This window comes from Glycine max, chromosome 20, assembly GCF_000004515.6.
Source record: "Glycine max cultivar Williams 82 chromosome 20, Glycine_max_v4.0, whole genome shotgun sequence".
Taxonomy (NCBI): Eukaryota; Viridiplantae; Streptophyta; class Magnoliopsida; order Fabales; family Fabaceae; genus Glycine; species Glycine max.
This window is the reverse complement of record NC_038256.2, coordinates 39,028,087-39,157,107: the sequence shown is the minus strand read 5'-3', so window position 1 is coordinate 39,157,107 and position 129,021 is coordinate 39,028,087. Positions and strand designations below refer to the sequence as shown.

Sequence of the window (129,021 nt, the reverse complement as noted above, 5' to 3'; positions counted from 1 at the left end):
TTCATGGTAATGGAAAGTAATAAAGTGGGATTAAAATGAGTTTTTTTTTATACTAAAATCAAGAACTAAAGTGAGGATACTAATAATATTATTAAAGATTATCTGTTGGGATACTCTAACTTCGAAAAATTCATGCATATATCCTCATTTTTTTTATTTAGCTAAATCATCCTTTCTCATTCTCTTAAGTACTATATGTCTACCTATCTAACGATTTATTGGTATATAAATACAAGATTTACTGTTAAACTCAAATAACTTTGTTTCATGATGCATGACATAATTACAATTAATACCAAGTTGATCCGTTAGTAGTTAATTAAGGGGAAATATCAGGGATAAATCTTAAGTTCCGTGACCTGCCAACTAGGTAATTAAGTGAGACTAAAAGCATGAGCATCAGGGTAAAGCAATCGGAAGAAATTAATTAAACATCAAGTGCTAGCAGTTACATTGAAAGACAAACTGAAAATCCTTATCATAGTTGCCCTGCTCACGCATTTAATTACTTTAGTAGCAATAGGAAGAAATTGACATAAATATACGAGCAAATACATCTAAATTAACAAAGGAAAGTTGAGAACACTTATCATAGTCACGATCACAAATTGTTCATGGTCCCCTCAACCGGCATAATATTACCTTGGCAACAAGATTGCATGATCCAGTTTGTGTTGTAGCTTAGCAAGATCAAGGCGTGTCAAGTCCGCCTCCACCTATTCAACAATCTCATATACTGAGAACGTTGCATGCACTTATACATGTAATTGTCCAAACTCTAAATCATTACAAAAAATTCCGTATCCAGTAGCTAGATTTGTTCCGTTGATATAACTTTGTCTAATAAAACTGAAACTAATAATGGCATATGTACATGAACTGTTCAAATATTGTACATCTACATTAAGAAGATACAACAGATCGTAATATCATGTCAAATATTTTGACAATATATATGAAATTGATGTATTATATATTAGTCTATATAATCATATTCATAGCATAAACTTATAATCTCTATACTAATGGTTTGATTTCAATTGGATAAAAGTATATATATATATATATATATATATATATATATTAATGAGAGAAAGCCAAATGAATAGCCTTTACTAATACATTTCTTTTTGTAGTGAACATACCATATATACCCTAGAGTACAGCAGAAACAAGATTAATTAATTAAGTAGCTTAGCTAGCAAGGTACCTCGCACTTAATGGCATGAAATATCCTTCCATTAGCAAGAGTGGAAACACAGCTAACAACATCACATCCTTCTTGAAGCAATATTTCCATGAACTCTGATAAAGGTGAATTACTACCCTCCTCTAAGCCACTACTACATATGGCAATTTCCACTCCCCCTGGAATGAGATTGATGTTGACACACTTCACTACTGCACCTGAATGTTCTGGTTGATCGATACTAGTTTCCAATAAACTTGAATTAACCATTAGTTTGAGCCTATCTCTCTTGACTTGGAGAGCATTAATCTTTTGCTTCAAAATTTGGATATAATTTACAGCCTCGCCTATGTGATCTGATGCCGAACGCTTTCCCTGTAACCCCACATTAATGAAGATGAAATTAAACATCTAAACCAAAACCCACTTCTTGTTATGCAAATTAAACATCCTTAGAAGAGCCACTATTTAACAAAATGCGAAGCATAAATTAAACAAGGATATCATGTGAACCGCAATATATATCACGAGTTGGTATATAGAAGGAAAATATAGAAGTTAAGTAAAGACCTTGATGAGTTCAAAAGGGAGTGAAGAGCGGAGAGATGCACATAGAATAGACATGTTTGTCCTCCTTTGTTTTTCAACTTCCCTACGAATGATCTTCCTCTCATCATTGTCCGATGTAACCAATATTATATGTTGATTCTCTTGAGCCATTTTCTGACCAGGATCACTCCCTTCAAGTGATTCTTGGCCCAAAATCAGATCTTGTTCAATAATATACTTGCTAATAGTATATATATATATGGAAAGGAAAAACATTGAACAATGACTACGATCTGGTAACTGATCAGTCTTCAAGTTCCATACATCTTTCCTTTTCTTTCTTTCTTTTTTTAAATAATACTTTGAGCTTGTTAACTGCATATAAAAATATGGAATTACAAACTCACTTAATTTTCCTTTCACTCCTAGTTTTTTTCCCTCTCCTGTAACATCACCTATTATATTTAATTATTTATCACTTTTCTTTCTATTTTTCTTTTCTTTTCAACCAATTCAACCGGAAAGTATTTTTAGGGTTTAACATTTAGTATTTTCCTACATCTAATTGATATCACTTTTGTCCTTTTATATAGTAAAACAAAATTAAATATATTTCTTTAGTCTGTACGGGTTTTCATAATGTCCTTAGTGTAATCAAGATGATACAGTGTCCCTTTGGAAAGCATACGAAAAAAAGGCGACTTGAGTCAGTAAATAATTAAGAAAGGAATTAATTATAATCTGGGTCCCTTTAGTTTAGATTATTTGTTATTTATGTCTTTCAAAATTTTCAAAGTAATTAAATATCTCTATTATATTTTTATATTTGTCGGCAGGCTATGGTCTTACTGATAGAACCTTAAAAGTGGGAACCAACCTAGACCGGCATCCGTAAAGAGAAATATGTGCATATAATATAGAAAAAAGTTCATTTTATAAGTTGTCGAGATAAGATATTTAATTGTTATGGGTTTACACAGAATGACAATGATATGCCAAAGAAAAAGTTATTTATTCTTTACCGGTGCATTTTGGAAGGAGATCGAGGATGGGAAAACAGTAAGCTCTACTGGAGAAAATATACGGATAGATATCAGTGGGACATTTAAATGTAAGTTCACAACTAAAGTTTCATATTTTCTCGGAGGGAACATTTATTTTTCATATAATTAGAAAATAAATAATTTGTATTTTTTGGTGAACAAATAGTTGGTATGTTATTAAGTTAAAAGATTGTTTGATGCTCACCTATAATTTGCATGTTATTAAGTTCAAATATTCTAACCATAAAAAAGTTCAAATATTATCTGACGGAACATTGTGTAAGGGTGTACTCCATCTCAAGTATAATTAGAGCACCTCACTCTTTGTATCAAGTGTGCCAAAGTAGTAATTCTCTTCCATACAATTTTCCCTTCCTCTCTAACAAAAACATATGATCATGTCAATATTAACTAGTAGATGATTTGCCTGTAGCATAAAAGTTAATGTAAGCTTAAGGAGCTGTATTTAGGCATATATAGTTTAACGCGTGTATCTTAAACTTATATGACTACATATGAAAAACCAAGTCTGGTTTGCTTTGAATGTGCATGTGATTTAATAGAAATTAGAATTAAATGTTTAAATTTGTTACTCTATATTTTTTGTCTGTTATCTTCTTCGCTACTTATTCCCTCCAATCTGTAAATATGCAATGACAAACTTAGATAAGCAAAATAAATCAACAAAAGCGGAAGAAGTACTGAATTGAACTTAGTCAAGTAGTCCATGATATCTTTTTTTAAAAAAAAAAATGAGTAGTCCTTGTTATCTTGTTCATTTAAATGCATGCACAGACACGCACTTGTCGCTTTCAAATATTACGTGCATCAGTGGAAATAATTGAAACACTATTATCCATTCAAATAATACTTGTTAAGGTATGATCATCGCCTGTGCATTGGCCAATTTTTGGGTAGTAATTTGGGGAGATTATATTGCGCCTTTTGTTAGTTATCAGGAAAAAATTAACATTGAGTCTTTTACTGGGTGTTGGCCACTGAATTATGGGATTTTGTTGTATGTTAATGTTCATATAGGGGTTATGTGATGTATATATGCTGATACATTTTGATATGTTGCTGATTCGGGAGCTGCATACATTTTGTGTGTACACATATATACTGTGTACTTTTGATTGGATACTCCTTGCACTCAAAATTTCATTGAAATTTTTACTAAATATATAAAAAAAAAAAACCTAGATGCTAGCCTTGTTCTTATATTAGAATGAAAAGTAAAAATTAGCTTGATATGTACCATTGTACTTAACTTTGCATCGTATAGGAAAAGTTAATAGAGTTTTTTCTTGTCACGTTCCCAGCACTTCTACTTGCCCATTTCTATTACCAACTGTAAGTGTTAATCAGAACACCGAAGTCAATATATAATCCCTCTCAAATTCTTAATTCAAATTATTACACACTGATGAAATTCACGATCAGCAACTGCTGGTATGTATCTGTAGCCATTTTGTTCAAATTGATTTTTCGATAATATTATATGAGGAACTTGAACACGTGCTTTTTACCTAATGCATGGTTTTTTAAAAAAAAGGTTTCTGACAGCAATTTTGGCTACAACGTTTAGGTTTTTTGCTAATCGCGACCAAAATTGCAGTGCATCGGCTGTATCTATCCACCTTTTTTTCATAATATCATAGATCTCCACGAAATTGTAACTATGGTCATGGTTGCAATTTAAAACCTTATCTTGACGTATTCGTTCTGTATAGCAAAGAAAGTATATATTAACTGGATATGGTTATCAGGGTTTGAGCGTAATTCGTAAGGTTCTGAGGTTCCCCAAACTCCCAAATTAATCCTTCAGGCAAAAGGACTTCAGTAATTGTTGTGATATGTTCTTCTGTTTCCTCAACAGACAACTCGATAAGTGGAGACAAATGCCATACCAAATTTCTTTAATTATAGATTAAATTATGTTTTTTCATCTTCTTAATTTTCCGTACGTTATTTCTTTTGGGGGCCACTTGCAGTTGCAGGATGCCAAGATTTGTGGTACTGTTACAATAACAATCCAAATGCATCTTCAACAGCTCGTCCTACACTCGAAACTTAAAAAAAAAAGGTCTAATTATCAATTTGGGAAATTCTCATTTGAGCCAAAGATAATCTATTCTCAACTCCATTATACTCATTTGATTTTATTATCACATCAAATTATTAGTTCTAATATTAATTATTGTGCATTTGAGGAGACAATCACAATCACAGGATTTACACTAATATATTTAATTATTAATTTGGCCTTTAAATTATTTAAATGATTTAATTTAATCTTTAAGTTTTTAAAATTTTAATAACCAAATTGATTTGTTTTAAAAAATTGAGAAACAAACAAATGCTTTTAAAATTTAGGTTAAATTAATTTATTTTTAAAAATTTTGAGACCAAATTCAACCTTTTAAAATTTAAGGATTAAATTTATTAAGTCTTTAAAAAACTCAAGAAGACCAAATTGAACCTGTTAACTACATTGAACAAGCTACCTAACAGGTTTTTTTAATTCGTATGAATTGAATACATATATCATGAAATTAATACTCAATCAATCGAGTTAGATCATATATATCAAATCATGCTTGTAATACAACTTTTTTTCGTATCAATAAAAATGTCAACCTTTCAAAAAACCAAAAATGCTGTTTTTGAGAATCTTGTTTCACATCAAACATAAAGGGAGGAAAACACTTAATGAAAAGAAAAATAATTTTCTTCTTCACTAATAGGGTGTTCAGAACTAGAAACGCCGTAGATCCTTTATTACAATATTAAACTATGTCACCCATGCTTTTTACGGTGAAATTTAATTAAAAATTAAATACCTTAATTTTATTTTCTATATTTATAAAAAACCACATATAAAAATTAAAATATATTATTTATTAAATAATTAAAATAAAATACTATTAAAATATTTTCAATTAGAATCCAGAAGATGATAAAACGTATTAAAATATTGTAATTAAAATTTTTATCAACTATTTAAAGTATATTATGATATTTTTCTTTAACGTGTGTATATATATTTTTATTATTTAGCTTGAGATCTATTTTGAAAATATTATTAAAAAGATGGAAAAAAACTAATAAATCTAACTTATATATATGATAAAAATAAAGATATAAATATTTTTAGTGACCAACATTTATTTTAATGTAAGATAAATATATTATTAAATTCGATCTTAAATTATTTTGGAGACGGATGTTTTAATAATATGTATGGAAAAGGCTATCAGCATAATTGAGAATATATAAAAGTTGGGAAAAGCAAGCACTCAGGTCAGGAACCTATCAGACTTTACTATAATTTTGGATTCAAATGGACCTACAAATTGATTAGCGGATTATTTTATTTGGGTTGAGGCCCATGCCTATAAATGTGTTTGCTTTACATGATTCAATATTTCAATTACTTAGGACAAATTAAAACATGAAGGTGAATTGGTTACAATTTTTTAATGTGATTTTATTTTAAGATTACATACATAAATATTTAAATTAAAATTTAAATATTTATTTAAATTAAAAAAAATTAAATATTTATATTTAAATGTATTAAATGATAGATAGATATTGTTGTTGTACTTTGAAGACACTAAAGATTAAACCTAAGTTTTTTTTTGCATACTATCCAAACTCTCTCTTTGACTAATCTTAGTGGATGATAAAATTATAGTTCTGAAATGCTTCGAAGAGACATAATTTTAATTAAAGAAACCGTTGTAATCTGGCTGTCGCAGTTTGATTAAATTCTTGTAGTGATCGATGCAACACAACCTTATAAAATACCGATAAAAAAAAAAAAAACCTTATAAAATGTACTACCTCTTTTTCATAATTATTTTTTAAGGCTAATATATAGATTAAGATATATTCAATGGATATAAAATATTATATTTTGAATTAAAATGTCTGTATGCAATATGTTATTACTATATAGTTATAGTTACAGTAATTGTTTATAGTAGTTATTAAATAAGGACATAATTGCGGGGGAAAAAAGAACTAATAATATTTTAATTTTCTAAAACATCAAAGATTTTGAAAAAGAAACACTAATAGTTACGCAAAAGAGGTAATAAAAATTATTATACTTTTTTTTAGTACGGTACTAGTGCAGAGTATTTAGGGACCAATAAGGGAACCGATTTTTATTACATAATTAATTAAAGGATCAAATATGATTGACGTCTTGTAAAATTTGAAAAATATTAATTTTATCTTCATAAATTTTTTTATATTAATTTATTACATGTAAAAATAAAATATATTTTTGTTAGTTGTGAATAATAACTTTATTAAACAATTTTTTTGACAGAGTACTTTTTGCAACTTTTTTTTTATCTATGATTATCGATGACTTTATACAAATTTATGATTTTATATTAATTTAAAGTAAAATTATTTCTTGTTCTTTAATAACTAAATATATATTTTATTTATTAATATTTGTATTCAAAATATGATAATAAATAATATAATAAATTTGACTATGATTATTGACGACTTTATACAAATTTATAATTTTATATTAATGTAAAGTAAAATTATTTCTTGTTCTTTAATAACTAAATATATATTTTATTTATTAATATTTTTTTATTCAAAATATGATAATAAATAATATAATAAATTTGACTAAATTAATATACTTGAAAACACTAAATAAGATTATAAGAAATAGTTGATAGATCAGATCATCATGGTGATTCAACTGGCTGAAAACATATTAATTTAAGAATCAAATTGATTATAATTAATTTAATTTAGATTTGAAGTTGAGTTAATTGATTAATTGAATCAACCTTAATCAATCTAATTGATTTAATATGGAATATCAGATTAATTGGTCAATCATAATAATCTCATAAATTTGAAATGAATATAAAAGTATTTTGAAATTGAGTTAAAAATCATTTTAACTCAATTTTTTCAACCAATATTAGAATATATTATTTATTGATTTTGTTGATGATTAGTCTCACTTGGAAAATCTGATTGATCATTTTAGTAGATTTTTCCTCTTTCAATCATTTTTTTATTCATCTATAGTGTTTGTATTCAAAACTTTGTTTATGGGAATCAAATTCAATATCATTCAAACTAACGACTTATTGATATTTTAACTCTACTTTAATCAAACACATTTTGTTTTAAAAAAATTAAATTTAAAAATCAAATATCAAAAACTCACAATTATATCAAACTAATCCTCAAAGTGTTGTTCATCCATGCTATATTTTGATGTGTTATACCAACATATATAATGTGACACAACCACAGATAAATAATTAAGTTTTTTAAACGTATGATCAAGAGTTTCATTCTTAATCTTATGTGTATACAAGAACATCTCTTTAAAAGGTTGACCCTTAAATAAATCTATATAGTTAGCTATATTAGTCCTTAACTTCTAATTAGGAATATCTTGAGTAGTAGTTCACCTTTCTTTTTTATTTTCTTTTAATGTGTTGTGAATGAAATCCACCCATAAAAGTGCTAAAAAAATTAAGAAAATTGAACAGATAGAGGTGGTGAACATAGAGTGATAAGTAAGCTATGAAAATATTCAAATCGAAGCAATATTAAGATTGAGAATTATCATTTTCAGATTCCTACATGTCATGTTCTTTTCTTAAATTTCCGGGTATAACAACTTCACACTTAAAATACTCTCTGATAAGCATTATCAAAAAGCACAAGATAAACTGCTTTCACCAGTGTCTTTCCCCTGCTATGTCTGAAACATTTCCATCCATTAGGATTTTGTTTGTTTGTTGGGTACCAAAAGAACATCCAAAGACAGCTCATTCCTTTGGTGTAAAGGCAATTTATTCGTTGTTTATAGGATGTCAATGTTAGATAAGGAGGCCAGTGGATATGTTTGTTAGGGTTTGTGATCTTTGAGGGGCCATATATGGATACAAGAATTCCGTCTCGTGTCTGACCTTACTCTATTGTCGGAGAGGGACTTCCATCGATATCGCTGTCGCTGGACAATTAGACATTGATAAGGCAATGAAAACCTTTTTTTCACATATAATCCCTAGTACAAAAGTTAGTTATAATGTTATAATTTTTTCAATTAAAATTTTTAGATTTTTATCTTGATATTTCGTACAATAAATTTAATATTAAAATTTAATTTCAGTTACCAAAATAAGACTTTAATTTTAATTAAATATATAATGGCATAAAAATACGAGAAAATAATTCAAGATATATATATATATATATATATATATATATATATATATATATATATAATATTATACTATCATCTAATTATAAATTATCATGTAAGATAAATTTTTATAATAATTATTTTAAAAATCACGTCTATTATAATTTTTTATTAATTAATAATATAAAAAATTATAGAAATTAGACTCAAAATGTGATATTTTATTTTTTCGAAAGATTAATCTCATGATAAATACTTGTGAAAATGGAATTTTTCTTTAATTAATTCTCTATTTTTTCCAAGGAACAAGTCTCATAATTTCTAATTGTTAAAATATCTTGCTGTAAAAAAACTCAAAACAAATTATTGCACCTAAATTATAATTTAATATATATACAGCATGGCGGCATGCAAGAGATCCACTCCAGATTTCGCCAATTTGATATCCCTATAAAAGCGAGGGGAGAATAAATGTTTGGTAAGACCCAACCATGTGGTTGAAATATTACATTGTTTAAAGCTTGGTCAGATTTGAATCATAAAAAAATTTATATTTTTAAGTCGGGTTTTGGCCTTATTTCGTGTTAGTTCAAGTCAAACATGGTGCTAATTAATTATAATTTTATTTTTAAATTAATAATAAATTATAATCTTTTGCATAATATGAAAATAACCTTAATATAATTTATTTTGGATATGCATTATAAAACATCTTCAAATTTTAATTTCTTAATAGAAAATTACTCAAATACACTGTCTATTTTAATTTGGGAGCACTGGCACCTAATTAAGAGGGAGAAGTTGCCCGTCAGACATGCAATAACATTAGGAAGTGACCCTTAAAAAAAACATTAGGAAGTGGATTTTAAAAATGAAGAACATTTCTATAAAAAAAGGATGAAAAACATTTAATCTGATAAATTTTTTAAGATTCATAGTTATAGATTAGTTTAGATTTTCATTATTTTCTATATTGGTTTTATAAAAAAAATTATAATTTGGTTGATGTAGGCAAGCACCTAAGGAACAAAGAGTAATCAAGGTGATGGGTTTGACTATTATAGTAGTAATATGTAATGTTACCAAAAAATATGTACAAATCAGAAATTTATGGTGCTTAAAGTAAAAAGTATTCTTAATGATTATTGTGCTTCTACTACCTTAACATGTATATAATGATTATTTATTATGTAAATAACCATTTATTGTGGCGTAAATTAGGGTGGAGCTAAAAATTTGGTTCGAGGGGTCAAGAAAAAAATATACTGAAAAAATACATTCTCAGGTAAAATATATGACAAAAATATACTATAAAAAAAATTACTCTAGGAGTAAACTGATCTTTCCTCTGCATAAAATATATAATTTAATAAAAAAAATACATTTTCAAAAATTCGATTTGAGGAGACCATTTATTGTAGTATAGTTTAATAAAAACACATTTTCACATACATAAAATATACAAAAAATATTTATAATTATATTGAGTACAAAAATAAAACTATATAAGAAAAGAAATAGATTAGGTAGATAGAATAATTTTAAGTAATTATATTGATCACTTCGACATCATAAACACTCTAATAACACATAATTTTTTATCGCTTTTTTTTTTTTATCGTATCATATATCTATTATATTTTTATCTTCTTTTCTTCTTATGTGTGTCAACAAACATAATAGTTTCCATACATTTTTTACAATTTTATTATAAATTTATGGGAACAATAAATTTATTTTTATAGTAATTCAAGTACACTTAAAAGGTGGAAAATTTATTTATTTTTTTATAGTAATAATGATTGATTAAATTGATCTTTTTGAAATTAATAAAATTGTAAAATGGTTCCTAAATTTATAAATTGATCATCAGTTTAGTCCTTTAACGATGGATATCATTTAACACCGTTATGAAAGTTGAGTTAGCACATTAAGTACTCCTTAGATGGCAACCAACTATAGGCACATGTGGCAACCAACTATAGGAGTAATATAATTACGATTCAATTTTAAAAACATTAATTTTAGCTTCTTGACGTTCCCTTTATAATTTGTAACTTTCCAATCATTGTTTCCGTGTGTCCATTAATTATTCGTTTGTCAATTAAACAACATTACCGTTTTAAGTTGGATGGATCTTCAGTGTCCTTAAGATATTATTTAAGAAATTAAAAAAATATTTAATATAAAAATTATAAAAGAGTAAACAAAATTATAAACAGCATATTTTTCATAAATTCAATAAAATATTTTTTACTTTAATTTCTTAAAAAATTATCTTAGAACACTAATTAACATTCTTCTTTTTAGCGCTGCAAATATAGGACACAGAAGAATTATATAGTATTTATTAATAAAAGAAGAAGAATTATATATTTGCCAAAATACACCACGTGACTTCAATCCCATTCACAACTTTACCAAAGGAGTTGATTGTAGATGGAATAATCTTTTAGTGGTGATGTCTATTTGGATATTTTAATCTGAAGAGCCACAACTTTTGACCTGAAGATGTGATCAACACGCACCACCAGGTTATGGAGTCGTAAACACCATTATAGCCACTGGTTATCATTATTCTAATGCAAAGAAAGATCATAAAGCATCTAAACTCTTTTTTCCAGGCATTATTATATAGTGCTTCAAAATGACGTGGCAGCTTCGAGTGAATATGAAAGCACACAGCAACGTGGAGTTGGGTACAACACAAAAATTAACTTAATTCCTTCTGTAGAAAGAATATTGTTTCTATAGCGGTTAATTTGTTTGTCCCATGTTGATCATTTATAAATTTTATTGAAAATGGAAAAAGATAAATTATGAAATTGAATTCGTTTAATGAAACGTAAGTCCATTATATTCTAATTTATTAATGTTAATATCATAGTATTTTAGTTCATTATAATTATTTTTACCACTGGTATATTATAGAGTTGATTATTAAAGAGAGTCAGTTCAACTTACTAGAATTGGCTCATCACTAATTGACACTAAATTGAATTAAACTAAATTAGATGACTTAATTGTTGAAACAAAATTTGGCCATTTTGGCTCAACTTCCACGAGTGATGGGTTAATAGATTGACTTCCTATATTTAAAATAAATATAATAATTTTATATGAAAGATGCTAAAGCCATTTATGTTTGTAGTTTAAGTTTGAGGTTATAGCAATTAGGATAAGGATGTTTATAATCAATTAAATTGTTTGTATTTTCTTTATTCAAATTCATTCAATTCGAATCAAACCAATCTTTTGTGTAGAAAGATTTATATTGATTTAATTTTTCATTTTTTTAAAATTAATTCAACTTGAATCGAACCAATCACTATAAATATGTGTTTCTTGATTTAATTATCATGTTTTTTTAAAAACAATTCAACTTGAATTAACATAATTAGAAGAATAAAATAAATGCTAAAATATATTTTTTATCTTCATAAATTCATAAATATGAGTATGTTTTAAAAAAATTGAAATTTTTAGTACGTTTTTTATCCTTATAAAATTAAAATATATCATTTTTTGCCCGAAACAAGTTTGAACCTAGGTGCATTATTTTTTTACATCATTACATGCACAACTAATATAAAAAAATGTTATAGTTTTAATGGATATTACACAAGAAAAAGTCTCACATTACATAAAATAGCCTTGACTCACTAATTTATATATCAACTTGTGATAAAAAAAATTCAAATTAACTAACAAGAGATGAAAGTCTTGTGCACATGAAATTTAGGCTATGTGAGTTTGTTATATTGTAAATCCATCGATTTGCCTCCTTGCTCGTGTGATAATGGGTTGTTCAATCTTTTTTACATTTTACTTTATTAAAAAAAAAATTTGAGAGATTATTTTGAATTTCAAAAGCTTACTAAAAAAACCAAGGTTTCAATGTAAATGATTTTGATGAAGATCAAATTACAAAATTTTGGGATCAAATTACAAAATTTTGATGAGACTTGTATAAGTACCATAGATAAGTCCTTTAGAATAATACTCATACATATCTCTAAAATTTATTATTAGTGATCTTCAGTATCATTTCCAATAAAAATGTTACACTTACATCGATTATATGTATAATTAATGTAAAAAAAACATATTTTATATCAATTACATGTATAATCAATGTAAAAAAATCATCATTATTTGTTTGAATTTACTTGAACCTGCATTTGGAACAAAAAAATGTTATTTTTGATTTTATGAGGATAAAAAACATTAAAAATTTTACAGAAACAAATTTCAAACATTTTTATATTTATCAAGAAAAAAGATATACATTAACCTGACTAAAACAAAATATTGATTCAAATGAAACGGATAAAAAGTGATACAAACATAAGAAATTTAACTATCATTGTGAAAATAAGCTAACTGAACATAATAACAAGTAAATCGTAAAGTAAGACTACAACATATAGCATTTCACTAAACAAAAGATGTTTGGATCATATTATTCCTCCCAACCTTCACCTAAACAATAAATAATTCGTTCCTATCTAAGTTCTAAAAGAACATCAAAGATTGAATTCACAATAATAAATGAAATTCAATTTCTTGATGACAACACTCTGTCCTATAATTAGAAACCCTACTTTCCTAATTACAAATCACTAATCAAAACAAGTAATAAGTTCAAGAATTTTCCTTTCAAAAATAAAAAATAAGTTCAAGAATTTACTGCAGGAAAGTAAAATGAATTGCACGTTACGTCTATCACCTTCACCAAGTACTTTTTACCGAAACAACTAAGGGTTCCTTCAGATAATGATGATAGAATTGATTCACATTGTGTTAATAGTGTTGTCTTTACTGATTCAACTGTAACCAAGTTATGCAGAACGTACAAGTAAAAGTTCGAGAGGAAAGTAAAAAGAGTTCTTATAAGTCATAAATGATCTTATTGATGGATACGGAAAAATGATGGGATTTTTTTTAGGTGGATGGTGGGGAATTTTTTGCTGCGTCAGTTTCAAATTTCGCACCTGGAAAAGGCAAAAAATGTAGAAAGACAATTAATGCATGGTAGGTATAGAATACTGTTGTTAAAATCAAACTAAATTTGACAGGTTGAACGATCTAATTATAGATTAAATATTTAATTAGTTGCAACTCAGTTTCAGTATATAATTGAAAAATAAATTGTTTTAAAGTAGTCAAAACTCATTCAGGCCAATCAGTTCATTCAATTAAATTAATTTATCATTATTTTCTAAAAAAATCAATACTTTTATATTTCATTAATAATTTCATACAATTTGACACTATTATATATACAAATTGTTCTTATAATAGTTTCGCTCAACTAATTTATTTAAACACGACGTAAAAGTTTCTTCAATTTATTACCCAGGTTTTTTTTTTTTGGAGTACAGCTGATCGAAACAAAGACTATTCAAATCAATTTAATTAAGAACATTACGGTAGAGTATCAGCTTTGGCCAACAGTTCCATTCTTTCTTTCTTATAGACTTGTTGTAATAATCTGTGAGAGAGACACTATATAAAAATACAATATTAGCTGTATAGATATCCAATCAATTAAATGCCATAAAGAATGAGAGTTGTCACGATAATCATAAGAGAATTGTACGGTTGAGGTTTTTTATTTTTATTTTTTTGTAGTGGAATAGTATAACAGGTTGTGATCATGAAACATTAATCCTCTATAGGTTTTATATTTCAAACATTAAAAATCCTATCAAATATAGTAATGAATATTAAATTTATAACCGAAAACTAAAGTTGTGTATACCCTTAATTAAAAAAGTTACTGGTTGAGTAATTTTTTTATAAAATAGATAGATGTTAAGTTTAAGGTGATATATATAAGATCCGTTTAAAGCAGGTAAAAGTCTATAAGACTTCCACCAAATCATGTCGTTGATGAGATCCAGAGGGTAGCAGTTGATTCGTCTTTCTCCTTGGTCATCTATGTTTATGAATTATGATCGCCCTCAACCTCCTACGGCTCCGTCGCAATTGGGGACAACAAAATTGTGTCTGATCCCTTTTAATCACCATGGCTGTCAATAGCCTCCCCGATGAATCACTGTACTGTCCTCATTGGCGCCTTCGAAAACCCCAATTGCCTCACATTTTCATCCCATGAATGCTTCCCACAGAAAAGTTGTTGTGAATTAGGCCTTTGTTCTTCCACTCAAGTGGAGTTCCATGCCCACAAAAATCAGTGCCAAACACGTGTTAGGCCTTTAGGTGATGTAACGTAATAATCCTCAATAAAAGTTGTAACGATCACTTACTGGTTTGCCTCTACAGATGCTTGAATCTCAATGGCGTGTTGCTATATTGTTCACATTTTAGATAACTATCAATTATTATTGAAATAAAAACATAACTGGATTTCACGGTAAAGGAGAAGAGTTGTCACGTGATTCATTTAAACTTAATTTTTATTTTTAAAGTAGAATATTTTTATCCGTCAGATTTAATTAAATTAATGAACAAGATTCAGTGTAAGTATTAATATTTAGGTCTAGTGTACACGGATTTTATCTTTTATTTATCTATATAAAATGATATTTTAGCATAAATTAATGTCTTTTAAATTTGCAGAATAATTTATTTTGTTGCAATAAGTTTACTTGAAAGTCGGATTGGAGGGGGAGGGAAAAAAATTAGACCAATTAAACTTACTTATTTTTATTGAGCTATTCAAAGTAAGAAATATATGAATTCACCAACCCCATTGATTTTATGTATTAGGAAGTTTACAGTATTTATAGACTATGTTTAATCGAGTGGACTATATCTTTTTGCTTCATTGATTTTATCATTTAAATGAATAAAAAGAATGTAAATTAATAAAAATACAATTTGTCGTGCTTAATTAAGTATTAACGTGATTGATTATGTGAAGGCATAAAAAGGTAGGGTTCTGTTATGAACAGTAGCCTCAAATAATTACGATATACTAATACTTTACACCGATAGTGAGCTGATGAGGTCAGTTTTCGCATACTATCACTTTCCCTGCGTCGATATAAGGCCCCAATCCCATCTCATCAAGACATTTCATTACCCCAAACTAAAATGTTTCTATTACCTTAGCCAAACCAAGATTGAGGAAAATAATTCGGAACACTAGTTGTGCTGACCAACCAACCATGTTTCCTTTACAACGCGGCAATGAGCTGGTAATCCAGTTTTCTAATGGTCACCACCCGCAGCACAAAATCTCCCAAGATCTGATTCTGGATGATCAAGATATCGATCAATCTCCCCTTGTCGGTTATTCCGATAAAAAATTGCGTACTAGCCGTCCAAAAAAACTATTTTATCATGAGGCTGATACCTGCCACGCTAATTCTAACCAAGAATATACAAAAAAGATGGTTCATAGAGAGATTGAAAAGCAAAGGAGGCAAGAAATGGCTACCCTTCATGCCTCTCTTAGATCCCTTCTCCCTCTTGACTTCATCAAGGTAAACCCAATTTATCAATTAATTTCTTCTTTTTCATTTGCTTCTATTGTGTGTTCTAATAATTATTAGGGTTATTGGGGTTTCAGGGAAAGCGTTCGATATCTGATCAAATGAACGAGGCAGTGAATTACATAAATCACCTTCAGAAGAATATTAAAGAATTGAGTGACAAGAGGGATAAGCTTAAGAAGAAACCCTCCATAATTAATTCCAGCCCTGAAGACCATGAGAATTACAAGCATGCATCTAGCGGTTTCACTGTCCACCAGAATAGTGGTGGAGCTGTGGGGATTGAAATCAGTGGATTCAGTGAGGAAGAGGTTCCACTTTCAAAATTGCTTGAACTGGTGTTTGAAGAGGGACTTGAAGTTGTTAATTGTCTTTCAACCAAAGTCAATGGCAGATTACTCCACAGTTTGCAGTGTGAGGTACGTAGTCCTGCAGGGATTCTAGTCTTGCCATTATGTTATATTTTCCCTTCAATTATTGATGAAATGGGTTCTCTACAGGTTGACAATTCCGGCAGTGTAGATCTATCTGAGCTGAGAAGGAAATTTTCCGATGTCATTCCATCACTTCGTTGTTCTGCGTAACTTTGTGGACTGGAAATTAACACATAACACATATATCTGCCCTTTCTAACTGGTTCGTAATTTGGTTGTGTGAGTTTGCTTGCACTGTATATATTTGGAACCCCTTTGACTCTTTGGTTTGGAACCTTCTGCTTCCATTGTTGGGAATAGAAGGACAAAACATGTGTAGATAAAATTTGCTTTTTCCTTCCCTTCACAACTGTCTTTGCTTTTTGAAATTTACACATGATAATGAGCGTTTTGTTTCATTGCTTTGATAACCTCATTTAATCTCTAATTACATGTCAGGGTTAATAGAGAAAATATGTTGTCCACTATTATATAAATTTAAAGTTCTTTTTCCTTTTTAAGTTTAATGACCGTCTTGTTCATAGAGTTTTTTTTACTACGGTCACAAACCATCTCTCAAAACTTTAAGTTTTTAGGTAAAAGCACACGTATATGATGATTTTTTTTATCAAACAAAAACCATATTGGTTAATGAGCTACTAAATGATAACTCACAAAACTTTTAAAATTTTATTAAAAAAAACCCTAAAATTTATAATTTTTTATTCTATTCTGCCTGGTCTACTTTACTTTTCTTGATGTGAATTATAAGAGTATTTTTTTTTAACAGACAGGCAAAAAAACTAATACTATCTTTTACCATATAGAAATCATGTTGAAATGAGTTTTATCTCTTTTAAAAAAGATTTTTCTTCATATATGATAGTGAGTAAAACTCTGATCAATATGTTGATCAAGGGGTCCAAATATTTGTCAACTGTATAAGATTTTGTTTGTGTTCTACCTTATGCATTTTAACCAACATTTATCTATCTCCAGCCAAAAATAAAATAAAATTAATCAAGCCAAAACGGTTCTGATCAAACATAGTGCATGGCTTGCCTATACTACTGCACTTGCATGTATGTGATGATGAGTTGAAGCTTCTAGGGTACATTCTGCTTATCGATAACTAGTTTATATATATATATATATAGAGAGAGAGAGAGAGAGAGAGCAATAATATAGTATCTATAGCGATATTTTGTATTCCCAGTATTGCTTTAGATAATTTTTCTTGGAAACATTTGGCGTAGAGAGAACTTAGTTATTTTTTCATACAATGCTTGCAGTTTATCTCAACTCTCAAGTGATGAACACCAGCACAGAATATTTTGATAATTAAGTAAGGAAGCATAGGATAGATATAACGTTAAGAAGAAGAAAATTATTTCAATAGCGTAACGAATCTGCTTCATGCTTCCCTTAGCTTAATAATAATTCCATCATGGCATCATTATTAATGCTCTGCAAATATGTGAAGGAGATGCCCTCTTATTAGCCACTTCCCCCTTTTATATAGTTTATCATCAGAAGGACCTTGTTGATATTCTTTAAGTGATTATTTCTAAAGTAGAATCTGGATATTAATTTGGTTCTATATACATTACTTTTGTTTCATTTCTTTGTTGATTCTTTTAGCAGCATGTGTTTTATGTGCTTCTTTCATATATGTCAGGATAAAGCATCCGGTTTTTTTGGGGGGTTATGTTGGAGCTACACGATGAAAATGATGACAGCAAATAAATTTTAACTATCAGACAATGTCATGTCTTTAAAAAGTTTGAATATTGTTCTAACTATTTTAAAAATCACAAATTTATGTATTGTGATGGGTTGTCAATGTAAAAAATTCAGTTTTTTAGATTGATAATAATGTATAAATATTTTCAAATTCTTTTTGGTTTGAAATGGTTTTACCTCGTTGATCAATTTTAAGTTAGATTAAACTACTTAATTTGCAACTGATTGAGTGGTTGAATCAGTTAATTTTACATTCTATAACTAATTTTCACTCAAAAGATAATAAAAGAAAGAAATCCAAACTTCAAATTTAATTAATATTACCTCAGGTATTTTTATAAGAAATAAATTATAATAAAATATATTATCACTTGTTTCGTATAAAAAAGATTGGAGGTAGAGGTAGTATCTAATTCATATAAATATATTCAAATTTTAAGCTAAAATGTTTTGTTGATTTGATTGTAATTAAGTTGTATAATTAACTCTCCTAGGCTCAAAATTATTTAATTCAATGACGCTAGACGTCCTATTCATAGCGTGTTTGGGTGGGCATCACTTAGAGTGCTTGACAGTTGACCCAAAATCTTCTACCTGTAACGGGGTTCTGAATGAAAATACATGTGCGTTTGAGTGAGAAATTAAGCCGGAAACAAGAATGAAAGAATTAGTAAGAAAAATACTAATTAGTGTGGTAAGAATATTGATTAAGAAATTTTAAATAATTTTTTTTAAAAGATAAAATATTATGTTGTTCATAATCTTTTTTATATTTTCTTGTTGTTTATACAATAAATATTTTTTTAGTTTTTTAATTAATATTTTAAGAATACGGGTTAGTAATATAAGTTAATAAGACCTTGTAAGAAATTATCCGTTATTTTGTTTAGTTTATAAGCGTTCCAAAAAGTTAAGCGTGTAGATAAATAGAGATGAAGTATGGAATAAAGAGACAATAATTCTATCTTCGGCTTCAACTGAACTAATGGAACATGTGTTAATTACAAACTTGAATTTCGTATGTGTACAGATTGACTCCATAACAATGCAGCCGAAGTTATCTAATTGATATGGTTATATAAGACCTAAAAAGTGAGTTTAAAAGGCCTAAAAACATTTAAACATATTATGTACAGTATGAAATCATATAATCATATTACAATAATAATAGAAGTAAAATATTCCCGAAAATGCTAAAAATAAAAAAAATAAAAGTAAAACACACTTTAACGTTCAAATAGGCAAAAGCATTAGGCATGCGTTTTATATAAAGCATCATTATATTAGTGGCTTAAGTCCTAACTCAACTATGTAATGAGTGCTTATTTTATGTTCCTGCCGATGTACGTTGGGGTAGGGATCAAACCAATTTTGCCTTGATGATACGTCGGTAATTACTTCAACCAATTAGTGACCAACAATGCTACTCTAATTAATTTGTCGAATGAAAACATTGCTGTTTCGCACTGCCGGTAGGATACTAGGATAAGTCTTCAATGCTATTGACAAAATCAAATAAATTTCACTATACTAAAGTTAATTTTTTTTTTTATTAAAAATCATCTTAATTATTTGGTTCAAAATTTAGTCATATTTAAAATTTATTATTCCTTCTCTAGATTATATATATATAATCAAACTTATATTTTTTTATATAAACTCAAGGCATATAACTAACTGAGCTACAGTCATTAGGTAGGCTAAAATTAATATAAATTTAATTGAAATATTTTTATATATGTATGTAAATATAATATGGATTTTCATATAATTAATAAATATTAATTTTTATAATAATTATTTTAAAAATTATATCTACAATTAATAATTAAAATCTAATTAGTTAATCATGTATAAAAAAATTCATATAGACAATATATCAAAATTAAATTATAAAATATTCCTCTTTTATAATTCATGTATAATTAATTGTTGAGTCATTGAATTTTCAGTTATGTTACTGAAATATCTGAGTTGAAATATACATATTTACATGAATACATTTTTTAGGGTAATTTATTTTTGTTTATATAAATATAAATAAATTTATTTTTAATCTTCAAAAAATATTTTAATTGAGTTTTTTCCTCATAAATTTTATTTTTTTTAAAAATGGTTTTCATTACAACTTCTCATAACATAATATGTATGTAGAATAATAGTTGAAGTAAAATTGGTTAAAAATAATAGTTGAAGTAACATATAATTAAACCTTAAAAGCATATAATTAAATAATACATATGGCATGTTATTATTATTAAGTAATTAACGATATGGACTAATTAAAAGGATTTAAAAATATAGAGAGATCAACACAAACAAAATAACTTTTAAAAGATTAAAACAAAAATTAATCATATTATTGAATCTAAAGTTATAGTTAAACTTTTTGTATAATGATTATATATTTATAATTATTTGCTAACGAAATTTAAAAATAACCATTAGAGCCTTCAATTTCAAGTCATCTCATTTGCTTAATATATGAATTGTGAGTGTGCAAATTGGATACCTCATATTGCATTTTTTTTTCTCTTTCCTTTTATAAGATTTTACTATAAACCTCTCATTAAATTCATCACCAAAATATCTCTTTTATTTTTTGTTTTGACAGATCAAAATATCTCTTATTAAATTTTAAAGATAATCACTAATCACTAATACGTAAAAGTGTATATAATAAACTTATGGATTTTATTACTTTATATTACTGCACTTTAGAAAATAAAGTGTGCACATCTTAACCGTTAATAATAATACATCAATAGTAGAGTATGATATCATCTTGATTACAAACACGCATACATAATTAGATGATAATATAAAAAAATATGTTGTACTAATTATGAAAACATTAATTTTTTAAAAGAATATTTTGATCAGTAACATGATAGTACCTTCAAAACTTATTTATCCCATTGACAACATTGAACATCAACATAATTAGCAGCATTGTATTACAAATTAAACATTTTAGGTACATATATTTTACTTCAAAATAGTACATGAATATCTCTCGACCCCTAGTTAAAGAAAGCAAACATTGAGTTCATTATGAATGTGTGGAAACTTGAAAGTGTGTTCATAATGCATGTGATTAATTATATTTTATCAGAATCTAATTGTTTTTTGTTCCTATCTCAAAGGACCTGTATGCATGAGTGGTTTTGGTGGAACTAGGCCTCACTCCTATGTGGCTATGTCTAACACTCTAGATCAGGATGCAAGAAATTAACTCACTCTTTTCCTTTGTTCTATATGGGGCAATCGAGAAATAACAAGGTTGTGACTTGTGAAAGGGAACAGAGGGCATCTTCGTACAACTAGTGCAAGATTGCAAATGGCACAGGCACATTTACAGTTACAAATATTGCTCCCACTCAAAAAATTTGGAGGCGACCTGTGTGTTGCTGGCTGGCAGTTCTATTTTTCTATATCTCCAAATCTCTGGGTTCGTGGGCTTTGCACAATGAATAGTGCTGCGCTTATGGGTTTTCTATGTAAGTGGGCTAAAGAGGACTAATGTTCATCCTGTGTTTAGGGAGTTACAATATTCACTTCCACTTTTACTATTTACATTCCCACGTGCTTTAAAAATACGATTCTCATAATACCCTTCATTACACAACGGAAATTTTCCTTGTGTATATTTTGCACTCCCTCTTATTTAACTAAAATACTTTTTTAAACTAAAAACTAAAATACGTTTTTGTATGTTAAATTTTTAAAAAAAGTTGTTCTTAATTAAAAAAAAGTTATCTTTTTAATCATTTTTGAATTAATTATGATACAAATCTTAATTACCATCCATGTTACCTTTTTTTTAATAGTAATCAAATTAATTATGATAACACAAGTTACCCTTTTTAATTATAAACAAATTAATTATGATATAAATTAATAACAAAATGAATTTAATTATTATTAATAAAGGTAATTCGTATGATAATTAATTTAATTATTTTTATAAATGATAATTTCTATCTAATTAAAAAAATATAATTTTTATGAGTTTAATATTTATGCACTAATAATGTAAAAAAAAAATTATTTTGTATGATTACTATCGGTGCATAACTTTTTTTCTCAATATATATAATCTAACTACTTTTAAAAAAGTTAATTTTTTCTTAATTTAATTTCAATTTTAAAAAAAGATAATTATATCATCATTAATTTGATTACTTTAACAAACATATATCTATAATTAATTGGAAAAAAATGATAGAAGTTTAGCACAACAAAAATGAATTTTTGTTAAGAAAAATACAACAAAATCACATTTCTATTAAGTATTTGATCAACCAAAACATGTTCTCATTGTGTAAGAAATGTGTCAAAAAATTCTGTTCACAAAATAAATAATAGAATCAGGTTTATGTTATGTATTTTTTTATGCCCCTCTTACACTATGAAAACATGATTTTATAAGAAATGTTAGTGGAAAGATTCAAACATGCTACCTCTTCCTTTACCCTTTAGCCTCCCTCTCACTACTATACCGATCTTATATTTCCGAACACTTTGGAAGTTAATCCCATCATGCTAAGCTAAGGATGCTTGCAAATTGAACAAAATTATCATTTGTCCAGAGGATACCCATTGTCTCAGGCGCAGAAAATATATTATATAACTAAAATGCAAGTAATAAGATTGTTTATATATGAACATGTTGCATAATATGAAACTTATTACTTCAATCGGAGAAATGGAAACTAAAGTTACTAACATCCAAATACAACTTCAGGGATAAACATTTTTAAAATGTAAATATGAAACTTGATATTATAATACCTTATGCAACCTCTATCCGTTGTCACTCATGTGCGCCATTCTTTTGAACAATCGGACAGTGGAATTGCATATATGAACCATGATATTGCCCATTACGAATCAGAATCCATATACAATCTTGCCGATAGATAGAATTATTTTTATGCATGAAAATGATCAAGAAAGCAGATTCGATCCCGAACTCATTCGTTCCGCCTATTAGTTATGGAGATTTCTATCAGAAAAACAAGTTGCATAATATCAGATTGCATATGAAGTTTGGTATTCATCCAGCTATTCACTGGTTTTGCTCCATTTTCCATAACGTCCAAAAGTAGTCATAAGTATCAGAGTGTTGCATTTTCATGAAGCACAGCACAATACCAAATTATCTCTAAGCCTACTCTGCTAAAGAGTAAAGACCTAAGAACTATTAAGTCAAACAACAGCTTAAAACGGTAAGGAACCCTGCTACTGTGCTGCAGCATTCATTAATAAGGGAACATGGGTCGGTTGGGGTTGGATTTGACATGAGATAACACATTAACACCCTCTTATGTAATTTAGAATGCTTCCATTAGTGACACAATTGGCGTTTATAAAAAGCACAAACTCGTACCTCATTTAAGATTTACGAGCACATAATCAAATAAAAAATCCAATATCCCTCCAACATATGAATTACTTCTAGTAGTAGGCTATTCAAACTAGCCAAAAAAAAACAAAAACTAGACAAATGAAAAAATGAGCTAAGCAAATAGCGAAGGCAATTAAAAAATTAGCACAAGCATCAAAGAGTAATGGAAGACGAGGCAAAGAATGACTTGGTATACAAAAGGCAGCCCGCTTTTCCATTCCAAAAAGTTATGTGAACTACAACAAAGATGGCGCCCCACTAAACTAAAGGCAATCCTAAAGTCAGTGAGAAAGAAAAATGGGTGAATGTACACAATCAATCCCCAACAGCTAGGCCACAACGCAAACTGATCAAAAGCATGAAAAAGTGAAAATAAATAGAAGCAACATGTGGAATAGTAATAGGGAAAGCGTGTGCAAGAACACAACTTTTGTTACCGTGACTGCTGATGGAAAAAAGTTAGCAGGTGTTTGAGACTTGGAACTTGATCAACTCACCGCGACTTGAACGTGAACTTGGCCTGTTGCGAGTACTCAGGCGGCAACAGCGGCGGCTCCATCTCCCCACTGAGCATTCCCACAACCTCCTTCATGGAAGGACGACGAGCAGGTGACTTTAGCAAGCACATTAGCGCAACCGTTACACACATACTAGCCTGCTCTTTATCCATCCCTTCCACACTCTCATCCACCATTTCCAGAAGCTTCCCTCTCCGCGCGCATTGCCTCGCCCAAGACACCAGATTCGCACGCTGAAACTCCGATACCGGCGAACCCGTCACCTCAAGCGGCCTCCTCCCCGAAACAATCACTAGCAACAATACCCCGAAGCTGTACACGTCACACTTCTCAGACGCATCCCCATTGTAGCCATACTCTGGAGCAACGTAGAAAACCGTTCCCCTCATGCTCGGAGTGCTACTCACACCCCCACTCTTTGCTCCACTCCCTGTCCCGGAATCATAACTATTCCATCGATTCCTCTCAGCTGGTCCAGGCTAGACTCAAAAAAACCCGGCTACCCTCTTTTCTTTCTTTTTCTTCCTTGCAAGCTCTTCGGAATACTCTTCCTTCCACCACTCCCTTGCTGGTCTCCTCTTCTCCTTCTTCAAAACCCCACTATCGTCCATGGATTCCCACCATTCCAATTTCTTCCTACTTTTCTTCTCCACCGTTCCACTACTCGATGCTGCAGTAGCAGCAGCAGAAGAAGAACCATTCTTCTTCACCTCGTTCGGCCTTTCTTTTCTCACCTCCTTCCCAATCCAATCCATCACATAATCCGAGGCAGCGTTCTCTCTGCCAGTATCATCAAATGACTGTTCGGTGTTGACGCTCTGAGTTTCTAATTCGGAACCAGCATCGCTCTCCGACTCTTCCTTTTTCTTTTCCTCGCGTTTTAGTTTGAATTCTTCTATCTCCGATTTTAAGCGCGCGAGGCCAAAGTCTGCTAGTTTTGCTGAGAAGGAATTGTCGAGAAGAATGTTACTAGGTTTTATGTCGCCGTGGATTATGGGGGGTTCGAGGGAGTGGAGGTAGTGGATTCCTTTTGCGACGTCGAGGATTATGGAGAAGCGGTTTTTCCAGAGCGTGAGGTGGGGGGTTTTGCGGCGCAAGAGGGCGTCGTGGAGGTTGCCGTTGTGCATGAGGTGATAGACGAGGAGGAAACGGCGTCGTTTTGGGTCGGAGGAGAATCCGATGGCGGGGACCACTAAAGGGGAGCGGAGTCTGGACGCGAACAAGAGCTCGTTGTGGAACTCGCGCTCGCCCTGGAGGGAGGCGGAGTCCATGAGCTTGACGGCGACGGGGTCGCCGGCGAGGGTGCCGGAGAAGACGGGGCCGAAGCCGCCGTGGCCGAGGCGCGTCGAGAACGAGTTCGTGGCGCGGCGGAGGACGGGGTAGGAGAACGGGTGAGGGGGGTTGGAGGATGGAGTTGTTCGTTTACGCTTCCGGAGGCAGAGGAGGAGTAGAAAGAATAAAGAGCAGACGGAGGCGGTGAAAGCGAAGAGAGGGGTTGAGACGCGGTGGTTGGGAGGTGGTGCAGACGTGGGCAGTTGTCGAGATGGCATGGCGAGAGAAATAGTGAATTGTGGGAAAGGTGTGGAAACTGGGAATGAAGGAAAATATGAGAAAGAAAAAGCAGACTATGAAACAGGGGATGAAGTAGCTTTTGTGAAATGTGAAATGTGAAATGTGTTGGGGTTGTTTTTTGGGTGTGATGTTAGTGTGTACTTGTGACCAGACCGTTTCTTACTTTGATTTGATGGGGTTCTTTTGATTGGGATAGGGACGTGACACGCGACAAACAAACTAACTAGTCTTTTTTTCCCTTTCTTACTTTCCTTTTCCCCCTCTCTTCTAAACAGGACACTGGAATCAAATTATGTGCAGCAATGATCCCCTTCTTGCAAAACCACTTTGGAATATCTATATTCTTGTCAGATTATTTTTTCGGAAGGTAAACATACAGCCTGATTCGTTGTTCTGATTTCTAACGACAACTCAATAAACATTTTAGTATGGATTAAACTTTCTAAATTTCAATTTCAACAATATCGTGTTCATATTAAATTGGTGATGAGAAATAATCAATTATATTTTGATTGGAAAGATAAAATAATAATTAGTTGTTTATACTTTTTTATGGTATCACTATGATTTTATCAAGTAAAATTGGTTTTTTGTGTTATTTAAACATACTATAAGATTTCATTGTGTAAAACTTAGTTTGTAAAAGGATTTTTGTTTTAATTTGAAAAATACTGTATGGATAACTTGTGTTAGTCTAGAGATTAAAATAAAATCTCAAGAAGTTGATAGTGTAGAGTAAAATATAATCTCGTATTTGATAGATTGTAGATTTGAGTTTTCACTAATCACTTCGGGATAAGATAAACGTCCTATGTAAGTGTTTTTTTGAGTTCGTAAGTTTTTTATGCCTTGAATTGGGACATCAATCATTGGCACAAGTAATTTGATATTTAGTTTCAACCTGATTCGTTGTTCAAATAAACAACTCAATAATCTTTTTAGCTTGGATTAAATTTTATAAATTTTGATTTGAATATGTTTCATTCTATAAAATTAAGTTTGTAAAGGAACTTTGTATTATATGAGAAATGCTTTATAGATAATGTGTGCTGTGTGGTAGTATAGAGATTTAAAAAAATCTCAAGAGGCTGGTAGAGCGCAGAAAAACATAATCTTATATCTATCAAAGTCACATATTTGAATTTCCACTTATCTTTTTGAGATAAGGTAAACATTACATGGTATTTTTTAAATTTAAAGGTTTTCTTTATTTTGAATTGGATCATTATTGACACAAGTAATTGGATACTTAATTCTTTAATTAAGAATTGAATTTAATCCATAATCTAATAATAAAGTCGTGACGGGAGTTATTAAATAAAAGTCCTAAATACTTTTTAATTACACAAAAAATGTAATAAAATTATGATAACATGAAAATGAAATTTTGATTTTGCAGAAATGAAGAAGATACATGTTATCCTTTGTTACCTGCATAATAACTACTACATATGCACCCACCTGTTAATCAGTTCCCTCTCTACCTGTAAACGCGGCCCCTTTTGAGTTTTTATGATTCATGCTTACCATATGAACATTATGACGAGTAAATGATGGCCTATATTTCATCATACCTGCTTTGTATAGTCATAAAGTTGTGTTCCATCTTTTCTTTCGTTACAAGGAAAAGGCAACGGAAAAAGACTAATTATTACACCTCCTTGATCTTATTAATTTGTATGACATAGACAATTAATAATTAGAAGGTAAATTTGTCAATAGTAGGTTTGACCAATTGGATTCAGCACCGTTGAAAAGTATTTTCTTGGTGACTATTTATAATGTGTGTCTTTACAATAACATCCTAATATTTATAAAAAAAAAATGAGGTTATAGTTATACTCTCCTCGTTTCTATTCCTCTTCAAACTTGAGACAGTTTCCCTGGATTGGTGATGGGAAAACTCGTGTTCACCTATCATGATCATGAGGTCTCTGGTTTGCTTTTGATTGGTCCACTTTGTAGTTTAGTAATTGTCAATTTGTCATATGAGATATTGAACGTTGGCCTTTATTTTCGTTTTTTAATTTTGGTCAACTTAAGCTCGATATTAAAAATATATATAGCTTTAAGTGTCGCATCCCTTGAGTTTGTCATTTTGATAGTGGATTGCAAAATAAAATGGTAAATAAGTTTGTCCTTATTTTCGTTTTTTTAAGGAATTGTTACGACAATTCTCCTGAATCGACTAGCTAGCTACCTCGTAATATCAAATGAATTGTTTCGTAGAATATGAGTTTTCGTGTATTTTTAAAGGCCATTCGGTTCCATGTATGGGAGCTTAGGCTACATAAAGCAGGCACTAAAAATATATGTCAAACTTTCTAATTTAGAAACATTATTTAATTAACCAAACTGACAAGTCACAATGGAGATTCGTGAGGTTTTAGTCAAAGAAGGGTCATTTGGAAAATTCTAATCTCAAAAGGATAATCTTTTGTTCAGATTTTAGGCATATAGCAACCACACGTGCTCATTCTTAATTTAACAACCAAACATTTTCCCCTATTCGATTTTTTCTAAATTAGCACACTTTTTTCGCCTATCAGCTTAAATTGAAAATTGTTTGTTGCTTACAACTTACTTTGTAAAATCATTTTTAAACTTAAAATAGTATATAACAAAAATGATATAAGAGGTGGGAACTTACTTGCACTGAGACGTGACCCAGTCTTTGTCGCCGAACACCAAAACAATCTGCTTTGTGTTGACTCTCTCTTAACTTATCAAATTTTGCCATTTCCTGCAATCTAAGGCCAAAGCGAAGAGAGCACAAAATCAAATCCAACAAGCATATTACCTTAAGGTTGTGATACACATGATAGATAATTTGATTATTTAAACATATTTTAAGATCGGTGTTTTTTCCCCGCTGTATATAGAAAAAAAAAACTTTGTTGAGAAAATAAAGTTTATATTGATAATTTCTGTTTAGAGAAATTGATCTTTAATTACTAATTACGGAATCCTTTTAGTGTACAAAAGAAAACTTATAAAGACATTTTTATTATAATTAAGCGGTATCGTAAATAACTCTTTACCCGTAGTCAAGAGAGTTTGTGTTATCTTGAATAATTAACATAAAGAGTTCTGGCACTGATTCAGAAAATCAGAAGCTTCATTCCTTTGAATTGGCAACTCAGATTTCAACATTCTCTTAGAGAAGACAATAATTACGCTGATCGGCTTGCTAAAAAAGGACCCCAGGGAGATCACCAGATTTCGATCTTTGATGTTTAATTATCCTCCCGGACTTAAGTCTAAGTTGGTTGCTAATGCCCTAGGTATCTTCTTCACTAGACATGGCTAGTGTTTCTTTTCTTGTAATTTCTTTTTTGCTTTGTATTTTCCTCCAGCATAAAAAAAAAGTTTTTGCTTGAGATAAGGATTTAATGTTTGACTTTAAAAATAATAAGAAGAAAGAAACTCAAATAATAGTTGTTATGTATATAAAAATAAAGAGTAAGAAAGGGAGAGCTGTGTTATCTTGATCGACTTACGCATTCTACCAGATTGACCGAGTTATTTTTAACATAGAGTTCTTAATTGAGATAAGTATTTAATTTTTTACTTCAAAAAAGAAACTCATATAAATTTAAATATATAGATGTCTCTAAAAAACAAAATTAAATGAGCTAGTTTATGACAAAGTTTTTTTTTTATCGGAAGTCTATGACAAAATTAAGGTGTATAGAAGTTGAGTTTAATTAATTTATAAATCGGAAGTCTATGACAGTTTTTTTTTTTTTTTTTGATGTCTCGCCCATGGCCGTGACGCACAAGGTTGCGCGGTGGTTGTCGATGACGGGGGGGAGAACTGAGAACAGACCACAACCCACAAGGGAGTAACCACGACGGCACAAGAAAAACACTCGTGCACAACCATATATATATGAACGAACAAGAACTCGAACAGATCTCAACACACAAGAACACAAGAAGATTTGAACGAACAAGAACAAGAACAGAATTGAACGCATATGAAAGAATTTAACCTCCAGAGACAGATCTGACTATGTCAAACACCACCTACTGTCGTCCCCCTTTCCGTAATCCGATGAGGCCGCCGTCACCGGACTCATCGACGTCGAGTCCTGCCATCGCGTGGTGTGGGACCATGAGGAGAAGGCCGAGTTCTGCAGGGAACCCGACGAGGAAGAAGAGGCTGCGTTCAGAGGAACACACCAGCTTCTTCGTGGGGATGAGGAGATGCAGATGAGGTAACAGCCAAAAAATAATATATTTTAATTTTAGAAGGATTAAAAATATTTTGAAAATTTTATAGAAATCAAAATCTTATTTTTTTAATTTTATTTTAATATATATAATTTATATTTATTTTATTTTATTTTATTCCTTTTGTAAGTATTTTTATTTGAATTTATTCCCATATGTTGATCATAATATTAAGAAATGTAATTTCTTTTTAATGATATATTGAGTTCTAGTATTGGTTAATAATAGTGATAAATTTAATATTAATACTATTTTATTGTCTTTTATATCTCACAAGCTAAACAAATTAAAATGAACTTTTCTCTTGTCTTTTTGAACTGCACTTGTTTAAGAATCATGATTAATCATTAATTTAATATTATAATATAAATAAAGAAACAATGTCTTATATAAATTAATCATTTCTTTATTCTAAAGACGAAAATATTGAATAATTGTAGACCCACGTGTGCTTGCATGAATGTTGCCTATATATAAATAACGCAACTTTAAAAATCTGTACCTTCTATCTTGAATATAATAGCTCTTTTTGTTGACTTATTGTTTTTTAATAACGATGTGGGAAGAGAGAATAGGCCAACCTTTTATTTTCTTAATGTTTTTTGGGTTGGAAATAAGCTTGTTCCTTTTAGTTTAATGCACAGGCCATGTATAACAACGTACAAGTTTCAATTATTCAATCTTGCAAGTAACCATTATTATCTCCTAAATTGCCGACTTTGTACATGACAAAATAAGTAAATATGTTTTAATAAACGGTTTTCTATACTCACTCTTCTCTTAATTTTATGTATTATTCAGCTTTTTTATTTATTATATTTTCTTGTCGCATTTCATTCATTTATATTCCTTTTTTATATGCACATATAAAATGATATCAATGTTAGAGAGCCTAAAATTAATTTCAATGTCTATATACATATATGATATATCCAGACCATTAATATTCTAGGTAGTTGTTTTGTACCGAGGCACAACTTTAAAATGGTTCACGAGGCTGAGGCGTAGTCGGTGCAATGTCTAAAGTATAGGCACACACTTAGATATTCGGCACGTGTTAAATAATGGTCAAACATTTAAATTGAGTACTTATTGATAATAGTGGCAATTCCTCTAAAGAAACAGACCCTGGTGAACAAAGTTATATACAGCATGCTTCGATCAATCATTATAAGGGACGTACGTATTTTTTCTATCATTCATCTTTTTATTCTAAACCCTAGTGACTTGTCATGGAGTCTCGATTGATATTACTAAAATAAGTTTAATATCATTTTAGAATTCAAGTTTGATTTTAATTCTATGTTACAAAATCAAGTAGTAAGATTTTTTATTTATATATTTTATTTTAGTTAAATTATTAGTCGATGTGGAACATTTAACATGCACTCCTCAAATTGAAAATTAAACATTTTAAGTCAAAATTACAAAATTAAACATGTGTGGGTGGTTCAATAACGATTCATTGATGTATTTTATTACCATCTTGACATTTAGGTTTCAGTCTAACTTAATCTTAGAAAATTTACTTGTAAGGTGAAAGTTTTCTCTCACTTATATATTTTAATGTTAAGTTTTGAACATATTACTAGTCGATGTGAGATCTCTAACACTAATTTTTTTTCTTCCTTTGTAACTCTTTAATTATCTAATTTATAATAAATAATATTTTTAAAGGGATTTGCTAAGATACAAATCCTTATTTTTTAGTATGAGTGTGCTAGGAAACTACACCATTGATGTATTTTAAAATATTTTCTAGTTATAACTTGTTAATGCACTTATACTAAAAAACAAGGGTGTTTGCTAACAAGCATTTATGAACATACACATTCTTGTTTTTTTAGTATGAGTATATTAGTGAGTCACAGTTTAAGATACTCGCTAGTTATAGCTTGCTAACACATTTATATTAATAATCAAGGATGTAGGGATGTTCACGAGTACGGGTCATCCGCAAATTTGAATTGACTCAAATCGATCCGAATATTTTAGGTTGGGTCATTTATGTATTTTGGTCAAAATCAAGTCGAACCAATTAAAATCATTCATGTACAGATTGTATCACGGCTTTAGATTTATAGATCCGATCAAAACTGAATCAAACTGATCAAAATTTTTAGAGCTGTTTGGTTTGACTTTAAATACTGCTAATATTGAGACTCTAAGTATCGGAACTGCAAGTATTGAGACTACTAGTGTTCGAACTTATTAAAGTATTACTTTGAGATACATTATTATTTGTTTCACCTTTTTGTCATATTTATAAAATTAATGAATCATATTTTGTTCATTTGTTTCAGCAAATTTGGTTGCAACAAATCTGGTTGTAACACAACTTATCGCAAGAAATTAGTTTGTAGGAAATAGTTGTGATTTAGACTATTATAGTAAATCTTGTTGAAGAATATTTTGTTTTAATTTATATTAGTCTATTTTAGAATATTATGTTAATGATATTAAATGAATCAATTTTACTATCATACATTTGATAATATTGTGTTAATTGTATTGGATATTTGGATAAATCACGATTTAAAATAGTAGTTCTAAAAAAAAGAAATCAAATTTAAATAAATAACCTGTTGGCCAAAATCGAACAAAACTATTCATAAATGAGTTGAATTGAGTTGGGTTTTAAAAAAAAAATTATAAAAATTGAACCAAACATAACCGATCAAATTTAATTAAGGTGGAAGTAGCCCGCAAACATCCCTACAAAGATGTGTGCATTAACAAGACTCTTTTCTAAATAATATATATTTATTAATTTTAAACATAAACTAAAATTAATTTTTTATTTTAAATGATAATAATCTTAATTATTATTATAATAATAAATATAACTAATTTTATCCAAACTATAGCCTTAACTATTACAGTTGAACAACAACTACGACGAATTTTACACTTGTTATAATAGCAATTGACACAACTAATTTCTCCTCTAGTGTTGGGGGATTTAAGTAATATGCGTGAAGTCTTGTGTTTAATTCTGTTGTCATCGTATACTAAAAAATATTGTTTAATTTTATTGAGTTAGGTTGTGCTATTTGCAAATATTGTTTTAGATCTAATACAGGTTAAGGTTAGACTGAAATTGTAATTTAGACACTCCAGTCAGATTTTTCCATGCCTTGTTATTTTTTGGACAAACAGCCATACCATTTTATTGCTTAGGGTACTTGCACAGCCAAGTCACATCGGTTCCTAACCATGGTGAATAATTAATGCAACCGAACCACATTTTCATTTTTCAGCTCTATGTACCCTCCTCCTTACCTCAATTGACAATAACATAATGCCTCACACATTGATATTTTAACCTTGCAATATGAGATAGTTCATAATTGTGAACTTGTGCTATAGCATTTTGGGTCTCCGATAACCTGCCTGTTTTGAGAATAGACCCAGCCATGTTATGTCCATAGGACAAAGGTAGTTGCTATTGGCACTTCTACTTTTCCTATTTGCACTACCCATGTGAGTGTCTTGTATTCCAAAAATGCTCTTTGACAAAAACACAATGAAATCATGATTTTGTTGCCCAAATGGGATGAAAAAAACTAAGCACAACAGAAACATAATTTCATTATACACTTGTATAATAAAATTATATAATAAAATTATATTTTCGTTGTGTATTTTCTTTTACTCTCACATAATATAACGAAATCATACATTCATTAGGTAAAGGAGGTGTGAAAAAAATACACAACAAAATTATATTTCCATTGGATATTTTTTACACCGTGAGTAAGATTAATTTTTGTTCCAGTAAATTTGAGAATACATGTGATTTCTTAACCAAGAAAAAAAAGCAGATTGAAATAGAAAAAATGAATCGGTATCCTCCCCAGCTAAATTATGTAGTAATAATAGTATTATACAGTAGTCAACTTTCAGTAAAATTTCAGCCCTTGGTTGATTTATCGCACAACAATCAAGGCGGAGAGGAAATAAAATAGACATTCTTGATTTCCGTACGTTGCAGGGAAAAACTTGCTTCAGGGGCAAGAAAGGGTTCATATTTGAAAATATGAAGTAAAATAAATGATATAATAGAGAGACGGAGAGAAAAAAATATTGTTATAAACATGTTACATAAACAACCGAACTACTTACCGTGCTAAATGGTCTAAAGATTCCAGAATTCCTTCGTAGTCAATAAGTTATATAAATAATATAATTCAATTGATATTAAATATCTCTTTAGGTAAACAAGTTTCAAATTTTATCATAAAATTAAAGTGAAAGAAACAAGTTAAAAAAAAATCTAAAGAAGTCATAAAACATTTTTATAAAGTTTAAACTTCCTTAATTCTGAACACCCCTTATATATATATATATATTTTTATTTTTTTTATTTTTTATTTTTATTTTTTTTTTATTTTTTTTCCCTTCCCTTCTACATGTCTTACGATCTTTCTTGATGTATCTGAAATGAAATTAACGCAACTATACTTTTTCTATTTCCCAGAATAGTTGTTGAGTTCAGTTTCATGAATAAAATAGGTGTTAAATAGTTCACTTTCTCATGACGGGCAAATACTATTCATAAACAGTGCTCCTACTTTCCTGAAAAAGATCGAAAAAGTTTTTTATAGGACCATTGCATGCATATGAACTCTTGAATTTTTTATTTTTTTTTGCTTCCAATGCATATGAACTCTTTCTTTTTTTTGCTTCCAGTGCATATGAACTCTTTTGAGTCATAATGCATATTATCAAAAACTTTACTGGATACTCTTCATTTGGACCACAAATTCTTGAACTCAAAATGAATTCAACAGCATAAGATGTGAAAATTAAATGTGCAGTTCTATGTAAATTGAATGCTTCTCATTTCTCTCATGTTATTATCAATTAAATAGTGTTTCGTCAAACGAGGCTATCAAGAGTAATCACTGAGTAAATGAGTTATTCTTACTTCTCAAGTAGGACAATTAATTATTGTAACAATTTAATGACTGTATGTGCTGATGAAACCGTAACTCATACGGTGTCCAAGACATGCATGTTCTATGATCTGAAAAATTAATTTTATCAGCATAAACAAAATATCGGACGTTTATACGTATGATCTTCCCAGTTCCCATTGTTAAATTCCTTCAGCAAGTGAGTACTGAGTACTTCTTAATTATGCAGTTATGCTATATTGCTATATATGAATAGCACCAGCTTCGCTTATAATAGATTCTTCTAGCTATCTTTTATTGATGAAAAAAAAACTTTTAAGGTGAATGTTTGCATAATTAATAGATAACATTGATGAAACAGAAAAATACCTCATGTAACTGCAATATTTAAGATAAAATCCATTTTGTTGATCATTTTAAGCAGTCTGCAAGTTGAATCTGCATATGAATTGCATAAATGGGGAAAATTATGCTAATTGAGTTCTAAGATGCAATAAAAGTGGCATGCAAGATCATTATTGAAAGCAGACAATATCCAGGCACTTTTCGTGTAATAAAAATGCGTACACTTCATAGTACAGAAAATTTTGCTCATTGCAAAAGAAAAAGAAATACTGCTAAACTTATAGGTAGTCCAAAGTGAAGTTTCATATTGGTGGCAGATACGTTATAACAATTGGACTTCTTACCTTGTGCACACCATCCTTCCACACCAGACCTCCAAATTCAGGTTCTGTTTGGCGAGATTGTGTTGTTAAGGTAATTTTGTAAGATAGTTTCTGGTATTTTCTTGTAAAACTCAAGGTGTCTGGCTCAACTTTAACAGAAGCACCTTTAAAAGGTGAAACCACAACATGGTACTTGGAAACTGGAAGACCAACATTGGTGGCAGTTCTGTGAACAGTCAAAACTGAAGTGGAATTTTTCAGTGGAAAAACTACAGATATGGCTGGATAGTTCAAGTCCCCTGGACTTGAAAGAGAGTGCTTGCAAGTTCTGTTTGAATACTTGGCAAAAACTCCAAGCTCAGATGTAGTAAGCTTCTGTGTGCACAGGAATTCAAAGTAGTCCTGTGGCTGAATATCATAGACCAAACCTGGGTCAAGAGCTCTTCTAGGGTTGATGTGTCCGGCACCATGATCATAAGGAGTTGAGGCTTCAGCATTTGAGGCATCTCTGAGAGGCTTGATGGTATTGTCATGAACATAAGCTGTGGTCATCAAAGCAGATTTTATGGCAGCGGGACTCCAATCTGGATGCCTAGCCTTGAGCAAAGCAGCAATGCCACTCACATGAGGGCATGACATTGAAGTTCCTGAGAGTATGTTGAACTTCACCCTTCTGTGATCTGTTGGCAAACTTGATGGACCAATGGCCTCACTCCAAGCAGCAAGAATGTTCACCCCAGGAGCCACCACATCAGGCTTCAGAATTTCAAGGGTGAGAAAATTTGGCCCTCTTGATGAAAATGCTGCCACTACAGGAGATGGTCTAACCCCCAACCTTGTAGCCTGAAAACCTAGAGTTGCAGTGGCTTTTTTACTTGTTAACACATAACGTTTGAGCTCTTTTCCTTCCTTTTCTCCAATTGCAACTGCTGGAAGGAGGTGACAATCAGCAACCAGCTCCTCTCCATTGGCTGCAGTGTTTGTGAGAATCATTCCCGCCCCTCCTGCATTTTTCACCACTTGACCCTTCTGCACTCTTGGACTAATGCCTCTGTCACAAATAACAATCTTGCCTGAAACCATTCTACGATCCAAAGTACCTTCCAAGCACAAAGATTTTGGATCAGGGATGCTTGAATTAGTATTTCCCATGTATACTAAAGGGTATTGTTTCTTAACTGAGAGCATGCTTCTTCCTTTGTAGAGTGAGGTTCCGGTTATCTTTCTTCCATTTCCAAGCCTAACATCTGCAGGAAAATCTCTATCCATTGTGCTGGCTCCAACTGTGGTGATCCAAGGTGACACATTTGTGAGGCTCACAGGGTCAGGTCCTGCATTTCCAGCAGAACATGAAACAAAAACACCTTTCTCCATTGCTCCAAATGCAGCTACAGATAAACTATCACGGTAGTAAGAGGAGACTCCACCACCCAAAGAGATGGATAGAACATCAACTCCATCAGCCACAGCTCTATCAACAGCTGACAGAATATCTGAGCTGAAGCATCCACCAGTCCAACATACTTTGTATGCTGCAATTCTTGCTCCTGGTGCCATTCCTCTTGCTGTGCCATAAGCATAGCCTAGAAAATTAGCACCATGCACTGGAGAGCCAGCAACTGTAGCTGCAGTGTGAGTGCCATGACCATCTTGGTCTCTTGGTGATTTGTATTCTGCTTGCTCATCAATTTTACCCGTTGCTGCTTCATATCCATGGTAGAACATTCTTGCCCCCACAATCTTCTTGTTGCAGTGATGTTTTCTGAAGCCTCTACCAGTCTCACAGGCGCCTTTCCAGTGAGAAGGTACTGGTCTCATGCCTGTGTCATTGAAGCTCTCACTCTCAGGCCAAACCCCAGTGTCTAGCACTCCCACTATGACATCATGGTTGGCTAGCTTTAATGACCACATGTTGTTGGTGCTTTGTGTTGGTTCAAGTCCAAGGAAAGTTGGACTTCTTGTGGTGTGTAGTTGGTACTTTGTATCAGGGAATATGGCCACAACACCTTCTTCTGCCTCTAGCTTCTCAGCTTCTTCTTGGCTCAACATGGCAGCCAGTCCATGAAAAGCAGTTTGGTAAGTATAAATGATTCTCTCTTCCTGGTCCATCTCAGCTTCTACTGAATTTGACAAAATTGATTTCACTTTTGATGAATACCAATTAAGGTGATTGGTGAAGGTGTCAGGCTTTGCTGACTTATCCATTTGAATGATGTAAGTCTTCTTGACAAACTCAGCATTTGCAGAAAAGAGTGTACTCAAGACGAGATAGCTCGCTAGAATGAGAGCCATCTTTTCCATTGGAGTGATTGGACTCGTAAACATTGTTACGTGCTAGGAAGAAGAAAAGCTATGATTTTTTAGGCATTTAGTTTTCTAAGGGAGAAAGATGGGTGGAGAGAATTTAATAGGGGTTCATGCTTTATTGTATTGTGATGTGTGTTCTGGTGCCTTAGATATTTAAGAGAGAGGAGAAGAGTGTGATCTTTACTCTGCCACCATTGCAAGGGTAATAAAAGTGCCTGGTTGTTTTGTGGAAGCCAAGTTGAATGAAGAGTTATAAGAGCTACCTTGTGGTTGGTGCTAGAAGTTAATGTGGTTATGGTCCTCACACTCTAAGCAATATTTTTTTAATGGTTTGAGCTATTTCACAATTTTTGCATCACACTTACCAACAAGTAGCATCATGTGATCTCATAATTTCTATCTTCCAAACAACATTTTTATTGTCGAAAATTCAATATATATATATTAACGCCTAATGTGATTTCGTAATGTGTTTTGTTTTTTCATTTACCTTTTAGCTAGTCTGAATATACACATTTCAAAAATAAAATATAAATTTTAACATACATGATGATAAAAGGTCTTTTGAGGACTTACCTGTTCATAAAGTTACTCAACCCACTTTTCTGATTGAGTATAACCAAGCACTGCCATCGCCATAGTGATGGGTCTAAGATCATCAAACGGTTAAATTAGTGGCTCTTGCTATCAAGGGATCAATGGAGGAGAAATTCTTCAATAGATTTAGTCCTTCTTGCACAAAAATCTAATGATGGGTCCCACTTTCACAGAATGCATGTAATTCATCTGAGCACCCTGAGTTCAGATTCCCTAAGTGGCCAATTATTCATCCACTTAATTATTTGTTTTGGAGTTGCAGTATACTCGTCTGTTTTCATGATGCATGGTGCAATCTTCAATTGCAGTTTACACATGTTGATCAATTTCTCAATGTACAATTACTGTGACACCGATATCTGCTAATTAAGTATTGGAAATGTCTGTGGGAGAGAGCATGGCTGCTTAAAGAAAAAATAGGCATATAAAATAACAGAATTCCTTTAATCATTTAGTTTAAAGATGAAACACTTGGTCTTGCCAAATGTAAAGAACATTTCGTGAATAAAAAGTAGTATTCTCTTAATTATGAAAAAGTTATAAGCCAAAGGGCTTTAATGAGTGTTTTTCACAAGCCAAAGGCTCTCTCTCTATATACTAGTAACAAAACGAATAATTGTTAAGACATGAGCATTAATATTTGAAATTGATTACAAAATTTTTCTTATTCCTAAAATCGAGTATGCTTTAAAGTTGAATCAACCCTAACATTCTTCAACATTAATTTCAACCAAATTAAAAGAGTTATTCCGGAATAGTTCTGGTCCCATATACCTTGCAGAACATAAATGTAGTATTCACTATTATCAAGTTACTTACAGACGAAGTAGTTGGCACACAATAAATTTGAGAGAATATAGTGAAAACAAGCCATGTTGTTTGGTTCATCATCTTTAACGTCTTTCCCTCAAAATGAGGATTAGTGATATTATGGATGGATTATCTGTGCTAGACTAGAACCCACTATAACAAAAGCAGAAAACAGTTCATCTTTATTGCTGACCATAGCAGCAGTAAGGGAAAGGACATCTCTTGTTGGACTTTAAAAGAAAACATATCCTATTAATTATCCTCTGATTAATGCTTTATCATTCCTATATCTAGTGATCAAATAAATGGCAATAATTGTTTCGTTTGTTGCATTAACTGGTACGGAGACAGGGTCGGAGTTGAACTTATGAAATTTTAATTTTTTTGGGTGCCATTCTTTTTTCTTTTCAAAATGTGAGTGGATAGCATCATTTTGACAAAGAAAATTGCTGATTGATACCAATTTGTAAAGCACGAAAATAATTGAGTTAACGTGAATTTTACGTAAGTTTTACTAAATAATAAATAAAATCCATTAAATAATAGTAGAATTCACACTGCCTAATGAGAATTAACATGAATTTTATCTCATAATAAAAATATATATAATAATATGTGGTTTCAAATTTAAGTTATAAATATACATTTGTATTAATTAGTAAATATTTAGAGAAAGGGTTTTGTCATTTATAATAATTTTACCCATCTTAAACAAATTGCTTTCAGTGAAACGTGTAACCTCTACCCAAAAAAATCTGAGCTTATAGGTTTAAAAATCTTTAAATGCAGCTGTCAAAAAAAATCTCTAAACACAATATTGTATCTCTTCCCTTCTCTTGAAAAAAAATAAAACAACAGTACCTTGGACAGTCCCTAACCATTTCGGGATAGGCTTTCCTTGTTGAATGAAAAAAAATAGTTTTGATTTTCTAATACTACCTTCTCTTAAATTTTTCTTATATATTTTTTCTTTTTCAATTTCTTCTTCTTTTTTAATATATTATAAATACATTCTCATTTTTTTTTCTTTCTCACACTTCTTATTCTACCAAGGGCATGACAAATATTATTATAAAACAAAAGGAAATATTGGAGGCCTTGCTGGCAGTTGTACAAATTAATATTAACTAAGATCACTTCATAGGAAGACAGTGCTCTAATGGCCCCTACTGCAGTTAGTTAGGTCAATTTTCCATTTGCAATTTCCACATGAAAACCTTTAACTTTTTTCATAAAAAAATAATCTTTAACTTTTAGCCTTTTTCTCTATGAAAGAATGCATATATAATTTACTCATCAATGAAGAACTATGAACGAAGGACGGAATTCATTAGTAATGTTAGTTTGATGATTGTAATGTAATCAGTACGAGATCCTTTTCACAAGACAGTGCTCTAATGGCCACTAATGCAATTAGTACGAGATTCTCACATCTCAACAAAAACTATTTAATAAAGAAAGTAAAGGTGCATTTAAAAAGTAATAAGTCATGTATGATGCAGCTACATAAACACCATTAATAGGAATGACAGGGTGAGGGCGGGTAATAGATCCTTTCTCCACGGTGAAGATTCACAGCCTTTGCATGCATGTCTATTAGCGGTGGTAAAAGTGGGTTGAATTGTTAGGTCAACACACCCAACTAGCCAAAAATAGGAAAGGTGGATTAAGAGTGTGTTCGGATAACATATGAGAATTAATTTTATTTCATAAAATTACGATAATATTATAAAAAAAAGTATAAGTAATTGGTTGTTTTTTATCTTCATGATGAAAAAATAATTAATTATTTATCATCATGAAATTAATCCAAATACAATATAACGCTTTGTTTGGTAGGACTGGTTTACAGCAGATGGGCGAAGACAAAAGCATAGCTAGTGATTTGGTTGAGGTTATTGAACGTGGAGATAAGGTGTTATGGAGTGAATAGGGAAGGGGAGTGTAAGCCTTGTTTCGAGGTCAAGGTCCCTCCTAAGGATCAAGTCTACTCAAAAGGGTAAATTCTGCGCGCCTTTATTCATTCACGGAAGGTTCTCTTTATACACTGTGTTCATGCGTGCATCTGTACGTAACTACTTACAAGTGGTTACAACGAACTTAACGGCCTTGTAACTAACTAACAGCCATGTTCTATTGCTTACACGTAGTCTACTAAGTATCTAGGTTTTGATACTTCTCTTCGTGGTCTTCCTGTAGTAGCTTCCATGGTTACGGTGTCTGCTGCCTCAGCGTCCTCATCATTACCCCGACCTGCAAAGATCACCTTGTCCGCAAGGTGATGAGACCGGCGAATGTCGTCCCATACTTCCCAAGAAGAATCTTCGGGTGTGAGACCCTCCCACTGCACCAAGACGAGACGAGTTGGAGGTTGGGTAGAGGAATCCATGCGTGAGTCAAGAATGGTCAATGGCTTCATGATGGGTTGGTTCTGAACCGCGTCCGGTGGAAGAGTGGAAACTGGAAGGTCTAAGGGACCGTGGTGAGGGCGTAACATGGAACAGTGGAAGACGGGATGGATCTTAGAAGCCTCGGGGAGTTGCAACCGATATGCCACCGTACCAATTCGTTCAAGTATGGGGAACGGGCCGAAATAGCGTTTGGTGAGCTTGCTGGAGGTTTGATCTCGTAAGGAGTGCTGACGATGAGGACGAAGGCGAACATAGACCAGTTGGCCCACTTCATACTGAACATCACGGCGGCTTTTATCCGCGAAAAGCTTCATATTCTCTTGAGCCTTTAATAGCTTCCGACGAAGCGTGGCGTGAATGGCGTCTCGCGTGGCTAGCATGGTATCGACAGCATCATTGCGTGATGACCCCTTGATGTAATTGGAGATGGCCGGAGGAGGCTTACCATAAGTGACCTCGTAAGGAGTGAAGTCGGTGCCGGAGTGCTGAGACGTGTTGTAAGACCATTCAGCTAGGGCTAAGAATTTAAACCAGTTTGCCGGGTTGTGGTGAACGAAGGAACGAAGATATTGCTCAATCGTACGGTTCATCACTTCGGTTTGCCCATCGGACTGGGGATGATACGCCGTACTCATGCGTAACGTCGTCCCACTGAGCCGGAAAAGTTCTCTCCAAAAGGAGCTAATAAAAATGGGGTCTCGGTCGGAAATAATGCTCCGGGGAAACCCGTGTAGTTTGCATACGATGTTAAGGAAGAGGTTGGCGACCTTAAAAGCTGTGTAATGGGCGGGTAAGGCTCCCAAGTGTACCCCCTTGGAGAACCTGTCAACGACGACAAGGATAGTCGTGAATCCATTGGAGCTTGGAAGGTGGGTCACGAAATCCATAGAGAGGTCCTCCCAGATAGTTGAAGGGATTGGGATGGGGTGTAATAGACCAGCACTCTTGCGTGTGACGGGTTTCACTTGTTGACAAGTGTGACAGTTGCGGACGAAGGTTTTGATATCACGGAGCATATTGGTCCACTGAAATTTTGGACGAAGACGATGAAGTGTTTTTTTAACACCGAAATGGCCCGCGAGAGGGGAAGCATGATATTCATGGAGTAACGCCGGAATGAAGGGATTCTGCTCGTTAATCCAAATGGCCCCCTTGAATAGGACGAAGTCACCCGATATAGAGAAGTCGGGGTGATCGGTGGGTGTCGCTTGGATTGCTTCGCGATGGCGCCGGAAATCTGGGTTCGCAAGTAACGACTGTTTGAGTTGTTGTAGAAACTCAGGGTGTGGAACCGAAAGAATGAGACATTGCCCTTGAGCGGAGTTACTTATACGGGAAAGAGAATCAGCTACTACGTTCGAATTTCCAGCTTTGTATTGAATATCATAGTCAAATCCAAGTAGCTTAGTGAGATAAAACTGTTGCTCCGGAGTTTGGATCGTCTGAGATATTAGTTCTCGTATACTACGATGATCGGTGTAAATGATGAACCGATGACCTAGCAAGTACTGTCTCCACTTGCGGACGGCGGCGACGATAGCATGCAACTCTCGGACATATGCGGAGGCGTGTTGAAGTCGTGGCCCCAGAGGTTTGCTGAAGAACGCTATGGGATGTCCTCGTTGATGAAGGACTGCACCCATAGCATAGCTCGATGCATCTGTCTCTAGCGAAAATGGTAGGGAGAAATCCGGAAGGGCAAGCACCGGCGCGGCTGTCAGAGCTAACTTGAGATCGTGAAAGGCCTTTTGAGACTCCTCGTTCCAATAAAAGGCGTCCTTGCAAAGGAGCTGGGTTAACGGTGCCGCAATGGACGCGTAGCTTCGCACAAATTTCCGGTAGAACCCGGTAAGGCCTAGAAATGCACGGAGGTCTCTTGGAGAGGACGGCCGGGGCCAATCAAGGATGACCTGTACTTTTGAGGGATCTGGTTGTACTCCCGTGCCGGAGATCACGTGGCCTAGATAATCAAGCTGACGCTGTCCAAACAAGCACTTGGATCTTTTAAGAAAGTACTTGGCTTGGGAGAGGGAACGAAAGACGCACTCCAAATGCTGAAGGTGGTCCTGGAGGGAGGCACTGTAAATGAGTATGTCGTCAAAAAATACCGCCGTGAACTTTCGTAAAAATGGTCGGAGCAAGGTATTCATGGCAGCCTGAAAGGTTGATGGGGCGTTACACAACCCGAATGGCATGACCCGATATTCATAGTGCCCTTCATGGGTCCGAAAAGCTGTCTTTGGGACGTCGGCTTCTGCCATCAAGATCTGATGAAACCCTTGTCTCAAATCTAGCTTGGAGAACCACGAGGCTTGGCCTAACTCGTCTAAGAGTTCGTCGATGGTAGGTAATGGGAACCTGTCGCGAACCGTGATGGAGTTTAAAGCTCTGTAATCTACACACATGCGCCATGTCCCGTCTTTCTTCTTTACCAGTAACACTGGAGAAGAAAATGGGCTTCTACTGGGTTGGATTAAACCGGAGTCGAGAAGGGCGGAAACTTGTTTTTCTATTTCAGTCTTTTGGGAGTAGGGGTACCGATATGGTCTGACGTTAATGGGGTGAGCTGATGGAAGTAAGTTTATTTGGTGGTCATGTTGTCGTGGTGGGGGAAGGCCTGTGGGTGCTTCGAATAGGGACTGATATTTGTTCAAAAGTTTATCAATGGCGGGGACGGGGTGAGGGGTGGTGTTTAGCATTTCGGATGAAGGAATGGGTTGTAATGATAGGTGAAAGAGGCCCGAAGTGGATTTGGTAGAGATGAGGCGTCTCACCTGATGGGCCGAAACTGGGCTAGTGTTCACTTGTACGTCTGCACGAAGGTGAATGGGCCTGCCAAAAAGGGTGAATTTCATAGTAAAATCGGTGTAATCCGTAATTACCGGGCCCAACGTTCGCAACCACTCGACCCCCAAAACGACATCGGCACCGCTTAATGGCAAAAGACGCAACGTGACCACGAAGCGGTGCTCTTGAATGAGTATTGTGGTGTCCGGAATCATCTGCTGGCAATCCAATACCGAACCATTGCCTACCATAACCCTGAGGGGCTGTGTGTCGTGTAAGGGAAGATTGAGGAACTTCGCAACTCGAGGTTGAACGAAGTTGTGAGTGCTGCCGCTATCTACGAGAATGGTAACACGAGTTTTGTTGATGAGACCGTATAGTCTGAAAGTGTCCGTAGCAGGAACACCGGCCATGGCGTGGAGACTAATGTGCGGTTGTAGAGGAGTAAGATCAAAGGCTTGAGTAGCTTCGAGTAACGTGTGGTCGTGTTCGGACTTTAATGGAGACGAGGGGTCCGAAGGACTGGATTCCGGTGAGGAGGTTTCATCGGAGTTGGCAATGAAGAAAAGAACTCGTCCCTTACACCGGTGTGAGGAGTTCCACTTTTCATCACAATTATAGCAGAGTCCCTTCTCTCGTCTATAAGCCATGTCTTCTTGGGTTCGCTGAACAAACGGGGCTTTTGGCCGTGGCTGTTGTGACGACTGAGGGTTAGAGGGGGTAGTGTTTGTGGGAGAATGGTTGAAGGGGATGCGGGTGTGCTTGCGTCTATCATTGATCTTATCTTCTTGCAAGCGAGCGAGAGCCGTGGCTTTGGGGAGTGAAGAGGGTTGAAATGCTTGTACCTCACGGCGTATCTCCGGGCTAAGGCCGGAGATGAAACAGCTGAGAAGCACTGATGGCGACAAACCGGTGATGCGATTCGCGAGTTTCTCAAATTCTGTGAGGTATTCTGTAACAGTGGAGCGTTGAGTCAACTTGAATAGGGCACCACGGGGGTCGTCGTAGACTGAAGGAGCAAAACGGGATTCGATGGCTTGGAGAAGAGCTGTCCAAGAGGTGATGAACCCATTCCGGAACATCCACTGAAACCAGCTTAATGCTGCGCCATCCAAGTAAAATGAAGCTACCATGATACGATCTTCTTCCGGAGTACCCTGATAATCGAAAAACTGTGAGATTTTGAAGATCCACCCAAGTGGATCGTGACCGTCAAACCTTGGAACGTCAAGTTTGACCGGTGGCCGCGGCATGGAAGGGGGTGTAGGGGCGGAAGAAGACATATGGGAGAGGCGTTCGCAGATGGCTTCGAACTTGTTGGCTAAGTCGGAATGTTTTTCAGTGAGGGTGGCTATGGCCTCCTCGAGGCGATCTGTGGTGGTTCGACGAGTTCCATGCTCTGCCATGGAGGACGGCAGGTCGGACCAGTGTTATGGAGTGAATAGGGAAGGGGAGTGTAAGCCTTGTTTCGAGGTCAAGGTCCCTCCTAAGGATCAAGTCTACTCAAAAGGGTAAATTCTGCGCGCCTTTATTCATTCACGGAAGGTTCTCTTTATACACTGTGTTCATGCGTGCATCTGTACGTAACTACTTACAAGTGGTTACAACGAACTTAACGGCCTTGTAACTAACTAACAGCCATGTTCTATTGCTTACACGTAGTCTACTAAGTATCTAGGTTTTGATACTTCTCTTCGTGGTCTTCCTGTAGTAGCTTCCATGGTTACGGTGTCTGCTGCCTCAGCGTCCTCATCATAAGGCTGAATGGGTCTCACAAAACATCTTTAATTTCTCTCATGGGTTAAAGAACTAAACACGTGAAGTTTTTTTGTTGAACAGGTTTTTGACAGTAATGACCTGCAATGATGGATATGCCCATGGGGGAGTAATTTTTGGTAATTGACAGTGCTTGATTGGAAGATGCAGGGCTGTAGGATTAATTTTCATAGATTTGTTAAATTATCTCTTCAAATTATTTCATTCAAATAAAAAAATTAAATCATTTTATTTTCATAATATTTTTCACCTATTTCTCTTAAAACAAACAATTCTATTTAATTTAATTTTCACTTTCTTCTCTTTTGCAATTATCTTTTTTATTTATTTACATTCACTTTATTTTTTTTATCACAATCAAACAAATCGTAATTGATTTAATCTACTAAATTTCTATTAAATTAAATTTTCTCATAATCAATTTCAAAATCACGATAAAAGTCAAAACAACAAATTATTGCTTTCACTTTTTCAATTTCCATGGTGATTTGAAGGCTAAAATGAATTCTAGTAGCTATTCAAGCATGCTATCAATTCGTCTTAGCTTGTTGTTTTAACTTGCTATCCGATGAATAGAAATTGGGATGAGGCAGGTTCACTCGTCTAATTCATCCTACCTAAACTCACTAATATTTGAGGTATATATATATATATATATATATAAATAAATCTATAATTAAAAAAATATAATATGTATATGCGTATAAAATAAAATAAGTGACGTGATAAAAGAAATGAACTAATATTTAAACAAACATTTATTTTATTTTTATATTTTTTGGGTGGATTTTGACGTACGGGCCAAACCAACAGCCAACCTCTAAAGTCTAAAGGGGTGGATTGAATTTCACCCATTTTCTATTGGCGGGTCAATCCTCATCACCTCGTTTTAGGCAGATTCAAGGTGAGTGGTGTGGAGTTGAGTTGATATGTGTATCTTACTTATGAAGTAGAGATGTTCATGGACTAAGTTGGGTCAGATTTGACTAATCTATGACCCAACGTAATTAAAATTATACTCTTCGTGTTCACTGTTTACTGGTATTTTTCTACTAAAGCTTCATTCTTTGTTTTAGTAGAACCACCATACATAGTACTTAATTCCCTCGTAATTTGTGTCGTTTCTAAAAATGGTAAATATTTCTTATGACGGTCTCGATCGAATTGCCTCTTGCTAAAAGAAAAGAAAATATTTTGCTTCAATAATAGACTACTCAATATTTTCCCAGTTTTCTTGCTTTGCTTCTAGTCAAGTTCTTTGAATATTGTTAATTTTGTAAAATCGAAAGTCTCATAATTAATTTCTCAATGGATACATCATACATTTTTTATTATTACATAAACAACACTCTTTCTAGACTTTATATCAGAACAATTTCCACAAGGGCACGCTACGTACTGTTATAGTTTATTAACATCATTTCATTTACAAATTTCCACTCAAGGAAGATGGATATTAACGCCATAGAAAATATTAATGTATTTAGGGTTCAGGAATCAGGACCAAATGTGAAGAGCTTTTAGTGTATACTACTAGATAAATCAGAAGTGAGATAAGGAGATATATGATTGAACCTGTGATTAAAGAAGGATTAAAAAAAACTAATATTTTTAATAAAAATTAATAAATTATTGATAAAAAATCAAAAAGTGAGATAAGATTTTGCTTTGCTGCGGTTGAATTTCACGATGCCTAGTGTAAAGGTGACAACTGACAAACCCCTTACGTAAATGGAGGTGGTGAGAATCCCAACTCGGTGCCATCACTCCCTGCTGCAGAAAATAATTAATGAAGCAAGCAACCAACTCCCTGCAACCTGCTTTACCATTTACTACAGATAGGAAAACGATATGCACATCATAAATGTGTTTGTTCACCCTACTAATTCATTTGCAGAAAAACATAGCTGGCTCGCTCCTTTGTCTCTTTAAACAAGAAGAATAGAACAACACACGATTATGACATTGTTTAACAACTAGTAAATGCGAGTAGCTTAATAAGAAATGCCTCAGTCATTTAATATTTAAGTCATAATAGAAACACTAATTAAGAATTCTAGCTATAACCAAGTTAGAATTCCTAGTCCAAGGCTAATATTGGGTACTGATTGATACAATCAGCCCATGGTCCCTTCTCGTACTCTCCAACTATAGGCCTAATACACTTCAGAACAACACTGTTGCATTTGGGTCCACTTCCCATTCCAAGCTGCCAAACCTTGTCTCCCTTGTGTACTCTTTCCTTGGCTTCCAAGTAAGCTAGTTCATACCACAGCGAGGAAGAAGACTGGTTCCCAAACCTGTGCAGTGTCATCAAAGCAGGTTCAATGTCTCTCTCTGAGAGCTTCAACCCTTTCCCTATCTCTCTTATCACTGGCCTCCCAGAACATGGCAAGCAGAAGTGCTGTATCACTGTCTTGAAATTTGGCACGTAAATTCCCTCAGACTTGATGAACCTCTTCTTGATCACAGAAACTCCATACGAAAACTTCTCTGAAAGATGCAAGATTTCAGACCCCAAAATGGAGATGTTTGTACGGAGAGTTTCACCAGCCACCTGAAGCAAGTCCCTCTTCAGTGTCACCCCAAGTTTTCCATCAGAATCTTCTTCCCTTATGGCAGAAAAATAAGATTTGTCATCAAAGGCTCTCTGGGTTCTAAGTGTCCTGACCAACCTGTACTTTGCAGTTTTCTTTGCTTCTTTCTTGTTTGAGAGAAGGATTGCTGCACTTCCCATCCGAAAGAGGCAATTAATCAGCAACTTGGACTTTTCATTGCCTGAATACCAACCTGTTGACAAAATCTCTGTGCTGAGGACAATGGCATTAGAGTTCTTGTGAACACTCAGAAGATTCTGAGCCAAATCAATGCAAAGGGCACTTGCACTGCACCCCATGCCAGAGATATTATAGCTCTTAATGTCATTTCTCATAGAGTATTTGTTAATAACAATGGAGGTTAGAGAAGGTGAGGAGCAAAAGCCACTGCAGTTTATGATAAGTATGTCTATATCAAGGGGTGAAAGGTTGGTTTTTGCTAGAAGATCTTCCACGATGGGGAAAAGAACCATTTGCACCTCTTTGATGGATTCTGTGTGGTGAGTGTTTGGAGGAATGTAGTGCAAGGAAGGGGGGAGGCATGCCTCTTCACTTTGTCCCGAGGAATGGAGGACTTTGGCCATGAAAGCTATGCTTTCACTGTCAAAAACCTCCAACATGGAAGCATTTTCAAGAAATGTAGTGAAAGGCACCCTGCAGTGGCTTGGAGGTTTAAGACATGAGAAATCCACAAGGTAAATGGGAGAGGGCTTTGAGAGGAAGTGCTTCACCAGGAAACAAAGAAGGAGGAAACATGGTAGCACAAAATGGAACAGTAGGTCCCAGTTTTGCACAAGTAAGAATGCTTCAATTAAGAAGGTACAAGGCCAAAGAAGAATTGAGAGTTTTGAAAGGACCTTTGACAAGAGAGTGAATTGGTCAGGGGGGATTGCATGGAAGAGAGGAACATGGTTTTGGTTGGAAATGGCTTCCATTATGTGATCATAGCAGTTATGGTGATATGGTCTTCTGCACAAGAAGTAGAGGTATAAATAGATGGAGTAAATAATGCGGCACATAAGAAAATAGCATTTGGCAATGGATATTGTGGCAAATGGTTAGGTGTAGCAGTTGACAGGTGAGGTCCATCAGCAGGGTTATTGACCATGTAGAAAGAACCAATAATTATCTTTTATTTTATTTGATATGGCCAATGGTTATGACTCACGGTGTTATCATGTTAACCATACCGTGTTCTTGAATACCATACTCGTACTAGAAATGTCCTGCAAGAAGTAAAAGACCAACCTAGCCTTTTGAATGTTTTACAATTAATATAGGTAGTACTAATAATATGGTCATGCAGGAAAAAATGTGTTTGGTCCAGAAAAAGAAAAAATCACCATCTTGCTCAACCATACTAGAGTCTAATATAATTTGAAATGGATTCTTTAACAGTTGTTTCTGTTGTTCACAAAGGATACTCGACTTCCTCATTTCTTCAGTCTCTAGTCCATGATATTAAGCGGAACCTCAATTCGTAGGATTGGACTATTGGAGTACTGCATCAGTTTCCCATGCCTATCGCGAAGCTAATAGATGTGTAGAGTGTAGACTATCTGGCTAATATGGGACACCATTGCGCACTATTGCACTGTAAATAAATGTTTTTTTTAAGAGATTTACAGCAGCTTATATGTCACTTAAACAATTCAACTAGATTCTTTGGTATATTATATTCATTTACCATAATTTTGTAAGAATTCTTTAATATTATATAAAGAAAACACTAAATAAAAACTATATATTTAATATTTTAAAAATGAAAATATTTAATATTCCTTTCTTTGAATCTTGTATATAAGAAATAAATGAATATGTTTTATATTTTAATTATAAAAAATAAAGACTTATTTTCAAATAAATTAATTACTAGTTTTCTTTTAATATATTTATATTTATTACTAGATTTAATAAAGTTTATCAATAAAACAGATAGTACTATTTTTTTATATAAGTGAATCCACTCATTAACCTATTAATAATAGTAAATCATATTTATTAGTGAAAAAATTATTATTTTTTAAATTAAGAGTAATATTATTTATATAACCATTATTCAAATTATTGAATTATATAGATATTTTTAAAACAAAATTTAAAATAATAACACTTATTTAAAAGTAATTAATTAAACTATTTTTATGAGTATTATAAATTAATTAATTTTATATTAAAAATAACAGATAGAAGAATTAATAAAATAATCCTATAGATTTAAATTATTGTTTTAGAAGTAAAATATTTTATAATAAAATCTGTGGCACTTGATTCATTAAATAATTGGCGTATATTGATGTAAACCTGAGTAGGAGCGGATCGTTTGATATGAAGGTTTGGGATGACCCCACTTTTGGTGAAGGAATATAAGTCTGGGTAGACGTCACTTCCGGTGAAGTAAAATAAGTTCGGGTGGGTAGACGCCACAAGGATTACCTTCATAAGTCTCATGATTGGTTCAACAAGGAAGCCAGATAGAAACTCTCACCCAATTTTATCCAATGCCAACAATTTTTTTTTATTCAAAACAAAAATTCATACTTATAGTGTAGCTGAACAAAAAGATAAAAAATAAACATGAGTCTTTTAAACAGTTTTGGCCAAAATTACAATAAAAATAAATTATAACTAAAAACTTATTTAACTTGGGTCTTCAAATTAGTTTGGGCCTTCAGCAATAATTAATAATCTTGCTAGTGTCTCTGGCTCTGGACCTTCATCCTTCTCCACTTGGGTCTTCGTCCTTCTCCACTTGAAACTTTAGTCTATATTTAACCAGTTTCATGATTCTCATCATATACAGAATAAATAGACGATGGAATTCCATAGAGAGCGGCGGAAGTTATTGCTACTTCATTAGTTTTGTACCAAATATACACAAGAGACCAGGAATTTGGGATTCACTCAATTAACACCAGTTTTACGTGTTTGGTTGATTTACATTTGGCTATATTTATCAAATTTTTTAAAATTGAGGCGGGTCTCATATTTTTACACTTTATTTTAATTTAAATATTTTATTTTTATTTCTTTAAACCAAGCTCATCCTTAGAAAAATTCTATGATACCTGTTAGAAAAATAAAAATGCAGTAATTAACAAAAAATAATTCATGTTATCTTTAACTTTAAAAATGATAGATAAAAAAATTCTAAAAAATCACTTAAAAAGTATTGAATAAAAATATTTATTTAAATACAAAAATATTTTATATTTATCAAATATTCTTTAATATACGTACATTTATCTGAAACATTAATACATGTAAAAGAGATATTACATTTATAAACGCTGGATGTGGTCACAGCAGGCATTGGCTCCAAATGTTATCTTGGATATGGGAGAATGAGAATGAAAGCCTCTCTTAGTCTCTATTCTATTTGTCTGAACTCTGAACTTTATACTCTGCTAAAGTATTCTCATAACTTGATGGTAGCATAATTGTAAAATTAAATACAAACAGTCCGGACAGACTTAGGTGTATTGAAGTGGGCTAAATGCTCCATAAATTTTCAAGGAAGTACTCTTTAAATGCTACATATATTTTCTTTAGTTATAAAATCTTTTTCAGAAATTTGTTTATTTATTTTTATAAGATATTTTTTTATTTTTAGATGTATTAATTATTTTTTCTTACATATTCTTATTTAATTATTTTTCTCTAAATATTAATGAAAAATAATTAAGTGAGCAGAGAAATAAAAAATAATAATTTTGAAATGATGGTATAGTAATTGACAAATTTAATATGATTAATTAAATTAATTACTTTTTTTTAAAAAAATTAAATTATTTAAAAAATCTTATAATTAGAGATCGAAAAAATACGTGTATACAAGAGAGCTACTGATAAATTTTAAAGTGTTCATATATGTATGAATAACTCAGGATCATAATTCAAGGAATATAATGATTTTGTGGGTTGGAGTCTTACATACTAAAAGCAACCTAATAAGTTTAGTAGGAGGAAAAATTCCACAAAAAATTGCTAATCCTTTTTTCTATTAGAAAGTCGATAGCTACGTGTACACAGTGATTGATATTTGCAGAAGAGAAAAAGAAGAAAAAAAACTAGCGCCGTGTAAAGAGAGAACAAAGATATGAAAATACCGTACATAGAACAATAATTTTGAGTTGATACAGAACAGCAGAAGTTACTACTAATTTTGAGTTGCTTTGCGTTAAACACACTTTTGTTTCTTTACTTAATATTTGAAATCTGGCTTCAAACATCTGTAAAACAATGAAATTGCACCTGTACGTGAGAGTTTAGATACGTTTCATAGTATCAAACGTGGAATTGAACACATTCTTAGATCATTGTTTTTATTAAATCCCAAAATTTGGATTTGCAAAGAACTGATACAACAAATTTTATTAATATTTCATAATCCTCCTTTTTTTAATTGGTAATTTCCAAATATTGATATGTGCAGCAAAACACGTTCTTCACCGGTGCATCGGTTGGGCACTAAAAGACTAGCAGGAATGAGCTGAAAAACAAAACTGGGGCATTTGTTTCATGCCCTCCCACTATTACATCTTGTATGTCCATCATCCTATTTCTCTTATTACATTTTAAAAACTTCATTTCAAAATAAAAATTTGCATTCTAAAATGGAATTTTCATTTTCCACTGGAAATGCAAAATGCAATAGCCCAAAACTGGTCAGCTACTGGGCTTTAAACCCATCTCATCTTCGGCCCAGACAAATAATTAAGATGCTATAACCTTAACATTATACTTAATTTTATAAAGACTAATTAAAACATAACTTAATAACAATAGCCAGAAAGATTATTTAGTTTGATTTAATTTTTATTTTAATTTATGAAATTATTAATAACATATCTAACAGTTTGTAAATTGATTCAAGTCAATATTTGATTTGATATACTAACTGAATATGTAAAATAATTTTTTTAATAAATAAAAAAAATATTTTAAGAAGGAAAATAATGAATTACTGTTTGCACATGATATTGACCTGTTAATAAAATCTTAATTTTTGTATAATAAAGAATAATTCTTTTTAGAAAAAAACTGCTAAATATAATGACAATGATTGGTTTGGGGTTAAAAAATTAAGAATTTTTGTATAATAAAGAATAATTATTTTTAGAAAAAAAATGTTAAACATAATGACAATCATACGTTACGTTGAACAATGTTTTAAGGTATATATAGACATCAAATGTAGACATTTTTCTCATTGAATATTTGAACCTTAGTATAAGATTGCTTTTCTAATACGATAGAATTCTCTCTTTTTTTAATTTCTTTTTTAACCCTTACATAAAATATAAAAAAAGTTAGCTGATAAACTTCAAATATCATACATTAGAGAAAAACATATTAAAAATTAAATAAAAATACAATATTTGGAAAAAAAAAAAGAAGTAAAGAAAGAAATATTTTCAGTAAAGAAAAGAAAAACATACAATTGAAAAATGTAAAAGAAAAATAAAAAATACTCTTATTTTAATAATACAGTATGATTCCTTTTTTTTTTTTTTGTAAAATTTCTCTTTTAAATTTTTTATATTATTTCGATAGTTGATAATGAAAAAACCGAAAAATGTTAACAAACAAACTTTCAATAATACTATATATTAGACAAAAGGTTTAATCACTCTTTTATATTTACTACATCTTTTCATCATAGTTCTTATAGTTAGACATTTCATTTTGGTTTCTTGTAAAAAAAAATTGACATCAGCCTTTTGTTATAAAAGTTTTTAACCCTAGTTTTTAATGTATAAAATCGTTTAACGCGATTACGATCGTTTAAAACTGCTACATTTTTACCGCCAAAAAATTTAGACAATTTCAGTTTTGCTCCGATTAATTAAGATAACAGACAAATGATGATCTAACAATTACTTTTTTTTTTCTTCATTTCACTTACTTCCCTAGATCCTTGAATCAAACAAATATAGCCTATAAATGGGCGCAATAAAGTGAAAGCAGTGAGTAAAAGACGCCTTTTGCTTCGTGAGAAGTAATTGCAAACAGGAAATTGGACCCGCGAATAATTGGAATGCATCCATGGCATGATGATGAGATGACATTCAGTAAAGTAGGGACCCCCAACAAAATGCAAAGTAAAATCAATGGCATCTTTACTTTCCGTGTGTCCCTTCTCCATCTTGGACTCGTGCCACATACAAACACCAAAACCCACTTACTACACATTCATTCTTTTCCATTGCCATAAGCATATATATATATATATATAATCAATATAATTTGTAGATAATTTTATTTTTGAAGTATGTGATTAATGATTTGATTTTTTATCCGTGCATATATAAAAAAAATTATTTGAAAGAGATCAATTTTTTAAATAAATTTTAATAGTTTGAAGGATTACTTCTTAACTCTTAACTGAAGAATATGAGTTGAAAAGAAGATAGTATATATTAGTACCTAGAGAGGGCACAATAACAAGTAACAGAACAATAAGAGCATCATGGTTAGGCTATGGTGCTCTTCTCTCTTAATGACAATCTTATTCCAACAACTCATCAGATTGTGCATTTCTTGGAGTGTGCAAACCCCAACACCCCCATTGCCAATCCTCCCTCTCCCAACATATTCCCAGTTGCAATGGCAACAAAGGGAGATCATAATGTTCTTGCATTTTGGTGTGAACACATTCACTGACAGAGAATGGGGCACTGGCCAGGAAAACCCAGCAATCTTCAATCCAACAGGGCTCAACACCACCCAGTGGGCCACTGTGGCAGCAGATGCAGGAGTTTCATTAATGATATTAACTGCAAAACACCATGATGGCTTTTGCCTATGGCCTTCCAAGTACACTGACCATTCTGTCATTAGCAGCCCCTGGCAAGGTGGCAAGGGTGATGTTGTTCAAGACTTTGTCAATGCAGCCACTGCACAAGGAATTGATGTAGGGATCTACCTTTCACCTTGGGATAGACATGACCCTAGATATGGCAATGATTTGCTCTACAACCAATACTACTTGGCTCAACTACAAGAGTTGCTCAAGAAGTGAGTTGAGTTCCCCTTCTATTTTTGTGTTCTCTAATTCATTTTTCTTTTTTTTTTCTCAACATGTATCGAAAAATAATCAGACACTAAATATGAATATCTTTTTAAACAGATATCAGAATCTTGGTCCTTCACGTTAGGAAAGACTAGTCTCTAGACACAATCCAATTGATTTGTTAATTACTTTGTTTGATGCATTTTAACAATATATTGTGTGTTTTTTTGCCTTATTAGATATTCAAATGTTAGAGAGATTTGGTTCGATGGAGCAAAGGGTGCCAATGCAAAAAATATGACCTATTACTTTTCAGATTGGTTTTCCATGGTGAAGGAGTTGCAGAGTTCCATCAACATCTTCTCTGATGCCGGTCCTGATGTTAGGTGGGTGGGAGATGAAACAGGTTCTGCAGGGTACACATGCTGGTCTACCATTAATCGAACCTCTCTATCCATTGGAAGTCCAGACATCATTCAGTAAGTTCTGCTTCTAACTTCTAAGCGAAGCACTCTAAAAAAAAATTTGCCACTTTTTCACTTTGTTAGTTGCACTGAACTCCATAGTGATCTACAATGATAATGTATGAAAGGTAAAGCTTCATTGGGGGGCTAACTTTTCTTTATTGAGAAAGTGCGCATTCTTTTTCACCCATAAGAAAAAAAAAAGCACAGAAACTGCTTTCTAGTTTGAGCCGTGTTCAATTATCTCAACCGACCAAATGGGTTACCAAACTTGGTTATCATTTATCAATATAGGAACTTACTAGTATTTTTTTTCCTGATGGCATTTGTTTCTGCATCAAACTAATAATTAATAACATATTTATTGGAATCAAAATCAAATCTCTCGAAATGCACAAACCATAATCATGAAGGTGTATTATAGAGATACATGCAGCTAGGTACATACAATTTTTTTTCTTATGCTTAAGAGTTAGTAGTTAGAGAGTTGATTTAACCAGCCTGGACACTTGATTATGCAATGCAGGTATATAAATACTGGTGATCCAAAAGGGACTGATTGGCTACCTGCGGAATGTGATGTCTCCATTCGGCATGGATGGTTTTGGCATAAGTCAGAATCACCAAAAAAGCTAAGTGAACTACTTGACATTTATTACAATTCGGTTGGAAGAAATTGTGTGTTACTTCTAAATGTACCTCCTAATACAAGTGGGCTTATAACTGAAGCTGATGCTAATAGATTGAAAGAGTTTAGAAGTGCAATTAACACAATTTTTCATCAGAATCTTGCTGAGGATTGTTTTGTTAAAGTTAGTAGCCAAAGAAGGGGTTTCGGGCCAGAAAAGATGCTAGACAGCGAACACTTGTGGTCATATTGGGCCCCAAGGGATGATGATGGTGAAAAGGACCATTGGATTGAAATATGGGCCAAGGAAGGGAAATTCAGATTCAATGTGATTAGAATACAAGAGGCAATTGGTCTTGGTCAAAGGATCAAACGGCATGAAATCTATGTGGATGGTAAATTGATCATCAAAGCCACAACAGTGGGTTACAAGAGGCTTCATAGGCTTAATGGGGGTGAGGTGCACGCTCGTGTGGTGAGGATCAGAATCAGAAAGGCAAGAGGAGTGCCTCTTATTTCTTCCATTGGCTTGCATTATGATCCTTTCTGGCACTCAAAGTTTACTCCAACCTGAAGAGTTAAGTAAGTTTTGGTAAAGGAGCATAACTGCAATAAAATAAATAGCCTTAAGAAGAATATTGAAATAGTAGTATTGTTCTATCAGTAAAGAACAAAAAATAAATTTACTTTTAATTTCTACATCCAATGTGTTCATTGTTTTATCGTAACGAGGAACTAAATAAATATTGGATATGCTGTTTTCCATTATCATTCTTAAATAAACTACTATGAATAATTCCCATCCAAGATTTTCTTTTTCTTTTTCTCGGTGACCATTCAACTGATTCAAGAGTTTTTTTTTTTTTTCTTTATGGAGACACGCTCATCGTGATTCGTGAGATTGACTCCAAAATTCTAGATGAACTTCACACCAAAATAATTTATCAACATTAATTTGACAGTGATAAAATACTAGATAAAGACGGGGGCGTTCAAAATCTGTGTCTTAGCTTGCAATACATAAATTATAAATGTGCAGATGTGGAAGAAAAATACTAGCACCATTTATTTTTTTATTACAATTGCACGGTTTTTTTTTTTTACAGAATTGCACCGTTTTTTTTAACAGGATTGCACCTTTTATTTATTTAATATGAAGTTATTTCCGTATGTTTTCACCGTTTATTTATTTAATTATTAGTTAACAAAAAAAAATAACGTTTCCATTATCCCACGAAATACAAGTAAACTATGATTAATTTGTTTAGTTTAGTAATGAATATTAATCTGGTGATGTTTTTTTAGTATTATGCAGATTATCAAAGGTAAAATTCTAATTTTAATTAAAAATAATATTTAAAGCATTGTCGCCCTAAATTTGCATATTAAATGTTTTAAGTTATTTTAAAGGTAACACTCAAAATGTTGTATTCTTCATCCTTATCAAGAAAATAAATGGTTAAAAATGAAAAATAACTCTGGGAGTATTTTTAAAAAAAAAAATTAATGGTTACGACTATTTATTCATTATAACTATTAAATTTCAAAATAATAAATTATAAGAATAAGAAATAACTTTTTTATAATTACTCTGATCTCTTGGAGTAACTTAAAATACTTAAAAATTCTATTAGCCTTTTTATTTTTATAATATTCCAGTTTTTTTTAAGAGGGCAACAGTAAATGATCATCTAACGTCATTTAGTATTTTCTATTGGCACTACATTTAATGTTCATTAATGTTATTTTGTCATTAATGTTATTAACTTTCGATCTTGAGTAAGGAACCTGTGGGCTTCGGCAAAACGAGGTCAGCTTCCAACACTACCTACCTATTCATTTAAGCTATTTCTATATCCATCTCCTGTTTTACTAAGTACACACTTCTTTCTTTTTTAAAATCAAATTACCTAAATAACCTTTTCTTTTTTAAAAAAAAAAATCTCTCTCACATACTGCCTCTTTCATAGCAACAACATTCAAGTTTTTTTGCTGTCTGTCTGTATGCAAACTCCTTCCCCAGGCAGATTCTTGGACCCGCCTGTGTCACAACTATATCACAATAATTAAGTCTCAAGTTCTATAAGAGAAATGTTCTGAAACGACAATTGCTTCTGCTTATTTTAGTTTAATGCATAAACAAAAGTAAAAGGTTTAGTTCAATTCCCTACCTGGAAGGCTGTGAACTTAAAAGGGCTTTCTTTCTTCAAAATTCCATTTTCATCTGGCCAACTCTCTTCATCCTTCCCATGAAATATGGTTGGAATGACACAAGATCACCTTTCCTCACACTATATCGATCTGGCCACGTGTCATCTGAAAAACAAAACTTGCCTTCCTAGAAAACCATCATAACATTGGTTAGTGAACCAAACACAGAAACACTCATCACCAACACTGATGATGCATGTTTCAGTTCATGTTAAAGGATATAGCTTTATTACCACTGGAACTGCTGGGTGGAGCCTGAGTGTTTCATTCAATGCTGCATTCAGGTACTGCATCTTCTCCCTGTTTTCTTCAGTTACTCTAGCTGCAAGTTCATCAATGGTTGATCCAGCTTCTACATTTGTTGTCTGTCTAATCTCTTGTGCAATCTTCTCCTGCACATGAGGGTTCTTGCAAAGTTCGTAAAGAAACCAGGAAAGAGTAACTGATATTGTATCTTTCCCTGCAAGGATAAAACTCAAGGAAATGTCTCCAAGGTACTTTGGATCAGTTTCTTCCAATTATAAACCTTGACAAGATGTCTCCTTTCACCACCTGCAAAACATTCAAGTTGCCAACAAATTATACATAACACAACAAAGAATAGTAAGTTAGTAACCAATAATTTTAGTACTTGTTCTCACAGGAGAATTATCTTGTAGCTTTTGGGCTTGCTCAATCTTGGTTCTGATTAGTTCATAAACGAATTCATCGATCACTCTTAAACTTTTGTTAAGTACCACTTCTGATCCAATGTTCAAGAACCGTATAATCCTCCAGAGAAATTTAAAATACCGATACATGATAGCAGCACTTACTTCATCAAAAGCATTGGAGAACTCTGTGCCTTGTTTATAGGTTCCACACACGGTGTCCAGTTCAACACCAAGGACAACCTTGCATACAGAATCTAGAGTTGCTTTCATGAACAAATCCTGCAAATAAGCAAGAAGCAGAAGAGACCAAGATTTATGGTTATTAAGGAACAGAAGAAGGGCTTTGTTTTGTGAAGCAGTTTTGCACTAATAACATCTTTACCTGCATCTCAATTGTTTGAGATTGCAGCTTCAGACACTATCTCTGCAAGTATTACTGCATTGGACTTGAATGCTGAATTCTCTCAACATTTTGGTTGAGAATTGATAGCTTGCTGCCTTCCTCTGATGGCGCCACTGCTCTCCATCCATCGTGAATATACTATCTCCTAGAAAATCTGACAAGACACTATGGTGAAACCAACCCTGCCACAGATGAAGACATTTTGAGGCTAAAACAAATGCAACCATATGTGGAAGTTTTTAACAGGGAAAATTAAAAACATATTCTTCCCCAATCATAATATTCAAATTGAAAACATCAAAATAATATTATACTACAGACTAGTGGGTATCCGCAAAATGGATATCTTGTTAGCCAGATTAGTGCATGTTTGGATTATAGTTAAGAAAATTTTAAAGTACTTTTACTTTCACAGCAACAATTTCTTCTTTCTTCATTTTTGCAAAAGTACTTTCCAAACTTTAAAACAAACATAATCTATTCACCAAAAAAAATAAACACACAAACATAGTCTTATAAGTTGGCAGAGAAAAAATTCATTTATTTTATCCACTATTATCTAATTAATTTTCCAAATCCTATCTAGTATGAATTTTTTTCATCATCCTTATCCTTAGATACCCTGAATATATAAACATGTTTTGCAACCGAACCATGAATTTCCATATCAGAATGATGCATGGATCATAGTTATAAGTTACCTTGCCGTAGTTTGCGAAATTTGTGGTGAGGATATACTCAAAATTAACAGGGTTTGCAGTGTAGACCTCAGTTCTGATGAAGCTAAGCAACCTGTAAGTTTTCCTCTGGTTTGTACGGTCGATCATGTAATCGAGCAGCCTATGAAAGTTGAACATTTGGTGCATGACCGTGCCAGCAACAGGGTGGTATCTTCTTTTCTTGTCAAAATATCTACTGCCAATGGATTTTGATAATAATAGCAATTAAGATAACAGCTATTACGAGCTTCATTTCTCTCCCGCTCTCTTTTTCTTTCTGAAAATGAGTGAACTTTAATCCTAGTGGAGGCTAAACATGTGCAGTGGATGCAAGAAAAATTCCATGACATGATATATTCAAGTTTGACGAGCAAGTTTTCTACCAAATTAGTCATTTCATGATTACAAAGTTGGGCCAAGGCTACCGCATAAAGTTGTATTGGAATAATAATATACAGACATCACCACTGTATATATAATACACTATTGTAAACATTTATTATTTCCTTTTATCTTTTTCTATAAGACTATATTATGTATCAACCTATAATTATATTTAGAGCAAATGTGTTTTTGGTTTCTATACTTTCAATCAAGATAAAGATACTTATGATTTCTTAAAATTTTAGAACCAAACTCATAAATGTGAAAGTACAGAAACTTTGATCATATTTAACTGAAAATTTATAAACAAAAAATATTTTTTCCTTTATATATTTTCTCTCTTTATCTAGATATCAATTAGGGCTTTGATCACATTTTGTATTAACTTTGATCACATTTTGTATCAACTCCACAGTTTCTTCTATCCTCTGCTTTTGTTCTTCCTTTTTTTTCCAGACCAACTGCTTTAAAATGTTTGAAAATGTAAGTACTCAGTTAAGGAGTCAGTTTTATAAGAATTATTAAAACGATGTTTAAACCATGCTAGAAATATTATGTTCGCTGGTTAATTGGAATTTACCACGCTTATCGTAAAAGTATAGTATAAATATACTAATACATCAAAATTTCTCCTGTGGATGACGGAATATAAAAAGCTAACTTACGCTTCCTCGCAAAAGAATTAAAAAATACTAAAAAAAAGTGTATCAATAACAAAACAAAAACACAAGAGTATGTTAATGGGGGGGGCACATTGAATCCATCTGAACTTGAATCCTCCGAAGGCCTAACCAACATCAACTGTTTTCTTCATTCACAACTGTAGTAGTCATCTCTCCATGTGGTTGTATCACGCAGCAATGCTCCTCCCACATTGAGCAGAGTGAAAACTCAACTCCCTAAGTCCTTTCTCAGCTTCACCATCTCTTTCCACCCCAGTTGCCGCCACGTCCACCTCTTCCGCCACCATTGGAGAACCTACCATTCCTGCCTCCTCCACCTCTTCCACCAAACCGGTAACCACGACCACCACCATCACCAAATCTGCCACCTCTTTGGTGTTGCTCCATCTGTTGCAACTGTGGCAATGTTTTCACTATCTCTAAACTTACATTCGAGGCATTTTCCTGACCTGAAGGATAAATGTGATTGAATGAAAAATAGGACCAACATAAAAGCTATATATCTAGAAATGTAGACCCATAGTGATAGTTCAAGCCTGAAAAGATACTAATTTGAAAGTGCTCAAATCCCACGTCAACAGTTACGTGGAATTTTAAGTGTGACTTTTTCATTTAAAGGGATTTTTCTGTAGTGCTCAAAATTCCAAGTTAATATAGTTAGGTGGAGCTTTACCGTTAAGATATATGTCTAAATCTTTAGCTGCTACATCAAAAACAACGCCATTTCCATCAGCAGTGATTGAAAGACCTTTCACGGCCTCAACCTTCTCTTCAGGCAAAAATCTCCTCAAGACTCCATAGGCAAAACTGATAACACAGCCAATGAATTGGAAAGTCAAACAAGTTGAAAATGTTCACACAAGTAATACTCCAAATGTAGTTTTGTTTTCATTCAAATAATCAGAATATTTCCATCAAAATGATTGTAGCCATCAGCATAATCAACAAACACAAATTATAAACAGATGCAAAATAATCCCAGTCTACATTAATTTGAAATTTTTGAATGCTTGATTTCTTAAGTTTCTATATACTTCTTTTAAAGCAACATCATGTAATGCCATAATTTGTAACAAGGGATTTTCTCACGATTGGGTGTAGATTGGTTTGCCAGTCTCAAGAAGTAATGTAACATAGTTCTCCATGGAAGTTAGAAGTGATCTTTGCTTTACTTCAGTATAACCCTGCATATTACATGATAAGACAATTTACCAGGTCAGAGAAATAACAAATGAGGGTTTAATATATTTAAAAGAAAATTTGCAAGAAAAACACAAATGGAGAAAATTGACTCACAACAGCCTTTGCAAGAGCCTTTGCCAGTAATTCAATGACTGGTAAACCAGAATTGTTCAAAAGATCTTCAGCAGCAGACTTGAATGCAGGAACCACACTACATTTTATGAAGTATGTTAACAGCAAAAGACAGCATCAAACAGATGACACAGTTAGCAAGTAACAAGCATACCTATCAGACACTTGGATAATCATTTCAGCAGCTTCCCCACTAACGGCTTTGGCAATATCATCAGGCTGAGGAGCAGATACGTGTTCAAATTTTACACCAGACTCTCTCTCTATTCTAGATATGTTCGATCTTTTTGGGTCATAAAGCATAACAGCAACCCCAGTATTACCTGAATAAAAACCAAACCACAGTATAACCTTAAAATCAATAACTCCAATATCACAATAGTAAACCAATAGCAAATCCTGTAAAGATACCTGCTCTTCCTGTGCGTCCAGAACGATGGATATAGGCTTCTACATCCCGTGGGGGTTCACACTAAATCAAAATACAAATATCAGGCATACAAGGTAGTGACGAAAAAAAAAATGATCTGATACATTGTATTTACAATCATCAAAAGTACCTGTATAATTAACTGAACATCATTAATATCAAGACCTCGAGCTGCCACATTTGTGGCAACTAATGTCATGAATTTCCCAGACCTAAAGCCAGACAGTGTAACCTGCAGGGGACAGGACACAATTAAGAGACAGTAAGAAACCACAAGGGTGGCACACACTATAATTAAAATAAATTGTGAAAAACAAAATACATCAGTCCATAAGGATATCAAAGTTTAAAGTAACAGTTCATAAGTCAATAACTAAACCAAACTTCAGGTAATAGCTCACCTCACGTGTTGATTGCTGTATGTCACCATGGAGAGCTTTTGCTCCAGTCAAGATCCCTGCAAGCTGAGAAGCAGATTCTTTTGTCTCGGTAAAAACAATTGTCCGGCCTCCACTGAACCAGAACCATGAAATCAACAATGAACATTAAAATTCAATATACTCGAAACAGATATCATATGTGAATAAAAAAAACACATTGAATAATAAAATCACCTGCTATAACAGCGAATAATATCTGGGATAAGTTGGGCCCTGGCAGAACTAGTACAAGGAAGAACAATATGCCTAACATTGATGCTGGCCTTCATTTTTGTATTTCCAACAAGGTCAGCAGTTTTCTTATCTGGCTTCAAAAATCTTGCAGCAATCTGGCACAAATAGAAACCAGGTAACATTAAAGACCCTAAATATAACATCCAATAAGTATAAAGAAGTAACCATTGCATAGAAGCATACTTGCTTAACCCAGTCTGGCAAAGTAGCACTGAAAAGAAGTGTCTGAACTTTATTAACATTTTCTACCTTGCCTGCAAAATATCAAACAAGAGACCATTGTGTTACTGAAAACATCCTATCATCCAACAATAGTGAATGAACATGAAATTTTGGGTAATACTAATTGCAAAGCATCGTGCACTAGAAGATATGAAGAAACATTTTAAAACAATCTTCGGAAACAAATTGGTCTTGTTGAACAGCAAACTAGCTCAATTTATTAGAATCAAAAGACTTGCAGAAAGAAAAATGATGGTTATATTAGTCAAAGCAATAGGGTAAACAAATAAAATGAGCATGAAAACAATAACAGCATGGGTTGTGCCAAGGAAGCATAAAGAGCATTGTCTCCAGTTCAATTCCTGTGTTTAAAAATGTGAACTCTACTATGAAGATTTATTATGATTTATCAATAATTTAGAAGATAAGTTGTAAATAGTATTAGTATCACAAATTCACAATGAGTTTAACATAATTGATGCAAAAATTGAGACTTAGCAGCACCCGATGCCCATGCATTGGAAAAAAAAGATACCTAGAATCATTTCAACATCTTCAACAAAACCCATCCTCAGCATTTCATCGGCTTCGTCAAGGACACGAAACTTTAGTTGGCTCAGGTCAATATTCCCTTTCTCGATATGATCCTGCACCAATACATCCCAGATGGAAATCACAAAATATTCTCATTTTTTGTCTTAAAACACACAAAGTCTAGCTTTCGCACAATCTATTTTTGCAAATAATGTACATTCATACAAGGAGATAACAAACTAGCTACACATAATCAAAACTAGTGTTAATGCACTTACCTTCACACGACCTGGTGTGCCAATGACAATATCAACACCTCTCCTAAGCTTAATTTCCTGACCTTGATACGGAGCTCCGCCATATAAACAACATGAACTCAATCCCATTGCCCCACCATAAACATCAAAATCAGCATGCACCTAATGCACAAAACACTCCTCATTAAAAAGAATGATACATTCACCCTGAAATCCACAGGTACAATACTCATGCATAGAAGTACATACCTGACAGGCCAATTCCCTAGTAGGTAGAAGCACAAGAACACTTGGAGTCCTCCCGAAGCCAGTCTTTCTTGAAGCTTTTGTTGGACCATTTATTAAAGACTCTAATATGGGCAACACAAATGCCAGAGTTTTACCCTACATTTTCACCAAAGGAAACAATTGAGATAAAAAAATAAATAAACAAAACCCTTCACACCACTCAAAAACCATTCACCTAAATAAATCTAATCATGCACAATTCCAAATAACAAAACAACAACAAAGCTTAACCCCCACTAGGTGAAGTTAGTTAAAAACCAAAGCTTTAGGAATATTATTAAAGAATTAAACAAAACAAAAAAAGACAAAAAGGGTTTGTGATAAGAAAAGATACAAACCTGACCGGTGCGAGCCCGACCGACCAAATCAGAACCATCGAGAACGGTGTCGAAGGTCATGGCCTGAATGGGAAACAGTGATTCGATACCCTTCTCCTTCAATTTTTGCCTCAAGGGTTCCGAAATCCTGAAGTTGGAAAGCGCGTTGGGATCCTCCTTCTTTTCTCCATTAGCCTCCGTGACCAAAGGCTGTTCCTTTTCTTCGGACTTAACAACCTTTTTCTTCTTTTTCTTCTTATTCTTGTTGTCGTCTTCTCTGGAAGCAGGTTCGGGTTGGACGAGGTCGGAGCTGGTCTCGTCGTCCCCATCGTTGTTGTAAGCGGCGGGGGGCATGGCCTCTTGTTCTAAATCTGAAGCCTTGCGCTTCTTCGTCTTCTTCCCCGAAACCCCATCGAGGTCGGGATCGGTGAGGGACTGGGTTTTGGTTTTCTTCTTGGCAATAGGTTTGGGGGTGTCAGGGTCAGAGAGAGAGAGCGAAGGCATGGTTGTGTGGTGATGGCGGCGTGGAGAGAAAGAGAAAGGAGTGAGAGATTTTCTCCTGCTTGAAAGGGGGTATAGCAGTGAGGTGCAGAAGCAGGAGAAGAATAAGGAGTATGCGCCGACCAAGGTTTTCGCGGTGGAAACGTTCTTATAGTTATACACCTCTCACAACCTCTAGACCTAATTCTTTTTTTTCTCTTTTTCTTTTTCTTTGCTAACGGTTCATTCTAAACTCTCGCAAATTGCAACTCTTCCTTTTAGGTTAAATTAATTTAATTGATGAATGATTATTTTAATGATATTGTAAATAAATAAATATACATATGTTTAGAATTTTAAATATTACTTCACTCGATAAAAATCTATGTTAATCATGATTGGTACATATTTATTATATTTAACGACAATTTAAGATTTTATTTATTGATGATGGAATGATGAAATATATAGGTATTGTTTGAATAACAATACTAACATTGATTTAAATTACCGTGAAAGTTGGTAACACAACTCACAAAATGAGAAAGACGCTTTACAATAACAAAAGGCAAGATGCCATTTTATGAGAATTAAGAATAAGGTCTCAAATTTATTTCTAGTGTGTTTAAATTTATTTAACTAACCTATACTATAAATTTAGCATAGAACTAATATGCTTATTCAAATACAATTATAACACACTTCTTTAAATAAAATTTTAAATTTGAATACAGGAAGAATTATTTTCGTTTAATTACTAAGTCTTAGACTCTAATTTTAACTATGAAATTACATTAAATACTTTGAGGAATAATCTTATCTAATTCGAACAAAATTATCTATAATAAAAAATACATGTGATTTGGATAAAAATATTTAGTTTGAACTTATAAATAAAAAAAATATCACTAAAAAAAGTGACCTAACTTAAAATACTATTTTCTGAATTATTTTTATTTAATGTAAAACTATTTATTTTAATTAATTATTACATTTTTTAATTAAAATATTTGATGACTAATCAAAAGTTGATAAAAAAAATCAAAGTTATAAATAAAATAGCATAGTTTTTTTTATTTTAAAATAATATTATTAAAAAATATTCAATAGTTAAACCATTCATTTCAAGCTATATAAGTTTATTTATTAAAATTATATTTTTTTGTGAAAAAAGAAGAAATAAAAAAACAAAACAACTACAATCTCCATTGCTTTCACAAGGAATGGGAGTACTGTATCACTGTACTCGAGGAAGATAACAAAAAAATCAAATTTTCACCCTTTTCATATAATATAAAATTTAAAAATTATTGTTCTAATTTTTAAGATGATGAGTTATTATTAAAAAAATCAAATATTTAACGTGATAAATATATAACTAAATAATTAAATATATTTTTATATTATTTTACTTTTATCAATTAACTTATTGGGTGAATCTTCTCTAATACTTTGAATTCAATTTTTTCAACTCCTACAATTTCAAACACAATTTCAAATTTTTACTAGTATCAATAACCAAATTGATGCGATCCTATAATTTCAGAGATAAAATCGATTGTTACTTTTTCATTCTTATTTGGAGAGAAAGGTTTTGATAATTGTTCTTTGTCGTGGTAAGGAACTACTTTTATATCTCAATCTAACTACAAATTTTACTTAGGATATTGGATACGTTTGAATTGTGCGTAATGAAAACCAAGTCAATTCTTGTTATGCTGTTTCCAAAGTCACTGCATAATGAAATAACAATGAATTGTAAATTACACCGTGTTGGATAGAAATATAACGTTCTCGAGTGTTTTGTTTGGAAATGGTTGGTTACAAGTGGTTTTAAAAGGTTTACCTGGTACCCCAGGTTTGTGTTAACTGAGAATTTGGTGCATCTTCCTGAAAGTATTTTCATTGTATTTGTTATGATGGACTCTCGAGACATAGTGCATTTGATAAACTTAGTTCATTGGAACTTCAAAATAAATTGTATCCGGGACCTTTCACTTTTATTGTACTGGTTCTTGGAAGTGTATATTCTTCGAGTTTGATGTAGACTCCTTCCTTGAAATGCCAGAACTGTGGGATATATGACAAATTGGTTTATTGTGAAATGCCAGATTATGTTGCTTCTTCTAATAAAAAATTGTCTTCAAACTTGTATTCTTCGTGTATGAGTATTGCATGTTCATGCTGCAGCTTGCTGCTGTCCTAATTTTGCACTTCAGTCGGGCATTGAAGTTCTGGGGTGCTTTAGTAGTTAGTTCTATTATGATTTGGCCATTAAAAAATGTCTGTCATACCAAATTCTAATGACACTACCATTTTCAGCAAGCCTTCCTTTTTCTTTATGCTTTTATCAGGAAATCTATTGATCCAGGCTTTTCCAACATGAATACTATTCCTACTCTTTTTTTGCATTAAGAAAGACTAAGTTTGGGAAGAAAACTCCCTTACGCTCCTTAGGTCAATTGTGGTTTTTATGTAGTCTCCATGGTTGGATGGTTGCAATTTTTATTTTTTTTGCAATGCACTCTATGTTTCAAGTGATCCTCTCTCTAGCCACAATTTGTCCTTTAATCAAAGGTACTTTCTTGGAAAGTTTTAACACTGCATGTTAAGAATTTCTTGGCAAGGTCTGGGTGGAAGGGAGAAGCCAAGGATAGATGGAAGTGGTTTGTATAATGTTCGATCAGTATATATATGTGTGTGTGTGTGTGAGAGATCTGTCTGCGTTGTAAATCTTGAAGGGGGGTGGAAGTTCTTGTGGCATAAGCTAGTACCTTTAAATGTGATTATGTTTATTTGGATGGTGGTGAAGGATCGTATTCCAGTAAAAATAATCTATATCGCAGAGGGATTTTGAGGGCTGAGGAATGTTTTTGTGTGGGGTGTAGGGAAGAGGGGAAAACCATTGAGCATTTATTCTATAACTGCTCTTTCTTTTCTCAGGTATGGTAGAGTGTTATGAGCTGGCTGAGAGTTATATCTGTTAATCATAATCAGGTATGGATGCATTTTTTTTAATTTTGATGGCTTACTCGGCAGTTTTGGAATCAAGAAACATGAAGGTCAGGCAATTTGGTTTGCTGTGATGTGGGGAATTCGGAAGACTAGAAATGATGTCTTGGTGTTGGTTGAAGGTAGGAAGAAAGGTTATATTTATCCTCTTGTTAACTGGTTGTCTGGTCCGGTATCATGCCTTGGATCAAACAAGGTGCGGTTAGTCGGGCAGAGATTTGGTTCTGAAGTCTGGTGTGGTGTTGATGTGACCAATTGTGTAGTAGTTTTGACTACGTTATTTATGGTTTTGCTGCTGTTTGTGGTTTTCAGTGGAGTTTCTGGTTTGGACATTTTGGTGCAGTGCTTTCATGAGGTGATTTGGCACTATGTGGCAGCAACAATGATGGGTTTTTATTTCATTCTGACTTTGTATTTGGGGTGATGGGCAAGGGATCCGGGTGGATATATAGGTATTTTGGGAGGTGGCCTCTGTAAAAAATTCAAAGGTGCATAAATTGTTTGTGCGTTAATGACTCACAGACAAAATAATTTCCTTAAGCTGGTTGCAGAGAAATCATATGCTTTTTGTTGGTTTGGGTGAAGGAATGTTTTTGTAATGGTGAAATAATGGTCTTCCTTAATGTGGAGCATTACTGCAGAATGTGGAGACGTGGTTATCAGTTCTTGGAAGAGAACATTATGTGGCTTTGAAGTCTTTAGGCACTCTTTAACCCAAACTCCCAGAGCCAAAAAGTCTATTGATAAAGTTTATTAAGCATCAGTAGTGATTGCGTTTACCATGTATCATCATGTGCAACTGTTTGGTAGAAGGCTTCTGCTAATATCAACTTTACTAGTTTGTTTAGCTTGAGCAATAGCTTTACTGTCTTAACAGAAGAGTGACCATTAACCAAACATTGCATGGTAAGTCTAATTTATGTTACTTTGAAACTAATTACTTGAAACACCAAATTAGCATAATGATGAACTATTGTTTAGTTGACAGGATTTCAAGGTGAGCCTATTGAGTAAGCAAGAATTAAGGCAGGCGATGTAAGACTTCCTAACAACTGATTAGTTGCTAATTCTGTTTATAACAAGACAAGCTTTTTCTATATTTCATCAACACTTGCTTGGCAGGTTTTAAATTATTTTTATGACTGAAAATTTTCATTTTCAAAACATGTCTCTAGTTTTTCATTTCCATATAAATAATATCAACTTCCAATTTTTCAAAACGAGTTCCAACTATCACAACAGGGTTCCTATACTCAAAACGTTGAATGATTATTAGATTTCTATTAGTAGCAAAAAATTACTTTTCCCAGTATGTATAAAAAAAAGTGTTTAATCAGTTGCTAAAATTAAACTGGAACATACATTTCCCATACTAGTTAGGCTCAAGTTTATGAGTCGTCTCCTCACTTATATAGTGCTCAACTTTTTCACTTCACCTCACACTTGTACTCCAACAAACTGAAGAACTTAACTTACCTGAATTTGTCCTATGCTGGCTTTGTGGAGTATGCCTCACTTAACAATTTCAATTCCAATGGAGATTTCTCAGTTGACTAGGTTGGTTACTATTGATATCTCTTTTTTCTCTTATTCTACAGGACAACCGCAGAAACTTGAGAACCTAGAGCTACAAAGGTTTGTCCAAAACTTCAGCAGGATTAGACATCTGTATATGGACGGTGTAAGCATAAACATGGGGACAAGATTGGTACAATGCATTGCTACCACTGCTTAGTCTTGAAGAGTTGAGAATGCCAAACTGCAATCTCTCAGGACCCCTTAATTCTTCACTGACCAGACTTGAGAACCTCTCAGTCATTCGTCTTGATCACAACAACTTATCATCACCAGTGCCATAAACTTTTGCAAGTTTTCAAAATCTCACAGCTCTTGACCTTAGTACTTGCAGGTTGAGAGGAATATTTCCACACAAGATCTTTCAAGTACCAACATTGGCTGATATAGAAATATCATTCAACAACAATCTTTATGATTTTTTATACCTGAATTCCCAATGAATGGAGCTCTTCGGACATTGATGGTAAGTCACACAAAGTTCTCTGGAGCATTACCAGCTTCTGTGAGTAATCTTAGGAAGTTATCTATCTTAGATCTTTCCAACAACATTTTTCATGGTCAGCTGCATGAATTTTCAAATATTTCTTTTTTTCATGTTAGAGATTCTTGATTTAAGCGGCAACAATTTAGAAGGTCGCATTCCTCAGTCTATTTTTCATCTCAGATCACTTAATGTCTTCAACTGTCATCCAACAAGTTCAATGGCACATTAAAGCTAGATGTTATTAAGAGTCTTGAAAATCTAACTATTCTAGATCTTTCATACAATAACTTGTTAATAGACACAAATGTTACCGAGGTACACCGATCATATCTCCCTATGATGAGCATTGTAAAATTGGCTTCCTTCAACTTGATAAATTCCCTAGTTTATTGAGAAATCAATCCCAAATAAGCACACTTTAGACCTCTCAAGAAACCATATTCAAGGATCTATACCAACATGGATTTGGCAACTTGACCAACAATTAAATCTTTCTCACAATATGCTCAGCAATTTAGCAGTGCATAGCACTAGTTTCACTTTGAAGGTCTTTGACCTCCACTCTAACCAACTCCAAGGGAAGCTTCCTTGACCTCCACTCTAACCTCCACTCTAACCACTCTAACCCACTTATTTGGACTGTTCAAGCAATAACTTCAGTTCCACTATTCCATCAGATTTTGGCACTAACTAGTTTTCCATAGTTTTTCTGTCTCTTTCAAAAAATAATTTATCAGGGAGTATTCCTCAGTCCTTGTGCAATAAACCAAATCTGTTAGTTCTTGATGTTTCCCATAATCACTTCAATGGGACAATTCCAGAGTGCTTAACACAGAACAAGTTTCATGGCAACATTCCTGACACATTTCCAGCATCTTTTGCACTAAGGACTCTAGATGTCAATGAGAATTCATTGGAGGGGCCAGTTCCCAATTCTCTTGCAAATTGGACGTCATCAGAAGCATTAATTAAATCTTGGAAACAATCACCTTAATGATGGATTTCCGTGCTTCTTAAAGAAGTTATCAAGACTCCGTATAATAGTCTTGAAGGGAAACAAATTCCATGGTCCAATTGCATGTCCTCACACGAACGACACTGGGCAGTTGGCAAATGCTTCAAATTATTGATCTGGCTCTCAACAATTTCAGTGGTTTACTTCCAGGAAAGTGGTTTAAAACCTTGAAGCAATGATATTTGATGAAGTTCAAGATGTATCAAAGTCCAATCGCAAAGGAATACATTTGGTGACATATATTATGAGGACTCATTGGCTTCTATCCTACATGTTCTCAACTTGTCACATAATGCTTTGACTGGCCAAATCCCATCATCTATATGGAACTTAAAACTACTTGAGTCATTGGATTTGTCTAGCAACGATTTTGATGGAGAAATTCCCACAGTTGGCTAGTTTCCTGAACCTCTCCTTTAATCATCTAGTAGGTGGGATCCAATAATTTGAAGCAAGGTTCTATGAAGGCATTGGATCTCCATTAACTTAAATTCCGGGTCATGAAGTGCATGTGTTGTCATTGTCACCACATGGAAGGGTGCATGCAGTGGATTGGAATATCATGAGTGATGAAATAGGATTTATTTTTGGCTTCGGTTATGGAGGCAGTGTATTGGCAGCGTGTGGACTTTATTCTGTGTTATGTCTTTCCCCAACTGAATCTTGAATAGGAAAGAGGTGGAGAAAAATTTATATTTATACTTCCCGATTAGACTAGACACGGATTGAAAATAAGTGATTAATGTGTTAAAGTTAAGGTTAGATTGTTTGTGAAGTATTCAATTTTGATTCTTAACAGAAACAATTTTTTGTTAGATTTTACTTACCTTCCGTCCGAACTCTCCGAATTAATCATTGATCTTTTTCGCTTGATGAAGAGAAGGATTGAGAAAAAAAAAGACTAAACATTATTTTCCCCCTAAAATTTTATAAAAAATTGTTATATAATTAAATATAGAAGTCTATAGGCTGATATAGATAAGACTTACTTATTGTTTTAGTCTTTGGGATATATGTTTTTTTATTCCTAAAATTCAAAAATATTCTTTTAATTAAGCATATAGATAATTGTGTTTTCATTCAATAGTTAACGACTTCTCCACTTTCAACTTCTTTTGTTTTCATTTTTAAAAATTAATTTTTATTTTTTAGTCACTTGAATTTGCATTTGAAAACTGTTATAAAGAGCTAAAAAATTCATCACAAGGTGCTTAAAAATTGTCACAAAGTGTCAATTTATTATGCCAATAACTAAAATAATAATTTTTCAAATTCAGGGACTAAAATAATATTTTAAAATTGTAAAGACTAAAAAAGAAATACACTCTCCAATTCAAGGACTAAATTAATAATTAAGCATATAGATAATTGTGTTTTCATTCAATAGTTAACGACTTCTCCACTTTCAACTTCTTTTGTTTTCATTTTTAAAAAATAGAAATATGTTCTATTAGATTTTAGAAAACAATTTCTTGTGAGTTCACTCATCTTAAGGTGCATTTGGGGTAATTGCGAGTTTTAATTTTTAGTTTTCAAATGTAATTTTTAAAACAAATCGTCTTTAACAAAAATAGAGTTGAAATGATTTTTAAATTATTTTTGAAACTCTTTTACACTTATCTTCAAAATCAAGAAAAAAAATTATAAATTTGGTTTTAGTTTTAAAATATACATCACATTTGATAATAATATTTTTCGTTACCACCATCATCATTGTCCCTAACATCACCACCAATACTATCTCTGGCATTATTGTCAGACATCACGCATCACCACCAATATTATTGTCACCACTATCATCGTTATCACAATCATAACTAGTTGTCACCATCATGATCACCACTATCTTTATTATCATTGTCACCGTCATCGCCACCAACATCACCATCGGCATTACTACAAACCGCCACCACCATCTTTGTGCTACCAGCCTACCACCAATGTCGTCACAATCACCATCACTACTACTGTCACCACCATCATTATTGTCACCGTCATTATTACCACCACCACTACCAACAATACCACTTTTATTACTATCACTGTCACCGCAACCACCACCTCCACACTGTCACTACTTGTTGTCACCAATACCACTCCACCACCGTTATTCGCCGCCACCACCGCTAATATCACCTTTGTCACCACCACAATCAACGTTGTCGTCACCACCATTGTCACCAATGGCTTTCACCACCAACACTACTACCACCATCATATTGTCATTGCCACCACCAATGTCTCCTCCATCGTTATTGTCATCATGATCATCCTTAGTATCTCTATTGTTACTAACATTGTCATCATCATTGTTATCCCCATCACACAAAAGTACTTTTAAACTAATTTTAATATGATATAAAACTTTCAAAATAAGTTTATTTGAAACTAATCATATTTTAAAAATGGATTTAAAATTTTTTTGAAACTAAAATTAAAAACTGATTTTTATTTTTAAAATTTTTGAAACTCAACTAAAAATCATCCCATACAGGACCTTAACTAAAATTTTACTTGGTGAGCAACCTTCATGAAAGAGATCTTCGGTGTCTAGAGGCTAATTGAGTAACTACGACTAAACAATGTTTATGGTTTAGACCTCTGCCGTAAGTTGGCAATGCCAACTAAACCTCTGTCAGGCAAGTCACATTTTCTTAGCAGAGGTAAACAAAAGAAATGAAAATAAGAGCGTCTTGTATTTGCAAGGATATTATACAATTTGTTTTCCAGTGACTAGAAGAAAAAAAGTGCTTAACTACGGGACTACAACAGCACATACTTCAGTGGTTTACTTCCAGCAAAATGCTTCTTCAAAACTTGGAAGGCAATGAATGCTTGATGATGATCATGCTGGATCGAAGTTCTATCACGTTGGATATCAGGTCCCTGCATTGGGTGGTATAAGGTGTTTGTGTTTAATCTGACCGAATTTGGTTTGGAAGCACCTTCATTGGGAATAATGGTCATGGGCGTTACAGTTCTGCCCTCCGCATTGTGTGTTATCTCTGAGAGCATAGTTTTACTCGATAAAACAACTGGTGTGGTGTCTTACAGGTAATGCCATTCCAATCCCATACTTGTATGTGTTTTCTACAATATGCTTTTTCAATGGGCATGCTATTCTGAGTACAAGGAGTGTAAACTAAGTGTTTATTTTCTTGTTTCTGAATTCCAATTACCAACTAGTTTTCTTCTCATAGAATAGTTATTAGCTATGTTCTGCTTTCTTCAAATTTCTAAAAGAATCTTCTCTGCTAAACTAATTAGAGCTTTCTGCGGCGTCAAAAGTTCTTTCTATATTTTGAAATGTTACCTTCATTCATCATGCTATGCACACTGTTTGTGGTCGTAGTTTTTGCTTCTCGATGTGATAGTGTTAGACCAAAATTTGCCAAAAATTGTTGTTGAGTTATACGAGATTGTCTACAGAAACACTGCTACCCTATTTCTAGTCTTGGATTGTTTGCAGTTTCGTTAAGTTTATCAATTATCATTAAAATGAAGATGCCCATTTCTTTAGCAAATGGAGAGGAACTGAACCCCACAACAACTTCACCACTACAATTAAATGCATTAATTGCTAAAAAAAATATTCTTAATTAATTTTAAAGTTTATTAATGATATAAATTCTTTTTTTTTATGAACATAGCATTTATATAGGTCTATTAATAAAACATGATATACTCATTATTTGAAAAAAAATGAAATAATCACCACTTAAATTATTTAATGCTATGAATAATTTTAGAATAAAGTTAAAAGTTATGACATTATTAATTAAAATCAATTAATTTAATAATTTTTATTGATCATAATAAATTAAGTGTTTGTTTATTATATACTAAAACTCAGAATATCGATACTCCAACAATTGCAACTCTAGCCAGAGATATCATCTTCGATGTAATTGAATTAGTGTAGAAAAGCAATCCCCCTAGCCCCTTCTTTTGTCTTATTATAGCATCTGATGACCCTGGAAATAAACTGAGATGTATTGCGACATCATATAGATCAGAAGTTAGCTACTTAGCTTGACGATGACTAAGTGGCTGAGCCATACTGGGAGCTTTAACTTGGAGAGTAAACGGGGAAAGAAAATAAGGAAAAACAGCTAACTGGATTACCTCATTAGTTGCTTAAACAATTCAGAAGCAACGAATTCATGAAATGTTTGACCATTGTTGGTCAAAATGAAACTGAGAAGAATGACACCGAATCACATCATATCTTCAAGTTTGAGATTATTTAGTGCTAAATTTTTCCAACAATTGTCAGAAGAACAGCGATAAATCAATTCTTACTCTGATAGCTTCCATTCAAATTAAAGTTCATTTCAATTTTACTCCCTCTGATGAAACATAAAGCAAGCCAAGTAATAAACTAACTTTTGACAAGGGTTTTACACATCCGGTGTCTCTACTTCTGCAAATGGTGCTAAGTTTCATGGCTACAAGGTATATGAAATATAACATGAAAGTTGCATAAACTTACAACCAACAGCTAAGAACAAATCCTAGAACCATAAATATAAGCCATTTCTGCATAGATACCTGGTATGAAGAAGAAGAAGAAGCACCGTTGCACAAATTAAATCCATACCACGTATCTCTGGGGATATATGTGTTGTAATAGAAAGTAACAGGCCTGCCGTTATAACCATTTATTTTCACACTTTCAGGCTTCCAGCCATCTAATCCAGATCTATATAGGTACACATAACATATCTGATATGCACACGGACCAGTTATCTGAAATGTATCTGAAGAACAGCTCTCGAATGTACCTGAAGCTGGATCATCCAGTCTTGGCGCATATATCTGGTAATATGTGAAAGAAGTAAAATATGAATCTTCAATTACGCAAAGAGTTTAATTTTGATATAGTATCAATATAAAGATTTGTACACCGTGAAGTATGAACTAATCAGAAATCACTCTATATATAACTTTTAAAACAATTATTACAAAAGTCAATAATCTTAACATAACAATCTATAATTAGATGACAAGGTAAAAAACCTTTACACTATCAATACATTTTAATTAAAATCTTGTTAAAATTAAAGCTTCCTTGGTTAGCAAGATGTATAAGCTTATTGAATCCCTTCTCTTCTTCAGATTGTTTGGATCTGTTATGCGCAATTTACAAGCATGGATTCAAAAGCCACCAATTTGTTTAGTGATTCCATCATTCTCACATCACAATGGAAACCAATCATTCGGCCAAGGCAGCACCGGTACACTTATCTTTGCAGACAGACTCATGACATGTTTGACCCAAAGTAAGCCAGTTTCTATCCTTAACGCCTAAAAACTGTCAGTTAGAGATTCCAACTTAATCTAAGCTCAATAGCTAGCCAACAAAAACGAAGTCTGTGTTCAACCGTTAGCCTTTCTACTCACAAATATAGAAGCAATTCGTGCACTTAAGAACCTATAAGAAAGTGACATGGAAAAACTAACCACAGAAGGACCTAACAAAATATTTAGAGATGAATTCCAAGACTCATCTGCGTGACTGCTAGATGCCAAAAACATCAACTCCACCAACAACAACAAAAATTAATGGAAGAAAGTTAGCCAGTGACAATGATAAACTCCAACAAAATAACAAATTTCCATGATTCTGAGTCCAATTTCAATTGTGGGTTTGTTCAAAATTCCTAAATAACCAACATAATTTAGAAAATTTCACTCAAAATTCAACCTTGAACCAAATAAACATATTTCAATCATTAACAATTCTGACCAGCTCTTTCACTGAAAACGCAATAAACAAATGGAGAAATTGAATGAAGAGAAAGCAAAACCTGGTTGCCATAAGCATCCCCAAAAGAAATACTGATCTGATCCCTTGTATACCTAGGAGACGAACAGCTAGTAGTTATAACCACCGAGTAAGAGCAAGTCCCAGCGTTCTTCATCTGTTCAAGGAAAAAATAAAATAAAATAAAGCCTTCGCCATATAAAAATAACACTAAAAATTGAAAAAAGAGAAAGAAAGAGAGAATAACAAAAGGGTTTCTGATTTATATTTAGGTTCATGAGAAGCAGTAGCTGGTTGTACCTGGATATAGCTAACATTGAAGGAATCAGCGGCGTGAGGCAGAAGAGAAACAGACTCAGACTCTGAGACTGAGAGGGCCAATCCAGAGGCCAAGAAGAGCAGAACAAGAAGAAGAACTTGTTTGATCATTTTTTTTCAATTCTGGAAGCTGAAATTTTAGCCAAAAGAATTACAAGAACACAAAAGAGTGGAGTTGTTGGTTGGGGAAAAGAAGAAATGAGGGAGGTTTGGGGTTTTAGATGCAGGTATCCAATGAAATTAGAATTTCTCCTTGTAATTTATGCTGATAATTGATGAAAATTCTTATTATATAGATTATTTAAGTGCTGTTATTGAATTAAAAATAAAGTTTTATCTTCATTATTCGCATAACAGTGTTAATTTAAATGTCCACGAGTTGCACACTTGAACGGGTATATATTATTTATTTGTTTATTTTAGAAAATGTCAGGGACACAAAATGTTAACAAGTAGTACCAGGAATTCACGGTGGTAGAGGTAGAACGAAGGTGCCTGTTTTTGTTTATCAATTTAGGATATGTTTGGATTTCAGACAGAAGGATCTAAAAATATGTGTAAAGGTAAACTTAGTTTAGAATTATATTTGATTATTTTTTTTAAATATGTTTGAAATTAATTTTTTTTTCCGACAAACTTAATCTTAACAGAAAAGACTTAAATTTTAAATAAACTTTAAGTTTATAAACTTTAATTTAAATATACACTTAACAATGACACCCAAATGAGTTCATCTGCTTTTTTTTTTTTTTAAAGAAATGAGGTCATATGCTAAATTAAGTTGAGAAGGGATTCTAATCAAAAGGCCGAGGAAAGACACGTACCCTTGCTATAGCTTGACAATAAAAGGGCTTGAACACCTCACACAAAAGAATGAAAAAAAAAAACATAAACAAAAAAAGTTCTTGGGGATAAAGACACGTATAGCATGTCTTGAAAAAAAGGGGAAAAAAAAAAAGACACGTATAGCCGTATCGCATTAGTTTGGTTGGTATCTACAGACCACGGATATGGAGAAACTTCGAGGGTTGCTTTTGCCACAAATCTTCAATTATTTATTTTGTCAATTAGTTTTAGGCTTTTCTTACAATATTAATTTTTATATTATAAATTTAAATTCTTATTTTAAATTGAGATATTTTTATAATTATTTTTTAAGGAAACAATTTTTAGGAGCTTTTCTTTTTAAACAAAAATACTTTTAGGAGTTGTTATTCTAATCTTACAACTAAAAATTAGGGAGTAAATAGATATTGGAAGCTTAGGATGAAAAGTGTGAGATAGAAATTTTGCATAAACAACAAATTAGGGAGTGAGAATATCAACGACCTTTCACTAATCTCTATATAATTTTGGGCCATTACTATCATTAGCCCAAAAGATAGTATGAAAAGAAAGGAAACTAAATGGCTATTACCATGTCCACTCCCTCTTTTGTTGAGTATATTCCCTTCTTTTTTAAAATCAAAATAATAGAATATTTTATTTTCAAACCTTCTCTCTCTCACACACACATACTTCCTCTTTTATTTCAACAACACGCTCCCCCTTTCTTTGGTCGCACTCCCTCCTTTGTTTCACTCTCCTCATCTCCCTTCAATCTCTTGTTTCATTTTTCCTTTGTTCCTCTCTTGCTCAGTCTTTTGCTTTAGTGTAGGGTTTTCTCCTCCTCCAAACTCATGTTGTATGTTTGTGCTTCCAACTACTTTTCCTCCTTGTTTTATTTTTGTTCTCTCACACAACACCATTAATGTCTCTCATTTCATTTATACAACAATGTATGACTAGATCTTAAATTTGGCAAAGTTGTTGTAGTTGAACACCTTTTAGAGTCATCTAGCTCAAAGGACTGATATTACATATATGTTTTCTCCACTTCAATTGTTTCACTATTATATAATATTTCCTTTCTAGAGGATTTTTAATGATTTTAGTGTTCTACTTGAATTTTTTCCAAGTACTTTTTTAACATTTTGAAAAATACTTTCCAAAACACAAATAGTATTCCAAAAAGTACTTTCCAAAACACATTTATTTTTTAACATTTCAAAAATACTTTTTGGAACACAAAACAATATTCCACAATGTTAAAATAAATTAGTGTTCTAAAAAGTACATTCCAGAATAATAGTTATGTATTAACATTATGGGTATAAAGGTATAAATGATGATAAAAATTAGAAGAAAAAAAAACAAATGGAAGAATACTTAGCAAAACAGGGAAGTGGGTACAGAAAAAGCCGATTAAAACACATACACCACAATAATGGGCTCCAAGGTCCATTAAGTAGGAAGACAGTTAAGAAGATGAGGAAAAGAAACGACGCAACCTCAAAAAAAAATATTCTTTCAAATTTTTGTACTATTTAAAATAAGGGGAACGTGTTATTAGTTCTTACACTTTTGGTCAATCATGGTCTTGTATTTTTATATTATAAATTTGGTCCTCAATTTTTTTTTTAAAAAAAGTGAATTAATCTTTTCTCACTTAAAAAAGAATCATGATGCGTGATTGGATTGTATGGACTAAATTATTATGTTTTTTAAAGTTTGAGGGCTGAATTCATGGTTATGAAAATGAATAAGAATCCTATCGAGGTTGATTGAAAGTATCCAAACTAAAAATATATTTTACTTAAAATAAAAATTATTGATAACTAAAAGAAACAAAATAATAATGATAATATAATAGAGAAGTAATCAATATTTCAAAGATTAGATCGATCATTAAATTGGTCAAGTCATTAATTAAAGGTTTAATGATTTAATTGAGGTAAAATTATATTCAAACTAGTATTAATAAAATGATAGTAATAATAATTAATACATAAAATAATATTGAAGAAACATAATATTAAAATTTTAAAACACAAAAAACTAAAATTAAAACACTATTTTATAGGTTATTCACATTCAAAATAAACACTAAAGTTAGTTGTGATTGAAGAATAATATAAAAAAAATCATTATTAATATATTAAGTTAAATTCTTATACTAATTATTATAAAATTCAGTATTTTTAATTATATAAAATTTATAATTACATAATAATATAATATTTTCTTATTAAATTCTACTATAAATGTGACATTTAAATTCTATTAAATTTATGGATGAAAAATAACCTAAAAACGTGACGATAATTTAGATGTGCTCATGAAATTTTACTTTTAAAAATATAAATTTATCATTTAATTACAATAAAAAAATTAAGTAAAAATTATCATTTTTTTAGCAAATGCCTATACTCATTTTTATAATTTAATTATTCATTAAAATTTAAATAAAAATACTTGATTACTCTTTTTATCCCGTACATCCTACAGGTAAAAAAACTAATAATTTATAATGTTTTCTTATTAAATTCTATTATAATTGTCAAATAACTGTTTTTGTTAATCAAAATAACTTTTATTATAAGATTTAAACTGCATATTCTGTCAGACACCTTTACTGATTAAGCGTCCTAAGGAGAATTTTTTTCTGGGTCAAAAAACTTTCGCCGGAAATCATGATGGTTACCTAGCCAATGATTCTTTACAAGAAAACAGTAATATAGTAATACGGACATGTCACTTTCATCACCATGATTTCTTTCACTTTAACGTGTCCATGCTTTTTTTTTTAAGATACTTATCTACCAATTCCTATTTCGCAGTGTAACGATGACGCCATCATCCTAAAAGAGCCACCAAGGAAATAATGGAAAAAAATATGGAATTCCTTTTGGTTTATTTTTCTAATGAACTTTAGTAATCCTAAAGGTCTTATGCAAATATGAATCATGTATACTTAATAGTACTTTATTCTTACACCTTAGCAGTTTACCGTTAGTTTAATACGTGCACAAACGACAAGTTGACCTGAGATTCTACCCATTTTTATGCTTCATTAACCCTTAGATAGATTTCCCAATTTTACAAAAAGCACCATCTTCCAAAACCCTTATTTTTGAATTGAAGGGTACAAATTCATCCTTTGTGGTTCATACCTTGCTGTATGAATCCATTCCACATTATCCAAGCAAACTGTAACGGTAAAAAATAAAAAAATACAGAAAAAGGTTGGGAACAGAAATGGCAATTGAGTTTTACTCCATTCACACTTGAGCACTGATCAACTGACTGACGGACACATCCCTGTTAAGCTCTTAATTAATTACCATTTGTCCATTTGCTATACATGGTGCAAGCAAGAAAATAAAATTCATTATTGAATAGGAAATTATATAAGCACACATGCATTGTTCTTTGCTATGGCAATAGATAACAATACGTCCAAGAGGACCAAGACGTAGTTCTTATAATGCATTTTTCTTTGTCATGTTGCGGCCCTTTCCTCTGCCCCATGATTGCTCAAAAAAACAGAAGAAAACCAGAAGCAGCAGTAGTCCCAGGTCAGAGTAACATTAGAAGCATTTGAATCAGCGATGGCGACCAATCTCTATTCTCTAGCCAGTATCAAACAGCATGGTACGTCATTTGATTGTTTTGCGACAACTAGAAGAATCATATGCTAAAAAAAATGGTACGATCATCCGGTCCGATTATCAACCATTATATCTTGTCAAAATTAACTCCATAAATAATAATACTATGTCTATGTCTCTATCCATAAATACATAATTCAGCGTAGTGAAAAGAATCACAATATCAATATCAATATGGTACATACATCGATCCCATTTGTGCATCTATATATATAAATAGCCCGTGTGAGAAATTAAAATTGAAAAAAAAATGAAACTCTATCCTAGCGAATTCACCTGAATAAAACACATCGTATTTTTTTTCTTTAGTTATTTATAATAATTCTTCTAAATGTAAGACGAAGGAAGCATTGTGTCGCCGTTATTTCCACTTATGAAACTGCGGTTGTTCCTGTTCCTTAATCCTTTTGAACACTCCTTCGATGGCAACATCGAAAGCATCATTCACACCCTCTAACCCTTGTTTCGTGTTCGCGTAAACCAACCTCGGAATGTACTCAATCACTTTCTCCCTCATTCTCCTCACCTCCTCCTTCGTGAACCTCTCGAGCACGTTTTTCACGGTTAAGGTCCCATTCTTCACCGCGTTACGGTCTATGAAAACCGAGTAACTCTCCGGTTCACCCGGTAAGAACCACTCGTACTGCAAATACGCGGTTCGCCGCCAGAAAAAAACCGGAATCGAACCGGCCACCATGCAGTCGAAAATGGACCGGCGCGTGAAGCTGTCCCCCCTCGGCTGCAAGCAGAAATCCGAGTCCAGAAAAGTTTCCAGAATCGCCGACGTGCCGTTGGAGCACCGCGTCCCGGTGCAGTTCACGGCGCGGCACGACTCACCCGAGTCGCGGCACTGACTCAGCAGAATCGCGCGGAAGTCGTCGCGGAAGGCGCGGCGAGGCGCGCCGGCGAAGCAGAAGAGCGCGTGGCGCTGACGCTCGCGGACGAAGCTCTGCCAGCGCGTGACGTCGGATTTGGAGCGGGGGTGGAATCCGGTGGGGTAGGGAACACCTACATCAAAATAGTCCCAAGGGTTACGCTCGATGAGAAGGCGCGTGACGTTTCTTATCCCTGGCTTGTAGATGCAGCTAGAACCCCAATCCCTGTCCTTGGAGCGGCGAAAATCCCACGTGATGCGGCCCATGGTAATAAAATGATCCCAACCGTTTGATCTTTTAAAAAACGGTTGGTCCTGAATCCATTGCAGCATCATGTCGCAGTGGCGATCGCGCTCCTCTGCGGTGGAGTTGAACCAGAGGTACTTCCCCACCGCGAGTCCAGCGTAGAATGGGATGTAGAACGCCGTAGCGGATTCAGGCTCCATAACCCTACATTTGTGGTTTATTAATCTGTTGTGGAAAATGATTTCGGTTACGAACTGGTCAGTCCAGTGCCACGCCGGGAGAAGATCCTCCGGGAGGATTCCAGCGAGGGAGGTGGCGGCGCGCCCAAAGCCGTCGTTGGAGAGGGCGTCGCAACGGGAGCTCCAGGGGTTGAGGTTGTCGCAATTGAGAATAATTTGTTGGTTGAAGGTATCGGGGAGGTTGTAGACGAAGACCTTGCCGGAGCCTGAATGGTAAACAGTGCGGTAGGAGTGGTGCCCTGTGGTGTTGGTGGTTCTTTTGGTGTCGGCGGCGGCGGGGAGGGGAGGGGGGATTGAGGGGGAGGGGAAGCTACGGAGGTTGCAGAGGAGGAGGATCTGGATGAAGAGGACGGTGAAGAGGATCCATGTGCGAGGGTTTTGGGGGGAGAAACGGGGTTGGAGGAGGGAGGTGAAGAAAGAAGTGAGGGTGGTTTTGGTATTAAGTGTTTGGGGTTGGGGTTCCGCTGGGGGAACTGATTTCGGAAGCATGAGAGAGAGGGAACGAGTATTCCGGCGAAATTGGACCGGAAAAGTGGGTTGCGTGGAGGAGTATGGGGATGGGAAAGTGTTGGGTTTAAAGCGTGGTTGTGTGAAGTGAAGTGAAGATGATAGGGTATGCGGGGATGGGGATAGAGAATATGGACTGACACGTGTCCCATGGGATTACCGTCTGCTAGGTGCAACCGACAAAAGATTCAGTGAAAAAGGAGCACGTGCCAGTTTTTGTAATTTCTCCGGTAGGTTTTTCGAGCTTCATAAATCACCTTCCCTTTAACGTTCATTCAAAACGCACATAAGTTTGGGTACAGTGTAGTACTACTTGTCTTTATTTCTTTATTTATTTATTTTTTCTGTACACGGGCTATTTTCAAGTTTTTTCCTTACCAGCATGGATACTTTTACGGTAACACAATTTTATTTTACGAAAAAAATATTAAGGACAGAGATTTTAATAAGGGAAAAATAGATGCCATAAATTGATCCTCCTAGTTATTTTATTCAATGCTGATTAATTTTAAGATGTAAATTCATATCATCGTATGTATATACTATTATTATGAAAATCGATATAGTATAAATACATATATATTTCACCTGTATATATATATATACACTATTTGTAACATATCTCATTCTTATAACATTTTGTTCCCGTTGAATTTTACTTTGTTCGTAGAGTTGATCATCAATTAATTATTTATTGTTTTCAAATTTTAAATATTTAAAATTTTTGGTTAACATAATGTAAATAAAATTACGAAAATGTGATGGTAGGAGCCAAAATAATGATGATAACATAACCACAATCAAAGTGGTAGTTTTGGCTAATAATAATAAATATCATTATTGTCATAAGAGTAATACCATTAATGTTGATGACAATGGTGAACATTAAATATAGTTTTAAATTTTTGTATAAAAAATTTATTTGAAAAGTTAGATAATTTTTTTTATAAAAGTTGAATATATAAACTAATTTTAATTTATAAAAGAATTTATTTTATTTTACCATTTTATCTTATAAATATTTATGGAAAGGTTTATTTAAAAGGACTTATTATAAATTCTTTCATATTTTCTTTGATAAAAAAAAAGTTAAAGTGAGTTTGAATCATTTATAAAAATACTTACAAATTATTGAAAAAACAAAATATTCACATAAAATTTAAACCTGTATCTTTATGGGATACGAATTTAACCCTTACAAAGTGGATCAAGCATTCTTAATTTATTTCATTTTTTTTCTCCTTCACCAAAGGATTGCACGCCACCGGTCAGGACCCACGAAGAAAAAGGTAGAATGGAAGAATGATGGCAAAGAGTTTAATAAGCAACAAAAAATCAGTTGTATTGTCACGTTTTTCATATAGTTTTAATCTTATTTTTCATGAACCATGACAATGATAAAAAAAAAAAAATCTGTTGTACATGATTATCAAAAAGCAAGCATACATATATATAAAATCATTACCATTAATTTTAGATTTTCATTGTATTTAGTAACGATTTTACGTTTAAGTGTAAATAATGCATATAGAATTGTTTCATGGGATTATTTGTATTACATAACAACTCTCATAACAATTATCAACAATAGTTTTTTTTTTCATTTGATAATTAATTTATTACTATTCACAAAAAAAATAGTTATTTGACATTATTAGACTAATTATTTTACTATATATTAATATAAATCCAACAAAAATTCAATTACATAGTAGTTCTATCTCCAAGTATGAGCAACTTTATATTCATTAAAACTAAAATAACCAATTAATACAGTAGCTAGTAATTCTATTTGAAAAGTTACGGTAGTTTATAGTTAGTTATACAAAAGACATATTCATTCTATTAAATATCTCCTTATTATTTAAGAATGTGATTTTCTTTTATCATAAGAACATTTATACGATAAAATAACATTAAATATCAAAATATAGCTCAAATATCTATAAGTGTTAATCATGTGGTATAATTTTTCATAACAAAAGGAAGTGGGGAAACAAGATCCTAGATGATTAAAGTATGTTGTTCGGTGAGTATAGGAAAGAAAACCTTAGTATACATGTGATCATGTTAGCAATCCGGACAAATCGCAATATTAAAGAAAAAGAGGGGGCGGCAAACAGTAGCAGCAACGTTAATTAATTAATTCCATGCACTGTATGTTGGACCTTTAAGATTCTCCTAGAAAGTGTTGTTTTTGGTAGTTAGCGTCAAGTGTCATCCTCCAACGTCAAATTGTAAAACGATGTCGTTTTGGATAATATATATTGTTGCCGTGTGCAGTGAACACAACACTTTCGTTTATTCTTGAAAAGTTGGAATATTGATCTCTCGTTTTCCTTACAAACTTCCACTTCCAAGCCGTGGATGAGTTGGAAGCACAGGTGTTTAAGTCTTCACCATTGGCGTAACAATACTTAAATGTATAATTAGACATGACATGGGAATTGCATTTTCAGTCTCGGATCCTGACTCTCCAACGTATATTTGATAGGTTAAAATTTGTTATCATATTTTTATACGGGTTTCATATCAGATATTTTCGTTCCCGTTCCGTCCCTGGTTTAAATTTGTAAAAGAATTATATTAAAAATCTGATTTTAAAAAATGAATTGTTACACATTTATTTTTAACTACTTATATTTGCAGAGCATTTATCTACAAAAATTATTAAGAAAAAAATCTTAAATTATATAAAAATTATAAAAAAAAATTAACAAGTAATTAATAAAATTTTAATAATTTCATCATTGAGACGGGTACGAAAATGAGTATGGGACGGGTAGTGACATTCCTGTCCTTGACCCCGACCCCGATTAAAAAAGTCGAATAATTCTTAAATCCGTCTTTGGTCAACTCAAATATTTTTCGTTAAAATCGAAACGAGTTTGGATGGATAACCACGAGTAGAAATTTTATTATCATGCCTGTGTGTAACATAAGGTATGACACAAGTGATTATTAACTTAAACCTTTTAAATATTTGATAAGAGTTTTATTTTTTGTTATGTGATTAAAGTAACACGTGTATAGAGAATTACTCATTAAACGGATACTCTACTTCTTCACATAGTTAATTTTATGACTTTTTGGTTATAAATATATCTTATTTTTAGTAAAATATTAAATGTAAAATTCTAGACAACAAATAATTAAATCTTAAAAAAATATTAATGTAAAATAAATATTTACTAGACAACAAATAATTAAATCTTAAATTAAATATTAATATAAAATAAATACTTAAATATTTAATAGACCTATCAAAAAAAAAAATATGGAATAAACTTTAAGGGATAAAAGCACGCTAGACTTTAATATATTTGAGTTTGTCTTGATTTATAATTACAAAAGTAGTATCTATCATGGGATACTTTTTAGTCTCGATTTTGTTATTTTTAAAACTTTGTTTAGTCTATCAGATAACATACTAATATTAGACCTCCAAATAGTACAAATTCTGTCATTAGACTTTCAGACTAGTCAAACCTACGAGCAAGTTAGGTAAAGCCTTAAAAATTAATTTGTAAAATAAAAAAACAAATTAGACTCACCTTTGTAATTATGAATTATGTCAAACTCAACTTTCATAACAATTTTTTTAAAAAGGTCTATTCCATATTTAAACATTGTTTTATATTAATACTAAATGTAAGACTTAGTGATTGGGTGGTGACGTAAAGTTCCAAGAAGAAAGTAAGAATTATTCTCTGGCCTTTAACATTTTTTGTCATTTATTTTACATAAGAAATATGATAATTTCTCTTTTATATACATTAATTTTGAACAAGAAATTTTCTTTTTATGTATAACGACACAATAAAGTTTAAGTAAATAACTGTGTAAATTATTTGAACTTTGTGTCATTAGATCGACTTTTTTTTTTTTACAAAATCACTGGATCAACTCTAGTACATATAAGAAACTCCCACATTCTTAATCTTATGGCGGATATGTAATTCAATTTTTGTGTTAGAACAAGTTTTCCCCTAAACCTAATTACTATATACTTATCATGAATCAAGGTTAAGGGTAAATAGTTTCTTCTCAGGGGGATAAATTAGTAACATGATTAAATATTTATTCTAGTTGTGTTTTCAATATTTCTTAATTGCAAAACATACCACCCTTAACAATGATTAATGAATTTACACTATAAAATGGCAAGCAATCCTATTGTGGAGCGCAACGATGGTTTGGAGTCACAATCACAACTAGCGGTTTACTGAGGCTATTAAAATTTAATATTTTTTAAACAGTTAGAATTTAATAATTAATGCATATACATATCGATCCGAGAGTAAATTTTCAAACATTAATTTATTTTGATTTAATTTCCTAAAGCCTTCGCTGCCCAACATTCACTGTTATTTACATTCTTGTTCTTGTCCGTTTTTAGCAGCCAATGATCCTTGAAGTCTTCGTTCTTTCCGTTATCTCTTTCCTCGTCCTGGCTTGTTTGGTGAGAAAGACAAAAAAAGTGAGGAATGAAAAGAATGAAAAGAATAAAAAGAATGAAAGAGTGAAAAGTTAAGTTATTTGATAGAGGTAATGGATGGATAAAATGAGAAAAAATATTTGAGTTGAAGTGATATAATAGGCAATAAAATAAAATAATATTTAAATCAAACATTTTTTAAATTCCAATTTTATCCATATTTTTATTTTGAAAAAACGCATCCTATTCTGAATAAAAATAGGCATGTTATCATTAATTTAATTTAAATTTAAATAGATTGACTATATGTAAAGCATTCATTCGAAACATAACTTGAGTTTTTGCTATAATTTTTTTATTTTACTAATTATTTATTTTTCGTATGATAATATACACTTTTTCCTTCTTTAAATTTTTATTATATTAAATAACACTTTATTTTGCTATATATATATATAATCTATTTTTCCTACACACAAATTTACTCATTGCAGTGCCATATCCAATTCATTTGTTACATGTTCAAATATTATTTTTTTATCATTATATTCGAATATGAGATGCACATATTCAATTTGATCAAAACTGTGGCTTTTCTCCTGCACTTGTCCTGCGAGTGAGGGTTAATTTCAGTAACAAGCAACACAATGCAGTCTTTCTTCACATTTTATCTCAGTTTTGAGAAGAAAGTTGCAAGCATGGATCCCACCCAATTTGTACCAGTTTTACTGTTCATTTAATCTATATGAACGAGCAAAGTGGTTTCTTTCTTTGCTTCTCTTTAGCATTTGCACTTTTGGCTCATTTCTCTTGTCTGAAAATAACACAACCTAAATGAACCATATAAAGGTGTCTTAATTTTAAGGTATCATATTACATTTACTCACATGAATTACTTTTACTATAACTCAATATTATTTTAAGATACGTTTAAAAATGTGTTTGATTACCTTTTAATATTATTGGAAATATCTTTTAATTTTTTTTTAAAAAAGTTAATAGTATTTTAGAAAATAATTTTCCTTATTTTAAAGAGAATATCATTTTTTTTGTCCATCCTTATGAAAATAAAGGTATGAAAAAATATGATAAACAAGCAAGTTATAACATGACTTTAATGTTGATACACTATAAAAAAGTTTTACAATATCATATATTATTAATTATTGTTTTAATTACTTTAAGATAATTATTTTAAAAATTAATAAACTTATTATATATAATGAATCATGATGAATGATTATATAAATTTTTTTATAAAGACCATCTATAACCCTAATGTTTATACCTTGATAATGTAAAACAATTTTATAATATCATTCAATCACAAATCATCTTTTTAATTATTTTAAAATTAACAATCTTATCATATATGTTAAGTTGTAATTAGATAATTGTGTAAAAAAATTTATACCGTCAATATATGATTTTTTTTCTCTTATTTTTTTTATATGAAAGATATTTTATTTATTTTAGGATAGGACCCTTTTTTTTATAATTAAAACGGGGTGAAGCCCAAAAGAGAATTACACCGAGACTATACAAGTCGGTGGTTGCTCGTGCATCAAGGTAGAACTCATCTATTTTTTTTTGTTTACAGAAAAAACTTATCTATTTATAGAACTATAAATTAGAATAGTCTTTTTATTGTTCACTATTTTCACCTCTACATTCTCATTCAAGAGTTGACTACATTAAAAACAAAATTTGTACAAAGTCACAGTTTACTTTCACTACAATTAAAAATCATTAAATAAAATATGATAACAATACTTAAAATATAATGTTCAGGTAGATAATACGATACATTCAAATATAATAGTTTATTAAGAGACATGTACTTTAATAAATAAAAAATCAAATGCGTATACTTTTTGCCATTTATAAATCTTAATATCTAAAGTTTAATAGAAAATATTTTTATATAAATTAATGAAATTAATATAAATGGACTTTATTTGAGTAATTTAACTATCAATATTTTAAATTGGCTTCTTTGGTAAAGGTTTTGATATTATTTAATATTTTTTATGATATTACAAAATTAAATTATTATTTATTTTGATGTCTTCATATTTTAAAAAATATATATATATATCTATATTTTATTTTAGATCAAATAATTTTTAACTATATTTTACAGTTCCTCTTCTTGTAATACTTTAAATGAAATGTTTTACTTTTTAAAATATTACATGAGTATTTGATTAACTAAATATATTTTTATCGTAAAATAGTTTTAAACTATTTCTTCACTAACATCATAAAAATAAAACAGTTTATAATTGTTCAATCCATTGCACAGTTATACTTCAATAATAATATTTTTAGTTTTTACATTATAGGAGATTTAAGTTTTGGAAGGAAGTAAAATTATTTTTGCAAACATTGATGGAGAAATTGATGATGATATAGGTATTCAAACAAATTATAGTTAATCGTTGAATTTTTAAATGGTATAGCAAAAATGAATTTTAGTTTGGCAGGCAGCATATTTCTAGAGTTGTACGTCAAAATTATGTGCAGGGAGAGTCGGTGATCGACAAAAATGGAGTTATGGAGTCTAGATTTGTACAATGTTTTGATGGGTTACAACTTACAAGGAGGCCACACCCCCTAGAGTCTACTTTTCTACAACTCATCAAAGACCATTCTAAAAGAGTAGTTGAGAAAAATGGGGCCAATTATTCTTTTTAGTAACACCAAACTTTTAGAAAGTAAAATTCTGAATGCATCTTAAAAGTCTTAGGAAAGATAACAAAATAGAAATGTTTAATACAAGACTAATAAATAGTTTATTATTTTTAAATTTGACTGCACTCACACTTTTCAATTATAACGAGGTAACAAGTATAATAAAACAATGAGAATATAACAATAACAATAATAATAATAATGACCACGATTAAACAATTTCTCTAGAGAATTATCTCTTTCACACAAGTGATGTTTTTCTTTTTTCTCAAAACTTTTAAGTTTTGATTTTTCTAAGGGGACGATTTAAAAAGATTTGACATAATGACTTTTATAACCAGCCATAGAAAAATCAACATTTTGAATAAAATTAATTACTAACAAATTGATGAATATTTTATACATAACAACAACAAAATTATCACAACACAATTAAAGTCAACACCGAGTTGTAGATGAAACAAGCGTACCTCTGTTGTTCGGTAGAAAAATAGGAACATAAATGCTCACATATAGCATAAGTCTACTTCAAGTAGGAAATAGAAGAGTTAAACATGTTTGTACCAAGAAATCCAATTCAATTATTTGAATAGTGTAGGTGAATAATTATTAATTTTCTGCTATTGTGTTCGCTTCTTATAAATAAAAAAAGTAAAACATGCTTGTTCTACCATTTGCTAATCACAATGAAAGTTGGAAAGAAGACATCAACAACAAAGGTTACCAACACTAACTAATGCATTCATTCAAACAGTGTCACTGCTCAATGTCTTGAACTTTTCATCATTTAAATTTCAAATCCGGAGCAGGTTAACCTGACCACTAACCCACCACATGCCTTTCTACTTATTAAATAGCTATATTTATTCTATTATCTGCCTTGTGAATTATTGGAAATTAACATGATAATAAAACGGGAATTGAACCCAATACACTTAAGTGCTAGTAAATAATAATAAAAAAGACCATATAGCTTAAATCGTAATACTTTTTGTATTGTATTTATTTTAAGATTTGAATTAATTTCATGTATGAAAATAAGTGTCTTAAAAATTTAATGATGATAGAGATCAGAGGAGAGAGAAAAATGATTATTTTAAAATTCAATCAAATTATTATAATAATCTTAAATTAAATTTACTAACACAAAGGAGTTTATTGATTTTTTGTCTAAATATTTATGGTGTTAGTTGCTAATGCAGTGAAAAAGGTTAGGGAGGTATATATATTGGAAGATTTGAATATCCCTAACCTACTGAAAAAAGATTTACAGCTTATTGTACTTTTTAAAAGTTTGAATCAGCAGTTTTTTCATCTGTGCTGTGTCTATAGAGTATGGGTCTACAACTTGTTAGGGGACTGGAAATGCCTTAAAAGAAACTGAGCCCAATAGAGTACGGGCCTGCTGTTACCCATAGGCAGTTGATATATATACCTCCCTACCTATTAACTTACCTCTCTTCTATAATTATTTTCTAAAAATATCCTCAACATAAACGTAATCCCTCATCCCTGTGCTTTTTTTCCCTCTTCCAGAAATCAGGAACCATTGTACTCCCTCTGACACTACCCACTTCTAACCTTTTTCTTCTATGTGGAAATTAAGTATATTTAGAAAGTGAGGGAAGAGAAGAGTAGGTAGTGTTATAAAAGATTTAATGTTGATGCTTGTAGTTGCATTGTATATCTTATTGAAAAGTGGATTTGATGATGAAAATGTGGGGCAACTAGCTAGCAAGAAAGAGCTTTATCAAATGCTCCCAGTAGAGCAACATTTTGATGATGCACTCACATTTGACTTCAAGATTTTTTCGACTTGAACATGAAACAATGTTCAGCACCACAAGAATATTAAGGATGTGTTCAAAGTTTTCAACATTGACGATAGCATGTAGGAAGAATAGGGTGAAATTGAAATCTCCAAATTCATAAATATTTTTTCTCATCCTTTATTGTTAGTGTTATCTCAATTTTTTGACATTGATTGAGGGTTTGGTGGAGAACCTTCTCTGGAGCATTTAGGCATATGGTAACTTGGTTTCTTCAAATTGTTGTGGGGGTACATTTATGCTGAGGGTATCTCTGGAAAAAAGATACAGAAGGGAGGTAAGATAATAAGAAAGCGAGGTATATAAATCAACTGCCTTACCCATATCAAACACACGCCAATTGAATTTGGGCCTGCTGTGACGGCCCATTTCAGCATAAGCACATCTGGCAGGAGAGCATGATGTCCACCAATTCGGAAAAGTAGTCCAAGTCAAGTCAAATATGCATCGCATAAATAACTAACTAAAATAGATGTTTCACAAAAATTCATTATGGTCGAGATAATAATTTTTTTTTTGTGATGCGTAGATTACACTATCTTGCCATCTCATTTTAAATTACATTTTCCTTTTTAACAGATAAAAATATATTATGATTTATTCTTTTAATTTTTTGTTAAAGCTCTATAAACTTTTTAAGAAAAAAATATTTTATACTTTTTTCTCTCAAAAAAGATGTGAATATATGTTGTCCTTATCTTTTATGTTAAAAAAAACAAATTTTCTTTCCAGAAGGATAAAAATATACTACATTTTACTTATTTTAGTTTTATAACTAAAATTTTGTTTACATTATCCTTTTTTGAAATTTTTTTTACAAAAACATAATATTTTGTGACTTTTATTTTGAAATGACTATTTTAGTTTTAGTTGACCCCTTAAATTATGACCATTAAATATACCATCGCTTAAGCAATTTAATTTTATGAGTACTGTTAGAATAAAATTCAAATCTATAATATTATTAAGCAAAATTAATTAATTTACATTTATTGTTTTTATTGATCCTTCAGAAATTAGGTGTAATTATTTTTTTATATATAGGAGGACATAAGAATTGAGGTAATATATTTTTTATAATTGGGTTTTCAAAATTTTAGATTTTTTTTTTAATCTTTTGAAGTGTTCGTGCTTAACCTTGTTTCAAATCTTTAGTTTGTTTTTTTAGATTTTTATCTAATTGAATAATACCCTAATTGACATTGTGTGTGTCATGCTAACCCAACTCAAAAACTGGAACTTGTTGGAAGTTGAGTGGAAACTGAGATTCTGAGAGGAATCAGCCCTTTTCCGTATACTTTACTTGAACAAGCCGTTTGAGTTCGGCGTGTTTAATAAATAAAATCACAAGACAACGTTGTCTTGCGCCTGAAAGTGTTGTGGAGACAAAACCACAATACAGTTTTAGAATGGAGAAGACAGCAGTTAAAGTTCGATGCCAGAGGATTGGGTGCGACGCCATGTTCTCCGAGGCCGACAACCCCGACGGTTCCTGTCGATACCATGATTCGGTACTCTCTCTCACACACAACCCTCATATCCAAGTTTTTACCACTCTTCCCATTCACTTCAAATATTTTTTTTCTTTCTATATGTGTTAATTTTAAATTAACTCAATACCATGCCCTAGCTTTTGTTTTTGTTTCAATAGCGTTTGATTTAATTGCGCTGCCTAAGCCTTCCCATGATCATTCTGAAATTAATTGATCTATCTGCAAATTGGGTTGCGTTCAACCCTGTTCTTCCAATTTTTCTATTGTGATTTGTTATAGCTGTAGATTAAAGATCTTGGTTTCGTTTAAGCTTGTGCTTGTTCTTGTGTGATTTCACTATGTGGAAGCTCACTTCAGAGGAAAGTAAGAAATCTCCATCATTGATGAGAAAATCAACTGATGGTATTATATTATCTACACATGGTATCACCTGATATTATATGCTCATGCATAATAAATTATTAATTTTGTACTACCTACACCTTTATCTCAACAGTTAATTAATTGTTGAGATATTTCACTTTTCTGTCTGAAGTGGATTACTCATTTTAGGAGAGCAAAATCAATTGTTGAGAAGCCGTTACAATATAGTTGTTCAGCTTGGGTGACACGAGTATGGTAGTAGCGTAGCACTTCGGCCAAGGATCCAAAGGATCATAAATCAATATTAGAGCTGCTTGCTTTAACATATGAGAGCTAGGGGTGATTTTGGTTGACTAATGACCAAGGTAGTCAAAATTGAGAGCATACCCAGGACCTTAAAGGTTAGTGAAAGCGGCCGAGAATCAACCCATGCATTGCCAACTGGGTAAGATAGCTTCTAGTGAGCTTAGCATCTAATGCAGGTCGATCTATACATGTTGATCGTTTCATGCCCATAGACCGATCATTGTAACCGACTTATTCTCACATTGTTGTCTTAGGGCCCATGGGCCTCAAGCCTTTCGGCCTAGTTCAACAAGATTCTAGATCTTTCCAACAGGTGACTAAGGCAACTTTATCCTCTTTCCTCCTCACAAATGAGAGAGGCATTAAATTATAAAATGCCACCCCTTGAGAAAAGGCAGGAACCATTAGAGGACCGTTAAAAGACACACTTGTTAAATAGGCATGATCCATCTAGGTGACACTGTGTAGAACTTGCCAGTGTTGTTATAGCTGCTATTGCATAGTGGAATTTCTCGAATCCGCAATTGCTACTCCGCCCGCTATTGCAGCCGTTATGTGTGTTGTGGTTGTTGCATGCATCCTGCATCCTCTTGTCATCTCTAGCCAATTGAACTTTTGAGTTAATATTATGTATTTTATTTTTATTTGCATACAGCTGGATTTTTTTACATTTATAATTGACATATATCATATATTTTAACCATTATGTGACTTCCACTATATGCCCACGATGCTATCCCCTATATGATATTGCGGACTATTGACTTTTTGCCATTTTCCACAATCTGCAATTGATAAGACTGCAACTTGCTGAGGTTTTGAGTTCCTATCCAGCTTTAGGACTCCCTAGCGATTATGTTCTCTAGCGTGAACACAATGTAATGTGGATATCAAAAATACAAAATACAAAACTATATTTGAAGATGAATGTATGCGATAAAAGTAACATAGATATGTATCAAGTGAACCAGGTCTTTTCTGCTCTGTTTCCCCCTCATGTCTCGTTGCTTTGTATTCCCACTTACTATCCAGCAGCAGGTTGGGCAATCCACTGTCTGGTCCTCTTCTTTCTCTTTTCTTCTTTTCTCTTCTTCACCTATTAAGGATAACTTCTATTCGAGTTTTAATGTTTAGTTACTTTAAACCACAGAGGCTTAAAGTTGTTCATTTCCTTGGCTTTTTGTAGGTATACTTGTATATTTTGCTTAAGATGGATAACTTTTATGGTTAATTATGAATATTTCATGAATTGAGCAACTTTTAATTTTTCAGCATTTGTATGTATATGTATACAATATATAATATTAATAATTATTTAATATGCATAAAAGAAATTCAGAATAATGCTCATTCATTATACACTATCGTGCTATAATGTTTTTGGGGTCAACTACTATCCATTATCCAAGATTGATATCTTCTAGTGCAGTAGGCGCTTCACCGAAACTTTGCAAGTGCAACTATCCCTAACTGATGTGATACACCAGTATTTCCGGCTTCATGCATAGAGGATTAGGCTTGCATTGTGTGAATTAAAGAAAAAGCAGCTCTTGCAAAAAGCTCTTCTAATAATGGTATTTAGATTGTTACCCCTGTTGGATACTTAGAACTTACCATTTGAGGATTTATTTTATTTATACCACATTATATTGATTCTTTTCTAGTTTTTTATTTTTTATTTTTTTAATTTGGAGAATTATTTGTTTTGATGTTAAGTATGTTACTAAAACTGGTATTTTCATCCATACTGTTTAACTTCTGATAAAACTGTAGTGTTCTACTATGAAACCTCTTGACTTAAATTTTGTTTGTGCACCATTGTTTCACAAGCTTTGATAACATTCTTTTAGCTAATGTCATCACTAATGCATACTCATGATTGTGAACTTAGTAAAATTTTATATCCCATGTTATATCATTTTGTTGATTTATGATGCGGCATTCATATGAGATCTTACTGATTCACTTTCTATCTGGCATGTTCGGGATTTGGATTTAATGCTGCTGGGGCATCTTCATTTGTTCAGGGAGTAAGTCCATGCCTATGAATCTGTTTCTTCACAATGTTTTCTTTTTTATAAAGATTAGTTATCAGTTTGTTGTAATTGATTAAGTTTCTACGTCAATTTTCAGCCTATATTTCATGATGGAACAAAAGAATGGAGTTGTTGCAAGAAAAGAAGTCATGATTTTAGCTTGTTTTTGGAAATTCCAGGGTGAGAGATCTTCTTTGTTCCTTTTCTCTAACTTCCTGTTTTAGAATGTGAAGATTTGGTCTGCAGTCAACTATTCAATTAAAAATAGTTCACTTTTTTTTTTGCTAGAATTTATTAATAGGTCATAGAGATGACTTTCTGTTATGGAGAAAGGACAAGGACCATAGAGATGGATAGTCAAAATTTAAACGGTTGATTATGGATGTTTTATGCTAAATTTCATTTACCACTTTTGCATGGGTTGATTTCCTTTACAAATATTCATTTATGTGGAAATAAAATCAACACAAACCTTTGCTGAATTATCCTGTTTCAACTATCAAGTACAATGAACTATATTTAAAATCTCTAATTTTTGTTTTTTTATTGGTTAGAGTCCATTCTGCATTGCCAATTCATACTTTGAAGGTACTTTTGGTGGCAGTTAATGCTCACTGGGGAACATATGATTTCTAAATGTAAAATTAATGAAATGGAAATTAGAAGAGGGCTCCACGTAGCAGTAATTATTGTATAATTTTTCTATCACATTTTCAATAGAAAATATCTGCTGCTTCTCAAGACATCATTATCTCCTGTGAATGATTTTGCTCCTGTCTAAATTTATCTCTGCAGGATTCTTTAATGGTATTAGATCTTACATAATGTAATGAGCATAAGCAGGTTGGGTTTGTCAAAGATGGTTTATTGGGTCTCATGATGCTAGTGATGAAACAGCTTATTTTGCATGCATCAATACCCGCAGTTAAAAAAATTAATTGCACTTGTCTATTTTTTTCCATTTTATTTTAATATTCCCTGCATTTGCTGATCAAAGTTTCTCTCTGTGATCAAGATGCAAGACAGGAAAACATACAACAGTTAAGCAAGTTATTACACCAGTGAAGAAGAACACCATGCCCTCTCCAACTGCTGTTTCTTCTACCAATGCATCATCAAAGGAGTCTTGTCCCAGATGTCGGCAGGGTTTCTTTTGCTCAAATCACGGTATTCATATGTTTCTGCTTCTGGCACTGTCTCAAGTCCTTTTATTAGTTATTTTTGAGTAATCCCTATTTCATGCTTCCAAGGCTAAATTTTCTTCTCCCATCCCCCTCATTTTTTAGGCTCGCAAAGCAAACCTGTAAATGTTGTTGGAGACAAGGCTGCAAATCTTGCTGGAGATGTCTCTGCTGATAATAATTCAAGTGTTGAGGCTCCGAAACCTAAGAAGATAGTTGATATAAATGAAGCCCAAGTATGTAAAAATAAAGGATGCGGTCAAACTTTCAAGGAAAAGGATAATCATGACACTGCTTGCAACTACCATCCTGGCCCTGCTGTTTTTCATGACCGGATGAGAGGGGTCAGTATTGAGTATTCATTCCACTCAATGTTCTTAGTTTGTTCTCATTTCTTTGATAAAATAATGCTTGTGGTTGTGATATGGTTTCAGAGAACCACATTTATTTTAACTTTATCACATTATTTTGCAGTGGAAGTGCTGTGATATTCATGTAAAAGAATTTGATGAGTTTATGAGCATTCCTCCGTGTGCAAAGGGATGGCATAATGCGGATCCAGAGTCCTGATCACTGGAGACACAGAAGGACGAGTTATTTTCTTACAGTTGCAGATCCTCTAAATGAAATGGAAAAGGGGTTTGTTGATTCATTGTTGTCGATTAATTAGAGCAAAACATTGTCTACTCTTTTTTCCGTCTCCCTCATCCCCCTTTGGACTGTTCAAACTCTATGGTTAATTTGAGAAGCTATAAGAGGTCATTCCATCAAGATGATTACTGTGGTCTGTGGATAGTGTAGAATGTGAAGTTGTCTTGTGTTCTTTGAATGTTGCTATTTGCTTTCGTTTGGCTGGTTTGGACGGCTAATTTTGAAAGATGTTGAATTATGGTTTTGTCCACAATGGTCTTGTCTCCTGGGCAAAAATGTTTTTTTTATTTATTCATTATTGAAACGCTTTATTAGGCTACGTCATGATGCCATTGTTGTTAATTAGGTATCACATCTTTATTGCGAGAACATATTTTTTTTTGCAACAAATTTCTATAATTTTTTTTATTTCAATTACGAGAGAGAAAGAACAGAAATAGACAGGGAGATTTTATTTTTGGTGAATAAATAGATAGGGAGACAAAGTAATGTGAAACTTGTTCCCAAAACTCGTATGAATAGTATAATTTATTGCAAATTAGTTAATAATATTGATAGAGTTTGAGTTTTTAGTATGTAATTGTAAGGGGAATTTTGTTTCCTTTAGTGGTCCATGCTTGAATAGGTTTGTCCCACGTGAAGTATATTTGTATATAAAAAAAATGCTTAATAGTGAAGAGTGTGATAGAAAATGTTAAATATTTTTCTTCATTGGAAAATGAGAGGTTATAGTCGTGGTTTCAAATTTCAATTTCTTGTTTTTATGCAAGTCTTTTATCGGTTAGTTGGGGATGTTGCAAATTCAGTAATGCGTGGGCTATATTTGGAGAAATAGCTGAATTACGTTTTTATTTAAGAAATTTACATGACATTTCATGTTTTGACCTTAATCATAAAATTTATTGAAATAATTTTTTTAAAGGATATTGAAATCATTTAAAAAAGACATGATTTTCGTAAGTCTATGGTAATTGTTTGGATATTTCTAAATATAGGTAAAATATAAAAATTAATGGAAGATTGGTTTAATTCATGAAATATTATTTTAATAGTAATATAAAAATAAATTAAAATATAAAATTATAAGCATATGAAAATTTTCTTTTAAAATTAAATCGATAGAATCTTATTATAAAGAATGCTGCATCATAAAAAAGGCTTCCGCAGTTTCATATGGGCCGGCCCAATATATTTTTACAACTCACCCAAAGGGTGTTGCTAGGTGCACCCATATTTTTTCAATTTTGCCCTTTTATCCGTATGACTTATACGGATGAAGTTCATCCATAAGAAAAAAAAATTTATAATTTTTATAAAGTTTTTTTAAAAAAAATTAAAAAAATATTTGTGACAAATGAATTTAAAATTAATGATCAAGCAAAAATCGAACATGTGACTTTCAAGTTATTAACACAACATTCCAACCAATTAAGCTAATGAGCCAATTACATTATAAAATAAATAATATTGTTATATATAACACTAAAATTTATAATGTATATTTAATGCGCATATAAATTTAAATAATAAATTTTATGACAATTAATTTTGATATAAATCATACGAATTATTTAATCCGTATATTTTTTATAAATAAAAAATATTTACTATTACAAAATTTAATATATATTAAATTTTGTAATAGTAAAAAAATTTTAATACATAAATGAGTAATTTAACATATTAATAATTTACCTTAAAGTTTTATTTTTAACGTGAGAGTCACATGTTTGATTCTTGCTTGGACCATTAATTTTAAATTAATTCACCACAAATATTTTAAAAAAAATTAAAGAAAACTTCAAAAAAAAAATTTAAAAACTTCATACGAGTCATGGCAAAATTGAAAAAATGTGAAAATACTATGGGCACCTAGCAACACCCTCACCCAAACTATGTTGAGCTTATTTTTGTATATTTAAAAAAAAAATTGCTTTTATATTTATCCATTACTTCAATAGCTAAATCTATTAAATACTTTTAATTCAATCAACTAACTTAATATTTTTCAACTTTTAACTTTTTTTTAATTCAAAACTAACTTAAAGTTTTTCAACTTTTAACTTTTTTTTTTAATTTTCAACAAATATATTAGCTGTCACTTCCAATCATAAGCTATCACATATTTGATGGTGTTTATTTTGACTAGAATATTGAAGAACACGTGTATTTGTGTGTTGGGGGAGGTGGGGAGATACAAATAATTCAGGCTTCTCACTGGAAGCCTATGACATGGTATACAATAGTCTTAGGTCAAACTAAGACCATTTACTAATAGATCAAGTCAAGATTTTTGAAAGGACCTATTTAGTAAAAAAAAAGAAAAAAGCCTAGTTTCAGGAAACCTAAAAAGTTTTTAAAGCTTGATAGGTTAGCTCATTTAGTATTATATTAATAAGCGTGACAATAATGCCATCACGTAGGTTATTAGACTTTTAATGGCCCTTCAAACCAGACTAGATTTTTGAAAAGAGTTGAATCAAACCTTAAAAATGGACTTGGACTGCATAAGCAAGCTAAACAAACCACGTGTAAAAGAGGTCCATTGTAGAAGTCGTCCCAAACTTGTGCTTTATATTCAAAAATCGAACTACACTCAAACATAGCCAAGTTTAACTCAACTTATTTCCATCTCACTGTGTCATAACTATAAATGATGTTTGAAGTAAACTTTATTCGCATAATAACACTTTTTAAGTGTTAGATCATAATTATAATTTAAAATTAAAAATATTAATTATTTTATCTTTCTGATAATTATTTCAAAACTTCAAAAAATAGTAAAATATATTCATAATCACTCCTTTAATGTGCGTTTTTTATGTTTCATAACAAATAGTATTTATTTTCTCAAACTTGAAAACACTAAAGGAAGATTTTTATACAATAGTATAGATTAAGGAGTAATATTTATTTAGTAATTATATGGAGATTTATTTCACTTTAAGAATGCTATTTACTAAGAGTTTAATATTAAATTATTTTTTGATAGTATAATGTTGTCTACGAGTTTATATTATTAGTGTGTTATATTATGATAACAAATATCTTTGTTAGTGTAAAACATTAATATATATTACCCATACATCAATTGATACTTAATTAAATTGTTATAATTAATGTTAATAATTTAATTTTTATCAAATAAAAGTTACATCAATACAAGTAACTTCAATATTTTTTTTGAGATAATCTTATTCAAAATACTGTCACATTCTAAATATAAATGCATTTCTTAATTAAAATTTAAACGTTGTTTCATCACAGGTTGAAAGATCAATCTTTTATATTAGACTCAACCCTTGGTAAATATTTTTTATTTTTTCTCCCACATATATTTTCCTTTAAAGGTAATCATATTTAGGACATGATATTTGAAACATTAAATGTGGGAGACAAAATAAGAAATATTTATATTATAGAAAATATTGATAATTTTTTATTAATTGATAATCAATTTTTTTATTCTTTATATTGTAAAAATTCAACCCTTTCATTAGACTCAATTCTCGATGGTCTCGTTTTTAATGCTTGTTAAATGATAATTTTAAAGAAATTAATTTCTATGTATTGATAATATAAATAATATTTATCTTGTTAACTAATAAAAAATCATGTTAGAAATAACTTTTTAAATAATTGATAATATAAAAACTTTTTACATTATCCATTAATCATGAATGTACTGTTTTCTCAATTTGAAATAAAAAATAAATTATCTATTTTGAAATTTCTGGTACATGGAATCTAGTTGTTGCACTTGCACATGACCCAAAATGTCCACGGTTGGTATGGGAATTAGAGGTGAAAATGTGACCAAAATCTTCTTCCACTACTATAATGTCAATATAATCATGTACTCTCCACTCTATGGGACCCTAATGTATAGTCGTGTTATGAAATATATTTAATATGTGGGCATCACTGAAACTATATATCATATTGTTATTATGTATGAGCAGGCTGAGTTGCATGCAGTTGAGAGGGGGCATGGGCTTCACGGGACCTATGATGGGTACAATCAATTATCAATCACCCTCTATTGCCTCCTCTTTATGTCTCAACAACATCTCCGGACATTATTATTACTGTATAAGCTAAAAATAAACCAAACAAATGTATTTTCGGAATTGATGTCTGCAATTCTAATTGCTTTCTAACTGTGAAATAGTAACTGGTATGTATGCTATTTGCTTTTACGTAACTGTGAAATAACTGATGATTTGCAAAAAAACTATTTACTTTCTAACCTTACAATTCCCTCTTTTAATTCATTTCCAACGTACTCTACTGTTGCTTATTGTCCTTCACTGCTTCTATTCAATTCCTTTTTGGTTGACTGGCTTGCGACTTTTGAATTCTCTCTTCACTCTTTGAAAGGGCTACTTAACTAGTTATCGGCTACTGCCTTTAGAATTATTATTATTCACTATAAATGCTTGTTTTTCCGGTTCTTAAAATTAAAGTAAACATTTATTTAACGATATTAATGAATGCAAACTTCAATAAATATTTCTTGAATGTTGCCATGTTCTTGAATCTGCTCGTGAAACCAACTTTTATTCAAATGTATACATCTTTGTTGTTTATTACTAAAAATGTTTTCTTAACCGTGGATTGATAATTCATTTATTTTTTTTAAAAAAGGAACATAACCTCTATATATGAATTTTTAATTTTTTAAATAGAAAAAAATTATAAAACTAGGGATGTATGAAGACGATGATGGGGTTTTCAAGAAAACAATAATTAAAAGACGGTGATGGGGAATATTTGAGAGTCAGATTTATTCCCCTGATCATATAATTTCTGAAAATATTTGATATCACTGAACTTGAAGTTATGACATTTTGTGATGACTCCGGAAATCCTATTTGAAATGTGGATGTATTGTGAGACTTTTACAAAAGTAAATGACCAAAGATGTACAATAAGGATATGAAGAGAGAGAAAAAAGACCATCCATAAAAATAAGTTTTACAGAAATCAGAATGTCATACGGAGATATTAGAAAAATCCATTCACCACGCAAATTAGATTTTATCTCCATGAAATAAAAAGTTTTTGTTTGTAATTATCTGTGTATATATCACACATTCACATTTCATCTTAAAATGTTATGAAGAATAAGTCTCTTAATAACATTGTTACATGCTATATGAATGGATTAAGTTATTTGTAAGTTATTTAATGGTAATTAATAACATTGTTACATTATATTTTTGGTTGTATTTATTTAATATAGTCAAGTAAAAAAATTTACTTTGTGGGTACAATTGCTCCCATTACCCATAATGTAGATTGGTCATTGATTAGAAATAAGTATAATATTAATTTATCCAAACTTAAATCATAAATAAACAAAAATATAATAATAATTATCTAAGAGAGTAATTATTAAATTTAATACTGTAATTACTTAACAAAAATCCTACTTAAGGGTTTAGGATTTTTCACTATCCAATAATCATCCAACACAATGATTTAGAGTTTTTCTACTTTTCTGATAATAATATTATTAAATATTAGAGACTTAAAATATTAGTTGTAAAAAATATAATTATTTTTTTACATAAAATTATATATATATATATATATATATATATATATATATATATATATATATATACATATATATATAATATGATATATGCGGGAAGAGACGAGTTTAATACTATAATACGTGTGGTCTCATTCATATCCACATAAATTTGTGAATATATTCTTATTCCGTACCTAATATTAATATTGTGGATAATTACTTATTTTATTTATAATTATTTTTAACAGATATCCGTAAGATTTTGGTATAATATGTGATCGCTAAGTATCCGTTACCCTTTTTGCACTTCAATCTCCATTGATTTTTTTGTGGGTCACACTCTATCTAACTATCTATCCCTTTACCTAGAAAGCAACAAATTTTGAAACTTATTTCCAGCATAAAAACAAACTGAACTTCGTGCATGGATTTCTTTTTATTCAAGGAAATAGAACATGCATGTTCCACAAGTGTGTGGTCGACACTCAATATACCACATGCACACATACGACGAACAGTTATTTGATTTGGTCTCTCTCTCTCTCTACCCATTCTATTGATTTGGTTCCCCTGGCCTGCTATTATTATTTTTTATTTTATCACTCTGAAATATTTCTTCTTCTTCTTCTTAATTAAACTAATACCCAAAGAAAACTAATACGAAATACAATTGTTTAAGATTGACAATGGATGCATTAATATGTAATTAGTAGTCATATCAAAGTGATAATTAATAGACAATTCAGTTCTCAACAACTTACATTGTAATTACTTGTGTTATTATAAATTTGAAACCTCACTTTTTAAGAATTATTTTATTTTTTTATTTTCTACAAATTATACATGTCTTCTATTATTATATTAGATACTGAATTTATCGTTTATAAACATTTTTATTTCTATTAAATATTGTTATAAATTTAGATAATTTTGAAACAAATTTAAATTACCCTTTTTAATTTTAAATGTTGATACATCGTCTAAAACATAAAATATTTATTTCTAAAACAAGCTTTAAATTCATTCATTTCAATTCAAATTTAAAAACCATCTTTTAAATAAGAAAATATAAGAGTGTTTTTATAAATAAGCTCTTGTATGAATTAATTTCAGAAGAAACTTATTTCATTTTCATTTAACATGGATTATCTTATGATTTATATTGGAGTTGTAGATTTCTTTAGGATTAGAAATAATTAAACTCATAGTTAAAGGTTATAATGGATATTATGTGTCAAACCTCATGTTTACCGAATTTAATATGATTTAGTGTTTTCTTTTCTATTAGATGATTGATTGACTAATGACTAACAATCACACTAGTTAATGAAACTGTGGGAAATGTTGATTTAAGAGTAAGATCAATCATAATTCTTTTACTTTCAGTTAGGTATTGTTGGCTTTTATGTAATGTTTGGGAGTTTCTGGTTTTAATTAATCTGTAGACTCAGGGATGGAACTTATTGGATAGCAGCATGTGTTGCGTGCTTTGTATTGTACTCGTGTTTATCTTAGAGGGACACTCCTTGTGTTCTCTTCTAAGTTTCCTTTAATAAAATTGTTTTGGCTTTTCCAAAAAAAGAAGAAGAAATACGTTGATTTTTTTTTAATTGTTGTCTTACATGATTATCGGGATTTGGGGGCAATAATTTGATAGAGAAAAAGGAAACAGCATGCCATGTTTTTGGTACAAAACTCTAGCCGTGAAATAGTATACACATGGTGGATCAATAAAATACTTATAAGTTACAGAAGAAAATCAAGAATGAAACATTTCAAGAAAATACACATGGAGTATTAAATAATCATGATCTAATTATGTTCAAAGTAGGAGTTTGACAAACACGACAAAGCCTAAACAAAAGGGAAAATTGGAGATAAACGGAAGAATTAGCAAATTGAAACTAACAGGAAGAGTGATGATGCTCTCAACCGAGCTTACAATATTGTTTACATGAAAAAGTCATCAACCAATTCTGATAGAATATAATCACAACTTCATAATTATCTTTAATGCCTCCTGCAAGGTAGAAGGTACTGCTAATACTCACAACTTGGAATTAATAATACTAACGCAAAATATACTAATAAGTAAGTATAATTGCATGACAAAAAATAATGAAAAAGTCAAAATCACATTAATTAAATACAATGTACATTGCATTAGGCAAACAATTAACAATTATAATTTACAATAAATTCTAACAAATTATTTATCAAAACAAAAAGACACAAAATTTAAAGTAGTAATTGATTTAATTAAAATTAACTTTACCAAGTTTTAAACAAAAGTCATCTATAACCATAATAACATAACAAATACATGCATTAACATTTTTGCACTATGTTTTTTTTTTATTGTAAAATAGTTTTCATTCTAATTTTTTTATGTGTTATAAATTATTTAAAAACAAATTGTTATCTCTCGGCAAGTTTATTAATTAAAAGAGTGTTAAAAGTTATGAATAGTGAAACACAAAACTAACTAAAAAGTTTATATACATGGAAATCAAAATATCTTCAAATTCTTATTACATTTAAAATATGGTAACATTACTTTAAAGTATTTTATACTACTACTAATTTATAAGCTTAATTAGGTTAGATAAAAAAAATTAATTAGCTTGAATATTTGATTTTTAAAAAAGAAAAACACTTTCTTTCCCATTTCCTTTTGTTGTTGAAGAATTATAGTATGACTAACGAACTTGAACCCTTATTAAACCATGTTGCAGCAACATGCTGAGAAAAGTAGAGGGTTTAAATGATCTCTCTGCATCATTAACTACAATGTGCAGACTTCAGAGTTGGGTTTTTCATTTTTTTCTTAAAAGTGTTTTAAATTATTATTAAATATATGTATATAATTAATGGTAGTATGTTGGATTGTTGGTAGAGTGAGAGGGAGGGGAAAGGGTAAGTAACCATCTATCAACATTTTCAAGTAGTAATTAGCTTGTTGTTTCTGTGTCCTGAGAAAAGAGAAAATATGTAAGTTTGTCTTGAGTGTCAGTGGGACCTACATGATGAAGTCACGCCGGCCGACCGTACTGTTCTGACGGCGGAATACCGGCGGATATGGTGCCGGCAGAATCTCATTCTGAAGCACTACCTTTACTGACTCTGAAGATGTTATTCATAGAAGATGATAGATAGGCCTGAACCACTCCCACATTGTGATCTCTTCAATGCTAGCTAGTAGTATTGTCCACTAGTTATGTTATGCATCATTGGTTTTGTCAATATTATAGTTATCTTTTTATTTATGACCCGTTCGGAATAAATGAAAATGGAATGAAGAAAAAAACATAGGATGATGATGTCTTTTTTTTTTTTTTTTGTAATTGGAGAGAAAGTAAAATAATTTGTTGACTTTAAAAAAAATTAAAATCTTATTTTTTAATTTAAATTTCAATTTTTTTTCTTCTTCTTTTTCTTTTGCATCTACCAAACATAGGACTGAAGTTTCTATGTTGTATTTTAGTTTTAAAAGTATAATTTACGTAACGGTTTGCTTCTAATAATTTTTACACAATCATAAGTGTAAGATTTTCGCTAAAATTCAACTATTACTATCTAGTTTAATAAAATTTTATTTATTATAATTTCTACTTATAACATATGATTTCCAATTGAAATGGACACGTAGTAGCATTATTTTAAACACAGAATGAAACAACATGAGAAGGTATCAAGCTTAATATTGAAAGGTTTTTTCCATTAATTATAAAGGTGACAAAATAAGTCAAGTTAATTGGACCAAATTAAAACAGTATGCTAAAATGTAAGGTAAATTTTAAGCTTGAATTAAATGCAAACTATTTTATCTTTTTTTGATCATAGTCCAACCAAGGCTTATCTTGCAAAAAATTGATAAAGTTCCTAAAAAATGAGCTTTTATAAGGGTTAGACTCTATTTTACTCAAATTAAATCTAAAACTTTTTTTTAACCCAGTTCATTATAGCTCACTATCCATATCAGGGTCAGCCTGTATTTGATAAAATAGTTCATTCTGCCACTTCTGATTACTTGTACTCCGAAAGTACACTGAAATTCATACTACTACAAATATCTTCAATTTCTAATAGCTGAACTATACGATAATTTCAAGTTTTAATACCATAGTGGAACTTATTTGTAATGCACTTATAAAATAAAACGAGATTTGTGTACTAATAAAAAAAAATATATATATAAATATATAATGAATTAAAATGTTTAGAAAGGTATTTTTGTCAATTTCATATAAAAATAGAATTAAAGATTTTAGATTTAAATGTAGCACATTTGTAAAATCAAAATGTTTTTGTGTGTTTACCTTTAGTGTAATTTCATATTTTTTATTTGGATAAAATAGTTACTGCTTTATTCTTTTTTTTTTCTACGATCACTCCGCATCTTAATTAACAAACCATTATTTTCATAATAATAATAATAATAAAACCATTCAAATTAGATATGCTACTCATTAATTTTGTTTAATGCAATTTTCATTTAGCTAATAAAATGGTTATGAGTTGCATTCAAATTAAATGAGTCTGCCTGTATTTTAAAGTATTTGTCTGAAACACTGCATTTGTAAAGTACATGGAAATGAATTTTTATTTATTCCAAAACAGACAGAACTCGTATCACTCACGCATCATTAATGTATCGCGTGTCGAATTTAAATTTTACAGTAAAATTGTTAAACTAAAAAAGTACACCCTAATAATTTGCTGCATGAAGATTTGGGAAAAGTTTATACACAAACTTTTCTTGCTATAGAAGTGGAAAGTGAACGAAAATGAAAGCAGCTTTGGTAACGGATTATGGAACATGGAATTAGTTTTGGATCCCCTTTACGAATCATTAGTTCAGTTTTTATTTTAATTTCAGTAACTAGTGAATTTTTAAATTTAGTGTAGCTTACTAATAGACGATATCCATATAGAATAAATTTATCAATAAAGAATATGTGTATTTCGTAAAAATAGAAAAAACACTAGACGTAATTTAACCTTAATTGAAGTAATGTCAATATAATTTTCTCAAAATTTATCAAACAATATAAGAATACATTAATTAACTTATAATAAATAAATCCAGGAGACACAGCGAAAAGAAAAGGCAAAACCTTTTCAGCGTAATAAAAGCAAGAAAAAGAAGAAGCAAAAGGATAATTAGCAAATGAAGAGAAGACAGTTCTAATTTAAGAGAAAAAGGACTCGGCATAGTCAGCTTTATACGTTGCAAGATGCAAACCTGTTTTATTGCTTCAACAGTGGAAAGCTGCTGCACATTCATAATCCTCTTAAGCACCTACTGCGGTTTCAGACACAGATTTCAGTCTTGTTCACCAATTTACATATTCTTTTGTGTTTTTAATTTTATAATAATTTTAGTTTTTTTTAAAAAAAATTAAATCTAACGTCTAATATCAATGTTTCATGTTTGGATTAGATTTAATTTTCCCAAATTAATTTTGAAATCACGTGAAAAATCAATGTTATAAACTGTTACTTTTACTTTTTCATTGTGAGTTTGATTTTCAGAAATTTTTTTGTAGTCATCTAAACATGTTATAATATAATAAAGCATAATTATTTTCACTTTTTAATTATTTATTTATAAATTATATAAAAAAAATTAAACCTTAAAAAGATTATATGAAATTAACCCGTCGAATAAAAATATTTAGTGAAGATGAATAAAGTAAATAAATTTATTACTTTATACTAAAATCAATATTTTTTTAGATAAACCAATAGTTTATATTCTATACATGAGTTGTTACATTATATCCTTTTATTAAGTACTCAAATTATTTACTTTATCTTTTTAAAACGAGTCAATAGTTAACCATGTATAAGTAAGCAATAATTAATAAATTATTAATATGAGTGATATTAGATTTGTTTTCCTTCAATAATGTCTCAGATTTAAATTTTTTTAATGAAAAAAAATATTTTTGAAAGAAAAGAATTTAATTAAGGATAATTAGTTATTTTTTTCATTCATATTAGTGATTAATAAAATTGATAAATATTTATATGAATAACATAATAATAATAAAAATATAAATAAGTAATTGTATTTTTCTTATAAAGATTTAAAAAGATGAAGCACTAAAATATATTTATTTATATTTATCATATAAAATTACTAATCATATAAAAAGATTTTATATTTTTGGTCTTTCTGTATTTATAAATATTAGGCAAGTTTTGGATAAAAAAAGTGGTCGTAGCCTGTAAGCAACCATACACCATTATAGAAATAACACGATAACCACACGCCATTTCTTACATCATGCGTTTACTAAAGTTATTTTTCTCTCTTCTTCTTTGATGAAGATATGGTATTAATATTCAATATTAGATTGGAACTTGTAGATCAAATTCAAGAGACACTCTATGATAAGGATACCCCATGCATTGCTTTTTGATATAACATTTTCTATCTCTTATTTCCATTTTATGCAATGGAATAAAACTTCTCAAATAATGTCAAAGCCCGAAAATTGCCTACCAAATAAGAAAACCTTCCGAAGGTGATCTTACATATATTTATCACGATTCATGAAGAGTATCTTAATGTTCTTTTTTTCCTAAAATGTTTTTATGCTTTTTTTTACTCAAAAATATCTTAATGTTTTTTTATCCATCAAAATCAAAGAGAGAAAATAAAACATTAACAATAACTCAAATATTATATTCGATTAATTGAGTTACACCTTTAATGTTTGTTTACTTACATAAAGTAATGCCTTATTTTTTAAGACATTCGTTATTTTCATTTTTCAAGAAAGATACGATATTTCATACATTTTTCTTCTTCTAAAGTTTTGTAATCGTCCTTGTGAACCTACATGTTCTTTTGATTTCTTAAATAATCATATTGTGTTCCGGCAAATTTTTAAAATGCTGTTTTAATATTAATTTTATCTAATAATTGATAAAAAGATTATAAAATTTTGACTTAATTTTTGGAATAGTTTTCATTTTCGAAACTTAGTTTGCGAAATAAACCTTGTTCTTGTTTTTATGAAAACTTTAATTCAAATGAAATAGAGTAAATATTACTTTTGTTTCGTTATATTTTAATGTTATTTTATTTTGGTACATCAAGTTTTTAAAAAATATTTTACTCTTTTATATTTTTGATTTTTTTTATCTTTTATGTTTTTAAAAGTTTTATTTCAATCATTTTAATATGTCGTTAACTTTAAATTTTAAAATAATTAATTAAAAATAATAACAATTAAAAATCATCATGTTTTTAAATTACATTTCTTCACCTATTTCCTTAAGTTTTGTCATCTTCTTATGCAAATTTGATAACCATTATAACATCAATAAAATTACCGTTCACTCATATTTACAATCTCTATAACATTACAACCATCATCAATAAATAAATAAAATCTCAAACATTTATCTATCAAACAACACCATCACATCATCCCATAGATGCATCATAATCCAACAGCGACATAGATAAAAAAAAAAACATTAGGACTTAGCAATTATGGAAAGCTTTACTTGATGACACAATGATGATTTTGGATATTTTTCTTTGCTAATATTTATTAACGAAAATTAAAAGAAATTATCAAAATGAAAATTTCAAAAATATAAAAGATCAAAATAAAATTTATAAAAACATAAATCACCAATTGAAACTTTGAAAATTTAATGTATTAATATGAAAAATTTGAAAATATAAAATATCAAAATAAAATTTTTAAAACTTAACGTACAAAAATAAAAAAATACTAAAACATAATGGACTAAAAGTTACACTTAACCAATAAAATATAAGAATATAAGTGTGTAAACATATCTTTGAAAACAATCAAATGTCATGAAATTAAATATAAGTGTGTAATTTTTCTTTAACTTTTATATAACTTTTTTTTCCTCTTGTTATTTTCATTTTTTTCACACTCAATATTGTATTCTATTTATTACTCTGTCTCTCTTATTTTATTAATTTTTCTATTTTTCTTCCTTCCTATTATTAAAAAAAAAGTGTGATTTCATCATTTTTCTACTTATACAGTAAAAAACCTAAAAACTTTTTCTATTGATTAAATGGAATATAAAAGTAATTATTTTTATTTCACATACAAATACAAACATTTTGTTCATTGATTTTTTTTTCTAATTAGTGATTTATCTTTTGAAAAGTTTATTTTTATTTTTTTATGTTATTCATTTTATTAAAAATAATTTTTTATCTTTTAAAAAATTAACTTTAATTTTTAATTTTATTTAAAAAGTTCAAAATACTCATTCAATTGTTTAAATGTATTCAAAATAGTTATTGAAGGATAAATTAAAAATATTAAAATACTATGTGGAATGTTTTAAATAAAATAAAGGATTAAAATATTTGTTTTAAAAAGATAAAAATTATTTGAAACAAAATAAATAAAATGAAGGTTGAAAATAATTATTTAATCTTAATTGTTTTACTTTCTAATCTTGGTGCCTTATCTGGCACGCTCCATGATACAAAATGGTACGAGCGCGCTGTCCATGTCTCCTGACGCGCGTGTCTTTGGTTAATAGCCGACAGCCGTGGATGAGAGTGAGAAAAGACAAAGAGGTTTAAATGCACGCGAGGAGAGGCGCGTAAGTAAATGGGAAAGCGATAGCTGTCAAATACGCTGGGAAACGGCGAGTACGAATGACGGCGGCTACCACCCTTATATTACAGTCACAGTCTCACATAGCTATCCTAACGTCGCTTCACGCCGTTTCCCATTCTCTCTCTCTCTTCATAACACTCTGCCTTTTACAGTTCATGCCAAATGCCTGCACTCTCTCTACCGAGCAATACCAACAAACAACCTTTGTCATTCTAACTAATAACCACTGCATTTTTCTCATACTTGTTGCTCTCTTCCACTACGTGTAGTGGTTGGTAACAACAATGGAAGACAATGCCTTCCTGCTCTTGTTCTATGTTGGCCGTCGCAACTGGAAGCTTCTCATGTCTCCTTTACTGCTCGTGCTTTTGCTTCTCTCTCCACTTGCTTCCCCCTTCAGTGAAGAAGGTTTTTTTTTTTTTGCCTGCATTGTCATTTTGACTCACCCCTTTGGTTCTTTTCGTTTTCTTCGTTCTGTCCACCCATCCGAATTTTGTCTTGCATCTTTTCTCTCGTCTTTTGTTTCGTGGGTAGTGTGGTTCTATTTCCTAGTAGCGTTGTTTTTGTTTGAAAAAGTTCCATTGGAATGTCGTTTTTTCTTCACCACGACAAAGACAAATGTTGTTTTAGTTTTCTCTTGTTCGCCGTTGGGTCATTCGATTCTCAGGTGTTTTTGTCGGCGGCTCAGATGTTTACGACGTTGGATTTAGTGTTACACTGTTGTTGTTTTTTGAGGGGGGGGGGGGGGGGGTTGGGCCCGGAAAAAAAAAGGGGTTTTTTCCCTTCCAAAAAAGAATTCACGTGCTTTTAGATTTTTATACATAATTGAACTTACTGTGTTATTATGATGAGTCATGAATGAATCTGAATTCGGTATGGTAACGCCTTTTCATATACCTTTTTGCTCTATTTACCTTTACCGGTGGATACTTCATTTCATGCCATGCAAGGCTTAAGCAAAACACCATTTGAAGAGATTCGAAACTTTAAAAGATGCTCATTTTTTGTTGTTGGCCAGTTTTGTGTAAGTATGGTTTTTTATGTGATCCGTGCAACAGTAAAGATGCATAATATGGAAATCTTAACTTTTAATTAATCATTTTGATTATTTAGGTAATACATTATTTATGAGTTTAGTGTTGCTACAGTTTTAGGCAATATTTTAAACTGTGTGTTGAATTGTTCGCTTTGGGCCTGACACTTTGACTGTTGTTCTTCAGTTTCAGGGTATTTCCATATTGTATTTATTTTTCTTTAGTTTTGGTTACCTTTCTGCATTTGAACATTGTAGTATAATACAGTGTTTTTTTATTTTATGATAATTTTAATATTATTTTATTATACTTCATTAAAACCAGCTCACATGGAAAACTGACTTCTTTTACTGGCACACTCAAACTTGAGTTTATCCATTTAAATGAGTATGAATTTGGTATATATTTCAAACTCGGTACTTTTCTTTATGCTGGAAGGAGATGGATTGCACTTGCAATCTTTAATTTTGCGTTAATTTTCCCAAAATGTTTTGGCCACATTTGTGGGGTTTGTTTATGACTATTTCCGTAGTTTAATAAATTAATAATTGCTAAATTTTTTCTAAACATTTCTTTATTTCAATTTGTCTTGGCAACTATTTTTTTTGGTAGCATGGTATGCGGGTATGAATACTAAGCACATATAAACTAAGTAATTGGATACAGTGATTAATGTATTAACATTAAGGATGAGCTTGGGTTAAAACAAAAAAAAATACTAACCATAGACAGTGGAACATTATAGAATAATAATATGGTATTGTATCTATTGATATTGATAATTGATAAATTCGTACGGGTTACTGAGTTTTGAAAGTGCATGAGTGTTGAATGGTCTTGAACTTCAAAATGCACAGGACAAGCACTAATGGCGATGAAGGCTTCGTTCGGCAATATGGCAGACACTCTCCTTGACTGGGATGACGCGCATAATGACGACTTTTGTTCTTGGCGTGGAGTTTTCTGTGACAATGTCAGCCTTACTGTGGTTTCTCTGTGAGTTTATTTTATTATCCCTTGGAGAATATTTGCGTTACTTTATCTTAATATCTTTCATTGAGTTCTTTTTTATTGTGTTAATTAACTGTTTTTGTTGAGTTAAAGTGATTTGTTTTGTTTGTGCAGGAACCTCTCCAGCTTGAACCTTGGTGGAGAGATATCACCAGCCATTGGTGACTTGGGAAACCTGCAATCCATGTATGTTTGTTTGGTTTCATAGAGTTGAACGTTTAACATTCTGTTTAATCCACATATCTCTTTTAGTTTTACACTTTGATTTTACCTTAAGAATCTGCATTTTTTTGGCATTCAGAGACTTGCAAGGGAGTAAACTAACCGGGCAAATCCCAGATGAAATTGGAAACTGTGCAGCACTCGTTCATCTGTAAGACTCTGGCCTTATTCTTATTTATAACTTGTTTTTTTTAAGGGTTGTTTCAATGACATAAGTGCTTATCACGTTCTTTTTTTGTGGAATTGAAGGGATTTGTCCGATAATCAGCTTTACGGTGATATACCTTTCTCCTTGTCAAAGCTGAAGCAACTCGAGTTCTTGTAAGTTTGAAAACAATATATAGCATTCAATGTGTTTTGCTTTTTTAAATTTTAATCGGATGAGTTTTAAGTTGAACGGGTGAATGCAGAAATTTAAAGAGCAACCAATTGACTGGTCCTATCCCTTCAACTTTAACCCAAATTCCAAACCTAAAGACTCTGTAAGTTCTTATCTTCTTTTAAAGTGTGTGGTGATTGTTGTAAGTTGTAGCTTTTTTATATGAAAGAGGATTTTTGATGCCTCATTGCTTTAGCTAGCTGCGTCTAAATAAGTTCTAATTAATGCTCGGTCATGTTTATAGTGATCTTGCTCGAAATAGGCTCACTGGAGAGATACCAAGAATACTCTATTGGAATGAAGTCTTGCAGTACCTGTGGGTTTAATCTTTTCATTGTGAACTTTACAGGGGTTGACTAAGTTTTTAGTCCACAAATTTTTGTTTGACTGGTCAAGTCCTTAAACTTTTATTAGTTTCATTTTTTTAGTTCTTGAACAAAAATTTGAATCCTTTATTTTTATTTATTTAATGAGATTTTAAGGACTAAAAATTGAATTTTTCAAAAGTTTAGGGACTATAAACTTTAATGGGAAAAAAATTGAGGGACATTAACCAGTCAAACAAAGTTTAGGACCTAAAAATGGAATATCTAAAAATTTTAGGGACTAAACTTTGTTAACCCACCTTACATTTACATTTAGATGATTATTCATTATTATTGTATTATTCTTTAAGGGATTTTTGTTGTCATTGTTCATTGATCCAGTGGGTTGCGTGGGAACATGTTGAGTGGTACTTTGTCCCCTGATATCTGCCAATTAACTAATTTGTGGTATTTGTGAGTATCCCAACTCAAGCACAATGCGGTTTCTCTTCGTTTCCTTCTTGTGTCCTTACGTCAGTTTTGACCTTTGTTTTTTCTTTTGTTTTCCTTGATTTTTCAGTGATGTGAGAGGCAATAATTTGACTGGTACCGTACCTGACAGCATTGGGAACTGCACAAGTTTTGAAATCTTGTATGTTGTGTATTTGGTATTTGGTATTTGGTATGTTAAATATTTGATTTGATTTCCAATAATTTTGTCCTCATTGTCACTTTCTTGTTTCATTGAATTTCAGGGACATATCATATAATCGGATTACTGGGGAGATTCCATATAATATTGGATTTCTGCAAGTTGCTACTTTGTACGTATACTTTGACTGAAGTTATTTTAATTATGGCACTACTGTGAATCACTTTTGTTTGACAATGGTGGACTGGTGGGGGGGTCATGTCATATTGAAAGGATAAGTATATTTATGATCAATTATCACTGCAATTTCTGCCTAGGTCACTTCAAGGAAATAGATTAACTGGGGAGATTCCAGAAGTGATTGGTTTAATGCAAGCCCTTGCAATATTGTAAGCATACTTCATCTTTTTGCCAATATGAAGAATATATTATAAATTTAGTGGCTCGAGTGATATAATTCAATATATTTTTTATAGTTTGATTATTGAGATGTGTATTGTATTGTAACTTGACATTGTGGTAGGGATTTGAGTGAGAATGAGTTAGTGGGACCAATTCCCCCAATTCTTGGCAATCTGACTTTCACTGGCAAGCTGTGAGTGTAACTTTGTAATGACTTAAACTCCTTTTAGTTGTTGGTTTTTGTCTGACAACTTCAATTGTTTAGGTACCTTCACGGAAACATGCTTACAGGTTCAATACCTCCCGAACTCGGCAATATGTCCAAACTGAGCTACCTGTGAGTTGACGAATAATATTTGTATTTTCATTTTCCTATGTTTCTTTCAGCATGGATTTACTGATTATGTTTTGTCCAGGCAATTGAATGACAACCACCTAGAGGGTAATATTCCAAATGAATTTGGGAAGCTAGAACATCTTTTTGAATTGTGAGTTTGTCAATCAGTTACACTTTCAATAACAGTTACCCATGTCAGTGGTGTAAAGTTGTTTCACTTACTATTTCAGGAATCTTGCCAATAATCATCTTGATGGAACTATCCCACATAACATAAGTTCTTGCACTGCCTTAAATCAGTTGTAAGATTTCTGATCGCTGCCCCTTAGTCATGTTGAACTGTATCAAATGTTATGTAGTTTTCAAATACCTTAGCATTTTTTTTTTCATTCATTTGATTTCTCTTGCAGTAATGTGCATGGTAATCAGTTAAGTGGTTCCATTCCATTGAGCTTCCGCAGCCTAGAGAGTTTGACATACTTGTATGTTATCTCAAACTGTTGTATAGATTTGTTGACAAATATTAATGGCCGTTTTCTTCCCTTTTTACTAAAGTAATATTAAAATTTTTTTAATCTCTAGAAACCTCTCTGCAAACAACTTCAAGGGGATTATACCAGTTGAGTTGGGGCATATCATTAATCTAGACACATTGTAAGTTTATTGAGTAAACCATCAATCCTGATGAATTACAATGTGCGCTGTATTAATTATTATGTTTTATACTCTGTTTCAGGGATCTATCTAGCAATAATTTTTCAGGGAATGTGCCAGCATCTGTTGGTTTTCTTGAGCATCTCCTGACCCTGTAAGATTGAAATTGTAATGAACCATGTTATCTTATTATCATTGAGTTTTCTATTACTGGTGACCTGAATAATATTTGCACATTATAAATGCAGGAATTTGAGTCATAACCACCTTGATGGTCCCTTGCCTGCTGAATTTGGGAATCTCAGAAGCATTCAGATTCTGTAAGTTCTATAGACTTTTTATGAAAGATAAAATTCAATGTCTGATTAAGTATTCTACATGATTTTGTTAATGCATAGTGATTTATTCTGCCTCTAGTGATTTGTCATTCAATAATCTCTCTGGTATCATTCCTCCGGAAATTGGACAGCTGCAGAACCTTATGTCTCTGTATGTACAATTTGATTTATTTTGTGCTTAATGTATTGTGTTGTTGATCAATAACAACATTAACTTATTTTTACGTGAATTGTATGCTAGGATTATGAACAACAATGATCTGCATGGGAAGATTCCTGATCAGTTGACTAATTGTTTCAGTCTTACCTCACTGTGAGTACGCCTGTCAGCCAGCTTGTTGCCTTTACTTGTGTTTACCCTTCTTCCCATTGTTACTTTGTTTGAACCGTTTTCTGTGCTTTTTTTTTTTTCTTTTCATGTTTTAGAAATTTGTCCTATAATAACCTTTCCGGAGTAATTCCTTCAATGAAGAACTTCTCACGGTTTTCAGCTGACAGGTATTGCAAACAAGCCTTGTGGTTTTATTGTTTTTGATCTTCTATGTATCAATGACACTGACACATGAGACATTTTACAGCTTCCTTGGAAATTCTTTGCTATGTGGAGATTGGTTAGGATCAATATGTTGCCCTTATGTACCAAAATCAAGAGGTGTGGTTCTGTAACCTACTTTTAGCCTTTATGCAACTGAGTTGTTTGAATATAGTGATGTCAATTTTTGTACCTTTTTTCTTTTTTCCAGAGATTTTTTCGAGAGTTGCTGTTGTATGCCTCACGCTTGGAATTATGATATTGTTGGCCATGGTAATTGTAGCGTTCTACAGATCCAGCCAATCGAAGCGATTGAGGAAAGGATCCAGCAGAACTGGGCAAGGCATGTTGAATGGTAGCACTTTCTTGTGATAGTAGTTCTGTTTGCCTTAAATGTTTTCTTATTTTTGTAATGTTGTGCTTGCTTCTTTTCAGGTCCTCCAAAACTGGTTATTCTTCACATGGATATGGCTATCCACACCTTGGATGATATAATGAGAAGTACTGAGAATCTCAATGAGAAATATATCATAGGGTATGGTGCGTCTAGCACTGTATACAAATGTGTTTTGAAGAATTCCCGACCAATTGCAATTAAGCGACTGTACAACCAACAAGCACATAATTTAAGGGAGTTTGAGACTGAACTTGAAACAGTTGGGAGCATTAGACATAGAAACCTTGTCACCTTGCATGGATATGCTCTTACTCCCTATGGAAATCTCCTTTTCTATGACTATATGGCGAATGGCTCACTGTGGGATCTTCTACATGGTAATGTTGCTCAACTGCTAGGATTTTCTTAATTGAATTAGTAGATGATTTTGAAATTATTTGTAGCAAGTGTTACTTTAAATGTGGTACTTTTTGACATTACTCTGTCTCTCTCTCTCTCTCTCTCTCTCTCTATATATATATATATATATAATTTTATGTTGTTCTAATGCTGTGTGGATCTTGGTGCTGTATTTGTCTCATGACACAGGTCCCTTGAAGGTAAAACTTGATTGGGAAACTCGCCTGAGGATTGCTGTTGGAGCAGCAGAAGGACTTGCATATCTCCATCATGACTGCAACCCACGTATAGTTCACAGGGACATAAAGTCTTCAAACATTCTGCTGGATGAGACTTTTGAGGCTCATCTTTCTGATTTTGGCACTGCAAAATGTATCTCAACCACAAGAACTCATGCATCGACTTATGTCCTTGGAACTATAGGCTATATTGACCCTGAGTATGCCCGAACATCTAGGCTGAATGAAAAATCAGATGTATATAGCTTTGGCATAGTTCTGCTGGAGCTACTTACTGGGAAGAAGGCAGTGGACAATGAGTCCAATTTGCATCAATTGGTATGCGTGTTACTATAATTAAATCTGTATTTTGGTTCATATAGATTATCCTTTTCATTATGAAATCAAATCTGTTTATTGCATTCTAGTGGTTCACAAAAATATAATAGTGGATATGCATATTTTTAGAGTGAATATTGTTTTCATTAGGTCAACGTACGTACAGAAAAATGCTAATATACGTCAATTCTTAGCTTTGTTGATGCAATGTGTATTTCTTGACTCATTTTTGCATGATTTTCCAGATATTGTCCAAGGCAGATAGCAACACTGTAATGGAAACTGTGGATCCAGAGGTCTCCATAACTTGCATTGATCTGGCTCATGTTAAGAAGACTTTCCAGCTTGCTTTGCTTTGCACGAAAAAGAACCCTTCTGAGAGGCCTACTATGCATGAAGTAGCCAGGGTGTTGGTATCACTACTTCCTTCACCACTAAGTAAAATCCTTGCCCCTCCTGCAAAGAAGTTCGACTATGCCCATTTCGTGATCGAGAAGGGACAACAACGAAAAGTGGAAGAACAAAAACCTCAGCAGGATAACATCTTACCCAATGCTCAATGGTTTGTTCGTTTTGGGGATGTTATATCCAAAAGCACTTGACCTTTCTTACCCATGTGCCTTTGAAGGGTTCATGTCAGTGACATAAGTTCAATGGGTGAAAAAACTAGTTTCTTTTTGTGATTAGATATATCCTTTATATTATTTTTACATATAGAGTATGGAGCATATGGATAGGGGATACAAAACACTTTACTGTTAGAGAACGTTTCTACTGTATATCTTACAAGCACTTGTTTTCAGGCATTATTATGTCAAATGTTTAGAGCACTTACGATGCTTCTTTTGCATGTTATGTTTTTATTTTGATTTTGCAATTAGTGATATAGTGATTGGTTATAGTGTAAATCAGTAGGGCGGGCTTATGCAGTTTATCATATTTTGATTTTTGTATTCGAAAATCTGTTTGACAAGAACTATTTATCTTGGCTGTGAATTTAGTGTAAAGCAATTTATACTTGCGTAAACGAACTGGTTTTTTAACATTTCAAAATTGAACAATCTTTTATTGGTTTTTGTGAAATTAGTAAGGCTTACCTTTGTGAGTTGCGACGAAGTGGTTACATTTTATTTTTGAAATTCACTCACTCTAGTTTTTGTTACAAATTTCTCAATTTAAACTTGTGTCATTTGTCGACTAAAATTCTACACTCTACTGTGTTAAATGAATAGTGTCCTTCCCTGATGCTGTAGAGTTCTTAATTGAACAAATAAAATTATTGGACATGAATGACACAAACCATTGAAAACTACATCCAAAGTAAAAAAATAGTAAGTGGATAAAAACTACTTCATGGTTTAGGCATTTTGAAATTTAAAGCAGCCAAGATGTACGGAAAGGTTAGAACAGATACATAATGAGAAATTTTAAATTTATCACGATAAAAGTAAATTTCCAATAATTTACATTAGTGACAAGATAATAAATAATACTATGAATAATGATGTTCCTAAAAATATTAATCTTAGACATTAATTTTATCAAATGTAGAATTTTATTTAAAAATAGATGTAAAATTAAACCATTATTATAATAATAAATTAAAGAAATTTAATTTAATCTCAAATAATTTTGATGTTAATGTGTTTTAAATAAATTGTTTAACCCCATGAATTAAGTATGATTTTTCCTACTTCCTTTCAATAAAAATATATCTATTCTCATGACTTTTATTTTATAAATACCAATACGTAAAAGAAAATTTAAATTTATAGAAAAATTTGTTTTAAAAGAATATTAAGAATGTGAAATTGTGTGTGTTTGATAATAGAAAAAGAATATTAAGAATGTCTAATTGAAAGTATGAAGAGAGTGAGAATTTTATTCTCCCAGTTCAATTTTCTAATTTATAATACAAAAATAAATAAACATGTTATATTTTCACCTTTTCTTCATTTTTTCATAAATTACATCATTAGTTATTTTTTCTTTCTTTCTTTCTTTCTTTATTTTCTTTATTTTGTATGTATTTTCTTTCTACCATTTACATCAAAAAATAAAGTGTATACTCATTATTTTTCTATAATTTTTTTCTAGTTATTGAAGTACTAAGAGAACTGTTGTTGAAACTTGAAAGTACTGGACCTCTAGATGAAGCTCCGTTATTTTCACTAACATTTAAGGTTATTACTTTTCATTGTTATATACAGGGGCTGTTTTAAAAAATTGTGGGATACAATCTAGGTACAATTCTTTTAGGATTTTACACTGCTCTCTAATTAAAATTAAAATGTCATCTCCCTAACTTATGTTTCCTTTTAATGTAAACCTTAATTGTAAAGAATATTAAAGAAAAATTTCAACATTAATTTGAGAATAACTGAAGAAAAAAGTAATACTTTCTTGTCCAAGGAAGAACAATGTACACGTACATAGTGGTAAGTAGAAGTTCTGCTATGAGGAGTATGAGCTATCTTATGGAAATGATTGATGAAGATATATTCTTTGACAATCCACTTTCGAAATTCTTAACAAATGAAACCCGTAAATTGCAACAGACTCGACAAACTAAATCAAGAGAGGTTGGTTTATAATCCATAGCCTGATAGGAATTTAGTTCTAGAGCAGTTTTGGTACTTCTCTTCTGTATCATTGATCCTGTCAAGTCTATACCAGTTTCAGTCTGGGAAAATACTTTCTCTTTAGCAGCCCTTCAATCATATTGTTGTCAGTTACAACGGAGAAGCATCCAAAAGCTTGCTTTCTTGTGATTTTCTGCACAATATTCAGAGGCAAAAAATAGTAGAACTCGGTTTCACATAACTTATATCGTAAGCATTTAACAATTTATCCTCACCTGAACGGGAATCATATGAATCTACACATGGATTCCATGATTTTATTGTAATTATACATGTTGAAAAATGATCCAAAATGTTCTTATAAGAAAAGGATTACCAAGTTTCCTATAGCTAGGGTTCTAAAATCTTGTAGCCATGCAAATATAGGTAGTAAAAGCAAAAGAAAAAAAAGAAGGGGTATTGGATGTTATATTGTTATTACTTATTACCTTTGGTGGATCCCATTTTTTCATTTGTACTGCTTTCCTTCTGCAGCTTCTTCTTCGGCTCATCATAATCAGCTCTCCAAGTGTTGGTGGCCTCCTTACCGAGTCACCGGCACAATCTTCAAGATCAAGCTCTTTCTTTCTTAGTTCTTGTGCACTTGAAGTTACTTTTTCCAAATTCTCATCACTTTCAAGGAAGCAAGACTTAGGTGGATACAAAGGAAATAGACACTCAAGGAAAGTAGCACCAATTGGACTTGATAAGCCTGTTGCATAGCTGCTTGTGCCACTGTCTGTCTCTGAGGAGGTTGGTGAGGATGGGGTGGTTTCCCTCAGTGGAATGGCAGTGGGAACTTTTGCTGATGGTACAAGACAATTTGCAAGCAATGAGGGAACTGAACTAATAAAAGACTCATCTTCATCAAAGCTAAATGCTTCAAGGTCTAAGGTAGTTATGCTTTCATTGTCACTGCTGCTTAAGCTTAAGCTTCCTTTCTCTTTGTCATCATGGCCAAAGTTGCATGCAACAGAAAATCCTGAAGAAGATGCTACATGAATAAGTAATGGCTTTGAAGGCACTGGGTGGTCCACTGAGAAATTGGGAAGGGGTTTTCCTGGCTTTTCTTCCCAAACAAAGGGAACTGAGGCAATTAGTTTGAGTGGGGTTATAGGGATCTCTGCCTCTGGCTTCCAATCTTTCTTAGGAATGCCTGGCTTTACTTCCCATATGAAAGGAACTGAAGGTGGTTCCCTAACATGCTTCTTCTTCTTTCCTCTTTCATTCATTTTTTGTTGCTTTGGTGCAATTGAACTATGTCCATTTTATAGTGGTAGTCTTTGTGAGTAGGAGTGGTTCAGTACCAACTTCTGTTACCTGTACCATTTTGTTTTCTGAGAGATTAGGCATACCTGCCCTCCATTCCAAATAGTCTACAACTTTCTTTCTACGAAGCAAGTTGACTTGGAACATTTCTGGCCAAACTTTGGGATCCACAGGTACATGAGTCAGTTTTGATACTGCCTATATGGCAATGGTTACCTACTTCTACAAATTATTCCTACAAATAATTTAATGATAATTTAGTGTCTAAATTTTATAATTTGTATTAAATTGGTGTTTGAAAAATATGATTTAGATGATAAAATGATATCACAAATTTAACGGGAGGATAAATTTGTTACGTCTTTTATGCATTCAGGAATTAAATTTAAAATTTTCATCTTTCAAGACTAATTTGTCACCCTTTCACACATTCATAGATAAAAATGAGTATTTATCCAATTTTTTATATTAAAAATTTTGATGGAAGTGCATTAGCAATAACAACATTAATTACTAGTATAATTTTAAAAAAATACTTTTAAATTCTTAATTATAGTCATTTGGTCAAAGTTAATTAGTTTCCTTCTAAAAATTAAACTAATCTTGTTTCAAGTCAAGTCAAATCATCAACCCAAAAGAATAGATTTTAATCCAACTGAATTTATGAATACACCAAGTAAATAATTATAAATAAAAAATAAAAGAATATATGTTCCTTTGTTAAGATAATATTGGGCTTCTCCTAAAAAAAAGATAATGTTGGGCTTCTCCTAAAAAAAAGATAATATTGGGCTAACTCAAACGGATTTGTCCAGTGAAATAAGAGAACGCTGCCCGATGCGTTTTCTTATTGCTTGCACCAAATTTCGTGTTTGAAACTCTCGTGTGTGTCGTTTTTGTTCTTGCAGTTAAGAGAGTACAAATTCCATGGCTTCTAAAATCGAAAGCGAGAATTCAACCGATACTTCTCCATCATCGTAAGCTAATTTTCCATCTATTTGCTTGCTTCCTATCACATTATCATACCCCAATATGGTTTGGTAATGAGCACAGGTTTTTGTCTTCTGCTTGATTTGAGGCACATAGCCTTTTTTTTTCAGGGCTTTACTTATTTTCTCATCAAATTTATGTGGGTCTTGATGATTTTCTTCTTTTACGAAAAAAGTGTCATTTTGGGTTCAGTGGGATATATTCGGCTAATGATTGTTGCAATTTCTTCAGGCCAAAGAACATATACAAAGATCCAGATGATGGGCAGCAGCGGTTTTTGCTTGAATTGGAGTTTGTTCAGTGCCTTGCCAATCCTACCTACATCCACTGTATGATTTTCACTTTGATTTGATAGTTTCAGCTTCATTGAACAAAATACCTGCATCTGTTGATTGTTGCAAGTAATTAGTTTTCTTTGACACAACAGCTTATTTAGGACAAACATTAGGCATATGGCACTTGGTCGGTTTAAGGGGATTAAGGCTTTAAATTGCAGTCGTGTTTGCAATTTCATTACAATCCTTGAAATTGTAATGAAGTTGCAGATGATGATGTGGCCACAATTGCGGTTGCAGAGACCACAAAACCGTTGGCATTGCGGCCTCAAATAGCTGTTGCAGACCTTTTTTAAAATCTGACAGAAATGTTTAGGGATTTGATAGCTTGCCCCATTGATGTTTCCTTTTTTTTTTTTTATCGTTTTTTCTTTGTTGTTTTGTGTTTTGCCTTTGAGCTCGAGGAAGATTACTTATCCTCAAAACTTTTTAAATTTTATTTGTCTTGACGAAATTCCTTCTTTATAATTTTTTAAAATGAGCCATGCTTTGTCATTTCAATGTGTATCTGAGTTACTTTTATAGTTTTGTTTGTTTTTTTTTTACCTTATTCTTATATTGTTACACTTTTGAACAGATTTGGCTCAGAATCGATACTTTGAGGATGAAGCATTCATTGGATACTTAAAGTATCTTCAATATTGGCAACGCCCTGAATATATTAAATTTATTATGTAAGCCTTTTCTTCAAATTAGGTATTATGTAATACAATTATACTCCGGCACTGAGTTATTTCAATTAGGTTAAAAGGATTAAAAAATTTAGACTAGGGATACATGAAACTCAACAGTAAATGTGAGGCACGTGACTATGAATATCTGGTTCTGGCATCTTTTACTTCTTTTCTGCCCACCCCCTTATTTCATTTGATGTTTTGCTTTACTCTGGCTGAGTTGCTATCCTAATTTAGTCATTTTCTATGAATGCTAGGTATCCTCATTGCCTCTATTTTCTTGAGCTGCTTCAGAATGCAAATTTTCGCAACGCAATGGCACATCCAACCAATAAGGTAAATGGCAGTATCTTTTTGCTCCTGTCTGAAGTAACGGCATTCTCTATTTCTTTTATAATAGATTCTCCTTTAATAGCAAATTTGCTTGTAAATGTATGAATTGAGGTTGAGGGCAGAGGTGATCCTTTGAGTAATTTTTCTTAACTTGAACAATCTCTTTGTAGGCAAATCTACAGTCTAGTCTTTTATTGTATTTGTGATATTGTGAGATGATAGGAATTGATAATTGATAAGCAAAGGTTTAATGCCACCCTGATATACATATCATGTCACTGATAGATTTATCAGTCTAGTTGGTTAATTATGGTCGTTCACAGATCAAGCCAGATGGCCTGCACTGCAAATCTTTGAAATAAATAACTTTGAATAACTGCTTGCCTTGTATTTCTGGATTGTGCAAATACCATTTGTTTTTGTATTTTAGGAACTGGCACACAGACAGCAATTCTACTTCTGGAAGAACTATAGGAACAATCGGCTAAAACACATTTTACCAAGATCACTTCCTGAACCTGCCACACCTGCAGCTCCTGCTCCTGCTTCAACTCCATCTCAGGCACCTGTGTCTGCACTACCACCAGTACCTGCAACAAGTGTTGCTGTGACAGCAGCACCTTCTCAAGCTCCTTCCCCAATGCCATATGTTATGCCCCCTGGCTCTGGTCTTGCAAAAAATGACATGAGGAATCCTACAGTTGATAATAGAAGGAAGAGAAAGTGAGTGTATAATACAACATGTAAATTGATTATAAAAACAATGCAATGTGGTTGGATCAGGCAATCAGTTTATTTTTTCCTTCTTAGTTGAAAAATTGAAGTGGTGATAATGATAGAACCAAACTTTTATGCAAGTTATTTTTATTACTGTTAATGTTACTAAATATTAGTTAATTTTCACTTGGGCTGACTCAGTTCTGATTGGAAATCCATATGCAGTTAGTCATTACTTGTTATGTTTATGCAGATGAGTTGTGAAACGATT

At 31.9% G+C, this 129,021-nt stretch overlaps 13 protein-coding genes and 1 pseudogene across 17 annotated transcripts in view; 5 read left to right on the top strand and 9 right to left on the bottom strand.

Annotated features, from left to right (window-relative positions):
- Nucleotides 1–472: 472 nt before the first annotated feature.
- On the bottom strand, nucleotides 473–2,092 carry LOC100776724 (transcription factor bHLH36). Its single transcript, XM_003556030.5, has 3 exons — nucleotides 1,760–2,092; nucleotides 1,211–1,564; nucleotides 473–716 (listed from the first exon to the last, which is right to left on the bottom strand). Exons 1-3 carry the CDS (start codon nucleotides 2,012–2,014, stop codon nucleotides 639–641), a joined length of 687 nt encoding a protein of 228 aa, XP_003556078.3. The 5' UTR covers nucleotides 2,015–2,092; the 3' UTR covers nucleotides 473–638.
- A 13,899-nt stretch (nucleotides 2,093–15,991) lies between these two features.
- On the top strand, nucleotides 15,992–18,757 carry LOC100775836 (transcription factor bHLH118-like). Of its 3 annotated transcripts, none has more exons than NM_001255582.3 (4): nucleotides 15,992–16,443; nucleotides 16,530–16,871; nucleotides 16,953–17,088; nucleotides 18,544–18,757. In NM_001255582.3, the coding sequence occupies exons 1-3, from the start codon at nucleotides 16,126–16,128 to the stop codon at nucleotides 17,034–17,036; spliced, it is 744 nt and encodes a 247-aa protein (NP_001242511.2). In that variant the 5' UTR covers nucleotides 15,992–16,125; the 3' UTR covers nucleotides 17,037–17,088; nucleotides 18,544–18,757. The 3 variants fall into 3 exon arrangements, 2 of the variants coding, with proteins under 2 accessions (NP_001242511.2, NP_001356061.1); XR_001386755.3 differs by lacking the exon at nucleotides 18,544–18,757 and adding an exon at nucleotides 18,158–18,532 and having other exon boundaries at nucleotides 16,024–16,443; NM_001369132.1 differs by lacking the exon at nucleotides 18,544–18,757 and having other exon boundaries at nucleotides 16,953–17,284.
- A 4,546-nt stretch (nucleotides 18,758–23,303) lies between these two features.
- LOC100814336 (receptor-like serine/threonine-protein kinase At4g25390) lies at nucleotides 23,304–30,398 on the bottom strand. Its single transcript, XM_026127556.2, is given in 3 exon segments — nucleotides 23,304–23,597; nucleotides 24,516–28,858; nucleotides 30,104–30,398. Coding segments are annotated over 2 exon segments (1,584 nt in total). The 5' UTR covers nucleotides 26,087–28,858; nucleotides 30,104–30,398; the 3' UTR covers nucleotides 23,304–23,584.
- A 5,354-nt stretch (nucleotides 30,399–35,752) lies between these two features.
- On the bottom strand, nucleotides 35,753–38,591 carry LOC102661592 (subtilisin-like protease SBT1.3). Its single transcript, XM_006606021.4, has one exon. The coding sequence runs from the start codon at nucleotides 38,254–38,256 to the stop codon at nucleotides 35,911–35,913; it is 2,346 nt and encodes a 781-aa protein (XP_006606084.1). The 5' UTR covers nucleotides 38,257–38,591; the 3' UTR covers nucleotides 35,753–35,910.
- Nucleotides 38,592–48,521: 9,930 nt separating this feature from the next.
- On the bottom strand, nucleotides 48,522–50,302 carry LOC100813265 (3-ketoacyl-CoA synthase 5). Its single transcript, XM_003555308.5, has one exon. The coding sequence runs from the start codon at nucleotides 50,233–50,235 to the stop codon at nucleotides 48,700–48,702; it is 1,536 nt and encodes a 511-aa protein (XP_003555356.2). The 5' UTR covers nucleotides 50,236–50,302; the 3' UTR covers nucleotides 48,522–48,699.
- Nucleotides 50,303–55,474: 5,172 nt separating this feature from the next.
- LOC100775293 (alpha-L-fucosidase 1) lies at nucleotides 55,475–58,088 on the top strand. Its single transcript, XM_003556028.5, has 3 exons — nucleotides 55,475–56,236; nucleotides 56,471–56,710; nucleotides 57,222–58,088. Exons 1-3 carry the CDS (start codon nucleotides 55,689–55,691, stop codon nucleotides 57,895–57,897), a joined length of 1,464 nt encoding a protein of 487 aa, XP_003556076.1. The 5' UTR covers nucleotides 55,475–55,688; the 3' UTR covers nucleotides 57,898–58,088.
- A 967-nt stretch (nucleotides 58,089–59,055) lies between these two features.
- Nucleotides 59,056–61,562, bottom strand: LOC100812727 (cytochrome P450 704C1-like; annotated as a pseudogene).
- A 696-nt stretch (nucleotides 61,563–62,258) lies between these two features.
- Nucleotides 62,259–67,160, bottom strand: LOC100820207 (DEAD-box ATP-dependent RNA helicase 7). The gene is made up of 14 exons (XM_003556027.5): nucleotides 66,434–67,160; nucleotides 66,057–66,191; nucleotides 65,829–65,969; nucleotides 65,552–65,663; nucleotides 64,978–65,048; nucleotides 64,735–64,889; nucleotides 64,522–64,633; nucleotides 64,251–64,352; nucleotides 64,102–64,162; nucleotides 63,845–64,013; nucleotides 63,673–63,769; nucleotides 63,466–63,560; nucleotides 63,050–63,183; nucleotides 62,259–62,825 (listed from the first exon to the last, which is right to left on the bottom strand). Exons 1-14 carry the CDS (start codon nucleotides 66,914–66,916, stop codon nucleotides 62,611–62,613), a joined length of 2,082 nt encoding a protein of 693 aa, XP_003556075.1. The 5' UTR covers nucleotides 66,917–67,160; the 3' UTR covers nucleotides 62,259–62,610.
- A 10,109-nt stretch (nucleotides 67,161–77,269) lies between these two features.
- Nucleotides 77,270–79,334, bottom strand: LOC100305495 (PLAT domain-containing protein). Its single transcript, NM_001249278.2, has 3 exons — nucleotides 79,049–79,334; nucleotides 78,792–78,905; nucleotides 77,270–77,799 (listed from the first exon to the last, which is right to left on the bottom strand). The coding sequence occupies exons 1-3, from the start codon at nucleotides 79,175–79,177 to the stop codon at nucleotides 77,470–77,472; spliced, it is 573 nt and encodes a 190-aa protein (NP_001236207.2). The 5' UTR covers nucleotides 79,178–79,334; the 3' UTR covers nucleotides 77,270–77,469.
- A 4,368-nt stretch (nucleotides 79,335–83,702) lies between these two features.
- Nucleotides 83,703–85,781, bottom strand: LOC100812182 (xyloglucan galactosyltransferase XLT2). The gene has a single exon (XM_003555306.3). The coding sequence runs from the start codon at nucleotides 85,403–85,405 to the stop codon at nucleotides 83,918–83,920; it is 1,488 nt and encodes a 495-aa protein (XP_003555354.1). The 5' UTR covers nucleotides 85,406–85,781; the 3' UTR covers nucleotides 83,703–83,917.
- A 9,809-nt stretch (nucleotides 85,782–95,590) lies between these two features.
- RAR1-2 (CHORD superfamily protein) lies at nucleotides 95,591–100,733 on the top strand. The gene is made up of 6 exons (NM_001254490.2): nucleotides 95,591–95,895; nucleotides 98,574–98,576; nucleotides 98,680–98,762; nucleotides 99,598–99,749; nucleotides 99,869–100,107; nucleotides 100,238–100,733. Exons 1-6 carry the CDS (start codon nucleotides 95,794–95,796, stop codon nucleotides 100,331–100,333), a joined length of 675 nt encoding a protein of 224 aa, NP_001241419.1. The 5' UTR covers nucleotides 95,591–95,793; the 3' UTR covers nucleotides 100,334–100,733.
- A 13,952-nt stretch (nucleotides 100,734–114,685) lies between these two features.
- Nucleotides 114,686–122,645, top strand: LOC100811653 (LRR receptor-like serine/threonine-protein kinase ERL1). Of its 2 annotated transcripts, none has more exons than XM_006606020.4 (27): nucleotides 114,686–115,000; nucleotides 116,484–116,622; nucleotides 116,752–116,823; nucleotides 116,939–117,010; nucleotides 117,109–117,180; nucleotides 117,270–117,341; nucleotides 117,483–117,554; nucleotides 117,946–118,017; nucleotides 118,124–118,195; nucleotides 118,299–118,367; nucleotides 118,513–118,584; nucleotides 118,719–118,790; nucleotides 118,863–118,934; nucleotides 119,014–119,085; nucleotides 119,165–119,236; nucleotides 119,345–119,416; nucleotides 119,517–119,588; nucleotides 119,671–119,742; nucleotides 119,837–119,908; nucleotides 120,006–120,077; nucleotides 120,168–120,239; nucleotides 120,353–120,424; nucleotides 120,505–120,578; nucleotides 120,670–120,801; nucleotides 120,894–121,232; nucleotides 121,444–121,811; nucleotides 122,057–122,645. In XM_006606020.4, exons 1-27 carry the CDS (start codon nucleotides 114,877–114,879, stop codon nucleotides 122,411–122,413), a joined length of 2,970 nt encoding a protein of 989 aa, XP_006606083.1. In that variant the 5' UTR covers nucleotides 114,686–114,876; the 3' UTR covers nucleotides 122,414–122,645. The 2 variants fall into 2 exon arrangements, with proteins under 2 accessions (XP_006606083.1, XP_006606082.1); XM_006606019.4 differs by having other exon boundaries at nucleotides 120,670–120,813.
- A 1,477-nt stretch (nucleotides 122,646–124,122) lies between these two features.
- LOC100818597 (uncharacterized) lies at nucleotides 124,123–125,677 on the bottom strand. The gene is made up of 2 exons (XM_014772342.3): nucleotides 124,882–125,677; nucleotides 124,123–124,586 (listed from the first exon to the last, which is right to left on the bottom strand). Exons 1-2 carry the CDS (start codon nucleotides 125,662–125,664, stop codon nucleotides 124,479–124,481), a joined length of 891 nt encoding a protein of 296 aa, XP_014627828.1. The 5' UTR covers nucleotides 125,665–125,677; the 3' UTR covers nucleotides 124,123–124,478.
- Nucleotides 125,678–126,529: 852 nt separating this feature from the next.
- The window catches only part of LOC100818057 (mediator of RNA polymerase II transcription subunit 31), a 3,034-nt gene continuing 542 nt past the window's right edge, over nucleotides 126,530–129,021 (top strand). Inside the window, exons 1-6 of one of the 2 annotated variants that reach the window (XM_006606018.3) lie at nucleotides 126,530–126,678; nucleotides 126,923–127,020; nucleotides 127,604–127,700; nucleotides 127,958–128,036; nucleotides 128,464–128,756; nucleotides 129,004–129,021. The exon at nucleotides 129,004–129,021 is cut by the window's right edge and continues 542 nt beyond it. In XM_006606018.3, the coding sequence (XP_006606081.1) occupies nucleotides 126,629–126,678; nucleotides 126,923–127,020; nucleotides 127,604–127,700; nucleotides 127,958–128,036; nucleotides 128,464–128,756; nucleotides 129,004–129,007 (621 nt within the window). In that variant the 5' untranslated portion in view covers nucleotides 126,530–126,628 and the 3' untranslated portion in view covers nucleotides 129,008–129,021. Of the gene's footprint in view, nucleotides 126,679–126,922; nucleotides 127,021–127,603; nucleotides 127,701–127,957; nucleotides 128,037–128,463; nucleotides 128,937–129,003 lie in introns of those variants that run through there. The other variant, XM_026127287.2, reaches the window with a different exon arrangement.

Bases quoted from the DNA above. Each gene is read 5' to 3' on its own strand.
- LOC100776724 (XM_003556030.5), bottom strand. From the start codon at position 2,014: ATGTTTTTCCTTTCCATATATATATATACTATTAGCAAGTATATTATT. The intron at 1,565-1,759 runs GTCTTTACTTAA...GTGGGGTTACAG, and splicing joins TCCCTTTTGAACTCATCAAG to GGAAAGCGTTCGGCATCAGA. The intron at 717-1,210 runs GTACCTTGCTAG...ATTGTTGAATAG, and splicing joins TTCATGCCATTAAGTGCGAG to GTGGAGGCGGACTTGACACG.
- LOC100775836 (NM_001255582.3), top strand. From the start codon at position 16,126: ATGTTTCCTTTACAACGCGGCAATGAGCTGGTAATCCAGTTTTCTAAT. The intron at 16,444-16,529 runs GTAAACCCAATT...TTGGGGTTTCAG, and splicing joins TCCCTCTTGACTTCATCAAG to GGAAAGCGTTCGATATCTGA. The intron at 16,872-16,952 runs GTACGTAGTCCT...GGTTCTCTACAG, and splicing joins TCCACAGTTTGCAGTGTGAG to GTTGACAATTCCGGCAGTGT.
- LOC102661592 (XM_006606021.4), bottom strand. From the start codon at position 38,256: ATGTTTACGAGTCCAATCACTCCAATGGAAAAGATGGCTCTCATTCTA.
- LOC100813265 (XM_003555308.5), bottom strand. From the start codon at position 50,235: ATGTGCCGCATTATTTACTCCATCTATTTATACCTCTACTTCTTGTGC.
- LOC100775293 (XM_003556028.5), top strand. From the start codon at position 55,689: ATGGTTAGGCTATGGTGCTCTTCTCTCTTAATGACAATCTTATTCCAA. The intron at 56,237-56,470 runs GTGAGTTGAGTT...TTGCCTTATTAG, and splicing joins CTACAAGAGTTGCTCAAGAA to ATATTCAAATGTTAGAGAGA. The intron at 56,711-57,221 runs GTAAGTTCTGCT...TATGCAATGCAG, and splicing joins GGAAGTCCAGACATCATTCA to GTATATAAATACTGGTGATC.
- LOC100820207 (XM_003556027.5), bottom strand. From the start codon at position 66,916: ATGCCTTCGCTCTCTCTCTCTGACCCTGACACCCCCAAACCTATTGCC. The intron at 65,970-66,056 runs GTATGTACTTCT...TTTGTGCATTAG, and splicing joins CTAGGGAATTGGCCTGTCAG to GTGCATGCTGATTTTGATGT. The intron at 65,664-65,828 runs GTAAGTGCATTA...GTATTGGTGCAG, and splicing joins GCACACCAGGTCGTGTGAAG to GATCATATCGAGAAAGGGAA.
- LOC100305495 (NM_001249278.2), bottom strand. From the start codon at position 79,177: ATGATCAAACAAGTTCTTCTTCTTGTTCTGCTCTTCTTGGCCTCTGGA. The intron at 78,906-79,048 runs GTACAACCAGCT...TTCCTTGAACAG, and splicing joins TCAATGTTAGCTATATCCAG to ATGAAGAACGCTGGGACTTG. The intron at 77,800-78,791 runs GTTTTGCTTTCT...ACATATTACCAG, and splicing joins GGGATGCTTATGGCAACCAG to ATATATGCGCCAAGACTGGA.
- LOC100812182 (XM_003555306.3), bottom strand. From the start codon at position 85,405: ATGCTTCCGAAATCAGTTCCCCCAGCGGAACCCCAACCCCAAACACTT.
- RAR1-2 (NM_001254490.2), top strand. From the start codon at position 95,794: ATGGAGAAGACAGCAGTTAAAGTTCGATGCCAGAGGATTGGGTGCGAC. The intron at 98,763-99,597 runs GTGAGAGATCTT...TCTGTGATCAAG, and splicing joins TTGTTTTTGGAAATTCCAGG to ATGCAAGACAGGAAAACATA. The intron at 100,108-100,237 runs GTCAGTATTGAG...ATTATTTTGCAG, and splicing joins TTCATGACCGGATGAGAGGG to TGGAAGTGCTGTGATATTCA.
- LOC100811653 (XM_006606019.4), top strand. From the start codon at position 114,877: ATGGAAGACAATGCCTTCCTGCTCTTGTTCTATGTTGGCCGTCGCAAC. The intron at 119,909-120,005 runs GTAAGTTCTATA...TTCTGCCTCTAG, and splicing joins CTCAGAAGCATTCAGATTCT to TGATTTGTCATTCAATAATC. The intron at 120,579-120,669 runs GTGTGGTTCTGT...TCTTTTTTCCAG, and splicing joins TTATGTACCAAAATCAAGAG to AGATTTTTTCGAGAGTTGCT.
- LOC100818597 (XM_014772342.3), bottom strand. From the start codon at position 125,664: ATGAATGAAAGAGGAAAGAAGAAGAAGCATGTTAGGGAACCACCTTCA. The intron at 124,587-124,881 runs GTAATAAGTAAT...AATATTGTGCAG, and splicing joins AAAAATGGGATCCACCAAAG to AAAATCACAAGAAAGCAAGC.